We start from the raw sequence: 138,781 nt of genomic DNA on the forward strand, positions 1-138,781 counted from the left end.
GCTTTCCATTTCAGCATGTCTACACGCCCTCCTAATGCTCCAGACACGGTCATTAACCCACCGTGGTGGTTTTGTTAAAGCAGGACAGGCTTTAGACATTTTATGGCCAGTATGAACAGGAGGAATTCAAAACCTATTGGATTAACTGAAGTTGGATTGTCAAAAAGTTTATAAAACATGACTATTTTTCTTAGCTCGTGAAAAGTTTTGGATATACATGGTTTTCACTGGACAGCAACAATATTATGTCTCCATAATATAATAAAAATGATGAAATAAAAAGATTCTCTGGGTAAGCATATACATACACCTCATGCAAGTTCTGTATTCTGCTCACATTGCCACATGTTTTTGCTTGTGAAAAAAAAATGTCTAGAAATGTCATTGTTGTTATAAGTCACTGTTATTTATTGCTGTGATAGGTAGTTTGCTTTAAGACATACTGTAGGTAAACCTAAAAGTTGTAAATGATGGGAGGCACTGGATTGTTCTTCCCACAGTCTGTGAGCATATTTATAGGTGTTTGACATACATTTGACACTCACAGGAAAAGGAAAGATTGGAATTTTGATAGAAAAATATTCAACAAATCATTTTTGACAATATTTGCAAGACAGCAATAAAAGACTACACATGGTCAGCAGGTGTAAAAGGCATTTTTTGTTTTATGGGACTTTTAGACAAGGTGTAACATCAAGACTGTATATTAAAATACAACCAGTGGAGAAAGGAAACGAGGTATGCATGTTCCACAGATTCTCCAGTTCCACATTCCTGCAGTGCAAGGAGGTGTAGTTCACACATCCTATCTGCTCGCTCAATTTAAATATTTTGCTGTGTTTTAAGTGCTTCTTAATTTTTCATGGTCTCCAGCCTTTCCAGCTGATCCCTTCCAGATGTGGTTCAAATGGGAGGTGAGAGAGGAAGCAGGGACAAAGAAACCCCGCCCCATACACACATATACACATATGTACATGTTTGCTTTACCTAAACAACATCCTTCTTCTGTCTTTCTCTTACCTGTTGTCTCTAGATGCGCTCAAAGAAAAACATCTGTCTGCCTGCTCTTTTTATCTCTCACCACTTCAGGCCAGAAAGACAAATTTTTACACACACAGGGATACACACACCTCAGGTAACAGCCCCGAGGAGCTCAAATAAACATCAGACAATAATGTGTATGGCTTTGGTAAAAGATTCATGTCCATTGTTTTCCTCACATTCTGTGGGAATCACAGATAGACTTGTTTAAAAAATGAAAAATAAATGGAAGAGAGAAAATGATCCCTGCAGCAATTGACTGACCACAAACTATGCCGCTGGGCCAATCACTGTCACATCGAATGCAGACATGCCATATCTTGATCAATTACGGAAAATCTCCAGGCACATTCGCAGCGGGGCTCAAAAACATTTTGTTTCAAAAGGTCCTGGAACGAAGTGATGGGGATGATCGACTCCAAAATGTTGTAGAGGAGCCACATTGTCAGAAACACAGGCAAATGTCCTTGCTTGCAAAAATATGCTGTTTTTTTGTTTAGATTTACTCTCAATCACAATGAGATTAGGCAACAATTGTTGTGACTAACAATCATTTTCATTATTGATTAATCTGTCAATTATTTTTTTGACTAATCAATTAGTTGTTTGTTCCACAAAATGTCAGAAAATGATGAAAAATTTCAACCACTGTTTCCCAAAGCCCAAGAGGATGTCCTTGAATGTCTTCTTTTACCCCAACCAGTCCACAACCCAAAGATATTCAGTTTACTAGATAGAAGACTAAATAAACCAGAAAATATTCACATTTGAGAAGCTGGAATCAGAGAATTTGGACTTAAATTTGGTCTTAAAAAGTACCTCCAAAAGATGACTTGATTATCAAAATAGGTGGTGATTAATTCAATAGTTGTCAACTAATCGATTAATCGATTAATTGTTGCAGCTCTTATCTAGTTTATTCTAGTATCAATTAGACTGAATGTCATATTTTATGAGACCATATTTTTGCATTTACATTTTCAAACTAATTAATTTCCTACCTTCAAGACAGTCACTGGATTTGGTTTATTGCAGTTAAGTATGAAAATCTACAGAGATAGATAATTCATCCCAGTGAACATTTACACAGCTACAGTTTTTGTTAAATTGAACTTATTCTTCATTGCACGGTATGTTTTTTTAATCTTCCATTGTGACTCATTTTAAAACACCAAAAGATTTATGAATCAGTTGCTGAACATTTATAATGCAAGACTTTCAATGCAATTATGCTTTTCTTAACTTTCATGTTTGCTTACTTTTGTCATCAAAATAAGATTTCCCAGCATCATAGATCACAACAGATCCTGCTTCCACATGTATTATCATGCGAGGAAGACTTTCACAAAAACATTTAAGTGACAATATTTTCACTGTGGTTTATTCCCAATATCAAGCAACTCTCTTGGTTTTCATATTGTATTGACTGTACTGAATTAAAACCAGAGCCTGCCTGGAAGGTAGGTAATCAATCAAATAATGTACAAAAACAAAGTGAGAGATGGTCGGCATGAGTCTAAAGTGTTTGTGAGTTGTAGGAATGGGCTGAAGCAAACCAGCAAAATGGTCATTTAAATCCCGTTAAATGCTGTAATCATAATTTTAAAAACTCCAAACTTCCAGAACCAGTAATCAACTCCATAATTATAACATCACAGCAATTGTCCTCAAGTTATAGAATTTCCTTGTTAAAAGATTATAAAATGTTAAGCAGAATGAATTAATTTCATAAATTAGTTTCATATGCACATGAGGGTCTGATACTGGATAATACGGGGCTTCGGTGTTTATCTCTGCATATCAAAAAGAGGCCAGCACAAATTTGTTTGTTTATTGTTCGAAACAAAAGGCTAAATAACATAAGGATAAGTCTATCACAAGACAAGACAGACCTAAGCAAATGCATGAAGAATTGCATTTCATTTTCACCACTACATGACAATGTATAGGGTTGTAAAGCCTCTTTGGAGATTAAAGATATAATGGCACAGAATGTGATATTTATATAAACAGGCTTTTTTTTTTTTAACTGTATCCTCCCTCCCTGCCAAAAACGTTATCGTTGTCCTGGTATACCCCCACCATGTGTTGTAGATGCAGTAGATAGACCACTAAATTGAGCACATGTTGTCATAAACGTCCTCATTACAGTTATTGTTGATCGTATGTTTGCCTGTACTCTATAACCGCAAAGAAGAAATGCAGTCACAAACGTGTCAAAATTGCATCCAAGATTGTGGAGACTGGAAAGAGTGATCTAAGGAATCTCACATCCATCTACACCAAACTTAATGGTGCACAAATGATGGAATGTTTTTGAAAGTAGGTGAGGCATGAAAGAGCCCATAAATAGGCTACCAGGCCCAGGATTTGGGAGAGTTTCAATGCAACATTACCCCAGTGCAAAACAACACAGGAGCTAGCTGAGTGTCTTCATCTCTCCTCATCCTCCAGACAGACAGAGTGAGAGGAAAGGCAGATCGACCTCAGTAACACCAAAACTCAGCGCAAAATTTATGGGGCCCTGCACAGCGAGACAGTCAGGGTGGTGCCAAATCCGCCGTTTTTGCCGTTTTGGGGCAGCTTGTCTAATTTACAGGTCCTCAGGCCCACCATGGAGAGTGTTGTGGTTGGCTGGGTATGCCTCAGCGCCAAAACCGCAGCCAATGGCGAATTGTTCCCTTCTCTTCAGGTCAGGTCAAACTGAAGCCATTAGAGAGGAAGTGCAAGGCAGTAAAAGAACTGAGGTCAAAAGTGTTTCTTAAGTGTTCTCATGAACACTGCCATGAAAATATGGCACTACCCAGCATCTGCAGGCCAATGTCATGGAAAGAGATTTTTTTTTTTACATTTTACCGACACATCAAACCACCAGTACAGATGCTGAGTCATGCAGTTAATGGACATGAATCTTTAAGGAGCAAAACCTAATTTTCTCAGCTCAGTGGACCCAGGGAGTAGAGTCAGGCACAAAGACGAGTGTGGAGAAGTAAAAGGGGGGTTTGGGGGGGCGTAAGGACTACATGGGAACTAATAATCCCTTCACAATAGCCTGTTCGTCTGGGTTCTGATCTGCACCACAGAAACTCTCTATGGTCTGGAACATTCCTTCAGACTCAGGTTTAGTTCCTCCTGGAGACAGACGCAGGTTGGCTCTTTATCCCAACTCCTCTTTTGAAGCCAATATTTCAGATCTCATATAGCTCATGGTAGGGGGGCGACAGACTAACTGCTTATCATTTTCAGAACATTTTTAGACAGCTCTTATAAGGATTTAAAGTGACTAAAGAAGTCACTTAAAATTCAAGCAAAGTTTTCTCTATAAGTAAGGCATAAATCAATCTACCCCTGAGGACTTTCTCTTAAAAGACGGTCTTGCTAATCTGTCTGGGTGCCAAAAAGTTCTTTCTGGACTCAGGTCCGGGGACCTTGGCTGTATAAATCATTGTTTTGCATATTTGTGGACAATACTCTGAGCTCCAGCCAAGCATGCCAAGAAATTGTTTATGATGTTTTAGATTGCATGTCAGTCATGACTTAGTTGTGGCCTCTGAAGACTGGACCAAATACAAGAAAAAAAAATACAAGCCCTGCAGCTCTTGTGCCACTTAGCATTCATACATACAAATTCCACTGTGGCAAAGAGTAAATTTCATTTACAACAATGATTCTTTTAACTGCATTCATTCCTGTTGGATTCACAAAGCACTACACTCACTAAACTCCTTGTCAGCATTTCCTCTTTCAGCATGCAATGCCATGCATTCTTGTTACTACTAAAAAATAAACTAATGTATCTTTTTTTACAGTACCATCCTGACTGTATGCACAGATTACACTGCTTATTGACAGGCCTCAGTGTCAGTATCTTTTAGACTTTTTTATTCTGTCCAAATTTGGTTTTATACTGGTATGGTCTAGTCTCCCATACAGTGGTACACACTCAACATTGCAGATGTGGAAGAGTCAATGAAAGAAGGGTCACTTTAGTGGAATCACTGAAAAGCACTTTTCATAAAGTCTATGCAGCTTGGGGATCTTGTTTTTCATTATCACCTTTGCTAGGTTCATTAATTGAAGAACTGCACCCTGGTTTGCTGGACCATGATAGTACCATAGTGACACTGCTATTTGCCAAGGACACATTGTTGTGAAACAGCTTCATCTTAGCAACAACATAGGACACAGATCATTTAAGACCTGAGGTGGTGGAAACAAACATCCCCATGTCTTTTTCCACTGGTTATTCATGAGGATATTGGGTTCAGTAACACAAACACTAGTAACACTAGTTTGCTATCTACCACAGTGCCATGGATGGGTGCAATGGAAACAGAAACAAACAAAGCCATTAGTTCTGAGTAATCTCATGTTTTATCAAGAGTTGATATAGACTGACTTTTCTGGATTCAAGTGACTTAACATTTATAGAATAATGAACTTGCTACTACACTTTGATTGCCTTTGCTAAGAAGAAGTTCAGCACAATTGTCCTGCATTCATAACAACAGACCAAAAAAAGCAACAAACCACAATAAGATGCAATCAATGTGTTGTTAAACCGTTTTGTATGGCCTTAATAAAGCACACAAAATGGATTTTTCATGGTCATGTAAAGACTCTGTACACCACTGCCATGTGTTCAAAATATTGCCTGTATGCATGCAATATTAGTTTGCATGTAGACATATTTTCAGACCACTGGGAACACATTACTTTTTTCCCCAACATGCATCTTGTATGTAAAGAGTTGAACCCTTTTGCCATTTATACAGACCCACCCTGCAACTCAGCACATTTGGGTATGTTTGTCATAGGGCAGAAAGAGGGTTAATGTCTCCGCCAAACCACACTACTGGCCCATAGATAGGAATTTAGGAGCTAAATGGTCCAACATTTTACTTGCTCTTGTTACGTCCCTCTGTGATTTGCAGAATTTTTCCATATTTCTTCCCTTTCACAGGATTTAATACACTTAGGTGAAATTGCTTCATGTTGCAGAGAAATTGAAAATGCAATTATTCTTGAAAATGTGATTAGAAATTGAATGTACATTTTTGAATGTAAATGTTGTTGTCATCTGTGTAATGACCATGTATTAATATTGGCATTGCCTAATGTGGAAAATACTAAAAAATGAATGAAATATGAGTATGAAGCGTGAAATATAATTTAATATTTTACAATATATTTGGATTATTACATTAGCTATTTGTAAGCTTTGAGACTTAAGTTGGATATGTGGGTGCAATTTGTCACACTTTCTGATGCCCCTTTCTGTGCCAGGTCCTAACTAATTTATCTAGCTTTCATGGGGGTCCATGAAGACCCACCAGGATGCTAAGGCCAAAGAGACCAATTGCTTAAGTATGGCAGCCCATCCCATTTAGCCTGAGTCTGCTGAGATTGTGCCAGAGTAAGACTATGGATCAGTGAAGCCAAGCTTTCCATGCTGAGTTCTCTGAACTGTAGCCTCTTCCCAATCACTCATCTTCATATGTATTCGAATGTGACACTGAATGCTTAGAAAAATCACATTGGATGCAAAGGAGCTTCTTCAATCAAAGAGCCTGTGTTCTCACGAAGATCAGGATGAGAATGAGAGGCACAGTGCTTCTGCGCCTTTTCCCAGAGCCTCTCATCCCTCTACAGGCCATGTTTACTGCCAAGAGAAGTTCCAGGTGGTCTCCAGGCTGCCTTTGATCCTCACCAACCAGGGTCCCTTGGAAAGATCAGTCAGTGTAATCACTTCTGTTTCAGAGTGCTCAGGGGAAACAGTAGTGCTCCATTTCCCTTTCAAGGCATGACCTCAGCAATGGCAACCATAGCCTTGAGGTGACACAGACCTCTGTCCAAATAGGCTTCTCTGTTGTCCCTATCTAATTGAAAGGGCAGCAGATAAACACTAGAGACAAGCTGCCTTGGTGAGCCACAGAAAAACAAGCAGATAGAGGAGAGAGGGGTGGTGGTGCCCACCTCCGGTGAACACTATTTCAATTCAAATGGAGAAAATTGTTGGCAAGAAACACCATGGCACACAGCCCACCTGAAACTTGCCATGCAACGCTTATTTTTAGCTGACCCTTCAAGTTTATATCATGACTGAACCACAGTCCAATTACTGACACTCAAAGTATAGTAGAGGTCCAGACCGTGTTTGCACGAACACGCTGCGTTGGCAAGGTCAAGCTGGTGCTGCGGACCAGATGCACAGACATGGTGCAAAGAAGGGTCTGAACTCCATGACAGCTCATCTTTGGACTTTGGAGTGAGAGGAGTGTGTTTGTCTTGGATGAACTAGAGACAGACGTGCTGCCAGCTTCTTTGAGCAAGTGCTCAGGCAGCAACCAAACGGGTTTGGTACATCAAGATTGCGGGTGGGGGAGCATTCTTGCATTTCACTTAAGATTAGTATTAGGTTTCTGAGAAACTCTTGACACACATATTTTTCTTATCAGTAGGTAATTATTTTATTGTTCCATTAAACACCATGGGATAACTTGCATTCTTGCCTTTCGTGGTGCATTTTATTTGACATTTCAGGCCACAAGAAACAGACAAGATTGTTTTAGGCACAGGAAAATAGACAGGCTTCAACTTTTCCTTTTTCTCTCGTGAGTGTGTGAGAACTCTTCGTTGATGCCTGGTTGCCATGGAAACTGTAAGACACAAGCCTGTCTCTGTTAGGTCAGTCATGCGCTGTGGTTTACCGTTATAGAAGCCTGTAACGTACTTCCATTAAAATCCCTTCAAATCGTGGTTATTTAGACCTTTTAGGCCTATTTTCCTGTAATGGTTCCCACATGTTTCTGAAGAGATATCAATCTTATCAGGCAAAATAGTAACCAAAAGTGAAAAAACTGTTTCAGGTAACCAAACAACTTCTTGTAAAACCCCATATTTCTATAAACCACAATCATTTATTACCTTCACCTGGAGGATTGGCTGAGGGATTGCCAAGGCAAAATGTTTTCTTTTTACTAACATCAGAAGTGGTTTAGAGTTGCGTGTCAATATTTTGAAGGAAGAAACCGAGTGCTTAAAGGGATGTACTGTAAGTGATTATCCACAAAGTTCGATGAAGTTAGAAACGTATAATGTGAATGTTTTCTAACTCATTTTTATGTTAAGGTTCTCGTGACGTCAGAAAATAGTAGATATTATGGCTTCACACTTATACTACAACTCAAACTGAGGGTCGCTGATTACACAACTGCAAAGTGACCTTTAAGCCAAGTTCAGTGAGTGTACAGCCTGCACTGAACACACAGAAATACATTTTCACCTTATTGTGGCTTATCTCAACCAAAAACGGTGGTTTACATGCCACAGATTAGCACTCATAAACACCATTCATTAGAGGGCTCTGAGAACGCCTCCCAAAGGTCCTTGCCAACAGATTATGCTATGATTTATGTGGTGTGAAAATTGTGGCCGCGACAAGCTGTGAACAAAATAAGTGGAAGATTTAGGTTTGCTGAAAATAAACATAGAACATATTACGCATTCGTGAAACACATTCACTTGAAAAGCAACATATTCCATCACTTCATCTCCAGCTGGGTTTTTCCAACTTTGGTTTTTCATTTGTTTCATGATTCATGGTTCGCGTTTCTCATTATCCCCTCTTTTGCCTCTATGAAATTTCAAATCTGTCTAATCCCCTCTTGAAATTGGCAATAGTATGTCTATATATAAATGAGGTGCGGGTGCTATCTGAAGACAGGAGCTCCTGGCTACACTGGACTTTGTTCTCTTCAGAGCTTTGAAACGGGAGAAAATGCTGTCATGGACACAAGAGTCCAACAACGATCTTAAGAACTCCAAATGTCAGAAGCTAAAATTAGAGTTATGCATTAAATGTCAAGGAAATAACACTTGGATGCTGGAACATGGAGGGCTTTTAAGTCAACAAAAAGATTTATAAAGTATTCCATAGATACCGTTTGCCAGGATTTTGTTTTGTCCATATGTTTCTGCGGTAACACACCCTTATTGCAGTATGACCCTTGTATAAATACAACAAAACTTGGCTCATAACACGGCATGTGACCCCCACCACTTCAGTAGCACTCCAGTTAAGCCATGAAGTATTCTCAACAGAAATGTCGGCTTTTTTATTGCCAACACCCTCAACACTGAGGCTATAAGGAGGATCGACCTTCAGGCTTCCATCAATTTGTCTCTTTTTGTTTAGTCAGGCCTGCCAGAGGCTGTCCCCGTCATCTAGCTGGTGTTCCAATTTTGACTCAAAGCAGAGACTCGGCAAGTGAGCCAGGCTGAAATATTATCCACAAATGCACACATTCACATGCACAGTTATGGGGGGCTTCAATGCACTGCCACTGAGTTGTGAAGCAGCATCTGTCACACTAACCCCATTTTACTTACCCCCTGTCTCACTGTGTATTGTAGGCTAATTTTTTTTAAAAACTCGAGTACCTTTACCCACTGAAATCCTCTGCATCTGGTATTTCTCACCAAGTGGATGGGGGACGTTCAAAGCAAATGTTTATAATTCCTGCCACAGCGTATTATAGCCGCGCCGAGCAACAGCGAGGAAGTAATAGTTTAATTGTATTGTTTATGAAATTGTGTACTTTTGGGCTGCTGTGGTTTTACAACCCGCTGTAAATTTGTTACTGCTGTAGGCTTGTTAGATTTTCACTGTTTTCCATTAAGAGATTCCCTTTTAAACACAGTTTATTGTTTTTTGCATTTTATTCTCTTCTCATAATTCGTATGGAACATTTGCAAGAATTTCTTTATTTCAACTAAACAGAACAGGATCAAGGCAACAGGTATGATTAACACTTGTGTTTGTAGCGAGATCATTCAATAAATCTGAAATGTTCAAGGAGGTGTTGCGTGGGTCTATTGCCTGTGACAAAGTTAAAACATCTCCTTTCCTTTTGATGCTTTTTAAGGATCACTTCAAAAGAATGCGTCAGTTTTTCGACCAGCGGACATATCATCAGTTATTTCATTTTGGAATGAACCTATTTAGTTGAATACCTAAAATCTGTAAGACACATGCTAGGACTAAGGTATGAATCTGTGCAGGTTTCTGTCATAACTTTATTAAACACAGGTGCTCTAGTGCTAACTGCTGACGTCCTATTCCCTTCAACTCCAGAGTTGTCAGTCACATGTGGAGACTGAATATCTGCCTTAGAGATGGATGCTGTGACTTGAGTGGTTGGCTCCCCATGCACAGTAGTTAGACAGAAATAAACAAGCTCTACCTGCCATGCCCCACAGTTAGGAGACCAAAGAGTGGAGGCAATGGGGGAAATTTTCACATCATCTGTCAAATGTTCTCACTTCTGCACCTTGATGGGAGGCCAAAGACCAAGCTCCTCTGTTTCCAAGCTTTTTCCTGTTATATGGGTCTATAAAATATAGCATATAACAAAATTGTGAGTTGTAATATAAAATTGTTCCCTAAATCTGCTATTTATTGTAGCGGTTTAATTTAGACTTTTTTTTATGCATTTTTGTGTCAGTATAAGAAAAGAGAGTAGCTGACTGATGCACTATGAATAAACCTACTTGAGTGTTACAGAGGCAATATTGTTCAAGTGGGGGATATAAAGCAGCTAAAATTACTTTTCCACTTTCTGACTAGCAAATTTTTAAGTTTTTTTGTGTAGACTGCACATGTAGTCTCTCATGAGTTTTCCTTGTTTAAAAAAAGCTTACAAGCCTTGCAAGTCTGGTGTTTTTCCCATTTCTGAGACATAAATCATTAGTTAGTGCTTGTCCTGATGAACTCCTGCATGGAAATTATGTTTAATTCTTGTCCAATTAGTTTTCTCAGTTGTACCAGCACCTTGCCTAACTACACGCAAGTAAAGGTCACATGAAGTTCAGCCACACTGTTGGTTCAGCAGCTGTAAAATGCACAACCACTGAATTCTGAGGTGAAGACAGACAAAATATACCCTGCATTCAATCTGATGACAGAATGACTGAGCCTACATATTGTAAACTGTGTTTAGAGCCTGCGCTAATTGAAGAGGTTAACTTGTGGTGGCTTTTTAAGAGGGACACTAAATTTCCTCAGGGCAACAAAAAATCCTCTTCATTTCAGTCTTTTGCTACAGATTGATTCAAACGGTGCAGAGAATAATGGTTTAAAACAGGCTCTCAATCATTATGAGTGAGTTTTGAAATAATAACATGCAAGGTAACAATGTATTAATTGCTAAAGAGATTGAACATGGTACATCAGGATCAAAAATTTGATACTGAAAGGCAACTACTCTGTGCAATTTACATTTTGAGCCGATGTTCTTCAAGGCACAGCAAGTGACCCTACCACTTTAGTGCTGAGATTGAAGGCTGCATATAAGCATGACACTCAAGATGGTTGGGGCAAGGCACGAGGTTGGTGTTAGAAACCGGAAGGGACCTCCATCTCTGCCCATAACTACAATGGGATCCATAACTGTGATGTAGACCCTTGGTTTACCCATTTCGGATGTTATCAGCCCATTAAATGGCTGTTATCAGTTGTCATTAGGCCCTATTCTACCTCCTAGTCGGCTCAGCAGGCCGTTATCATGTATCGTAAGCTTGAGGTCACCTCTGAGTTACAGATCCCATCTAGTGGCCGTAGTAATTATGACCTGAGCTCAGGCGGGTTGAGTGGATAGCTAGATAGTTAGTTAGATGGCAAAAAGTTGCAAAAGCAGCAGGAGACAACTGTTCGAGACCATGTTATGAATTTGTTGTTCACTGCATGAGAAAATGGACGTATGGCGTGAGAGCGTGTGAAAAGTGTCAATTGTGTATGTCTCATGGCCAATGCATGAGAGTTTGCAGCACTGTTAATAGCCATGCTACACTTAAGAGCTGACTGATTCGACTCCTTCACAAACACTCCATCTCTACAGCCTAATCATGTCCGATCAGTGAGCTAATGTTAGGTGGACACTGGCAAAGTTAGCTAACGTTGACTCACCAGTCGGTTTGGCATTTCAGTGACAGTACAATCCTATTTTAAGCTAATTTAAAGTTTGGCTGGAGTCAGTGGGCCAAGCAGGTTCATTCATCATAAGCTAGCCTATCTTTTTCTATGTTCTATTTTCAGTCAATGATTGCGGTTAAGCTAAATTGCATGTTTCTCACCTTTGTAAACAGTTAGAGTCCTGTGTTTATTGACAGACTGTGATTGACAGCAAAAGCATGCTGTGGCAAACGAGTTTGACCGGACAAACTCAAGGGGTGGTCCAAAAATGTGTTTTTTTCTAGTACTTGTTTTTGTCAATAGCTGAAAATAGTAAAACGATCATTGATATAGACTGCTTAATGATAGTCATGTGATTGTGGGGACTGTATGATGATAAGTTTATTTTTAAAAAGACAAAAAGTGGGGTAGCAAAACCATAACTTTCCTTCCCCAACTGAATAATGGGGACACATTTGCTCTACTTGCTCCATTGCTAAGGCGCCTATGACTGCATTCATAACCGATGGTTGCCACGTTTAACCATGTTTAAACCGTGACGTGGTGTTTACTGTAGCCGAAGGTTGCCATGTTTAACCATGGTTAAACCGTGACGTGGTGTATACTATTGTCGACAGTTGCCACATTTAACCACATTTCAAGTTATCATTTTAACCCAAACCATTATCTTTTCCTAACCCTAACCAGACCTTAACCACAGCATTGTTACACAATAAAACATTACACTCTACTTTACAACTTTTAACTGTTTCCAAGAGGGCTTAAAATTTAAAAAAAGGATTAGACAATGTTTGTTTCTCTCCTGTGTGCATAAATATGCTTTCTAAGAAGGATGTTTATAACATAAATGTATATTTAAAAATGGAGGAAAAGTTTAGATTGAAATTAAATGGCTTCTTCTTGTTTCTTCTGCTTTGATTTTAGCTTAAAGAAGGGGAAAAAATGCCACTTTTTGATCTTAAAAAATCATTTAATGCAGTGGATTGCCGATGCAGTCAGTTCCAATTTCATCTGTATGAAAATGAACAGAGAACATTCCTCAGTCTCCCTGCTGTATAAACTGAATACTGGATGGCGCCTCTCCAGACCGGAGTCTCTACGAACTAGCCTACCTTGGCACTGAGCCACACTTGTGTAACATACCATACACACTGGGAAGGCAGCATCATCACAATCAGACAAAGTTTTATTGCAAATATGCCTGCTAAAGGCCTGCATCAGTACAGCATTTATATGAATCACGGACCTGGGTAAGAAAATACAGTATTGTCCTGGGAGTATTAGGCCTATTCTCTTTTTCTTTTGCAAATCACTTTCCAGCCGAGGTAAAATATCTCCAAGTTCCTTTCAAATGGATACGGAGCAACTACATGAAACTACCTGTACCTTGACTTGTGTAACATACCATACACACTGGGAAGGCAGTATCCTCAGTGTCCTAAATAGACTAGCTACTATTTAGGACACTGAGGTCGTGTCCTCGGCATTTGCTTCGGAATTTTGGGGCTTTAACAACCTGTTTGTGTGGTGGGAGAGTTTAGTACATTCTGCAAAATAAATAAAAGCCTGGTGGATATTTTATAGGCTGATTCCAGTATTTTTTGACTCAGTAGTTAAAAAAAAACTGACTTCTTTTATGACAACAAAAAGGAAGATACTGCATTTCCCTACCAAAGTTTTATTCATGGAAATGTGGAGAAGGCTTTTATATATAAATGAACAACTGCTCAAATAAAATGTGAAAAAGCCAAATAATTAAAAACTTAAAAAAATTTTCATTCATTTTTGGTGAATTGGTAAAATCAGTGCCTGAGTATTTCTAAATTCTTGGTCATGGCTCTGTTTATAAGTTGTTTTTCTAGCATTAAACTGCATTACATCCACAACCAAAGAATATTTAGACTATATCTCTTTTATCACGCAAAACACGTGTTCCTTTCAATTCCTATTCCCCATATGCATTTACTCTGCACTTCAAGTTATAGACAGCAGCCGCTCGGGTAATGAAGAGCTGAAGTCAGCATCACAGACCATGGATATTCAGCAGGGCATGTTGGCATGTCATATATGTTAATAGAAACGGTGTTGCGCCCTCTTCTGGGATAAAAAAAAAAAAGAGAAAAGCAATAAGTGAAGCATTTACTTTAAAAGCAATAATGGAGCTTTAGATTCAGTTGCATTATTATTTTTTTGCTCCAACACAGACACTTTGTCTGTGTTTCAGTTTGACAGCTGCTTAACTTGATACTTGATACATTTTTATGAAACTACTTTTACACAACTACAGTGAACGTACACGGCTGTAGATTGAGTCATTTTAGAGTATATCCTAAAATTACTCACTTAAAGCCATTTTTGCATTAAATCATCACTCTTAACATGTTTATCCAAGACCCCGTATATATTTTATAGAACTACAATTTTTACGACATACCAGCAGCCTCTGTGATTGGTTCTTGTCGTTGTCGTTCTTTCGATGACGTCCTTCCTGTTTCACCGTACTAACACGTGTGTTGTACAGTGTCGAGCTGAAGGGAGTAACAGCAACTAAACTTCAGCTTTCGGGCACCTTCGTGTGATCTCTATTTTTTTCCTTATCCGTTGAAGGCTTTACCAGCTAAGCAGTCAACATGGTGAAGCCACGGTTTAAGGGGAAAAGCTCGATAAACCCCTCGTCGTCCAGCTCCAACCCTGGTGAGCTAACCCCACGTTAGCCGTGCAGTTTGTTTACAGCTAATGCTAATTGTTGCTAGCCGGGTGAAGGGGAAGATATTTCTGGGCTAGTGCCCTTTCATATTTAATGAACCATTGTCAATACATTCATAATGTGTCATAACGAAACATATAACTCGTAGTGACCATACAGAAATTTAACTATGGCGACTGTTATAAAAACAGAAGCGTCAGGCCTTTTAAATCTGACGTTTTCAACTCTGAGGAAGTGTTTAGATTTCTTGTCCTAAAGTCTGGCAACAGCTGCTTTTATTTATTTGGCTCTGTTAATTAATAATACGATGTTTGTTTAAGCAGCTTTGCTTCTCTGTGAATGTATTTTGTTAACAGGTGTGTGTGCTTTTGAACAGATGAATCGTAAAAGTAACTGTACATGTATTTGACAGATCGAGCCAAAGGTGCCGGTGGGAACAACATGAGGGACCGATCCACCATCAAGCGTCTGAATATGTACAGACAAAAGCAGAGATGGTAATTGATGATATAGATTTGCATTATTCTTGAGTATGAGGATTATATAACAATGAAATATAACAATTAAGTGTTGTGTCCATACCTTTGTTCCCAGCAATGACAGAGGAAAAGTCATCAAACCCTTACAGTTCCAGTCCACAGTGGCTCCAGGGACAGTAGCCAGAGTTGAACCCAACATCAAATGGTTTGGTGAGCACATCTACATAATACTACTGCATATAGCAGTCTGCAGTGGCAGTTGTCAGTATATACTGTTTGCTTAGGGCCTGTAAATCCCTGAATGTCTCACATTTTAATCATGCTTTTACCTACTTCTAAGAACATGAAAACAACAGTGAATGGGTGGTGCTGTTGGTGATAATGAACAGGTTTTACTAATATCATTAATGATGTTTATTTCGCCAGCATGCACAACACTAGGACCTGGGTACTGAACCAGCAAAACATGATGCCGTCACTTTTAATTTTGTTGACACCTGTGCTTTCTGTGATTGTGACATGTCAAAATCTCTTCCATGAAAAAGGCATATTGTGCAATAATATGCCTCTCATGGAACATACTTGTCTGTGTTTGGTGATTAAAAAAATACGAGCCTGAACCCACGCAATTTTCCTGCATAGAGAACTTAAAGGTTTCTGTCTTGCTTTAACTATGAGCTGCCTTCACCAAAAATTGACCGTCCTGGAAATATTCACACCAGTATTGAGAGCATTGCCTTAAATGCATCACTGTCAGTTGCACACCAGATAATAAATAATGAATTATGAATGATAATGAATTTTCACATTCTCTCAGTTGTATCATTATTATGATTATGCATAGCTGTGGCATATTGTAAGATATTTAAATCAGTATTAAATATCCCCATGATTATAACTCACAAGCTCTGGGATATGAATCTGCAGTATTTAGCTTTTCAATGGGTGAGAGAGGAAGCTGCTACCCTGCCGTACTTTGTTACTACTAAATTCAAACTTTGAACTAAATCCTCTGTATTCCAGCAAATACACGGGTGATCAAGCAGTCCTCTCTCCAGAAGTTTCAAGAGGAGATGGGTGCAGTACAGAAGGATCCATATCGTGTAGTGATGAGACAAAGTAAACTCCCCATGTCCCTGTTGCATGACAGAGTCAAAGCCCATGTGAGTATAACACTAGATACTAACCTCCTTTTTTATTTTCCTTTTAGAAGACTGATTTCTTTTTCCAGTCCCGTGCTGCCTGTGTGATAGTCCTGATGTACATTGTGTGTGTGTGTGTGTGTGTGTGTGTGAATTAACACCTTTTGTACATTTTATTATGGGTATACTGGCACATAAAGGTATTGACGTTTTTACCGGGCTAATATCAAGCAATGTAGATTAAATTCATGCCTATTTTTTCCTCAGTAGCTTGTTTTTTTGGGATTTTATAAGGTGGGATGAACATGAGGCCTCACTTTAATCCTCATTCAATTCTCACTCTGGTCCACAGTGACCCTGAGTGCACTGGCACTGTGCTTGGCATGTAAGAGCTGCTCTCTGCCAGGCTTAACTTTTCCACCCCATAACCAACACGATTCCAAATAACATCCAGTTCTTCCTGTTCTCTTCCAACATATTGTTGCCAACAATTGGGTGTGTTTCAGTCAGTTTTTCCATTTTTTTTCTATATACTGTTGTCTTTCATCCAATTCAGCTTGAAGCAGCTCAAGATATTTTTTTTTTACTTTTTAATTTAATTATTAATTAATAAGTTGCTCAAAAAGCGCGTGTTGTTTAATATTGTATACATGATATTTTCCTTCATTTGCGTTTTCCATTTGTGTTCTTTACAGTAATGTTAAGAATATTTGCAGCAGTTGTGTCGGATTAGCACTCATGCACATTTCCCCTCTTAGTGAAGACATCCTGATTTTTTATTTTTATTGCTAATAGACATGTTACTAAGATGATGAAGATGACGGTGATGTTGGTATTTTCTTTGTGGTTCTTTTTGTGTTTTTGTTTTGTTTGAAATTATTATTATTATTAATGATTAAAATGAATCTGATAATAATAATTTTACCACCAGACAACACACAAAACAACAACACAGACATCTTCATTCTCAGGTTGTTGTTTTTTTAATTTGGTATTTGGTAACAGGATGAATTTCAGTCTCTTAAGTCCAGATCAGTAACTGAACTTACTTAACTATTTTCATTTCTACCTTTTTACAAGCAGGACAATACACAGGCATCTTCACGTTCAAGCCATACACAGACAATACAATTAATAATTATACTGAACCTCCTCACTCAACAAACCACCCTATTCACCCACTTCTCTTTCCTTTCTATTCTCACTCTTTTTTATCATTATTAATTTATTTTATTAATTCTTTTGCATATTCATTTATCTTTTGTTATATTTAATTCTGTTATGTACTATTCATCCCTTCATCCCAATCATATCTGAATGATGGGACCACCTCGGACTGGGTTCTGGTGACTGGGGAGGGGGGGGGACTTGTTGGACTGGACTGGTTTTGGACAGCTTGGAGTCAGAGGACCTGATCTCCACTAAGCCCTTCTCCAAATAGAAAGCTGCTCCTCAGACCCAGTTGAACAGATCCTTCCTGCACGGGTGGAGGCTGCTCTAAAGGGCATCTGACCTCCAACAACCTAAAGCAGGCAAGAGCAAAGAAAGCAAGGAAGAGGAGAAGGGTAAAAGGGCTTAAAAATAAAAGGATAAAACAAGCAAACAAACAAAAATTACAAGGAAGGGAAAACAACAATAAATACATAAAATTCAGCCCTGACCCAGTTGTCCTTACCTGACCTGCTCCGGATCCACCCAGGTGCCTCTTTGTCCTTGGAGCCCAACCAGAGATGCCCTCCAAGAGCATTGTAGCTATGTTATTTTTATTTATTTATTTATTTTCTTTCTTTCTCGTTCTTCCTTTGGTTAATACTGTCTTCCCCTTACACTTTATGCTCTCTCTCTCTATCTCTATATCTTTCAAATAAAAAACCCACCCATGCAAACACACACTTACCTAAACACATGCGTGCTACAATGAGAAAATCTAAGCCAAACAATATGCCTTTTTTTTTTGTTTATTTGTTTTCTCTTTCATCATTCTTGTTGTTATTGTTGCTGCTATTTTTGCCTTTTTCCTCTCTTTTTGTTTAGCTTTGTTTGGGTCTAGTTTCCCCTGTTTGTCATATGTTGCTCTTTTTTCATATTGGTCACTTGTATTGCACTATAAACAAATTTTTAAAAAAAAGAAAATAAGAAGACATCCTGATCTACTAACTGGGTCAAAGCCAACTGGATCGTTACATGTGATGTTTATTCATACATATTTTCTTTGCTATAATCTGTGACATAGTGTTTATTTATTGCATAAATGTGTAATGAGCCGGAGGTAGCTGTGAAAAAGTGTGTGATTGAGGTCTGAGTATACGATTGTTTGACCCTGAGGAAGACTAATGTGCAGTCGATAGGCGTTGGTCTTGTTTTTACCATGTAGCCACTATAATAAAGGATTGTTTTGTTTACTTTTGTGCCTTGATGAAGGAATGCGCCTTGACTTTTGCGGAATTCATTCCCCTTTTTTATGGACATTGATTGCCTACCCGTGCATAAGGAGCACCTGTTTTCTGTTACATCGCTGTCAGATCCGTGAATCGCTTCCTTGTTTGTTTTCTTCTGAATGACCTTCGATGGTTTTGATAAAACACTTATCGAGTAAGTGAAAAACAATGCTCATCAATCAGATTGTCTGACTGTTGATTGACTAGTGGAATGATCTAGCACCAAAAAGGGCAGAAGAATTAAACCAGAGTTTGTGATTAGGTCGGGGGAAATGTGTTTTCAAAGAACCAGGGATCTCTGTAGAAGATCTTGGCAGTTAATCAAGGCAACCTGAAACAGCACTGTTTCTGACAAAAGCCAAAAACTGTATGTCATCCCACCCCTTATGGCAGTGTTGCATTAGAGGTATGGCTTGTGTTTTAAGATAATTGGAACACTTAATCAGTACTGGCACAGGCTTGGCTGTTTCATTGGCTGAGTTTTTGCATTTTTGAGGGTTCTGTTTACTGTATGCGTTTGTTCTCTGATTCTATCTGAAACCCTTAAAAGGACTGTATCACTTTGACTGTATCAAAAACTGGTTGTAACACCAACGAAAACCTTTCCTCCTGTTGCCCACCTGTTTCAATGCAATGTTACTGTACTGTGTATAACTACAATAACTCTAATGAGACATCACTAGAAATGACTGCCTTAAACAATCTGAACTGCTCTCCTGGTTTACTGTTGACTCTCACTCTTTTTCTACACCTGCAGAACTCCAAGGTGCACATTCTAGACACAGAGGGTTTTGAGACCACATTTGGGCCCAAGTCTCAGAGAAAGAAGCCCAACCTCATGGTAGGGGATGTGAAGGACCTCTTAGAGCAAGCTGAGGCTTCAGCCCTGAGTTACAACGCAGAGAAGGACACAGACCTGGTGACTGAGGACACAGGGGTCCGGTAAGACCGTCAAAAGATGCTATAATCAGTATCCAACACATCTTACTGGTCAAAAGCATAGTTGCTGAATTTTCACGGTTAATGAAAGACGTAAATTGATGTCTTAATTCACATTTTGCAACAGGGACGAGGCACGTGAGGAAATCTTCAAAAAGGGTCAATCCAAGAGGATCTGGGGAGAGCTTTACAAGGTATGGTTTCCATCCTCTGTCAGTACTGTGCATTATGTAAATCCTTACTGTAGACCTTGTACACTGATAATAGTGTGTGTTCAGGATTAATTCTACAGCTGACTGTTTAATTGCTACAGGTGATTGACTCTTCTGATGTCATCATCCAAGTGCTGGATGCCCGTGATCCCATGGGAACACGCTCCAAGAGCATCGAGGCCTATCTAAAGAAGGAGAAACCCTGGAAACATTTGATCTTTGTTTTAAACAAGTGTGATCTGATCCCCACCTGGGTCACGGTAAGATATTCAGAACAACGCATTCACCTTTGTCTCCCCCATTAGACTCGAAGGAACTTTGTTGTGTCTATTCTCCTCTTAGTAACCGTCTCTAACGATTTGTTTTTTAACCAGAAACGGTGGGTAGCGGTTTTGTCCCAGGAGTACCCAACTCTGGCTTTCCATGCAAGCCTCACCAACTCATTTGGTAAGGGCTCCCTCATCCAGCTGCTCAGACAGTTTGGCAAGGTAAGCACATGGCTGAAATATCCTCAAATATTCCTCAAAATATGTTAAATTCATTATGAGCTTAAACCATTTACTGCTGCAATAACAAACAAGCACGAGTACTGCATGTTTAGCTGTTATGGTTTGGTCTGCGGCGTCATTAAATCTGCAACAGAGCTCATTGTTTTGCTTTTTAGTTGAAGGCCTTGGATATTCAAATTACACCACATTTGATTTCCTGTTGTTTCTGATGTTTTTAATTGCCCTAATACTCTTATAAAAGATTTACGTATTTACTTATGAAAAACAAAAGTGCCTGAGTTTCAGCCTTCTTCTGTCCTCATTTTTTTTTTTGCCCATCACTGAAGTAAGTCTGTTCCAAAACAGCCTTCAGAGTTTACCTTCTGGGACAAACATAGGATATAAAATATAGTTATATCTCTTGTTTTGAAAGGTTTCAGAGTTTCGTGATTGTTTTGTTTACATAAAAATCCTTTTTAAAAGATCCTTTGGTATGAGTTTTGAACAAACTACATTGCAGTTCTGGAGTGATGACAAGTTCACTTCTTTTATTGCTAATGGCAACAGAGCCCAATCTAAAATTACCTCCATGAACTGAAGACAGACTGAGACTGTTGTTTAGGAAACACGACACTCTGACTTTATTTTTTGCCTCCCTACAGCTCCACACAGACAAGAAACAGATAAGTGTGGGTTTCATTGGCTACCCGAATGTGGGAAAGAGCTCAGTCATCAACACACTGCGGTCTAAGAAGGTCTGCAATGTGGCACCCCTTGCCGGAGAAACAAAGGTAGGATCTGGGTGTCATCTCAACCATGCAAACTAAATTTACACTTGCGATGACAGTCCTGTGAAAAGGACTACAAGAAAAACTACGTATTCTTGACTTCCTGAAAGAGAATATATGTGAACGTATTTTGTGGTCTATACTTAGATTGTAATTTCTATTTACACCAAAGAAATTTGGCAGTAGATTCAGGTTCCTAAGACATTACCATTTATCACAACATAATGGAAATCTGTCTCTGACAAGAGAAGATCAAAGCAATAGTACATAAGCAGTGCTAATAAAATCAATGAAATTAGAAATAAAGAAGGAAATGGGAAGGGTGATGTTTTAGAAAAATGTAAAGAGCGTAGAGGTGAAAGGAGCTTCATGTTCCTTTTCTTAGCTCGGTAATTGTTGATAGCTGCAACAACAGAAGTACTCCGCTTCGTGTCTTTAACTATATAACTGAAAATCTAACTGGATGTCGGGCCAAGAGAAAGAACAACAACAGTTTTTATCCTTAATTTCCTCTCTCTGGGGCTGCTTATCCTGTTTGGAAACGAACAACGTCTTGAAATCCCCAGTGTCCAAAGCAGGGTCAAGGCGAAAGAAGGGGAAAATATCTTAGCTTGTCTATGCTTACCAAAGCTGTGAACTTGAACCGCAACAGAAGGGAGATTTTTCTATACACCTATCCAATGAATCTGATGGGCCTGTAGCCAGCACTTCTTTATTTCCCACTTTCTTTGGTTCTCACCTCAGAACTAACCCTGGTGATGACAGCCAAACAAGTTAATGATCTGCAGCACTGATTTGACAGCCATTCCTCCTTTTTTTTTTTTTGTCTTTAAGTGAACGGTTACATTAAAATCCCTCCAGCTGATGAAGCAATCATAGAAGGGAGAAGTTATTTGCTGCTTGAGGAGAGAGAATAAGCAAACCTGTTATTACTGTTTTGATCAGGGTTAAAACAGTCTTTGCATCGCCGTTCCAAAGATAATCAGTTTCATATATTGCCGCCCCACCCATCACATCGGTCTTATCTTTTCATATCAGTAAACACCAACATGGAAAATATCACACAGGAGTTCACATCTTGTTTGACACTGAAATGATTTGACAGTACTAAAAAAAAAATGAATCTCCTTTCTTTTTAGGTGTGGCAGTACATCACTTTGATGAGGCGCATCTTTCTCATAGACTGCCCTGGTGTTGTCTACCCTTCAGAAGACAGCGAATCTGATATTGTTCTGAAAGGAGTGGTAAGTTTGTTTTATGATCTCCACCTTGTATACAGTATCCTGAAAAACGGTAGCATTAGTAAAACTTAACAGTAATGTCCCACTTAGGACAATCCTAATCCACCAACTGTTAATGTGACATTTACGACAGCTTGAGTGCATTGAACAGGATCAGAAATGGTTTCAGCTTTATATTGGTAATACCCAGTCGTTTGGAAAAAAAAAAGCCTCGATCAGCTCAGATTCTGATCCTCCAGATCCTTTTTCCGCATCAAAGGTTTAACGTGTATGCCATGCAGTCCCCGTAACTGAAAGGTTTCAGGTTCATATCATAAGTTGAATGCCTTTTTTCCTCTCTTTCTGTAAGGTTCAAGTGGAGAAGATCAGGAACCCAGAGGAGCACATTGGGGCAGTACTGGAGCGGGCCAAGCCAGAATATATTCAGAAGACCTACCGCATCCCCACTTGGAACTCGGCTGAAGACTTCCTTGAGAAGCTGGCATTTCGCACTGGGAAACTTTTGAAGGTCTGAATTTACCTCTTATATTTTAGTGCTAACAGGACTTTAACAGGTCATAATCGAAAACTGCTGTGCCTTCAGTTTTTGTTTTATTTTACTATTTTATTTCATAAAAATCTGCCATAACTTCTAACAAGCAGAGAATGCGGTTACCAAACAAAACTTCATTATCAGTATGAGTAGTTATTTCAGTTTAAGTCGGAACACTTGCACGAGAACATTCATTTGCACACCAGAGGATTTTAATTGTCCCTTTTATGAAGTGCAAGAGCAAATCCATATTTGGTTAATCTGTTCCATTTTCTGCTCACATTAGTTGCCAAACTGTAAAGGCTTCCAGTTAAATAGCAAAGCGTATGTGAACCACTTGTTTTAAATTTTAAGCTTGAACAGTTTATTCTTGGTGTTGTGCAGGGGGGTGAACCAGATCTCTCAACAGTCTCCAAAATGGTGTTGAATGATTGGCAAAGGGGACGTATCCCCTTCTTTGTGAAACCACCAGGACCTGAGGGGGATCAAGAGGTAAAGTTTACTGAATTTTCCACTTTTTAACTGAGGTGTGTTTGTTCAGTAAATTATTTTTTTTTCTACACCAACCTGTGCCCTGTGTGTCAACCTGTCTTTTGTTACTCTAATTTTTCTAGGACAAGGAGCATCTGGCAGTTGAAGGACCCTCAGAGGTAGTTGAGAATGTGCAGGAGGAACAGCCAGACAAGTCAGAACCCCTGTCAGCAGAACACGAAGAACAGCAGCACCAACAGCAGAGAAAGAAAGAGGAGGTCCAGAAGATTCTGTCTAATGTGCGACAGAACTTTGGCAAGATCAATGTGGCACCTGAGTTCAGCGAGGAAGACTTGGTTCCTGTGGAGATGCCAGACCTGGACATCTCTGACTTCTCTGGCTCTGATGGTGAGGAAGACAGCGAAGAAGAAGAGGAGGATGAAGGAGGAGACGGGACCGTTGTTGAGCCAGCTGATGGAGAGACTGAGCTCTCCGAGCCAACAACCGCTCGGACTGGCAAGGCAAACTACAACAAGAGTTCACGCGAGGTGATCCGAGAGCTGGATGAGAAAATCGCTAAGTACAAGCAGTTCCTGGACCGGGCCAAATCCAAGCGCTTCTCTGCAATCCGGTCTGTCTGCTCTCACCCAAACCTCACTTACATATTTTCTTTGTTTTGTATATTGTCCTCATTTCTTTTATCGTGTCAAATAACATGATGTCCGGCAGAGAGATGCCATGCATTTTAGGTGGTCTATGCTACCCAGTCTGTAAGCCTCTGGGGACTGGCAGTCATCAGTTTCACTGTTTGTCTCATCAGTGGCCTGTTCCATAACTTTAGCATTGTGCTCTTTAATCTGCATCTCATTTCAAATTATAATTGTATTGTTACTCTGAGCCTAATTTGATTACTGTTGATTTTAGCCAATTCCAACAAGACTAAACTGTTTGCTTTGTTGGGTAGAAAATAATGTTTGACTCTTTGTTTCTCCCTGGACAGTATACCTAAGGCGCTTTCTGACAAAGTGTTCACAGACATCAAGACTAAACAAGCGGCAGCAGCACAGAAGAAAGGTAGTTAATCAAAATGTTTGTCATGGCTTTTTATGGTGTTGCATGTAGAAATTGTTTTGGAAAACTTATCCCATAGGATTTGGTAAGCATTCAAAAAATCTTCCTCAGAACAAATAACAGAACAGAAAAGCACACATGCCACTGGTATGATTTATTTTCTTAAGTTTGACACAAAAATACATAAACGGATTGATACAGTATTTACCTGTAACCACACAAAATAAACGTGTATGGTTAGTTCAGGTTGACATTGAGATTTGAGATCTGACATGCAGCATGTCATTATTCACCTTTGTTAATATTGCTTGAATTCAGCTGCAGTCCAGAAGGGCAAGAAGAGGAAAGCTGAGGAGGGCAAGGAGTCCGCCCAGCTGCCCAGACTGTCATCTAAAGAGGTATGCAGTGTTCTCACTGACATCAAACAGGCCAATCTCTCTGACTAGTCACATTTGATGAATGTGTATTCCTCTTACTTGATGTAAGAGGAATGAAAATGAAAAGCTCTGTTCTTTTTTTTTTTCATCATTTTTTTTTTCTCCCCCTCTGTTCCTCTTTGTCCATCTCTACAGAGAAGAGCGATGGACCGTGCTAAGAAGTCGAAGAAAGTCGGTGTACGCTATTACGAAACACACAATGTGAAAAACAAAAACAAGAACAGAAAGGCCCCAGAATCAGCCACAGAAGGCCAAAAGGCCAAGAGATCAAAGCACTAGACTGGAGTTATAAAACACAACATATGTAATAATTCTTTATTTAAATTAGCCAAAAGGCTAAGTTTTTATCGAAAATGTGAGTTGATAAAAAGGTGGAATGCTAACTGAGTGTGAAATGGTTTTTTATCAAGTTGGCCACTAGATGCCTTATCTTGACCTTGTCTGACCCTCAGGGAAATGACTGTATCTTGCCTTTCAACTCTCTTTTCCCTTCAACCCACACTGTTTTTGAATGACAATTCATTCATCATTTCATCTTCATCTGTGTAATGCTCTCTTGATGTTCAAGAGAAATGTACAGTAATTGTTTCAACTGTACTTATCATGTCATGCTGTTTGAGAGAAATAAAAGATTTGCTTATTAGACAGTTAAGTTTACATTAATTGATATAATTAAAAGAACAAGCAAAAAGACAAATTTAGTGATGTTCTGCACTGGGAAATGGCAACTCAGTTCTTGCTTGTCCAAGTTACTTCTTTGGTGTAATGATCCCTTCCAGTTGGGTCTAAATAGGAAGACAGATTAAAATTTTAAAACAGGCAACGCAGCTACTATTGGTGCTTAATCTAAAGAAGACATTTTTCTTTTGTATGCAATTATGAAAATCACCTTGAGCTGCTGGTTGGTTCTCTTCAGGAACTGAATCTCCTCTGTGTGCTTCTTTTCCTCCACCTGACGCTTTTCGCTTTCCCTCTTTTCAACTGCATCACATTTAGCTTTTTGTTCGTTCAGTTGCTTCCTTAGGTCTTGTTTCTCATTCTCCAGCTCAGAAATCTAGGTATGTAGTAAGACGCACTCTTAGTTCCAGATGCAGGACTGATTATGCAAAGAGTACTGCCACCATCCTTGTGTTACAGTAACACTTAAAGAGAAATGGTGCTCTCTGCTGGATGTGTAACTGAAATACAGCCATTAAGTTATTTTCCTATATCTTTACATAGGTACCACATTAAATCTCATAACATGAATAACTCGACATCCTTACTCTTTTCTCCATGTCAGTCTTGCCCTGCTCAGCCTGCAGTGCCTTCCTCATGCCAAAAGCCACGCTGCTCTCATACAGTGTCTGGTAGGCAGCAATGGTCATTAGAATTTCATCTCTAACCCGCAGCAGCAGCAGACCCCTCTCAGCACAATTGATGGTTACCTGTCTGATCAGCTCATCTAAAAGAATTACAAAATTAGGTGTATAATTCGAATTTCAGTGAATGGTCACAACGAAAGCCTTAAAAATGTAAACATAGGGATCAAAAACTTGAAAGAATACCTGTCCTTGAGCTATATGTTTGTATGTCTGATGCAATTTATACTTTAACCAATATTAAAGTCCATCCATCATTATAAGCACAATGACCTGAGTGGTCACTGGCATCTCAGCCTCCTCCTTACCAAAGCACTGGGAATATAGCTCCCTGCGGACGGGGCAGATGCCTGTTTCTCTGGCTTGCCTTTGCTGCATCTTCATGTCCAGTAGTTCCTCGAGGCGCACCACATCTGTCCGTGTACAAGGGGCACTGGACACTTGCTGCACCCACAGCTGGTATCCCTCCGTCCATTCCCTGTAATATCAGAGGTTGAGATAAGTGACAGTGTGGGCTGTACCTGGTGAACAGTATATTGTAGATGGGGAAAAACTATACCTGGGTGGAAGGATGGCGTTGAGGATCTCCTCATTTTGCTGCTTGGTGGCCTCTGTTGTGGCAGATTTTGGTTTAGGAGGTGGTGGCACAGGGGAAGAGTCAGCAGGCTGCTGAGGGCTCACTCTCAAAGGGCGTCCCTGTGGTGAAATGTATTTTATGTTCATAATTTTCTATCCTAATTTTGAAAATTTTTAGTAACTTCAACTTAAATCAGAAATTCACAAGAGAGGCTGAAATTTCAACGCTCACACTGCCTGCAGCAACAGAGCCTCACAGCTGTAGGTTTTCTTATTTTAAAGCTGCCATTTTTCTTTGTGTATGTATTTTTGTGGTTTTACATTTAATACTTGTGTAACCACTGTATTTGCTAAAATAAATAAAAAAAAATAAAAACAATGTCATTATGTCACATTGTCCTCCATAATCAAATAGAAAAAACACTGAGCTGTTGCATGACTGGATTAACCTGCTAGGGGAGAACCAGGGCAAAAAATGAGGTACGGGGCCCCTACTAATCCCAGTTCCTTCCTGTTTTCTGTGCCATGTGTACAGTTTTTTTATAGTACAATACTACTTGACCCCAGGTTTTCTGTGTGGTAATTTGATTTTATTTATTAATTAACTAAGGAATGTGCAACATTTCACAAAACTTGAATAATAATGGTCACAACAGGATATTTTGATACAAAGCCTCTCAACAAGATTGTGTAATAAAGCAAGACCCTCACTGTGCCAGGTGATATTGTACTTCAGTGGTGCATATCCACAAACACGTTTTCAATTAAAATTACCTGTTGGTAATCCAGCCATAAAACACCAAAAATTGATTTATTCTTTTATATCTATGACACAGCTAATGTTTAGTTTTTATGCACTTATTATTCAGGCAAATGAGCCTAATAATCACTTGTCCAGAAGTTTAGAGGGATATGTGACACGTGAAGTAGTTCTTGACACTGATATTCATCAAAAAATATTTTCCAGATTAAAAAAAAAGGCTTTGGAGATTTAATGTTTAAATATTTAAATCTTGAACACTGTCACGCAAAAGCAAGACAAAATAATGCAGTGATATGTTTAACATTCTTTGCCTGCAGGTAGCAAATATCAGCACGTCTATGTCCATGGTCTAACTATACAACTGGATCTCTAAAAGCTCATTTATAAATAATTTGTAAATAATATATTCTCCAGCCTTAGTTTTGTAGGCTATTTATCTCATCCCTTCCTGGCACCTCCTCAATCTTCCGTCCAACGTTACTTGTGCCAGGTAACGTTAGTTAATTAAATTCGGTAAACTCACCTTTGGTGATTTTTTATCTGTGCTTTTGCTGACCAAAACTGGGTTATCGTATTTCAGGAGAGACTCGGCCGGTGGAATCATTGTGTCTTACTACGAAAATGATAAAGCTACAAACTAAAACCACCAACTTCTTCGTTTCGGCTTCTCCTTCAGAAATATCGGTGCTGTTGATGACAGAAAGTTTATGCTCACTGTTTGCGTTGTTATGGCAACAGCGTCCCGGCGTTTCATTTTAGTTTGTCCGAGTTGAATCAGCAGTTTGGTTCACGAATGTAGGCCAAAGATGCTATATAGGCTATGGCTACAGTCCCTTGTCATAAATATATTTTAACCAGCACAACAGAAGACAGCTGAAGCGCAAATAGGTTTTCTCTGGGTTTTCCCTGGTGTTATTTTTTATTTTACATTTTACAATTACCTTTGCAATCTGTGTTCCTTAGATGTTTCGTGAATAAATCTGTTCTGTACAGCTAAAGATGAGAAAACTCGACGTACACAAAGAGCACTCGTCATTTTTAAATCATCATTATTGCTGGAGCAGTGAAACAAAAAGTGAGCCGTAGCCAGCGACATGCCGAGCCATATTTTCCGCGTACCACCGGAAACGGAAATTCGTTGCTTGAGCGTAACAGTTGAAGTTTGTAATCGCCACCCTTTTGAGTTTTTCTTTGTTATTACGGGCTTTTGTGCGGACAGTGGTGTATGTTTGTGTCACAAAACGGTCGGATTAGTGTAATTCTTGTAAAATGACCAAAGAAAAGCGACACAAGAGGAGGGAATCTCCTGAGCGGGAGTCCAAAGTTAAGATTAAGCAGGAGAGAGTGAGCCCTGTTAGGCCACAGAGATCACGCCGCTCGAGGTCGAGATCCAGCGGCAACTCCAGTCCACCGAGGCGGAGAACAAGCAGGTACAGTCGGTAATCATATTTCACCTCGCTGTTGCCACATATTTTGTGTTTATTAGCTCAACACGCGGCACAATAAGGCTGACCAGTGGGTCTTTATTAGCGAGAAGTAGTTGTTTTATCCGCCAAGTTAGCTTTTAACATACACAGCTACAACCCACGTTAGGTGTGTTTTACCGAAAGTCCTGTGTTAGTGTGTCACACAGGGCTCATGTAAGGCAACTTTATAGCCTATTTTGTTTTAGGGCTGGGTAATATATGGATATTATGCTGATATTGTGATATGAGACTAGATATAGTCTTAGATTTTGGATATCGTATTATCGTTATATGACATAAGTGTTGTTTTTCCTGGTTTAAAGGCTGCATAACAATAAAGTGATGTAATTTTCTTAACTTAGCAAACTGTTCTAGCTGTTAGATTGTTTGCCATTACCCACGTAATCATCATATCCACATTACTGATGATGATTATTTATCAAAAATCTTATTGTGTAAATATTTTATGAAAACACTAATCGCCATCCATCCCCACAACATTGTTGCAATATCGAGGTATTTGCTCAAAAATTGCTCATTGTGATATTTGATTTTGTCTATAACGCCGAGCAATATTTTGTGTTCTTTGTGTAGGTCACCTGCCAGGACGAGGGACCGTTCACCAGGTAGAAGAGAGACATCTCCCGCCAGACGGAGCAGCGGATCTCCCAGAAATAGGAGAAGCCGCAGTCCTCATCGCGGTGCTGATGTCAAAATAAAGCGGGTAATTAGGTTTCAGATTATTAGGAATTTAGATCAAAAAAGGTGCCATTGGTAACCCAATATTTCAGCGGCATAATGTTATGCCAGATTTTACATCCTACAGGCATATTGATTCTGTCACAGGCATATGGCATTACTGATTATTGGTATCCTATATTGCTTCTGCTGTTGCGAAATTGTAACAACATGTGACTTGTGTTCCACTGACAGATACATTTTCTTACTGGCATATACTACTGTGGTTGCTGGTGTTTCAATGGCTAATAGCATCTGATGCTCAAACCATTGACTGTATATAAATATGGACCCAAAAATGAGGCCAAATATCTTGACATGAGCCAACCTAAAAAAAAAATCAAAGTACTGATCAAATAAATTTTCCCCAAAAATGATTTATGTCATTTTAGGAAGTTCTTATCACATTGATGCTTTTACATGATTGACAGCTGTGACCGCTGCTCTCAAACCTCAGTCAGTGGTTGCTGAGGGGACGTGTCCCACGGGCCGTCATCCCGCCACTCGACTCTATTGAGCAGACTTTGGTGCCAAATGACGTCCCACAAACAAGATGGCAGCTCCTGGAAAGGAGATATTTTGGCTTCACTTTTGCATAGTGGCAGGAAGTGGAGACGTGTCATCGATATTTATATACAATCTATGGCTCAAACCTACAGCATGCTGTCAATTAAAATCTGTAGGTATCATAGTGTGACAATTACCAGCCTCGTAAAAATAAATAAATACACACAAACGGGACAATATGAAGAATGGGAAGCAAAAGAGGAAAAAGAGATGGAGAAGAAAAGAAAGAAGCATGCTGTTACGGTGACAACATGGGGAGCAGTGATATGTAACAAAGTGGACATGTCATGTAGTTAAGTGGGTGCAGATAGACACTTCCTGGCAAACCAAACACTGGCCCTAGAGTAGGTTCTCCTACACGCTTGTAAGGGGAGGGTGAGGGGAGAAGTATTCAGCATTCAGTATTCAGCATACCACTAAATCCTATGCACTGGTCCGTTAAAATGTTGTGTTATTGGTCTGGGTCCAACAGGCAATGCTTGCGATGCACAGGGGGCAATATTTGGCAGCAGTTGGCCCGGTTAGCAACAGGTCTACCACAAAAGTATTAGCACATGACAGTCTATGAGTGGTAATTATCTGAAAGTATAACAGACTCATGCCAGTGAAACAACAGTGGTATGGGCAGCATATGCCATTAAGAAAAAGTCTGAAATAACGTGGTGTAATGATCTTCAATCTTGTCACAGTCTGACTGAATTTAATAGGGTATAATCTCTGTTAAGATAATTGTATAGTACTGTAACTGTGCTAGTTTATCCTCAGCTAATAATAGCCTTTTTTTTTTAACTGTCTTTATACTAAATATCTCACAGGAACGGGAGGAGCATCGGGCTAGTGGTGATGAGCGGAGAAGAAGAAATGACCAGCCAGAGGAGAGGCGGAGCAGGTGGGAGTCAGACAGACCTCAAGAAAGAGAGCACGGTGGAGAGAGACACCGGGAACGAGGCGCGTTTGCCTCCCAGCAAGCTGAGAGACGGCAGCACGATGAGCGGCGCAGGGAAAACCATCAGAGGCGCAGAGAAAACCAAGAGCATGATTTTGGAGAGCCTGAAGGAGGGAGTGAGGACGCAAACGATCCTCCTGCCGATAAAGAGAAGCCCAACTTCGAACTGTCAGGCGCACTCACAGAAGATACAAACACATTCCGCGGAGTGGTGATCAAGTACAACGAGCCACCCGAGGCTCGCATTCCCAAGCGAAGATGGCGACTGTACCCTTTCAAGAACGATGAACCTCTTCCGGTCATGTACATTCACAGACAGAGTGCTTATTTGTTGGGGCGGCAGAGAAAAATCGCAGATATCCCCATTGACCACCCATCCTGCTCTAAGCAGCATGCAGTATTCCAGTACAGGTAAGAATAGTTTTCATTGGCTAAGGTGCTTGACTTTGGTACGTTTTAGAAATATTAATTACTTTAATCAACTCTAACTCTGCTTGATCTATAGTAATTCTGTTGACTAATATGTTGCATTACACTCACTCTGCTGTGTTAGTAAAACATGTCTACCTATCTGTTTATATTCCTTCCAGATTGATGGAGTTTACACGTTCAGATGGCACCCCTGGCCGCAGAGTAAGGCCTTACATCATTGACCTGGGTTCCGGCAACGGTACCTACCTGAACAACCAGCGTATCGACCCCCAACGTTATTATGAGCTCAAAGAAAAAGACGTTCTTAAGTTTGGCTTCAGCAGCCGCGAGTACGTCCTCTTGCACGAGTTCTCAGACACGAGCGAGGTGGACGCCAAACTGGAAGAGGAAGACGAGGGACTCGACGAATAAATTGTTCCCATAAACTGCATTGCTAAATTTGTTCAGGTTAGATTACATTATCATCATCAATGTTCAACGAATAGCTGTTTCTGCAGGGAATGGAACAATTTAATCAAACTGGTGAACAAATAGTGGAGCAAGGCTGGTTTGTATATTTTGTAATTACTTAACTATTGCTTAAACCTGCCTCAACTGTCTCAAAGAAGACTTCCTATTCTCAGGTTGTTTGTGTAATGTCTTTGTGATGCATGACTGATCTCACATCTGACAGTGCTCACCATAAAAAAATAAAAAAAAACGTTCTTGGTGCCAGATAAAGATATCTTGCTAATACAATAGCTAATTATATATTTTTGGATCATAGCACCGAGTGCAAAATATAGCTGAAGACTAATCTGTGTCTGTCCAAGCTGTATATGTAAGTGTTCATGATATACTGAATGTGAACTCTAGTTTCATGTGTAATAAGCGTTGCTTATTGTCAGAGTAAACATACAACTTGTAATGACATTGCCTTTTTTTGCTTTGTAGGTCAAGGGAAATAGTTGATGCTTTGTGTGTTTTTCTTGCACCATGCATTGTGTATTTAAAGAGATCCCCCCCTTTATTTTGTCTGTTTTGAGGCCCACAGCATTCATAGTAAATTTCCATTTTTGTACTGTAAATAAAGACAGTGAACATTTTGATGGTCCCAAGAGTTTTATTGAAACCACTTTTGAGCTCTGGAAAACATTCTGCTCAATTACAAGTTAGCAGACATTAAGAAGAATTTGTGTACTGAAAGAATTTATTACACACAACGTATGCACAATTACTTTATTTGTATTCATTTATTTATCAGGCTCATAATTCTACACGAGAGACCAGGAAGAGAATAAAAGAAGTTCCTTTTATGAGTGAGACGCTCAGACGTCATCCTCACTTGGTTCCCTGTTACCGCCACATCAGTTTTCTTCAGAAATTTAAGCTCGTCGAATAATAGTTTTTCACAGCAGAGGTCATGCGAGAGTCGAGACAGTCTTTCAAAATGTCAGCGAGTGGAGCAGAGGGCGGGTCCAGAGGAAAGGAGTACCGGGAATGTCAGCGGAACGGAGGCGGCGACGCTCCACGCAACCAGCTGTTGCATTTATATGGAAGTATTCCCGACGAAGGACATGCGTTGAGTTGCTATTGCGGAATAACAAGGCAGAAAATGTACACGACAGAGCGCAGGCGGATGAGCCTGCACGAGCCGAGGAGGAAAGACCCAGTTTGGGTCTCAGCTGGAAGTTTGTGGCAGGACCCTTTGACGATGGAATTGAGCGCCAGCGGCTCGGGTAAACAGATCGTCTCTCCACGGAGTCGGACCAGAGCAGTATCTGTGGCATACATTGTTAATGAGGACGCATCAGTGCCGCAGACGGAGGAGAACTTGTCACTGAAATGTCTGAAGGAAGCCTGCGCGGACGCACACGCCGTGTTCAAAACCATCCCGTTTGAGAGAATATCCCTGGGGACCACAGATATCCTGGATAGTTTCTACAATGCAGGCAAGTGCAGGCATGCTGAGCGGAGGCCAATGGATGACACATCCACACGCAGTACTCTGCCAATTACGCAAACTGACCAGCCTTTTTTAAATTTCCCCCACAGATGTAGCAGTGGTTGAGATGAGTGACACTTTCTGCCAGCCTTCCCTTTTCTATCACCTTGGAGTGAGAGAAAGTTTCAGTATGAACAATAACACAATTCTCTACTGTTACAAGCAAGATAGTGATCTACAGGCTGTCAAGGTAACTTACATAAAAGCCTTGGCAATCCCTTGTTTATTATTGAAAATCAATGATTGATAATGATAAATCAATGATTAAACAAGGGCTGCACTTAGCCCAGTTGGAGCTCTCCCAAAAAGCCAGGAGCACTGTGTAGTTTTTAATTATTGTAGTAATTGCTGATTTGTTTCTGAATATGTATCTCTCAACTGCAATGAAAGGGGCTTTAAGGAGAGTCCTACATTAATAGCTAATCTTGGGGCCTGCTCTGGTATTGGGGCCAAAATCTTGTCATATCAACATGTAAGACTTTTATTATTTAATCTGGCCAGAGTGTCTATCATAGGAGTACTGGTTGTTTTCTGGGGCTCTATGCAAAATATCAATATGTCATGTGTATTCTACTGTGTGCACTGTGCTGAATGGGAGTTGGAGGAAATGGGGATACAGGGGGTGCACTGTCCCAGGCCCACTTACTGTAGCAGGTTAATATGGCCATGCCTGCAACCAAAAAATATTTTAATTTTGATTTTTTTTCTACTGACTAATTTCTTGACTGACAGATTAATGGTTTGTTATGGAAAAATGTAAAAAAAAAAATATTGAAAAATGCCCATTGCAATTTCCTGGAACCCAAATCCAAAAATATTCAATTTACAATTATATTTTTAAAAAAATAAGAAAAGCAGCAAACCTTCACAGTTGAGAAGTTGAAGTATTTATTAATCTGAGAGTGTGCCTGAAATAGAAAACGAAGTATTTAAAACAAAAACACCTCAGCCGCATTGACACCACACAGATACCCTGCTGTGACTTTGTCTCTGTATGATACATGCATTGTCTTCTTCAGGAGCAGTGCGGAAGTTACACATTCATCCCTTACGTAGTGTCACCTCAGGGAAAAGTGTTCGCCTGCGATGCCACAATGATGACTGGTATCAAAGACTTGATCCAGCCCAGTTTCCAGCTGGAGCCCCTGCTTACCCCGCTGGTGGAGAGGCTGGTGCATCTGCTCAACAATGTAAATGTTCAGTCCAGGTCAGGCACGAACCGGAGGGCTCTGCTCATCATCACACGCTTTTCCAAAACATTGCCATCTCAGATTACACATGCATTTGCGCATGCTGTAACTTACTGCTTCCTCAGTGTTTAACCTCTCTCAGTTGATTCTCTGAATATCGTAAAAGTGTGGAACGTTACGACCCTTCTGCTCTTTACACTGACAGTGAGTACTTCCGGGAGTCGATCAGGCATGAGATTCGTATGGCACGGGAGCGGTTCAGTGGTCAAGCCCTGAGTAAGGAGTTGAGCCGCATCCAGAAACGCCTGGACAGCGTAGAGCTGCTCACCCCTGATATAGTCATGAACCTGCTGTTGTCCTACAGGGACATTCAGGTGTGTTTTATGTGTGTGTTTTTTGCATCTATTTTCTTGTGAGTGCATAATAGGTGTACGGCTGCAACTATTGACAATTAATTGGACTATTTTTCACTCAACCAATCAATTGTTTAAAATGTTTGGAAATGAGGACAAAAATGTCCATTACAAGCTCACTGTACCTGAGTCATTCTATAACTGTCTATAACCTGTTTAGTAATAAATAGGTCCAGTTTTTAGTGATATGAGATGGAAAAATGCAAATACACATATTGGGAAATCTTGAAACTAGAAACTTATAACATATAATTATTGACAATTAAAACATCTTTAGATCTTTCAGCACTTAATAGGTGCCTATTTTGTCTGAAACATGAAAAAGCCTGTGTTTTGTTATTAAAGCATTACTGAGCAAAAGCAGGCACGTGTGGGAGCCTGCAAGAGTCACGATGAACCAAAAGCCAGGATCAGATTGTATGTCAGGTGTCCCATATGGGTATTGCTAGTTTAAAAAAAGTCATCAGATTTTAGTATGGTAAATAATATATTGTAATTCTGCACCCTCTTTTCTCAGGACTACGATGGCATAATCAAACTGGTGGAGACTCTAAACAACCTGCCGATGTGTCTGGTGGCAGGACATCAGAATATCAAGTTTCACTACATATTTGCTCTAAACAGGTACTCAGATGGATCCTATTGCATTCATATTTTGTTTTATAAGTAAACATAATTAAACGATGGTAATCTCTTCTTTTCTGGTTTCAGCTTAATGTTTTTAATGCCATTCTCAGCCTGAAGCCTGAATTTGCTTTGTATGTATACAAGATATAAAGGGCTTTGTTAAAGAAGCATAATTGTTGATATTATCAAATCCTCCCATCCTAGGAGGAATCACCCAGGAGATCGTGCTAAGGCTTTGGATGTGATTCTGCCCATTGTGGAGTCAGGGGGCAAGGTGGCGTCAGATGTCTACTGCCTCTGTGGACGCATCTTCAAAGACATGTTCATAAGCTCTGGGTTCACTGACCACAGCAGCAGAGACCAAGCCTGCTATTGGTACATCCAGTTTGTGCACCTTTACGCATCAAATTTGGAATTTGTTTGTTTTTTGCACTTGGACTACAGTTTGTCACTACAGACCCTGTTTTATAGTTACCTTTTTTCTGATTGTTGTTTGAAGTTCATTTTATGCAATTTTTCTGAAGCACTTTATTCACTCTATCTGTATGTGTTCTAGTATTTTCCACCAAAAATGTCTTTATATGAATTTTCAGGTATGGAAAAGCTTTTGAGACAGAGCCAACTCTTCACTCGGGCATCAACAATGTTGTCCTTCTGATGGCAGCCGGCCATGAATTTGATACATCCATTGAGTTGCGAAAAATAGGTGCGTTATGCTTTCTCTGTCTAACAGGATGTTGATAAAAACCTGTTTTGATAACCTAGAGATAATACAATATAATACGTCGGCAGACTCATCATGTCAATACTCACACATCACAATCTTATCTTGTAGGGGTGTAAACCTCCTTCAGTAAGCTTTGTCATGATGCAACCTGCAAAAATTTGTTAGGCCACAATTTTACATTGTACATACAATACATTGTACATACAATTGTGGTGATATTGCAGATATTCTACAGATATGATGCAATATCTAGTAAATTTTACATTTTTATTATAATTAACCATAAACTCCATCATAAAAGGGGTAATGCTAAGCATTTTGTAGGTGGCTGAGATAAGATGAGATGCATTTCACAATACACATGATATATACTTTTAATTGTTTCAGTTACATTATAGTCTTTACAATTGACTTATCAAGAAGTGTTACTTCTCTATTGGCTAACTTAATGTCTGTATTGCACATATTTTGTTCATCGCGATCTAGGTGTGACCCTAAGCTCCCTGCTTGGTAGGAAGGGCAGCTTGGAGAAGATGAAGGACTACTGGGATGTAGGCTTCTACCTGGGAGCTAACATCCTCGCTAACGAACACAGGAAAGTCATAGAGGCCTCTGAGAAACTCTACAGGCTCAAGGCCCCGATCTGGTGAGGCTTAAGCATCACATCTTGATTAGTCATAAATACACAGATACACAAGGTGTTTAATCATTATCTGGATTCAGATGATTCAAAAAATCCAAAACACCATTTGGATTAGAAACCGGATTTCTTTATCTCACCAGAATCTTCCTATATTAATTTAATGTGGATTAATGAGTTCAGTGTGTTTTATTTCAGGTATGTGGCATCCATTATGGAGACATACATCCTGTACCGTCAATTTTCCAAACCACCTGAAGTGAGATCCCCTAAACAGGACACTATGGACTTGTGGATGGAGCTGCTTTTGCAGGCCTGTAAACCCACCGTCTCCACAGACCGCTGCCCAGTAAGAGACCACAATTACCTTAACAGTAACTAACTTAAATAACTTGAATCTTGTTTGTATGTATTTTTTCATTCCCCATTAGAAATGAACAAAAGTTTCTTGAATTTACTGTGTTCTTTCTGACTAGAGTTTGCATTATCACTAAAGCAGCTATATTGATAATAGAATTTGAAGTTTGAATTCCTGCTTTTCAGGTGCTCGTCCTGGAGCCCAGCAAAGTCCTTCAGCCAGCTATAGTGTGTGTGAGTGAGGAGGATGAAAGTCGCACTGTCCAGTTGAAACACGTCACACCCTTAAAGGTATGTAGACACAATCTGATTCCCCCACCCCCGCACCCACTCCCTAATCTGAATACAGCTGTCATAAACACAGAATGCTGAATAGATTGCATGATAAAAGAAAGAAACAATTTTTCTTGCACTTGTTTGATCGTCACTGTGTGTGAAAAAAATGACCTTATCCCTCGGGGCTGTTTTGCTTTCTGTCTCTTGAATGTGTATGCACCATAATTTTCTCTTTGAATCAACAGAAAGGCTTACACCAGTGGACTTTCCCAGCCTCTGCAATTCGAGGAGTGAGGTATAGTGAAGTACAGCGTGTGCTAACATCTTTCAAATATCTGCTGTCAGTTCTGGGTGTGTTCAAGCCTTCACAGCCAGAGGACCCAAAACATAAGGGTTGTCTGGGAAACCTTGGCTGTCAGTCAGATTTTTTGTTCTGTCAATATGGCTGTTAATTCTTTGTTGCTTGTAGGGTTTTTATTGGTTCCACTCTGGCTATTGATCATTGTTACTGTGTACTTTAGCCTGCTGATTTGCCACATGGGTAATTTTCTGTAGTGATTTTAAGGGAAGATGAGAAACACCTTTTTTCACTGGAGCAGGGCCTTGCTCTTCATTAGCATTTACTGAATGTAGCAGTTTACTTCCTGGTGTTTATCCAAAGCTGATACTGAAATGCAAACATTAGCTGTTGTTTCCCTAGAACAGAAAAGGGGTTGACAGATATAGACTGTGTTTTAGTCTGAGGAGAATTCTTTTGCATAGGTTTTTTTTGACACTTTGCAATGCACTTTCTAAACAAATAAATTAGGGATCATTTTAGGGACTATTTGAAAAATGTAAAATCTTTATTTTCTCTTTTACTTTACCTCTAAAGTGCTTCAAAGATTGATGAGCGGAGCTGCTTCCTGTATGTCCACTACAACTCAGATGACTTCCAGCTGTGCTTTCCCTCTGAGCTTCATTGTCATGGGTGAGTGACTACTAGGTTGGCACTGAGACAGTGTGGGGTTTTGTGAGAAAGGTAGCGCACATGATCTGCTCACAGACTATCTGCCGGATTGATTCATAAATAGATGGGCTGAGACTCCTGCATTACAGGATGCAGGCAGATAATCAGAAGCTAGACAAGCTATCTTTGCAGGCTAATCTCGAAGTGGAGTCAGTGCAGTGAAATTAGTGAGAAGTAATTACAACATATGAGTCATATTTCCTTTATTTCTAGAAAGCTCACTTTCACGTAAAAAGAGCCAGTTGACCCAAATCACCAAAAAAAAAAAATCCTTCCAACATCTACTGCTGCCACCCTAATATAATAGAAGTTAAAGGTAGAGTCAGTGAGTCTGGAGAAAGATTGTTGATATTTGAACTAAACACCCAAATAAATACACCTCTCCCTTCATGCTCATTCAGCATTAGTCGTTGCATTACCAAAGGCAACGGCTACAAGAGAAATATGATGAAATCAAGAGAGATGTGTCAGAGTCAGAGTCACTTCTGTTTCTCTCACACATTATCACGTGTCTAATGTGAACACAATATTCCATCCACGCTCTCCGCCTCTCTGCGGTCTCCCCATTTCTCACTCGACCTGCATTCAGCGTCTCTGTCCACAGAAGCATCTGCAGCTCCTGCAGAGCTGAGAGGACAGCGACCAGACAAACTGCCTTCAACAGGCTGACTGACAGCAGAACTTTACTGAACCAAAACAGTTTGCATGTCGGGAAGAAATCAACAGTGTTTGTATTTATTGATTCATTGATATGGTTAATATGTTCACATATGTGCACATATACAGCGGGATATTTGTGTGATTTAAACAGCTGCCTGCTCAGATTACGCTTCACTTAACTAGACAGAAACAGATCCGGAATGTAAAAAAACGCAGCGGGGTCTCCGTGAGACTGTCTGGGATTTAGTGTGGATTGATACATTTTAATAAAATCCAAGCGTATCTGTTCCGTGAGAAAATACTTATGTGAATTGGCCACAACCTCTCTCTCACCAGCCCTCCACCATGTCCTCACACAGACAGCTGCTCTGATGACTCTTGATGGCTAGAATAGTTTTGTGTGGCTTACTCAGTCGCTTTCTTCGTTTCCCATTTATGGAGCCAGTGCTGTGTATGAACCCCAGATTTTTTTTTCAGCGCGCATACAAAATGGACAACTAGCGTACCGTGAGGAGATATTTGCTGAATTTGACAAAAAGTGTATTGAACAATCTTTCTCCAGAATCACTCACTCACCTTTAAGTCAGTTTTCTTTGTGATGCTAATATGAACGACTGTAGACAAATTTTACTGGAACTATATCCTACCAAAGAATTAGAAATAAATCTGAAACTATATGCATGACTACATACCGCCAAGGGTTAGTAGGATAATATTGTAAATGTTGTCTCTTGAAATTTGGGTTAACTGGCTCAATTTAAGTCAACTCAGTTGTTTACATACTGGACGTTGGCCTTTTACGGGTAAATTATTTGGATCAAAGTCTACAAGCATGTTATCTGTGTTGTTGTTACTTTTACTGGTATTAATTCAGCCTTTATTTAACCAGCATATTCTCATCTACATTCATATCTTTGCACACTGCTCTCTCACCAGTTTCTGTGAGCTGGTGAACTCTCTGCTTCAGCAGGCTGAAGCTCCTGCTCAGGACCTAGACCATCTAACCGAGGGAATACTAGAGGTGAGTTACACCCCTTCACCCCTCTGACACAGAGTGTGCTCTATTTTAGTCTCACTTGCCTCAACAAGTAGAAAACAAACTCAAATGGTGGGGTCAAAATTCCCAAGAAGAACTATTCCCATAGCATGGTTATATATTTTCCACATAATGTTACAATCCAATCCATCAATCCATCCATACAATATATCATTTTGTCGTCAAATTCACATTCAGATAAGCTTTATTGGCATGACAGATCAGAAATCTATATTGCCAAAGCAGTACAGAAAATTATTAACATTGGCAGATGATTAGCAATAAATATACAATAATATTCAAATATCAACAATCATATCAAATACAGTATAATTGAAGACATTTTCTTACAGACGCAATCACTCAGAAACGTTTAAAACAGAGCTTGTCTGTCTTAGACTGTGACAACATTTAACATATTTTGCAGCTATTACTGCACACTCACTTTTCTCCCCACATAGATAGGGCAGTTTCTGAGGATCGGGGAGATGGATAAACTCAGGATATACAGTACTGTGCAAAAGTTTTTGGCACTTTAGATGTTAAGATTCCTATCTATAATGCAATACCATCAGGGAGGCATCTGATCGGTCCCAAACTTATTCTGCGGCATGACAATGTCCCCAAATATACAGCCAGAGTCATAAAGAACTATTTTTAGCGACAACAAGAAAAACGAGTCCTGCAACAGATAGCTTGGCACTGATCTGATCCGATCTCATCTCAATATAATGGAGTCAGTCTTGGATTACATCAAGAGACAGAAGCAGGTGAGATGCCTAAATCCTCAGAAGAACTGTGGCAACTTCTCCAAGATGCAGGAACAACTGACCTGCCGAGTACCTGAAAAACTGTGTGCAGTTGTACCGAGGAGAACTGCTGCTTATTTCATTTAGGTTTCTGCTGTTTACTCAACTTTGTAAGAAGTTAATTGATAAATTAAAACAATTTATAGCAATATTTTTGTAAGCATTCTCACTTTACTTCTAGAGCCTAAGACTTTTGCACAGTACTGTGTATTATTTATTTTTATAAAAACCTCTCTCAAATCCTTATATTTCTCGCAGTATCATAGGAAGTGAGATACGGTCTCAACTTCTCTTTTATGACAAAGTGAACACAGTCTGGCCTCCCTGAGTAGCCTGTTCTGCTTGTGACGGCCTCTTTTCTATGGCCAAGCTGTGTCCACTCAGTCTGTACATTGTCAGTGTTTTCCTATGTTTTCTATCAGTCACGGTGGTCAGGTACTCTGCCACCATGTACTCTCCTGTTTAGAGTCAAATAGAATTCTAATATACTTGGTGATTCGGTGGTTTTGTTCCAATAGTCGATATCATTTTCTTTTTGTTTTGATATGGTTTGGTTGGGCCAGACTGTTTGGTGTGTGTGGGCAGAGCTTCAGGGAACTCTTATCTTAATTCAGTTATTGGCATTGAAGGGCTTTGTACTGATAGGAGTGAGGGCTGCTACATTGGAGGTGTTTATAAAATTTGATGGTTTGCTTTTGAATTTTTTATTATTGAAGGGTACCGGCCAAGTTCTGCCCTGCATGTATTATTGGCTGTGTGTCTGTGAACTCTAAGTATGTTTACACACAGTTCTACATGCAGGGCTTCCAGCAGATGTTTTCCCTATTTTGGGAGGTCTTGGCTGGTTAATGGAGCCCACATTTCACTACCATATAATGTTATTGGGTCTATTACCGAATTTAGAATTTTAGCCAGGTCCTAATTAGAACGTCAATCAGAATTTTTCTTTTGATGGAGTCAAAAGCACTTCTTGCCTTTTCTTTCAGTTCACAGCCATGCCAAAATGTCCAGTGGAATTGATATTCAAGCCTAAATATGTATAATGTTTTGTATGCTCAGTCTCTATATTTCCTAATGTGAATTTATTTTTCAGAGAATTGGATCATTTTTTAAAAGGTCAATATTTTGGTCTTTTTCATATTTACAGTTAGTGCCCATGTTTGACTGAACTTGTGGAGGATGTCCAGGCTCTGCTGTAAGCCCTCTCTGGAGGGAGACAGGAGAATCAGGTCATCAGCAAGCATTTGACCTCTGTGTCCTGCAGAGTCACACCAGGGGATGTAGATTTTTGCAGTTCTTCTGCAAATGTATTTGTATATATATGTGTGTTGAAAAGGATTGGCCTCAAATTGTAGCCCTGTTTCACCTCATGGTACTGTTTGAAATAATTGGTTCTTTTGTTTCCAATTTTCATTGCACATTTATTATTCAAATACATTGATTTAATTAAATCATAAGTTTTACCCCCTGTGCCACTTTCTAATGATCGATAAAAGAGTCCTTCATGCCAAATACAGTCAAAGGGCTTTTTGTAATCTACAAAACAGTGAGGGTAAAGATATGGTCAGATGTGTGATGGTTAGGCATTGAGGAATTTAGCTATACAGGAGTTGATGATGCTGCAGACCACCTCGCTCATACAGCTGGTGACACATATCCCTCTGTAATTCTGAGGGTCAAATTTGTCACCACTTTTAAATGTAGGTGAAATAAGGCCATTACTCCAACTTTCAGGAAAATATCCCACACTCAATTTTTTCCGGGCTGTATTTCAGCATTTCATTTAGTATTACATCAGGCCCACATGCTTTTTTGCTTTTGAGGGTCTTCAATTTCGTTTTCAAATCATTCATAGTACTCAGGAAATCTAGGGAGTTTTGGTTGTCTTTCATTATCAATTCCATATTCTGTAGTTTTTCAAGTATTTGTTTGGTTTCTAAGTCAGTTCCTGGTGATGTTGGCCCAAATAAGGTCTGAAAATGTTCGGTCCATATGTGTCCATCCTGGAAGACCAGCTCCTCAGGCTCACACTGACAGACAGAGATCCACTGGTCCCAGAAAGAGTTAGATTCTATACTCTTTTGTGTGTGTGATATTGTTGTACTTGAGGAAGAGCGTGATTTGGTTGTGGTCTGATAAAGGGGTTTGATACTTCACTGTGAATACATCAAAAGAGAAGCGGTCTATGTGATCGTATAATCTACACTGCTGTTGCCACAAGTTGAACAATAAGTGAACCTTCCCAAAGAGTCCCCTCTGACTTCAGGTTGTGCACCAGTTCGGGCATTAAAATCACCACAGATTATTGTATTTTTGTGCCCCTGGTGATGGCATATCTCTGACTCAAGCCAGGGAAATATGTCATCACAGAAGATCTCTTTTTATTTTCATCCAAAATTTTTTTTTTCGAATTTGAGAATTTATACTGATTTGTGTAGATTTGACTTGTACCATATAATGAGTCCTCCTGAGTCTATCTCTGCCTTGACTAACGGTAGATAATTTCTGGGAATAACAACAACCTCTCTGTAGTTTGGAGGGCAGTTGGTGGGTACATCAGCTCTACACCATGTTTTTAATAGGATTATGATGTCATTACTATTTATACTACTTAAGAAATCAGAGGTTTTACTCTGAGGAGTAAAGACCTTGAACCTTGGACCTCAACAGTTTATTTTAAATGAACTCATTGAAATTCTCAACAGAAGATGAAATAAAATAAAACTAACACATGAACAATTTTTACACAGGTGACCTTGAGAACCTAATATTTTCTTATCAGATTGGGTTTTGCTTCATTTGAAAGATGCTGAGATGTGTTGGGTTGCAGGCTGAGGAGCTGGTCTGGCCAGAACAGTAGTGTAGGTCATCTGCTGTTGACAGGAGGGGCTCTGTGGATGTGGGGTCCAGGAGGCTGTGAGTGGGGACGGTGAGGTGGAGCTCTCTGTTTTCACTTCAGTAGTCTGTGAATGAAACATCTGTTCTCTCACTCTGATGTGTCTCTTCCGCTACTTGCTGTTGCTTGTGAAATTCCTCACAATTCCTCAGACACTTGTACTTTCAGTCTTCCCACACTCATTCATGCCATCTTCTTCTCATGCTGCAGTACATCTATGAGACCAATGAGAATGGCGACAAGGTGATTCTGGGTAAAGGGACGTACGGCGTGGTGTACGCTGGGAGGGACCTGAGCAACCAAGTACGCATCGCCATCAAGGAGATCCCTGAGAAAGACAGCACGTATGGGAAACAAACACTCACACTGGTTTTCATTCAGAGTCTTCTTTCACGGGAATACACTAAGCCACAGTGTTTCTCACATGGATGTTCTCACCATAATAACCATAATGGGAAACAATTTGGCAGAGATTACACTCACTGGCATGCGCTGGATTCCCAGTGCTCTTTAGAAATCTTGGGGGAGTTTGGGGGAGTGTTTAGACTTTTCATTCCTTGCTTATCACTCTATAAAGAGCTTAAACTTGTGCTGCAGTGTTATGTGAGAATAATGAATCTCATCGAAGAAAATGTGTAGTTTTTATTTGTGTGTGTGTGTCACTGTTTTAAAATAATCAACTTTCATATTAGATATTGTGTACATGACCTTGAAACATTCAGAAAACCTCATATTGTTGTTTCTTTGTGTCTTCCAGGTATTCCCAGCCCCTCCACGAGGAGATAGCTTTGCACAAGAGGCTGAAGCACAGGAATATCGTCCAGTACCTGGGCTCTCTAAGTCAGGAAGGTTTCATCAAGATCTTCATGGAAGAAGTACCAGGAGGTATTGATCCCTAAGATTTAAACAATCTCTTTCAGTTCTCCTTTATTTTTTATGCATCAACATCTGCTTATGCAATTATTGATGCCTTTTCTCTTGTATTTGGCACATAGATGTGGGCTAATACTGTACATTTTATGAAATCTACAAACTAATAATTATATACAGGCATATTAATATTAGGTCACCAGATAAAATAATGGTCTTTGAAACTTTCACTGGAATGATTAACAGACTGGGGTGTTGGGGTTCTGCAAAGACTTAGTGGTTCCTTGGAAGTGTCAACTTAAGGAAGCCCTGCCCCTGCTTTCAAGTCTGTATTTCCCCAGTTACAGTGTGGCTTTAATACAACATGATGCCTTTATTAGGCTGTCAAGGAAGTCCATGTCTGTCTTCACAACCATCTGTGTTCAGAATTGTATGTGCATGTGTGATTGTGTAATGTACTGGAAGTCAGTTTTAAGGAAGTGGGTGTTTCCAAAGACATCCTGCTGATTGGAGGAAAAATCTCTTCAGACAATGACATAATAAAGCATGTCGAGAAATAGCTGGGTTTATATTGCCAGATGTAGCTGAGAAATGCCTGGGAAATAACCTTGTTTTCCAACTAAACCAGAGAATTTTGTAATCCTTTAATGAAACACTAATAGTAGGAATGATGTTTCGTTCATTTCTGCCTGCAGGAAGTTTGTCATCTCTCCTGCGCTCCAAATGGGGTCCTCTGAAAGACAATGAGGCCACTATCATCTTTTACACAAAACAGATCCTTGAGGGGCTCAAATACCTTCATGACAACCAGATAGTTCACCGAGACATAAAGGTGAGCAGAGTAACCATGGCAAATGTTTTCTACTATAATTTCATCCTAGCTTTATGGGATGGGAGTGTTTGTGACACATCTTTATGTGGATAAATATATCTTTGCTGCAGGGTGACAATGTCCTGATCAACACTTATAGTGGAGTATTAAAGATCTCTGACTTTGGAACCTCCAAACGGTTAGCAGGGATCAACCCCTGCACTGAGACATTTGCTGGTAAGATGCTGCATATTTGAAAACACATATAACCTCGATTGTGATTCCTATTTATAGATTTAACTGCATCATAAGGATATACTATATTTTTATCTGTGAACTGATCACAGCAGTTGCATTTTAGTCACTATTATGATGGTTTTCCAATAGGAACTCTCCAGTACATGGCCCCAGAGATTATAGACCAGGGGCCTCGGGGTTATGGGAAGCCGGCTGATATCTGGTCCCTTGGGTGCACTATTATAGAAATGGCAACAGGCAAAACACCCTTCCATGAGCTGGGAAGTCCTCAGGCAGCTATGTTCAAGGTAAAGATGGGAAATTAGTAGCTGGAGTTGATGTAGATTTTAATACATGCATATATCGCTATTTTCACAATTCTCTTAAAGGGATAGTCCTGAATGAAATGTTCTCACAATTTGTTTCACACAATACTATGAGATAGTCAAACTTTATTGGTAACCTTTAAACGATCTCTCCAAGGTGGGCATGTTCAAGATCCACCCCAAGGTTCCCGAGTGCATGTCAGGCGAGGCGAAGGGCTTCATCATGAACTGTTTCGTGCCGAACCCAGACGACAGAGCCACAGCCACAGAGCTGCTGGTGGACACGTTCCTCAGGTCATCTCCCAGAAAGAGGGCCAAGGCTCTGCAGGAATCAGAAGCTATCGACCTTTCTGCTAGTGAGGCTTCAGTGCACTTCAAATTCCCATAACTACTCCTATTTCTAATATGATTTATCAGTTTTAATCAGTGCATGTATCTAAATTGCTTTCCATATCCGTTACAAAATGTAGTCATCTTCCTCTTTTGAATCATCACATTTCTTTTTATCACATTTCTATTTCTTCCTTATCTAATTTCTTGTAAACATACTCACTAACTATTGTTTTTGCACATATGTAGTATTAGTTTTATTATGAAATCTGGTTTCTCTTATAGATTTTTTTAATGCTAACATACAGTATCTAACTGTAATCTCGCCGGGTTTTGCAGCTAACTATCAACGCAGCTTGTCTGTACCAATCTCTGTCCTTGTGGAGGACACTGATTCATACTCGGATTCAATTGACCTGTCCTGTTCCCTGGACCTAAGGAGGCCCCAGTCCACCCTCATAGCAGATGACATCTCAGAAAGCCCACCTAGCACCAGCAGCTTCCTGCCGTGAGTTAGATTATTGCTCAACAAAAGATTATAGCCTTACAATCTTTGCATCGCCTGTGGTTCTACAGGATCTTACATCAGTGGCAAACCGCATTGAAGTTGCAGTCATATAGGCCGGGGAGTCTACATCCTGTGTAGGGCATGAAAAGGGTTTAGTGACACTGTATTAAATGCCATAGTCTACAGTTAAAAAGGTATTACTTATGAAATTACCTGTAAATCACATATACATTATTGAACTGTGGCTTTTCACAGCTCCATGTTGTCATTTCTTTTTCCTGTAATTTTCATCTCTGTAGATACATAACTTTTTTATCTTAATCTGCTGATCTAGTGTGATTGATCCCTTTATTGCCCCCTGCTCTCCAGACTACCTGAGGACTCTCTATCAGACATGAGCAGTCCAGCCTCCACAGAGGAGAATATTGGTCTTTTCATGCTGAGGAAGGACAGTGAGAGGAGAGCCACCCTGCATCGAGTGCTCACTGACTACATCAGTCATGTTGTCTCTAATATACAGGAATCTGTGCCTCAGGTGGGTAAAAAAAAAAAAAATCCAACAAGTCAGTCAGTCAGTATTGGGAAAGTCTTAGCTCATACAGTAGGTAAAGTCGTGATGTGTGAAGGACAGTTTATGAGCCCAATATTTCTGGATCCCCTTCTAGTTTGAAATTTCAAGACTTGTGCAAACGTGTTGTCGCACTGTTTGTGCTGTCAAAAGATAAGAGATCAAAGAGATTAAAGATCAAGATTACATGAACAGCAGCCATATGGCCTAACTAACTGTCAGTTTGCTGTGAGTGCAGACAAAAAGTTTTAAAAAACGTGTGTGAATGTGGTTCTTTTTCTGTCTGCAGTTCTTTTAAATTTTAGAGGCAACAACTCTATTTTCCTAAACCTAAAATACCATACTCATTGGAGGAAACATTAGAAAACATTGTTTTTGTGCATTTATTTCTGTGTGTTATGTGCAATATTTAATTCATAATCAAATTCATGAATATAAACTGATATCACTGCAATACTACATGACTTCAAAGGCCTAATATAAAGGAACTAAAGAATGTGAACATGCAGTATATTAATGATATTGGTGATTGGAAAAAGTCATTTCCAAATAATCATATTCCATCATACATAGAAATCCTTTATCAGTCAATAACTGCCAAATAAACTGGAAAAACAACCCTCTACTGTATTACTGTCCAAATGAACAGCACTATTGAGAGATTAAAAGAAAGTCTTTAAGTACCTCTAGAACTTACTGTATCCTCATTTTTTAAAATCTTTATTTTCTCTCAAAAGCATGGCGTGGGACCATCACTCACTGCAGACCACATTACCAAACTCATTAGCTGCCTGCGAGACAACATCCGCTCCCCTGACAGGAAGCAGCTGACCAGTAGCCTGCTGGACCTTCGAGCGGCGCTGCTTGCTACTGCAGTTCCTCTGAGTAGCCTGCAGGCGGTGCTGTTCAGCTTCCAAGATGCGGTAGGTTTACTTTGGACTCAATACATAGTTTTCCTGGTAATTATACTGCCATCAGCTTTAGGCTTGGCTAAGAGTTTTGAGAGATTTTTGGGTGGAATATCACCTCAAAAGTGTTCTCAGGAATCTCTCTCCTTTAGTTCATGTTAAACTGTCTGTCTTTATTTGTAGGTGAAAAAGGTGTTGAGGCAACAGCAGGTGAAACCTCATTGGATGTTTGCTCTAGACAATCTGCTGAGGCAGGCGGTACAAGATGCCATCACAGTGCTTCTCCCAGGTAGAGCTGGCATACATTTTTCTGTATAAGTTCAATAGTTTGGCTTAAATTGTTTTTAGAAAAAGATTGACATTAAAGTCTGTCTGTGTAAGAAACATTGTCATCCAGCTCTCGTTTTATATTTTCTCTACTTGTATTCACTGCCCATATTGTCATTCATATATGTGATTGCTTGATTGTTTACATTTTGATATACAATTTCCATTATTCATCTCGTTTCAAGTTTTTTTTCTAGTTGTTTATTTATTCCTTGTGTGCCTCCTCCCTTCTTCTCTCCCCAACCCCTTCTCTGTCTCTCAGAACTGAAACTCCAGCTGCAGTCCTCATTTGAGATTGAGGACAGCATTCCCGAGGAGTCTGCTGACCCAGACACTCCTGTAATTATTGTCCCCGACCAGCTGATGGAGCTAGCAGACACACAGCATCCAGGGTTCATGAATGAGCTCCTGGCTACAGCCAGCCCTAGCCCCCCCACAGATTTAGTCCACAACACCAACTGTCCACTCAGTGAGAAACTGAAAGACCTTCGACTAGAAACCAGAAGGTAGCATTTGGTTGTCTGTTATGTTTTGCTACACCTCTTCTTAATGACTGTCAAGAAAGAATCCCATTTTCTGGTATTTTCTTCCTTTGATGTATGTAGTTTTCAATTGAAATTTACAATTTTTACTGTGAAAATGTAATTAACCCTAACACTGGATTCTCAATTTGGCAGCACACAGTGATTGATAAGAATTTTGAGTTGCACTGCTTTCTGCTGAATGATGATGGCTGTTTATGTTCCAGACTGCTGAGTCAGCTGAGCGAGAAGGAGAGAGAGTACCAGGAGCTACTGAGGAAATCTGTCCAGAGGAAACAGGAACAAATTGATGCACTGAGAAACACAGCAGACACTGAAGGTAAAGTTAGATAGCACTATATCTATGGTGCTAGTACAAAGTGAGTTGGATAGTGGGTCTAAACATGCTTTTATTTGTTTTTGGAGCACAAGTTGTGCTGATTCATTCAGATCATGATCATTAGATTATCTTAGATAGATATTAGATATTCTTTTCAAATAGCTTTGCTTTAGTTTGTCAAAATCTACCTTTCCAGTACTCTAAGCATGTTAAAACAAACATTCAGGATTATTTACATATTTTATTTGATCTGGATCAGGTGTCATTATCAAGCCTCTAAATCCAGGTATAGTAAGTCTTTTTGTGATATGATTCTCTCCTGCTCGTAATATTTGGTAAAGCAAAAATGGCACATTAAAATGGAAGATATACATACAAGTTGATAAATCATATTTTATATTTATCTAAAGATGTTTTTCATTTGAGGAGCAAAACATTATCTAAGACTTTGTAAGATGTCAGCCCATAGTCCTTTGATTAACCACACAAGTTGCAGCATGACCAGTATAACATCAAGCGACCAAACCCTCTTTAGTTTATCAATACAATCAGTGACTCTCAGACAGTTTCTTAACACTTGTACCAGTCAAGCCCTACCACACCTCAGCTTTAGGCCCTGGATTTCTGCCTGACTGGTTTCTGTCAAAGGCGTAGACCATTGGATCATCGGCTAATGTGCTCAAACTTGACTTTTCAGTTTGGATAATGATTATTCTGTCAGGCTGCGGAAACTGGACGAGTTTGTTTTTGTTGTGTGTAACATCAACACCATGAGATACTGTATACCTGTAATGTGCACCATTTGGCTGTGTGATCTCTGTACAACATAGATGGTGGGCTGGATTCACAGAAAAGCTCTAATCCAGATGTGAAGGTTATGGTGCACTGGCTCGAGGCTATCCCTGTAGACCAAAATACAATCAATAAGGTAAAATTAACTATAGCTTGACCTTATTTTTCACTCCTGAGGATGGTTAATGTTACTCATTCACTTTCTATTAATCCACACCTGTGTGATCCTGTTTTCTAGTTGCTCTGTCATGACTTCACCTTGGACTGCCTCCTCTACATAGCCTGCAGGGATGACTTGATGTACTGTGGATTAAGGTGAACTGCCTCCACACATCACTCTCACACAATCTGTCCATGTAGAAACATAGGAAGGGATAACCCTCAGAGGTGGTTGTGGAAAAAAAGATACAGTGCATCCACTGTGCCTTGCTAGTTTAAAAGAAGATTTTGACATTTTTGGAAATATGCTTATTCATGTACCTGCTTAGAGTTAGATGAGCAAATTGATACCACTCTCATGTCTGTATAGTAAGTATGTGGCTCGAGCCAGCGGCCATTTAGCTTAGCATAAAGACTGGAAACAGGGGGAAACAGCAAGCCTGGCTCTTTCCAAAGGTAACAAAATCTGCCTATTTCCTAATAGCACCTCTATTTCTCCAAATGTCGAACTATTCCGTTACATTACACCGAAAAGCCCCTGTGGTGTTTGTGATAACTGTATTTAAATCTGTCCCTTATTGCTGTTTCAGAGGAGGTATGCTGTGTCGAATCTGGGCAGCTATCACAGCTCACAGGAAGACCCAGTTCAGCAAGCACACTGAGGACAGCGAGGACACTCTTCTTTAATGGCTGCTGATGTTGTACATCAAAGGACAGATTTATTGACAGGCTGGTCCTGTATCATCTGGAGGATGAGCGGTAGTGGTGAACATAACTGACTTTGCAGGGGACTGATGTAAAGCAGGATAGATAGCTACTTTCTTGAACTGTGAATGTATTTTTTTTTAAGATAAGATATCTTTTTATGATAAGAAAAGATACTGACCATTTCTTCCAGTTTTTGAGCGTGTAAAGTAGAATGCAATAATTTTCACTTTGAGGCTAGGTCTTGTCAGCATTATTTTTTTTTACATCTTCTCAGGGCTTTGGCAAGTGGGACTATAATTATTGCCTAGTTGAATATTGATTTGTCTGCAAACAAGAAAGTGTGTTCTGATGATGCTGTTTTGAGCAGGACCTAATTTATTAAGAGTATACCTTATTTAAGATGAATGTCTCTGCATTCTAGGGAGGAAAATTTGGATTATTTGTACTGTATATATTGTTCTTATTCAAATAATAAACAAACATTGAATCCCTCACACTGGTTTGTTATCTGCATACAGCTATTTGTAACAGGCAGAGAGGACTGTTTTGAGGGTGTGACGTAGGCTGGAAGAAGTGATGAAGTGGTGAACAGTCTTAAAATTCCACATGCGTTTCCTCATCTGTTTTCACAATATTGACATCTCCTTAGAAACAGCATCATGGGCTTTGTGTGTATGTGTCTACTGTATGTGTGTGTGTTTTAGTGTTACGCTACTCTTTTGAATAAGTCTACTGTTGCAAGGACTTGTTTCTGAGAAGTAATTTTACCTGGTTCTCACATCTTCAAGGTGGAAGTTGAGTGTTAATATTTGGGTTTGAGGTTTAAACCTAGAAGTTGGTTTTGAGTAAAGGTTCGTATTAGAAGAATATATAGAAACAAAAGCAGAAAGCAAACGTCTGGATCAGAAACTTAGGGAATGAATGTAACAGTTGTAAACTCAACACAAGTGTAAGAAGACATTTGTGTATATGTATCTGATGATATGTTTCCACTGTGTCATTTCTGCCTGGTAATCTCAGTGCTCATGTGTGAGATCAGAGGATGTTAGTTATTTTGATAAGCTGCACAGATCTGTGTTAAATGCAATACTACCGTCAGCTTCAGTGCTTGGCCACTGGGAACATGACTTCATTGAGAGCCTGGGCTTGGTCCTTAATATCTATAGCGTTCGCTAATATGAGTAATGTCTTGTTCAGAATTTTTGTTTTGAACAATTGTCTGCAGCTGTGTAATGTTAAAGAATGCATCATAATGCTTTTACAAGACCTTATGTGACCCAATGTCATTATTTGAGTGTGATTATATTCCAATCCAATGTAAGATATTGCAAAAACGACACCATAATTTAAAGTTTTCTTTATGTATGTTATATGTTTTATAACACCTCACGTTACACGCTGTCATCCATGTAATTAAAATCAGCTGCAGTGTGTAGCTTGTGCACAAAGCCTACAATAATTTAAAACTGGCATTTGCCTTTTCCTATGTCCATAGATTTATGACATCCTTTATTCATTCATCATTGTGCGGTCCAAAGAACTCTCCATCCCCTTTGGCCAAAATACTGATTAAGCCTCTCAAGGTGAAGATGACAATCTTTGATTTACTTCTGCAATAATCCAGAATGAAAAAAAAAATCAGAAGATAGAGGGCCAATAAATCAAGCCAAGCATCTTCCCCAGGAGTCCTTGGATGGTGGAACAACAAAAATGAATTCTTAGATTCAGATTCTATCAGCCAAATTCAATTTGGCATCATCCTGTCTTCTCACTCCACTCCCCTGCTTCCCTATAAATAGATTTATGATAACACACACAGAGAAACACTTCTATTCAGTGTATGTTTGAACTAGTGTTCAAAAGTTGAGGTTTGTCTCAATGTAAGGTTTCTATATGCTAATGGTGAGCATTGTGTATAATATATGCAGTCTAATGTACTACTATTATTACTGACTGAATCATTTGAAAACCTCATTTAAAACCTTTGAATGAAAAGAGAGTGAAAGAATCTAAAGTGCCATCAAACCAGGTGCCACTTAGAGCTACATGTTTTTAGCCTGTTAGTCATTTATTAGTTCTAATTTAAACAGTAAAATCAGTTGTAATACTATCTGGCTGCAATGAAAACCTGTATCCACACTGCTTTATATTGCACATGGTTGGAGCTTGCAGATGTACATTTTGGACATAATGTTTTCAAATTGCATCTCCATCAATAAATAAAGAGGCGTCCTCTTCTTGACAGTTTTATGTCTGTCAAGAAGAGATTACTTCAATATAAATTCACATAAAGTGGCTGTTGTAATGTTTGACACATCTATGCCAACGTGCTACGTTTACAGTGAATCAGAGTTATCGCAGCTACAACGCAGACAACAGCTGTCACCTCAAACTTACTTCTTGTTACTGATAATTGAATGTAATGTGAGTGCAACCCCCTGAGTCTCCCTTATTCTAATACGCTTTATAACACAATAGCATTAGGCTTGTCTGGCTAATAGGATGCAAACTGTTAGCTTTGATCAGACATAACGGTGCACACAGTCAGTGTCAATTGGCTCATGTCGGAGAATTGATCTATTCACAATGGTGAGAGCACACAGTCAAGGTTACAGTCATTGTGCGCACTGACAATGTAGCTTGTCTTAAAAGCTTACTTTTATCTTCTTTTTCCTCATCATGAAACATTTTTCATTTCTTATCACGTTCTCTAGTTTGAAGTATGTCAAGGGAACTAAGGGAAATCATGTTTGTATTGTCTTCTGCTTTCCTCTTTTCATCCCCATTTCCCTCTGTTCTTCCTTCTCTACTCTAAATCCCTTCATCTCTGCTTTGTCTAGAGGTGGAGCTAAGCCACTGATAGGCAAATAATGAGGACTGCTGTCAAGGGGATTTTGGCAGGGTCTTGGGGGGATTGAGGACACCACACTGGGAGGCCCAGAACCTCAGGGATTACTGAGCTCACCCTCTTCCCTGCCAGCCACCATAGGACAGGTCACCCCACTGTCCTGGTGTTAGCCTGTGCCAACATGCATGGGGAAAGCTGGATTTGACCATTTCTTGCAGCATTTGATTAAAAATGCTATATGAGTCACACCTTAGCTTCCACTCTGCGTGCACCACCACTTCAAGAGCTTGTTAATTACCAATTCATAGCTCATTTTATAACATATCATTAACTACAGAGCTCATTAACAAGCTGGCTGCTGTGCCTCTGTTAGTGAGCTCTGCATTAAGTGTGCTCTCACATGCTTGCATGCCTGCAGGTACTCACATGCTCATTTACTACATGCACACGCAGACCAGGTCAGGGCCATCCTACTCATTATTTCCTTCCTAAATTGGTACATGACTCTCCACCATGCAGTTTTTACAATGTGTGCAGTGGAGCTGTACAACATGATTACGTGATAGTAGATTATGAGCACATTCTTTGGATTGCTGTCACTCCCCTGAGTGATGATAACACTTCACTGTGTTGGAATATTGACCTGTATGTAAATTGTACAATTTAGTCTTTAATTATCTCACAGGAGCAACAAGAGTTGTCAGAATTTGTTTACATACATGCATTGTTATTTACAGATTTGATGTAGTTTTTTTTCCACCACACACACTACCTCAGGAGCATTTAGTGGAAGATTTGTTATCTTTATGACCATCAGGAGCAGGAAGGACTAATCTTACAGCAATAGAAGACAATAGTGTCATATGATCTCTTATGCTCGACTCTACAACATTTGAAAAAGAGTAGTTTGTAGTAGTAGCTAGTACAGTATTAGAGCAGGCCAGACAGCACTGACACACAATTGATGGACAGCTATGACAGTTAAACCTATACCCTCACCAGTTCTGAAGCATATAGAATTAATCCTGGCTGTAATCCAGAGAGTTGAATTAAAACCACTAATCTTTGTGTGTGTGTGTGTGTGTGTGTGTGTGTGTGTGTGTGTGTGTGTGACAAAGCTTCAGTGTGGTTTGACCTCAAGACCTTTCACCCTTTGTTTATCTCTGTTGTTTTTGTGTCACCTTGAAGGCCATCCATCCATATGACGTCGAATCAATGATTTCTATCACTTAAGGCTGACCTTGTGACCTTTTAGTAATAATGAGACTTTTACAAAGGTGGAAAAGAAAATGAATGAATTGGCATCTGTGTTTTGAATGTAATAAGTACTTTATACATCCATGCATGCATAGGAAATAAAATATGAAATTTGTAATATTTTGGACCATAAAATACATTCTATACCATGACTCAGCTCTTGCAAATTAAGCCAAGTCAGTGCTTATCTTTAAAAAGCAATTTAAACCTCCTTTGTTTTTGTTATTTTTTTATTTTATATTATTTTAGAACTTTTTATAACTAACTATATATTCTTTGTAAACCTGGTCTCCTTGCTTTTGGGATCCAACACTTTGGTCAAAATTACATTATCTCAATAATTGTTGAATTGATTCCCATGAAATTTTGTGTAGACATTCATGGTCGGGAACCTTGACCATCAAATGCCTTCATCGTGCCAAAAATTTAATTGGTTTATATCTTTTATCATAACCAAATGCTTGCAAAACTAATGACATTCCCATGAGCCCCAGCTGTGCTTGTGTATTTAGTGCTAATGAGCAAATGTTATCTTGCTAAAACACTAAACTAAGATGGTGACAATGATAAAACATTATACCTGTTAAATATCAGTATGTTAGAATTGTTATTGTGAGCATGTTAGCATGTTGACATTATCATTTAGCACAAAGCACAGCTGTGCCTGAGTACAGCTCCACAGAGTATGATTGTAGACTCCTAGCCTTGTTCTGTTTTGTCGTCTCTGCCTCTTTTATTCTCTCTTTCTCCTTTCTTTCTTCTGTAAAGCTCTTTGTTACTCATTTTGAAAAGTACTTTGAAAATTAAGTTTGCTTTCTTGTTACTCAGGTGTCAGTTCTTTTGTCTTTCACGCACACCTTGCATGATGCCTGAGCAGTGCTGATGCTGCTGCTGCTGTTGCTCTCTTGATTGGTCAGTTTAACCTCACTGAAACTCAGACTGTTGTAGTGAAGGTTTCCCTCCTAAATGGAAGCAGAGGTCAAGGCAAGGCACTCCCACCCTCTCATTCACGTTTTTTCCTGCCTCTGCTATTTTCCCCCCTCTCTCTCTCTCTCTCTCTCTCTCTCCCTCTCTCACTCCTCATTGTGGGTTGTCATGGAAATGAAAGCGCAGAGGGGGAGGACTTCTATTATTGAAGCAGTTGTGGGATTGGTAGTGGGCTGGGAGGTGGGTATAGTGAAATGGAGCAATTCATGCACTCATAAACAGAGAGTGCGGTGGAGCAGAAGGGAGGTGGAGGGGATGGGGGTGAAGCAGAGAGAGAGATGAGGAAAAGGAGAATAGAGGGGCCCCGGGGGCAAGCGGAGAGGAGCCAACTCCACGTGTTTTGGCCCTGCTTCTAACTGATAGCACGTTTTAGACCATTACGTCATGGTCTGCCAGGCTCAATGCTGTTTGAGACATACTGCTGTGGAATCACATTCCTGATGGAAGACGGCGAGATGAGCCCCTGGTAATGCCACCTGTTGTTTGAGAGGCCAGGAAAAACTGTTTAAGGAAGAGCAGTGCAAGAGACGTTAATGAGCAGTGCTTGGCTGTGTTTACTGCAGTCTGTATTGTACGCCATATGGAGAACAGTTTAAAGTAATTTACTTTAAAAATAGACTTGACAAATCTATGAACAAAGACTGATTATGTTATTTATGGTTTGACCTTTGACACAGCAAATGCTTGGTGTCATTTAGTTGGCATTTTTGGATTTGCCAGTTCCCTTGGATAGAAACGTGTACATACCTGATGCCAGAATTTCATTTGGGTAAAAAAAAAAAATCAACAAGATATAGCTTAGTATAGAGTGCTTCTCTTTAAATCTCACTTTTTGATAAAGGCTAATGCACTGGTGGAGACTACACATTCACAGTATAACATAAATCAAGCATTACATGTACACATGGGGCATGTATTTTCAGATGGCATGGGCATTTAAGGCAGGAGAGGTCTAATGAAAAGATGCTAGCGGTTGCATTATGGGGCATGTAGGATCTAGTGTTTCTGGAGTTTGACCCAAACTATGGATTAAAGTCAGGATAGCTCTGCCTCTGCTGCTTCAAATTATTTAATTATTTTGGCTCATGTATTTTGATAGATACAACCAAGAGAGACAGAAATTGGATAAAAAGAAGCCTAAAACAGATTAAAACCAAGGATGTTGCTTATATGTAGCCAGATGAGTCATCACATGCTTTTTACATTGAAACTTAGCCAAGCTCATCTAGCTGCAGGTCTCAACACTCAGCACTGTATTTAAAACATGTAAATTAACAGACTCTTGGATGTGCAATGTACAATACATGAAGACCCTCTCCAAGATAAAATCCCAGCCTACAATGAGAGGCAGACTAAATTCAGATGATTCAGAGCAAACAGCGCTCCTTTTCCCAGCACCCTAGAGAGAAACACAAAGACACACGGAGCTCTCCCACACTCCATCTCTCCCTAACTCTATGTCTTTGCTCACACACACACTTTTGCAGAATGACGTGTGATGTAGTGCCTGATTAAATCACACTACAGGAAACAAAAGACAACATGGTCTTAAATCATTTGATTTTACAGCCTCTCAAGAGGTGAAGGTGACCTTTGACCCTGCTGAGTTGAGACAGTGATGCGGTGACAAAAAAATAGTGTCGCTTTTTGAAACCTGAAAGCTAACTAAACCTTGAACTGTACAAGTAACCTCAACTCTAGGGATGACATCACTGCAAAATAATGTGTGAAACTGCTTTGGCTAAACAGCTTAGCTACAATAGCTTCTGCAAGCACAAACAAACATATTTAACCAGTAAATCTATCATAGTTAATTAGCCTCATATCCACCCTTCCCTTATGCTACCCCACCCCTGCTGTTCAAAATGCTACCATTTACTCAAGGCAGAGATAGTGTGTTCAGTAGTCTATAACATAGCCTGGGTCTATGTTCTCTGGGGACATTCTGAACATTCCTACTATTGTTACTTCATTACCAAGCTGAGGGTTACCCTTACCATTCACAGTAGCTGACCTCTAGACTCACTGGCGGTGGTGGCGGTGACCATGTTCCTTAGAATAAAAAGAGATGGGAGCTGTTTTCTTTGCTAAAGTGATGCTGCACAAAACACTCTGGTAGGAGGTAAAGTGTGCATGTCTTTAGGGGAAAGCTTGCAGGGGTAGAAAGGAACAAATTTGAATTACTGCAAGAACTCCTATCAAAGGGGATCTCCACTATTTTTACACATGATGTTCAGTTTACTCATCAGTAGTTGTATATTGTATCCTTCGCTGCTGGAAATGGAGGACACTTCAACAGTTTTTTAATTGCAGGAAAAGTAGGATCCAGCATTTTGGAGGCTTGAAACACACTATGGAGTAAAGATAAGGATATTTATAGCTGTGCTGCTTCAATTTTGACTGTTCTTCTATAAATCTGTCTCTTTTGAGTCCCCCTACGTAATGGAAGAGCTATACTGAATCACTGAAGTGTGCCTTTAATGTTATGTACTCTTTGACTGCATTCTAAAATGAGTAATTCTGCTTTCTTAATTAAAATTTCAGGATGTATAATAATAATATAATATGCTGTTATGGCACAAGAAGATAACATATAAGTTTGCTTTTAGCTTCTTTCACCCTATTAGATAAAATAAAGAAACCTTTCTCATTATGAAAAATAAAACCACTACTTTTCACAGCATCTCTGTGATCATGGGAATTGGCTGACTGGACATATTTACATTGAAAAGGTCACATTTTGAATGCCAAATTTGCCCTGTCATAGTGAATATTCTGCAAAAACAGCTTGCACTTTGCAGTTTTCAAAAGAAGTTGTGCAGGATGTTGCAGAATTCTGACCATCCCTGAACACTTTGGGTTGACATGGGTCCTTTTGTTTTTCATGTTGGACTGTACCCTGTTTCTTTCAGAAGCATGATTCCGTGAAGCGTGATTTCTATTCAAACAACACACTCAGAGACATTGAGTTTCAGAACACTATCTTTCTACAGATAAGCCCTCATCAGCAGTTCTCTTTTATTCTGTGGTATTACTTCTTCCACAGACTTTCTGTTCTGAATCTCACCTCCCTGTTCCTTTTCCTTTGAGCTTTTTCTCTGCTTTCCTATCTCCTATTGGTACTCTATTTTCGGTGTGTGTATTTACTGATGCAATCACATCCTCTGGCAATGATTTTTGTTCACTTTCTTATTCCCACGTGTTCCTAGTTAACTGCTTTTTTGAGGGCATGAACTCCTTATGGTGATCAGTGTCAGTTTAACGGGATTTATGTATATGCATGTGTATGTGTGTGTGCATGAGGGTCTCTGTGCAGCTGCAGCTCTAGAATCAAGTCCTTTCTTGAGCACCGAGGGACAGGAATAGGAGGAGGGGGGGGGGGGTCCTCCACTTCCTGTGTGCAGTGAGGTCACACAATTGGTTCACTAATGGAGATGACACAGGTTCACAGGTTGCTTACAGAACCTTCCTTGAATGCAAAACATAAATGGGGAGCGAGGCATAAGAGGAGAAAGGAAGATAAAGCTCTAGAATGTACTTGTCTATATCTCAGTTTCAGTCTGCAGACATTTCACAAGACACGCAACATTTAAACACATCTAAAATGCAGCTAATGGATGCCAACTGTGCTATTTTCTCCCATTTGCATCCACCCTACTTTGAATGGCTCATTAGCACAGCATGGCACAGTGATGTGTGATAAATGGATACATGCCTCTTGACTTTAGGCATGACTTTTATCACAAGGCCTTTAATTTTCCTATCAGACTGCTGACTCAAGTACCTGGTGTCTAGTATGCGCAGCAGGGTTGAATAGTAATTGTTTATTTGTAACACTGTCACATGTGTGTAAAAAAAAAAGGAAAAGTTACCCACTTTTTGACAAGGTATAATGTATTTGGAGACTCTATTTAAATGACATGATGTAGTTTTGTTAGACTAAAAAACTGTGCTCAGTTTGTTTGTCCTATCCTCTCTGATATGACAAATAGATAAACATGTAGAATAAACTTTAACATTTCAGCCTGTGAGTGTGTTGCAATTTATTTATCTTACAGAAAGTAAATGTATCCATTTGCGCCTAATCCAATTCCGGAGGTCATTATGTGTTACTAAGAGCTAGTCATACTTTTATTTCCCAATCAAGCTAGACACTTTGCAAAAGCAAATGAGAAGGTCACAAAGATCAGTATGACAAATGTTATCACTATTGTTTTAAAATACTTTTGAATGGTTCAGAAAATTATTTTTGCGCAAGTGTGTACACAGGTGTGGGTGTGCAATTATGAGCACATGTGCTGGTTCAAGAGCTGGGCCAGTCCTGAGATGAATGAAAGGATGAAAGGATTTAAGGGTTTCAATACATTGGAGAGCTGGAGAGGAAGCATAAAAGACACTTGAAAAGTAGGGTTGATGTTTATTACTTTTGAAGCATATTGTTTACTTCCCCATAACATTCAATGTTCAAAGTCCATATCAGGAAGTTACAAAAGCTATTCATCTCTAAAATGAATAATTTCCTCACCAGAGTGTGAAGACATGATAATGAAGTTCAATTCAGTATAATTACAGTTTCCTTTCCTATGAGTTTTGCAGTATACTCAAAGTTGAATTGAAAAGATTGTTTATGTCTGAATGGATCCACTTTGCAGAGACTAACAGGAATGCAACACTCCACATTTTAACCAGCTTATGTTCAGCATCCATTGTCCAAATGTCTTTGTGTGTTTATTTATTTTTTTACAATACAGTTGAATAATTCAAGGATGTTGGAGAGTTTACATTCAGTGCAGTACAATAAAATATGCAAGTATTACTCTTTCTTCTGTAATTGCCATTTTATGACACAGCTAGTGGAACTTCTGCATGATGAATTTGTAATATTGTTAAGTAGAAGTTGAGAGAAGTTAAGAAATAGGTCTGTGGATTTGGCCTGATTTTGGTAAGTTAATCAATGTAATGTTTTTTTAATTTTAGTTTTTGGTTGAGGTACAAACTTGAGCTTTCATTGGGACTCAAATGAATTTCCTGCTCCCCTTCAATCTTCCCTTGACTTGAAAGGTCTGGAAACTTAACTCTTAATTGTTCCTTTTTTTAGGAAATGAAACACCATACTTATCTGTGATTCAATTATAGATCTTGAATCGAGCGACTTTAATGACTTTAGGGGGACTGGGATCTTTGACAAAACCATTTATTTGAATCATGGTGTGAATTCATCAAGGGTAATTAAGGGAAATGTGATAACAAGTACAAGAAGACTTTGAAACATACACATTAAACACTCAATCTTTTGGCTTTAATTTGGCAAAACCAACCACACACACTACAGCACACCCAACCCCCACCTACTTCAACATCCCCCACTTTCCAGTTGCAGTGACAGGTGGCTCTTGGGGGTTTGGGAGAACACGACTCAACAGCTGCACAAAAGAGCCCCACTGGGCTCCTTTTGACAGGGTGTCCCCTCTCAAGCGTGCCGATCAGCCCCTGGCCCAGCCCCCACCTTGGCAGATGCTCTGAGAGATCCACAGGTGGTAAACGAGAAGACACTCTGGAGTCCTTAAAACTGTTACGTAACAATCTATTTATGATTTGAACTGAGAAGGTTGTGTTGTCTAAGATTAAAAAAAATATCATCTAAATATATGACTCTAAAGTAGCTCAGTTTTGGGTGGAGTAACTTGTTTAACACATCAAACACTCGTCAAAACAAAAACCAGGCTGACAGGAAAAACTAGTGTCTTCCATTCACTAAAATTTCATGCATGAACAACCGATTATTTCAAACTAATTATTAAAAGCACATGTTATGGCTGAGTCCAAGTTGTAGCCAGTGAAAAGCCTGGCCTTACCTAATCTGAAAGCATGGTGACATGTTTCTTCACTTTCTTCTTTCTTTTAAAATGACTCAGGATGCTCATTAAATTCCTAAGATTTTATGTATGGTGATGTTTTGTGGTTTTATGTTCATGTGAAACAAAAGGGAAAACGAAATCGAAACACTGCATTTAAACATTTTAGGGAGCTTGCATTATTTAGTATGTAGGCCACCTCTCCTTTCCCTTTTTATGCTTCTTTTGTCCTGCACCTAGCCTAATCCTGCTTTCTATATTTATGTGGCCAGAACAGAGATTTCTAGTGAATACATTTAGCTGGATGCTGATTTGAGACACTAAAAAAAAAAAAAATGCAAAAATGCATATGAGAACAAAATGAAATGTTTACTTTTCATTATTTCCCTCGCCCAAAATATGTGGAATGCTGTTATGCTAATATATTTTGTTGACTGCAGTGAATAATTACAGCAGAATACTGTTTGAATATAATACTTTGCCATGCTATTGATAGACAAATCCTACTACTACAACTAATAATAACAATCTTTATGTTAAAAAGTGCTTCAAGGAACCACGCAATGTCAAAACATTGCAGAAAAAAACTTGCAAGCATGCTGGTCAAAGACATGTTATCAAATTCAAAGGTTTATATTGAATGTGAACTGTGAACTGCCTGCGAGTGCATTGTAGTTTTGTGGCTGGAGGAACCAACAGAAAGGAGGAGACAGAGTATTTTTGTCACATAATAAATGTGTTTTTGTCCGTTAAGTTTGCCTTCAGAATAGAATATAGATGCATCAGAATATAACAGTTACTGTATCTGTCTTGTATAAAGTTAAATCTTGCTATCATTTAAGGAAATGCTAAAATACTAGCCGCAATCCCCCCTCTCTGGGTAATGGTACAGTCCGATCCGGAGGCCAGTGAGGGACCATCCGCACTAGCAGAGCATCAGCTGTGGTGTGTCGGAGAGTGCGAAACTTCCCGCACTCCTCCTCCCCCGCGTTTCTCCCAAATTCACTCTGACACCTTTTTTATTTAACTTCTCTCAGGAGCAGCCACCGGTGCGTCTGTCTGAGAGCAGTCTGGGTTTTTTGTGTGTTTTTTTTTGTTCTATTTCTGTCTGAGATCACTGGACGCTCTCAGGAGGGTTTCCTGCCCCGGTTCGTTCAGGACATCGGGTGCAACTGGAGTGACTCGACCAAGTTTCCCCCCCTCATTACTGCCTGAGGAATGAGAGGACTGCTGGAGAGGAAGAGCCGAAACTCCCATGTTTGAATGAACAAAAGAATAGAAAGCGAGGGTATTGCCGCCGAAATGGAGGAAAATACTCTGCCAGCAGCAAAATGTAAGTCTTCAACCACAGTCCTGTCTACCTTTGAGCTGAGTCTGTCTTGCTTTTAGAAAAAATGCAGGGGTGCTTTGTCATTCATGTCCTTTGTCACACTGTTTTAAAATGTTGTCTCGCTAGTGTTAACTTTACAGTAGTTGTCTGCCTCATTAAGGGGTTGATAGACAGTGTTGCAATGTCAGAGAGCGTGGTCGGGAATAAAATCTGATGAATTATGAATAACCCATTAGTAGGTGCGGAGACAGACAGTCCACAGATCATGAAGCAAATGCTACCTTGTTGTTGTCCACAAGCTGGACACCTCAACCTCTCATTTTAATCTCTGTGACAATCAAATATGTATTTATTTATCTATCAAATTTGCAGACCTTTTTCATGATGAAAACAAAACACCGGTATGATCTTCAGCTGACAGCTGCTGGCTTTTCCTTTCGCACAGAGCTCAGCCACCAGGGTTATAATAACACAATTTGTGCTAGATGAGGTAATCTGACTAGTCTAATCCCATCCCCCTCCTTATGTTATGTTTAGCTCACTACTAACATGATGCAGTCTCATAGGCGGTCTGGCATCCTCTCCTATCTCCCCTTTGGTGCTGCTCTACCAGAGGATGTTTTCCAGATACGTGCAATAGTTCTGAATGCACAGGTGCAGTCTGGCTCATTTTCAGCTGGTGCAGAGATGCACCAAACAACTCCTGAAATCAAAACATTTTAATGAGACACTCAGCCCACGGCCAAAGTGCAGGACAAAGAGACAACCTCACACTCCAGACACATCCAGCTTAGTTATAGATTTATATGTGCAATTACAAACTAAGTGATCCCATGATCATGCAGTTCAAGGCCAATGTCATGTCGGCTCATTCAGCCATAACAAATGTCTCAGTTAAAGACAAAATGAAATACCCATGTTGGACATCTGCCAGCGTGCAGTTGTTCTTGCAAGACATCATGCTTTGGTCCAGTGTTTGAATATCCATGCCAAAGCATTGTGTCTTGACATGTCGCCTGCTTCTGGAAATAGAAGGGGACACACAATGTGACCTCCTCCTTCTGACAACAGAAAACTTCCTTCCTGCTGACAGGGGGCTTCATGGAGGGAGGTCAGCTTGTTTTGGCTCTCCATCAAGCAGGAGGAGGGTAGAGCTCCACCCTGGTCGTGGGAATCTTGATCTGTAGTCGTGTGTGTCTTTTAAACAGCCTGTTCTGAGTAACATAATGTACATGAAATTGTAAATGTGGGAGGAACTGTCATTGGAGTTTATGTGTTGTGACTCATGGCAGGAGCAATGACATCAGGCCTCTTGTTTCATGTGATGCATAGCAGTGTTTCTCAGTGTCTGCGACCCATAGCCAGGGGGAATAATTTGCTTTAAATTATAAAATTGGCAGTGCATATCTACACATGGGGACCATTTGTGCCAAGCTGTGCAATAAAACAAACATATTTGTGTGCATCACTCCCATGTTAGCTTTGGGCCAATAGAAAGTCTGATATGATTGTCACACATCACGTCAATCTGTCATGAATCACTCACTACACTCAGGGTACAATGAATGTTTCCTGCTGCTGATTAACTTGGCTTATTAGCCAGCTCATTAGCTGGTGAGTATGGGAAAATGATGGCAGTTATATTAAGTTTGGTTTTATTGAGAACAGTGGCAGACCAAAATGCGTCATGTGTCTTCAGGTGCTTGCGAACAAAGCCATGAAACCAACCAAGCTGAAGCGACATCTAATTACAAAGCACCCAGAGGGCAAAACAAAATAATTTTTGCGTTGAAAGAGCGAGGAATACACCTGCCAGAAAACATGGATGGTAAACCTGGCCACAACTTTAGAGAAAGCATAGAGGGCTTCTTATTTGGTGGCTCACTGGATTGCTAAAAGTGACACCATGAGGGGGAGAATTGCAGAACTCTCAGTTGACATTTACTCACAGCTACTGGATAGGTTTTGTTCCTGTAAGCAATTTTCTATTCAGTTGGACGAATCAACAGACATCGCCAGTGCGGCTCAGTTGATTGTTTTGGTTCGCTAACCATGGAAAAGGTTAGCAAACCAAAACAAAAAAAAGGAAACATTTTGGAGGACTTTCTCTTCTGCAGGGAGGGAGGACAAAAGGTGAGGAAACATTCAGACTCCTGGATGCTTTCATGACTGAAGTGAGACTGAGTTTTGTATGGATGCTGCTGCAGTGATGATGGGCTGAAAGAGTGGGGTTATTACACATATAAAGGCTGTCAATGTGGAGGTTATGGAAACGCACTGTATGCTGCATCGGCAGGTGCTTGCATCTGAAGGCATGGAACCAGACATTCACTCTGTTTTGAACACTGCAGTTAATTTTGTGGAGGCAAGGGCACTGCAGTCATGTTTGTTTGGACAACTTTGTAGGGAGATTGATGCTGGGAATGACGCATTGCTACATCACTCTGAAGTGTGATGGCTCTCTCGTGGTAGAGTTTTGCAGCGGGTGTTGGAGCTACACACTGAGATGAGTTTATGAGAGAGAAACAAACCCAACATCGCAGAGCTTTTTTCCGACCTGCAGTGTGTAGCCAAATTGGCCTATCTTGCCAACATATTCAACTTGCTCAATAGCCTCAACCTCTCTGTCCAAGGAGGCTATGCATGTGAACACTGATGGCTGAGACTGGGTGCAGGATTCCTTTGCCCCAGCTGCAACAACAAGTGGCCTCACCGGTAAGGCAGAAGAGGAGCTGTTGGACTTATCCTGTGATAGAACATTGAAGGCCTTATTCCAGCAGGTGCCTCATGCAGATTTATGGCCCTCCCTCTCACTGTCCTGAACTCACTGCCGAGGCCAATGCGAATATTGCTCCTCTTTCCTGCCACTTACCTCTGTGAGTCATCATTCTCCACTTTGACTGCAATGACGACTAAGCGAAGGGCTCGTTTGCATGTGGAGAATGATTTTATAGTCTGCCTGTCATCCATCACTCCAAGAATGGAGCAACTGTGTAGTGAGAGACAGGCTCACCCATCTCATTAATTTAGGTGAGCATTAAGTGAGTCATTGTGATTGTGTGAGCTAAGAATGTGAAGTAGCCTAATGCAATTATTCTAATCAAAATTTTCTGAAGTAATAGGTCTAATTACTATGATGTGTTCTGTAACTATTATAACATCTGTTTCGATTTGTTCAGAGCTTTCTGCCAACGATTTGAGTAAGTTAATTATTTTGAAGTTGAAGCACTTACTTAAAGTCAGCTTTAGACTGGTCATTTTAAATGTCTGGGTTTATTAGGACTATGCCAGCGTTGCAAGTGTTCATTTTTCTGAAAGTTTACTTCAAGTAACTGATGTTAGTAAAAATGCTGTCAAGTCCAAATGCAACTTAAATAAAAAGACCCTCTTTTTTAAAGTATTTCAGTGGTATTAACATGATTCAAATTGAAATGCTTCTGCTTATCACTATGAAACAGCTCTAAAGTATTTAGGTTGAAAAGTTTTAGAATACATCTAAGAGTACAAATGGTAGTAAGCATATGCTTAATCAGTGTTGCGATTATTAGGGGTCCTTGGAAAATTTTCCCTGGCCCCAAAAAGTTTTGAGAACCCTAGATGTCCCATGCTTATTGAACATGATCAAAAGTTGTTTTTTCAGCCTGTTGCGATCAGTTATGGTGATCAGAACTCCAACCTTCTCTCTCTCTCTTCATAACTCAAGCACAAAAAGCATGATGTTGCTCTGTCATGTGTTTTTTCACATTTGCACAGCTGTATCAGATAAGGATTAAGTTTTGAATATCACTCAAAGCCACAGTGTTGTTCTTGAGGGAGATTTTACCTTTATGGTACATTACTGGGACAAGACAATCTCTTATAAAGAAGAAGAGGGAGTATGACCATTACTTAAAATCTCTGATAAAAGACACGGTTTCCTGACTTATTAGCTCAGAAGATTGTGGGTTGCCCACATAAAATGTCCTTAAGGGAGATTTAAACAGCACCTGGAAGCAGCAGGACAATTGTCCTGGTTGTGAACTAGAGGCCCCTGGACTGGAGCTGATGAAATCCCAGCCTGGTATTGAGAAAATCTGCTGTCAGGACTTTTTGAGAAGATCTTCTAATCCCTCTTTTCTTTATGCAGGCTTTCTTCTCTCTGAGCTCTCCCGTTCTGCCACTCTTTGTCAGTCGGCTCTGTTTGGTCGTCCTCTTTAATCTCCGTACCTGAACAGCTGAGCCGTGACCAGCCAAGATGCATAGACACTTTTATCTTCCTTCAAGATTCACCATTTCTAACATTCACAGACATCCCAGACCCTGAATGTAACGGCTCACTGCACTGATCTCTACAATAAAAACAGAAATAGATGATACTGAGGCAGTGCTTTAAATTGCTAGTGAGTCATTATACAAACTTTATTTGGAGAAAAGCCATAACCATGTAGAGGATAAAGAGTCTCATCAGACTGACAGGGAGACAGATAATAGTATAGCCTAGTCCTTGTCTTTTGTGTAATATGGGAGAATCCACCAACTTTGGCTGTCAAGAATGCAGTAAACAGGATCAGTCAGCTACACATCTTCAGCCGCGAGAATTGTTATGTAATCAGGGGAATACGTGCAATCGCATCCCATTTTTAGAGAGAGGGCTGCTTTAGCGTCTTTGTAAATTAGCAGTGGGCAGATTCCTGTGGGCATTCAGTGCCTAATAATGGCACCTGCTAACAAAGAGAACAGACATTGTTTTGTGCAGGATTTGTTGTGAGCAATATGAAGGTGATGTGTCTGTCATAATGACATGTTTTCACATTCTGTAGGAGATGCGTATGATCCTGAGGATCACCACTTATGATGATGTTTTGAAATGTATCATCAAGCAAATTGTCCACATTCTCCACCATGTATGTATGTATGTATACATATATATAGCAGAGTGATGCACACTATTATATCTCTTGGTATGTGCTGTCACTATGTGCTGGAAATGTTAAGGGTTAAAATCGTTTATGCAGAAGCAGAAATTAAAATGTGATTTATTTCTGTGTCTGTGGCAGAGAATAATTGCACAACATAACATTTACCCTGCTGTTTTTTAATCTCATTTTTATAATATTAGGTGGTTTATACAAAAGAGGACCAACCTATGTGTGCGCTCCATCCTGCGTAATCCATTTAATTCATCATATGTGGCTGCAATCACAGATTACTTTGTCAATCAAATGGCTCTCTTCAAGTATTTTAATCCTTGTTACCTTTTTGGAAGAAATGACAAAATGCATGGATGGCTAAAAGGATTAGACACATCTTAAAGGTTTCAAACTGAGAATTATTATATCATGCTCTTTCACAAGATAAAAGTGTCTTTCTGTGTGAGGATTAATTGATTATTCCTCTAAAGCTACTTCAGTCAGGGTTGCTGGTGTTAGAGATTGGGGGCTTCCCAGTTCCCACATGTTCAGATATGTCCAAAGCCCACATTCAGCACATATTATAGAAGTACTCAGTCGTGTATGAAGTTTGGAGAGAGGAGGGTAAAGAACAGAAGCATTTGAGTCACAAAGAATCGACTGAAGTCATGCCAGCACTGTGGCATTGAGGTCTGGTCTTGAAACTACAGTGCAGTTTTTAAACAGTGACACATCTTCAGTGGTTTTGGTTTCTTTGCACTCTAGAAGATTGGGTTTAAAACTAAGGTTAAAAAGCTGAGTTAAGGGTGTTTGAGAGTTTCCACATCCATATTGGTTGAACAGTGTTGGAATCAGTGCTAATAGTCTCCCATTTATGTAACAACATGGCAGGAAAAAAAGATAAGGCTGCAATTCCTACACTGCTCAGCCCATGTGGAAGGTAAAAACAGCCTCACATTTAAACTGAAAGTTGGCATATAAACCTCTAGACATTTCAATTCAACATATCGGAGTGTGGAACCAATTTCTCTCTATATTGTCAGCTTTTGTACATCCATGTATGTATGTGTCTTTGTTCAAGAATCAGACTGTGAAAAATTGAAATATTTCCCCCAGAGTTAAACACTCCACATACAGGAGGCATCATGTCAAGTCTGGTCCACTCTGTAGCACCCAGATGGTGTAAATCACACTGCCCAGACACTGACCTCTCTAGGGGAATAGAGGTGGATCTCTAACCCAGCACTCTGGAAGGCAAATAAGAGAGAAAGCCTTCCCATTAACCAACACTCTAACTGTGCAAACTCTGTCTCAGCAGTATTCTACCAGGAAATGGCTACCAAAAGCGGCGGTCAATACGTGCATGCGGACACAGTTCATGCTTGTTTTTGTGAACCTTTGTGAGTCCTTGATGGCAGACAGACACCACTAAATTTGAGCTTCTGAACTTTGTACATTAAGAAGTTATTTTTGACCTTGCATTTTAGATGTATATTTGTCAAAAAACTTGTAAAAACAGTGTTTACTCCAAAAACATGGATTAAGGGAGGATTATAGTTGAACTTGCCTACCCTTGAACCACCCCTGACCCACTAAACCCACCAAGTAACTCATATAGCACAGAGACTGTTAGTTTGTGTGGTCTCACTTTGTAAGTAATCAGTTTAACTACTATACGTGCTGCCTAGCTTTTTTTTCAAAGAAAGTTATTATTACAAGCTCTTCTTTGTCATGTCCATTGTAATGACAACTATATTAATTTCCTTACTTTCCATAGCCCTATCACATATATTATTAGTCACACTTCTAAAATGTCTGGGAGCTATAGTTTTGGTAGAGTAGCCTCCACAATGTTCATAAGATACTTGTAACTTCACATTTTGCCCCAAGAATGTGTCTAATCTTGAAAAATGACTTTCAGACATAGAACCAGCTCCCTTGGTCTTTTTCTTAAAACAAGACCCTTTGATATATAATACAGTTGATCATTCAGAGAGCTATGACTTGTCAAGGACCACCTGTAACTTCTTTAAGCTGAAGGATTGTGTAAAGAAATGTGTTTTAAGGCATACAAGAAAATGATTTAATTACTATAAAAATAAGTGCATTACTCACCATTTAATTAAAACTGTGTGAGGGTAATTAAAGGAATTGTTTGACATTTTTTGAAAATACAATTATTCGCTTTCTTGCTGAAAGTTTGATATGAAGATTGGTACCACTGTCATAACTGTACAATAAATAGGAAGTTTGAGCCAGTAGCTGGTTGGCTTAGCATAGCATAAAGACCAGAAACTGGGGGAAACATGGCTAGTAACAAAATTTGCTTAGCAGCATCCACCAGTAAGTTACTGCACCTGGCCAAGAAATAGCACATAACCCCCAGTAAAACCACCACTGTCATTTTCAGACTTTGTGGTACAAACTGTCAAGTAGCTGACCAGGTACAAGTACAATGAGAAAGAGTGCTTTTTTTTAATATATAAAGTAAGAAACAACAGGAAGTAGATAAGTGCATAAGAAATACCAAAAGCAACAAGAAAGAAGTGCAACAATCAACAAAGTACTAAAAAGGTTAAGGGGCTCAAGTGTTGAGGTGTTCACAGAAGAGCTGAGTTTTCAGGGAGTTCTTGAATGTACCAAGGGAGTCAGCAGACCGTATGGAGCTAGGTAGCTCATTCCACCATTGTGGAACCACAAATGAGAAGAGTCTGGATAGTGATTGCTTACCAGGCAGTGATGGTATTACCAGATGCTGTTCATTTGCAGACCAGAGTTGACAGGAGGGGACATACAGCCTGATAAGTGACTCAGTGTAGGAAGGTGCCATTCCATTTGCTGCCTTGAAGGCAAGAATCAAAGCTTTGAACTTGATGCAAGCTGCCACCAGGAGCCATTGGAGGGAGACGAACAGAGGTGTGACATGAGCTTGTTGAGGTTGGTTGAACACCAGACGTGCCGCTGCATTCTGAATCCTCTGCAGAGGCTTAACTGTGCACGCTGGTAGTCCAGCCAGGAGCAAGTTGCAGCAGTTCAGTCGTGAGATGACCAGTGCTTGGACTTGGAATTGTGCTGCATGCTCAGACAGGTATGGCCAAATTGTCCTGATGTTATACAAAGTGAATCTGCATGACTGGGAGACATGTTGTGTTTGGTGAAGGTCAGCTGGTCACCTAGTGTAACCCCAAGGTTTTTTGCAGACTTTTAAGGTAATAACAGTGTGAACCAAGCTGTACAGTCAGGTTGCAATGAACAGCTTGACTCACAGGGCAAAATGCAGACATTTATAACCAATAAATTTACTGCATCAGCACATAATGAAACTGGAAAGACAGTGGCAAAAGGTTGTCCAAATTATTGGACCAAGGAAAGGCAAGACAAGTTTATTTACATAGACATACACAAAGGCAAATTCAAAGTGCTTTGCATTGTGCATTAAAAAAATCAAATAAGAAATACGGTATAAAACATTAAAAACGCAAATTAAAAGGATAGTCTAGGACTGAGTTTGATCCTAGATGCTGCACAGTTGCTGCAGCTTGGCTAAGTGACTGAATGCCAAACATGCTGTTCTTACGTCAAACCTCCTCAATGAACAAGCATGAAACATACACATGTGCTGTTTAACAAGCATCTGCATTTCTTAACCCCCTTGTGTCTTTCAGTCTCTACTGTGACACAGGAAGAAGGCTGATGCTGCAGTGGTGTAGCTTAAATTTATCATCAGTCAGCCGTACCGCCTATCTCCCTGGGACAGTGGAGGAAGGACAAAGGGAGGGAAGTCTTGATTTGGACTGTGTAGCTTGTTCCTACCACCTCTACCAAGTCTGAAAATATCCCAGACGTGGCTGCTGTGTGCTCTCTGTCGTCTGTTGGTTCGTTCCAGTCACCAGACCTATCTGCTAATATTAGACTAGTCCCTGTCCAGCTAAAGGGCACGCTTCATATACTGTAAACACATCTTGATCTCCCTGCACATCCCTCAGCAGGTGTACTATATGTCATCCAAAACCACCCTTTGACACATTTTGGCAATTCGTTTAGTTATTGTACCTGCTTTCTAAGAAATTACATTATTAAAAAAAACATTTTAAGATCAGTGCCATTTCATGTTTCTGTTGATGGAAATGTTTGAACCTTGTCACAGAGTGTGTGGGATTTGCCTCCTCATAGTTACCTATGATTATAAAAGCCATGATTGGTCCATGTTGCCAGCAGAAAGGTTCTGGGTTCTTGCGTGGAGAGACAAAAATCCAGTTAATGATAACTGTTGGATGTAATTGTATGTTGAAGGGTCATGAGATTACTGCTAGGGCCTGATTTTTGCTTTAGGTAATGTTTAGGAAAATAACCATATTGGAACAAACTGACAAACAAGCTACCTCAGACAAGGACACACACAGTCTCAGGTCCTTCAAAATGTCAACAATGCTGTCCTGATGAAGAATGTCACCAGTTATTACCTGTTTCTATTGATTGGTCCCAGAGAAGCTTCAGGAGCAGAGAGGGAATACTCCTGACATGTCTTTACAGAGGACACATTTGCACAAGGTCCTTTTTAAGTCATTTTTACAGATAACTGAGATGTTAGAAGTAGCTTTAAGACTGGTCAGCTTTGTAGCTGCTATTTGGCCAGCCCCAGGACATTGAAGCCCCTTGTATGTATTTCAAACTTAATGTGAAGATTGACAATGTGAACGTCCTCTTAAACTGGATTTATGCTTTTCCGAAGATACAAGTAAACATCTCTATAAACCTACGCAGGAGCCAATGCAAGCACCCTCCAAATCTCACCAGCATGTTGTGTGGACCTGCGTGCACCAAGCAAGTTGTTTTGTTGATTCATTTCCTGTGGGTAGGTGGGTTTGAAATGGAAACAGAAACACATTTATAGACAAGTATAAAAGAAACAGCCACACAAACAATCCCAAGCGACTCCTATGCACGTTCATACAAATAGTTCCCATCGTACTCTGATTAAAAACTGGCCCTGGATTGTGACAGGGGACCGAAAAACCCAACATTGAGACTAGTGAGGATTAGATCATGCTCTGACTTCCCAACCCCCCAAAAAGGGACGTTCAGCAGGTTGCCAGGAGCGACTGTCTGGCATGCTGATATACTGCTTCCAGTTATGAATGGCAGCCTGTACGGCACAGAAATCCCTCCTTGTCCTCTGATGTCATTGAGAAAGGCTTGAGTTTGGCAGTTCTCTAAACTACCCGACCACTGGTCAGGCTGTTTAGGTTACTTATCCGTTGACGTTGGAGCATGTTGGTGGCAGCAGCAGATGCAGGGTCCCCAGGGAGCTGCTGCTAGTTCAGATCAGCGGAGCCTTTCATCAGTGCCGGTGCAGGAAAGAGCAGCAGCTAAATGCCAGGCATTGTCCTCAGCCTGGGCCAGGTGATGGGATGAAAGCTGTTGCGGTCACTGACATTAGTATTCACTGGCCGATTGACATGCCATGAAGGAATGCTGTCTCTTGAAGTGTCTTCAGCCTTGTAGTTGGTATGCAGAACACCTTTTGTATTGACATCAGCTGTAGTCTTATGACTAGGTTCCTTCAGTCTGTATCAGATATCTTAGACCAGTTTTAATTTGGCATTCAGTCCTTGTTTACTGAGTTGTATCAAGATAACAAACTATTACTTAAATTTGCAGTAGATATACAGAAAATGTGGCTACAATTTAGATTATATCAAGCAAAATACCAACAATTCTTTGGTTCCAGCATCTCAAATGTGAAGACTTTTTACTTTTTACTTACATTTTACCGTTTCACATTATTGTAAATTAAATATCTTTGAGTTTTAGACTGTTGAACAAAGCAAGAAATGTGCGGATATCAACTTGGGCTGTGGGAACTTGCCATTTTCTTCTATTTTTTTGACATTTTGTAAATAAAACAAATAATTGGATGAATAATCAATAGATTAATCCCTTAAGAAAATAGTTATTAGGTGCAACTTCAGTTAGAGTACCCAAGGATCTTTTCCATGTGTGGTTCGTTTGCATGTTTTAACGCTGTTTTTTGTATCTAGTATCTGCATCTATTGAAAACTTTGCTACCCTGGACCTTTTAAACAAACACACACACGGCCCGGTCTGGCGTAGCGTCAGTGCTTGTTGTTTACACTGCGCTTCCTGTGTGTCTGGGCCCCCTTGCCCTCTTACATCACCCTATTCGGTGCAGGAGGGACACAACAGGGTGAAGGGGCAACGGGTTAGGAGGGGTAAGCGATGAGGTAGTTCATTAGTCCCCTGGCCCATCCCAAATGAGATGCAGATCCATTCTCCCTGTGTTTCCCAAGTTCCTCTTTTCTTTTTTTTTTTGTTGCCGCCCTTTTCCCTTTCCAGTCTTTTGATTTCACACTCAATACTGTTTCCTCGCCTCTTGTTTGCCTCATTTCCATTATTCAAGAGAATGTGCTGCATTTCCGCCCTGTTTACAAAGTGCTTAGAGTCTTACTTCATAAGAAATTTAGGTTTAGCAGCTTCTCTGTATCCTTGGTATATAAACCTTTAGTTAATTTAGTTGGTGGACTATCTATGCAGTCACTCCTTTTCTTATCTGTTTGGCAGGATACAGAAAGAGTTGTGCGTAAGATGAAGCTCTTGGCTTCATAAATATTCCATATCTTGTCCTATATTCTTACTCTGCCTTGTATCTTAAAAATACATTGGCAGTGCTCTAGATGTTGCATCACAAATGGAAATGAGCAGCAGTTGTAAATTGTATTCGTCATGACTGGCCACTATGATGTAACTAAGATCGTTTTAAAGCTTACCATTAACATACTGTATGTATTTACTCGACACTTGGAATGGATGCTTGTTTTCTGTCGCTTTTTATAGCTCTTCTCAACTGAAAGCATCCCTCTCTAAGCTGTAAATGAGCAAACACTGTCATGACAATGTGCTGTCATACTTTGTTGATTCTGTCATACAGTGAGTCATGTGTTGTGCTCTGCTGCTCTGAAGAAACAAGATTTTCTTACTCAGATATACAGGTTCTCTATGAGGTTGATGAACAGGTAGAAAAATAGGTGTGAAATATTATCTGAAGCCTATACAGCTGGTGTTGAGATAAAAATGCTTCCATTATGAAGTGAGCACATAATGTTCCAGACATAACCTCTCTGTCTTCTCTGCTTCACTGTGTTTTTTTTTTTTTAATATTTATGATGGAGTACTTAGTGTTTAGTCGTAAATATTCTACTCTACTAGTTTTCTTAAAATGATGAAACTGGATGGGCTCTTGTGCCCTGCTTTGGAGGTGACTATGATTTAGGTTTTAGTGGGACAGCACTACTGTACATGAAGAAGCAGGCTTTGCGGTGTGTGTATTTATAACCTGCTCTAACAAAATAATATGCTGTGAAATTGGATTTCTGCTAAATCACATTTTCTGTGGCAGTATTACCAGTTGCCCCGTTTTGCCTTGGCTCTTAACTCACAATATCACCAGTCAAACTGTTAAGGACTAAATTCCTTTGTAATTGCACTTTGGAGTGAACAGAGTGAATGTAGTATGAGCTTTGCTTAGCCTTTGCTACATTTGCCCAAACCCAAATTTGAGGTTGCACATTTATTTTGTCCAACTTAACATGCTTCTAACTGGGAAATAGCACTGGGTGTTTGCTAATTACCTGCTGATTCTCAACCTGCCATTCTGCTCCCACACTGTGCTCATGCATGCATGCATATACCCACTTCTGCAAGGTTTCCTTTACAGTATCTGCTGACTTTTACAGATATGGCATCGTAGCATTTTTGCATATAAATGGATTCAGCTGAGTGCCTCAGGCTTTGTTTGACACCTGCAGCAAGAGAGGCCCCATGGTGAGACATGAGGGGGCCAACTGAGCTGTGGAGCAGGGTGACGGTGTAAAGTTCAACCAATGATCATGCACAGCATGCCACAGATTCCTGAACCTCGTCTGACCCACTTCGGGTCTCATGGCTGTCAAATAGGAGAATAAAACAAAGCAACCTTGCCAGGACAGCACTGCTTTCAGAGGCTTCTAGGTTGTAGTTTACATGCTACCATCAGATGGGTCAAAGCTGATGCATAGTGGCAGTTATACTTAGAAGGTGTGGAGTATCATGTCTCTTCTCTAAAACTTCAGGAACCTCAAAGCTTGGTTTCAAATTTAATTTATGTGCATGATATGCCCTTTTTAAACATTTAAAATTTGTGATTAAATAATCAGCAATCAAATTTAAAGTTAGAAAAAATCTCATTATTTATAAAGTAATGAGTTTATTACTCCAAAACTCAACTGATCTGCTTTATCAGGGCTATGTGGGTATAGTTTATTCAGTATCACAGTGTACCCAACAACTGTCATCACATTCTGATTACTGTTTTGTAAGTATGTGGAAACAGATTCCTGCCAACTTCAAACCAGGGAGAGGAGCACTGACGAAGCACAAATGCAGAAATCTTGCATATAAAATAATCATGTACAACCATTTTGCTTATAGAAAGAAGCTGATTAAGAAATAGGTTTTCAGTACCTCTTAAGAGGGACTGGTGGTGCACACCAAAACCATCTACCTGTCTTGAGATGTAACCTAGCTTGTGAAATGCTCACCAAATGTCCTGTGTATCTTTGTCCCTGGCCTTCCAATAATAAGATACACCAAAGTGTTTTTCCATGTCCAGGCTTGATGGAGGTTCTAGCATCTCACAGGAAGTTGGTCTGCATTGATTTATGAGTATGAATAATGTAAGTGATGTCACAAGAGGGTGGTCTAATGGCTTTCGGCTGTAGTTGTCCCCTGGTTGCAGTACCTTTGGGAAGCTGGAGTGTAAATATGGTGAAAGAGGAATTGCTCAGATGATACAAGCAACTTCTGGTGTAAGATTTGTACAAATATCATAGACTTAGGCTTAAGTTTTCCTGTTTCTGTAATTATTTCACACACAAACACAGAACACTCTGTAAAAACCGGATAATTTGATTAACTTTGCTCAATTCATATTTTTTGAACAGCCAGAACACAGATCCTGGATTTCTGAACAGATTTCCCCATTGCATTTAGTACATCTGAGCAAATATTACTTAAGCATTCTGCTCAAAGCACCGCATGAGGTTGTCTCAATCTTGTTTGCTGTAAGAGGTCACTGTACTCATCACAATGTGAGGACAGGCACAAGTCCCGGAATTTGAGTGAGTCAGCTTAGCAGACTTCTTTGTTATTTTAAATGTTGTAACTGGTGCTGAAACTATGAGTCGATTAATTGATGAGCTGATCAAAAGAAAACCAAGCACCAACAATCATTTTATTTAAAAAAAACGTTTATAGACTTACTGATTAATCAACCAATAAAAAATCTTCAGCATATTAATAAATAATGTAAACAATCATAAGGTGCAGCTATAGCTCTACCTTTTCTTACTCTCTGTGATTTTTTTTTTTTTTTTGTATTTACTCTTAGTCATGTCTCATACACTCCATTCCTCCAGTTGTCTGGTGGTGCAGATAGTTTGAGCTGCCTGCATCAATCAGCCCTTGTTTCAGTCCCTTGCTACGCAGCAGCAGTCCTCTCCCTCAGCTCCCATCCTATTTTCCTCCAGAGAGCCTCAGGTTTCATTGGTATTCATTGTCAGCGCCACCTACGTACCCGTGTGTGTTACATTCTCATTCTCCCCATCATTGACAATACAGATCACAGTGATTGTCTGACCAGTTGCCTACAGTCCTGTCAGCCAGCCAATTCTTTGTGGCTCCAGTTCCCAGGTGTATGGGAAAATTTCACAGGCTATGAGGTAATACAATGCCCATCTCTCAGAGCTGCACTTAATCCTATCACCTTGTTGTCATATCTGCAGGGATCTGTTAGAAAATGTTTAAGATGATAAATTCAGAGACTCACCTTAGTAGTCACAATGGTGCAACAACTGGGGTTGTGTGCAGCATCATTTGTTTGCAAAAGTGATGTAGAGAATCAGTTGATAATTGCAGATATTAAATCACATGCAGTCTTCTATGTAAAGTGACAGATTTGATCGCAATACAGTAACATAGAAGAACAGAAGAAGAAAAGCCAGGAGTGGTCGGTTTCAGTTTGCTCTCAATAAAGTTGTTTGCAAATGATGAGTTCGGTGTTGTAGCTTTTTCATTTTTTGCACAAATAACAGTAGGTAATTTTCAGTTTTAATCATCATTGTACATTACTGACTGAGTTGCATTTTGTTCCAAAATCACATCGAAATTTCCCACCAAGTATCAAGTATTTATCCTCTACTTTCAGTTTATCTCACTACCAACCCCCCCCAACCTCCCCTCTCACTGTCATTGCACTGTTTTGGCTGCTGTCCCGTTGCCATGCAGAGACCACAACAATGGCCCCTCTCTGTCAGAGCACATCACTGCCCAAGGAATGCTTATTTAATAGTGGCATGCTTTGACAGGGGAAACACAGTGTCTTGTCTCCCAGCTGAACTCTTTCATAGACCCACACAGACTCTGCCCATCAGGCTTCATCCAACTAAGGGTCATCAGTAATAGCCTCCATTTCCCAGACTGATGACATAGCTTTTCCATGTGCCCAGATGAGCTCAGACAATCTTTGCCAAGAGGCCTGATATCTCACTGAGTGCTACTAGGCATCTGTAGCTGCAGTGGTGAGAAGTTGACCTGTTTACTCGGCTGAAGGTTGTTCATGCAGACCTCTGTCCAATAATAATCAGAGTTTTACTCACAAGGGGGCAAGTTGTTTGAAAAAAAAAATATGGCCTGTCTTCGAGGAGATGTTTATGGCTTAAGAAGCACACTGTACAGTTGCATACTCTACACAAAGCTATAATCAATTCTCTTTGAAGTTGCACAGCATTGGTCTCTCTCCTCATTGGTTCTCTTCTATGCAAACTGTTGAATAGCACAGCATTTGTATAGTAAATCTTCAGTGTGCTCACTGTCTCTCTGTGACAGCCCCCTACTGTCTGTGTTGTTTTTAGCCAAAGTCTGAATAATTTACAGCATGTTGCCCCAGTGTTTACCTTCAGAGACTATGCAGAAGGAACTGTGCTCCGACATGGTTCCACAGGGAACGCAGGGGTACAGTGCTGAGTGGACAAAGCCAAGTGTCCCTCCCATGACGGTCTTTGTTTGGCCGTCAAAGCCTGGGCAAACTAATGTTTGAGTAGGAGATTCAAGTTCAGCTGCTTGCCAAATGTGAGTCATGGTGCTCTGAGTGAAGCTGCAGTCCCAACAAACCAGCCCAGCCATTCTTTTGATAAGAATCCTTTAAAATCTCTGGTAGCACAGATGACTGATGGGCCTAAACTGGCTGTTATTGAGTAGTTCTCATCAAAAAGTTTGACTCCCTGGGAGGGTGATCATTGATTCTGATTGATTCTGTTTTCCTAAGCAAATTCATTTCACCTCAATAGAATCATCTGGATGCCAAAAAGCAATTACTGCATTTTGTTCTGCCTGAGAGTCAGGCCATTTGCTCAGGCCAGACTGTCGATAAATCAGCTGTGCTGCAGAGAAGTGGTATTAGGCGTAGAGTTTGAGGAGCAGGCTTAAGACCTATTATCTTGTGCTTCTGAGCAAATGGTGTAATCTGCAGCAGATAATGTTGCTCAACAACTGAAAGAAACATTGTACAGGAAAAGAAGAGCTTAGATTATTTCTTTGGTGGTGCACTATTTCATTATTTTGTTACAGTATTAACATTTGAGTTATCAAATTGAACAATTTCTCAAAGAAAACAGTCTTCTCTTGTAGCCATGGACTCCACCCCTTATAGTTGATAAGTGCAGTTCTTGAGGAAGTTTACGTCACCCACCCTAAACTCCTTCATAGGCCCAGCAGTGAAAGGAATGAGGACTAACTGGTTGGGTTCCATCTGTGTGCTTGTTCTACCTTTTACCTTGTCATTTACTCACTTGTTTTGTATTCTTTGTCTTTGACCAGCTCCCCACTCACAACTGATCAAAAACCCCACAAGGCCTGATCCGGAGGGGGAGAGCAGCCCCCCGAAGACAGACAACACCCAGAGAATGGAGTCTCCAGCTAAGAAAGATACAAACCGGAGATTGACCACCCCCACAAAACCTGATGTCATTCCTCGATCACCTGGATCACCGGCATCCCCTGTCCCTAAGTCGAAAAGAGGTAAAGGCGAACAGAAATGTTGCTTTGAAGTATTCATGTTATGTGTATAGTGTTCAGTTCCTTCAAGGTGAAACTCATAATGGAAGCTGGATGTGGACGGACACAAAGCTATGCTCTAATAACGGTGCAATACATCCGCACTCTGCTGGAGTTAGGTCAGCTCTCATGAGACAGGCAATGCTTTAGTATCGAAGTAGAAATGACCACATGCTTTCAGACCTGAAGCTAAATCCAATAGAGCTGCTGCAGTTTATCTTTAATCGTTGGAACAAACATGGAACAGAAGCTGCTAAGCAGGGCTAGAAGATTTCAGGCAGAATTAAATTAGTAAAGAAAATATCCCAGTAAAATATGGACAAATGAGCTTTGTTGGTAAGTGGGCGGTCAATGCTAGTCACTGCCATGCACCAGTCTCTAATGAAAGGTGGGCTGAAGGTCCATTTCAGTGGTTGATGCCAAGGAGGCATTTACTTTGACCTGGTAGTTGCACCATAGCTGTTTCCACAATGCCACCACTTGAACTCCTTACAGCCATTGGCTAACAGCACATGCAAACTCTAAGGAACATGTTTGAGGGTTTTGGGAGTGTAAGCCTCTTTTCTCTCTCCCCCTTTATTCTTTATCCATTAATCCATTCACAGTGGTCATGGTCTTTATTCCCTTAGCGTGAGGTGACAGGGATAAACCCCCACCAAGTCCCAAACTGCTCCTGAAACTATAACAGTTCTGTCAGTTTGGATCCCTTCATATGACCTTAGCCAGTTTTCCTAAGTCTTTTTTTGTGTTCTTTGCCAAAGTCTAGTCTATTTTAGAGAAATATGTAGTTGAGTCCTAAGTCTCCTGATTCCAAAAATGACCCACACTTCCCTTTTGTCCTTCAAGTTCCTTTTCCACTGTTTCCGCAAAGCTCATTACTTAGGAGGTTTTGCACCATGCTGAGGAGTTTGGTGAAGATGAAAACACTCTGTGGCCCCTTAATTAGTCAAATTGAATGTTGAGGCTTGTAGTGAAGTTGGAAGCTGCTGTATTTTGTCATGTCTCAAACATTTTCCCTTGATAGCAGAGATTTGCTTCTGTTGATCAGAGCCTCTTCACGTCAATGATTGTTCCGTACTTTTACAATTTAGGGTGTTGTGTCAGATTAGAATAGTGAAAGAAACCAATTTAAACACATTAGAATGCTTTCTTTTTCCTGTTGTGTGTCCATCGGATTTGCCCAGTTTGAGTTGCACATCACACTATACAGCACTGCTGCTTTTGTACCCTGATTTAAAGGCAAACAAAATAACACAGAGCTGACATTTTGTGAAGATGTCAGTGTGTGTGTGTAGAGTCTGGAGCCCAAACACTGCACATAGCAGTATTTTCTGGACCGCTCTTTTTTTTTTTTCTGCTCTGAAGTTTTGTGCATGTGACGATATGATTAACATGGTAGTGAGTTGCAAACAGCAGCATAGCACACCGTCCAACATCATGCACATGAGCTTTCCATAGTCCTATAAATATCAAAGTGGGTCAGAGGTTGTTCATAGGGGAGGCTGCATGGCAGATTGTTTTCGTGTTTCTGATTCACGCCTCCCCTTATTAGACGTTGCTGAAGGATGAGTTCCTTTGTGTTTGATGTTGAACATCTGGTCTGTGAGGATTGAGGAGGATGATGTGGTGTGAAGACTCCAGGAAGATCAAGACTGCAGCCTGTGTCAGTGTTTCCCGGTGGTCGAGAAATGATCTGTGTGAACAATCTGCACCTCAAATTGCAATTCTATGCAGACTTCTGAAAGAGTGAAGTAACTATGAAATGATCTTTTTGAATGGATGCTAATTAATTTCAATGGGCCACCTAAAACAACTTAGGAGATATAGGATGATACACTTAAGGAAATCACAGTCAAAAACTCTGATTTATGTCGTGAATCTGTATCATGTATTAGTACTTACATGTACTTATTTTCTCAGAGCATGTCTTCATTTGTAATTACACACTTTGGTTGTAAAAGGTTTTCATTCTTTGGAAAGTCAGAGTGAATGAATGTTTCCCAAGAAGGAGCACAAGCCATCATGAAAGGATGCTGTTTGAATTCTTGAGATGGTTCAGTGTTTGCATGCACCTCTCTTCCCCTTGAGTTTGTCTTACTGAGTGGTCAGGTATTTGTGAGGAATGTTATGTGAAAGTAGACATTAGATGTCACACAGAGATGAGATATATGTAAGAGCTCCCCTCTGGTCATAACATATCACAGTCAAACATACACTGACATCCAGATGGCATAGGAGATTTAGTAGGTCTGCCACATGCTGCAGCTTTCATTTGGAGGAGACTAGCTTGCCTGCAGAGTTTTCCTCAAACATTTGCTCTTTGTGTTTTTTTTATCTCAATCCAGAGAATATAGCACTCACTGGCAGCTGCCCTTTGGAGAGCATCAATGTTGAAGTGTTGACATTGCCAGTTTCCTGTCATTGTCTTGTGACATACATTTCCTTGTGGTGATTAAAAGTTTAAAGCCCTTGCCACGCTGACTTAGCAGCATTGAGGAAAACATTTACTCATATTCATGCTCATCAGAGGGCAGGTGCATCGTCATTGCATCAGGACAGTTTTGGATTGAGGGAAGTGTGTTACAGAGTATTCTGATAAAATGACTGATGGCACAAAAAAACTAAAAGTTTTACAGGTAAATTTAGTGCTTTGTTGACAAAATACTCTTTTTGATATATTGAATAAGACACATGTTATGCTTTTTTCGAGGAATGAGGAAATTATCTCAGGTAATTATACTCCATATTCGCTGCATTACCCAAATTGCTCTCAAAGAATGAATCCAGCTGAGGTGAGCTTGACTAACCAGTTCAATTTAATCTAATTTTAATTGTGCAGTTGCATGGAAGTATGGCATGAATCTCAGATATTGAATTACTCTCATGATGTGTTGGTGTTGCAGAGGTTGTAAATTTGCAAAAAATGTGTCTTCACTGTTTGTCTTGATCTTGACCTGCAAGGAAACATACAACATTAATAAAAGCCATGTGTCTGAGAGCTTATCTGGCCAAATTGATTAGATTTGATACAAACTGACTATACTGACTGTACTCTCATGTACACACTTTTTCCCTTTTTCTCTTTTTTTTTATCCTAGACATCATGAGGTCAGAGGAGAGGCAGCAGCTTGCCAAGGAGCGGAGAGAGGAGAAGGCCAAATATCTGGGTAAGTGGGTGGGAAGACAAAGCTTTTACACAGGAAGAGAACTCCCCCTAGTGTTGGGGTGAAAGCAGTTTTTATTTTTGGTTTGCAGTTGTGTTGCTACTGGGTTGGCTCTAGGCTGCATATGGCATGCACATGTAGCACAGAAACCTGGAGAGGATAAAAGAATAGTTGAGGCTTTTGCACATACCTGACTGAAATTAGCAAAAAGCCAAACCACCATTTTACCATTTTCTTCATGCATGCTGAAATTTTCATGAGCAAAGTCAAAACATTTGCTTATTGTATGCTTGAGTAATCAGCGCCTTAGATCACCTCTGCACTAAAATGTATGTTAATGCAATTTTAATTTAACTGAGATTTTTCTCATACTGACAAAGAAGTGCCATTTTTATCTTGTTTTGGTAAGTTTGCATTTTTGTGGTGTGATGAATATCTATGACTTTGAAATTGAGTCATCAACAATTTTTCCCAATTTTTAGTTGGTGGTTTTTTGATCGACTGGAGAAAAATCTCCTCAGTAGCTTGTACTTGGGTCTCATAACAAGTGACATTGCTATACTTTGTCAGTTGGTATTGTATCTCATTGCCCAAGTCCTTTTTATTTATTTTCATTTAACACACGGCTGCCACGTTATCACCCGGCTACAAGCTGGTCGTGCACTGCTTTGCATGATTGACAGTTGCCTATGTCTTTTCTCTCACTCCTTCCCCTGCAGAAGAGCTCAGCAAGTTACAAGGTAAGCCACTCACCTATTTGTATGTGGTGGTGGTGGTGGTGGTGAAAGCCCATTTTTGATCATCATTCTGTTTGGTTTGGATGTATCAGTTAAATTAAGTTCAGTAGATTTACCTGGAGCTGGGCAATAAACCGATCAAGTCGATAAATTTGTTAAAAGCTCTTCTCATATGACTTTGAGAATCGTCCCCTTAAAAATAACATCCATTTGTACGCTTTGCCTCATCTTGCCTCCACCTCTTCTTTTAAAACAAAGCTGCAACTTGATTTATTGATCATCAAGGTAAAGACTGTACATAAAAGAATTATAACACTGAGTTTCGGTCATATTGCCCAGCACTAGAGCTGTTTCATTCATTTAATCCAAGTGATGTTACTTTTTTTTAAAAAAAAATCATGGTTGTCTTCTTTTGTCTTTACCATGAAAATTTAAACTAATTGTAACCTTTTCTCTCTCTGAACATCATCAATATGTCTTTTATAGAATTCATGTAGCCATAGACTGATCACATAACCAATCATTTATGTGTAAATTATGTTATGTTGTTATGGTTATTAGACAGAGAGTTTGGAGTTCACATAGAAGAGGACATAGCATGCTCTGAATTTGAACTTTGTTCATCCAACTGCAGACACCACAGAACTTGAATTTTGTATTTAAATATAGCATGTTTGTACCACATGCAGCTATGATTACAATCTTACTGGTGAAAATGGAAGGTTTTAGCTTCAGCTTGCAGCCAGATTTATCTTGGCTGCAAATTTGCATCTAAACAACTTTTTATAGCCAAACAGAAATCACACAGTTTAGATACAGAGCTGGGTGATAATGTATTTTTGCATCTTGCACAGATAAAGTATATAGTGTTTACTATGGTAGTCTTACAGGATATTATCTGCAGGGTGGACTTTGTGTTATATTCACATTTTTGGTTAACACTGATGTCTACAGTATATTATATTTATCACATTTGCACATTTCTCCAGGAAATCTTAAGTTAATCCATCCTTTAAACTGTCATACTCATACTTTCAGTAATGCCTTGTAGTCTAATCCAACTGTGTGTTCGACAGCAGTGAGATGAGTTTGACATACTTCATAGCGTGGATCGGTCTAATTGGGCGATCACTGGGGCATGCCAGATGGTGCTGGTCTGATCTAATACTCTCAGTCAGACTTGGATAAAAATGAGATCCTTCCAAAGCTTGTGTTTACAATATCAGCTTAAAAGGAGATCTTGTCCAGGAAGACTTAGCTTATCAATCATCATCAGTAGTATTGCAAGTTCAGTAATAACAGAGTCATGAGTAGAAAATCCCTACATGTTCCATCTTGGATATTATTGGGTCTTTGTTACGTTTAGGTCAAGCTTTGAGAGACTTGCATAAGAGAATTGGCTGCAACTGCACAGAAACTACTCTCCTACCTTGTCCATCTGTATTGGAATGGTATAAATACTTCATGTACCATGGTTAGAGCAGCCCTCTGGTTATGATTATTTAATGACTTCACTATACCAGGTCCCGATGTTACTTGTCAGTACTAATCACTGTCAGGAGACAGTTGAAGAATGTATTTTAAAGTAATATTAACGTGAGATATTCAGAATTGGACGTCAGTTTATCACTGAAAGCCCTGAAATAGATGCATAAATGACTTACGATGAGTGGCACTCTGAGAAAATTGAAAACTGTGTAAGCCATGAGCTGAAATCACTTGGACTGACTCTCTTCATAGTATAGTGTGACCACCAAGCCCCTAGCCAATTTCCAGCTCATTTTCCTTCCTGCAACCAGCACCTATATTCTGGAAAACCATTACCAAACACTCCTGTTGAATGAGTCACATCCAAATATTACATCAGCGAGTGTCACGAGCTGTCACATACTTGATTTGCATGGAAGTGTGTGCAGTCTTTACAATAATTTAAAGGTTTCCCTTGGAGTGGAAAACTGTAATCTATTTTAGCAAGCCTTAAACATCACGTTTGTGGGCGGCTGAGGCAGTCTCCTTCCCCCTCTGCACTCATCACAGCACAACGGGTGAATTATGAAGCACTTTCCACTGCACTTTCCCCTAAAGGTTTGTATCACTGGAAGGTAATGATGTGGCTTCTCTGAAATCGAGGCCATCAAGCTGTGATGAGCTGAGATACGCAGTGCAGCAGATATATTTTGTTTGCCGCAAGGTGCTGGCAAGCAGTGTCTCAGTATAACTCAGCTTTTTGTTTCCTTCCAATATAAAAGCCGAACTGTGTGTCTCCCAATAAATTTTAACCGCTCTAGCTTCCGGCATCTCTGCAATGATCTGTCACAATAATCTAAAATCCACAACCAGTTGCTTTTGTTGCATCAAGTGCTTTAGAGAGCTAAGCCTCGCCTTCTTGCAGAGGCTGATTCTTCATGGAGGTTTTATGGTGACTTGTGTACACAGCGAGGCAGCTGCAAAAAGCTTCCTTACACCCTCTTTGTACAGCTCAGGGATGAGGAGACGATTTCCATATCAAAGTGTGCAGTTTATTGAAGCTGACGTGGAGGCGTGATGAGATTAGTGTGTTATAAAAACTTCAGAAGTACTGTATCTGTCTCACTTGGCATTATGCAGTATTCTGTAGAAAAGTCATGTAATTGAATTTATTTTCACAAAACACAAACACAAAGAGGGATAAAGGTGAAGGGTGACATGCTTTTTTTTCAAAGACAGCTTTAGATGTGAAGTAAACATCAGAGAGGCTAGACTTTTCTTTATTATGGATTCAAGATTCAAACAGGATTTTTCTTGAAAACTGTCAACTTACCAAAAGATGTTTTTTGGTGTCAAGTAGGGGCTTTCAACAGATATCACTCTACTCTTTCAAGTCAAAACTGATACAGAAGAACTGCCGAAGAAAGGATCATTAAAAGAGGATACGCATTATACCTGTTTTAGAAACACAAAAGAGAGCACTTTGTCGAGTGCTCTTTTAGTAATTTCTTATTCTTCTGACCATGTCTTCTATCACATCTTAGCTGCTAAAAAGACCCAGTGGCTGGAGAAGGAGGAGAAGGCACGGCAGCTGAGGGAGCAGCAGCTGGAGGAGCGCCGCAGGAAGCTGGAGGAACAACGGATCAAGGCGGAAAAACGGCGAGCTGCCCTGGAGGAGAGACAGAAACAGAAACTGGAGAAGAACAAAGTACGTTTGGACTAGAACATGGGCTAGATTGAAAATAATGTTGTAGAGACATGATGCTTATCAAGTGGCAGGTTTCAAACAATCACTGCCACACATTTCTTTTTCTGTCCTACCATATTGAGCCCTGGGCTACAAATTCTAACGCCCTCCTTCACAGGAATGGTGGCTGAACAGAGTCAGTTGCAGATGGGGGGGGTAGGGGATTTAGGATTTTGCTCAAGGACACTTCCACCAAGCTGAGTGCTTGAATCCAGGCTTTTTAGCTGAAGGACGATCTCTCTAAACACTGTTCTACTCAGATCTGCATATTGTATTTGATTCATTAGACATTAAATGACTGATACCTGATTCTGTATCCTTTCCAGGAACGCTATGAAGCAGCCATCCATCGGTCAACCAAGAAGACCTGGGCAGAAATCCGGCAGCAAAGATGGTCCTGGGCCGGGGGCCTCAGCCAGAACTCTAGCCAGAAAGAGAGTGAGTATATTGGTCCAGCCTGGATACACATAAAATCATACCCCAATAAGAGAAATCACTAAGACATCACTGCCTCATACTGCAAATACCGTCAGTTGATGCAAATTAGCATTGGTGCAATGTATGAGCACTTTCACTGGCTATAGATTCTGTCTGTTGAAGTTTTATTTATTTTGGATTATCATGCATAGCACATTTAAGGTAGAAAAGTGCTATATAAGTGCAGTCCATTTACCGTCATTACTGGCTCTTGAGTTTCAGTACCATTAACCTCAATAGTCCATCAGAGGAAAATTCTTTTACCATCAGTCTGCTGTCATGCAGCTCACTACCTTCACCGAAGATCCAGCCTTTTTTCTATGAAACGAATCTGATAAAAAACAATGTTCTTTGCGGAGTTTTTTTTTCTTAGATTAGATAAGGCTTGTTTGCCAGCTCTGCTGTCACAGATTTGTCAAGGAGGATTTTCTAAAATTCATTTTTATCATTGATTTTTTTTAATCATTTATCCTGTAAAATGTCAGATAATAGGGAAATGTCTATCACAGTTTCCTAAGTTGATGTATTTTAATTGCTTTTGCCTGTCTAAAACCCAAAGACATTAAATTTGCAAGGATATAAAAACTAATGATAAAAATTCATCATGGAGAGGCTGGAAACTGCACATTTTTGGAAACTTTTGCTTCATAAACAACCATGTCTCTCTTTCAACCGAATCATTTTGTAGATGTGAAACATAGTTGCAAAGATGAGTGAACGAATGAGTGAGTTTATGTCAATGATCCCAAATTAATTGTCGCCTGCTCCTCATTCCTGACAACAAAGTGGCTTTCTTTGTCAGATGTACGGTATATTAGGCACACTGCCGGATGATGTTGGCAGGTGCACAGTCAGGCTACCCAAACAGATTTGGACAGCACTGGAGGTTTTGTTCTGTTTATATTTTAATGTGGTGTGCCTTCGCTGCATCATCGACAATCCTCCATCTTGACACACCATTTCCTCTGAGGTTAGCTAGCTACTGCAGCTATGCCCAAGCAGGCTGTTTGTTCCTTAAATATCACTTCAGGGTCATTAGCCCCTGATCATGACCAGACTGTATTGATCGCACAGTGAAAATGTATTCAGCTGTTTTATTGCAACAGTTGCAGTAAGCAGGTTTCTATCAACGAGCAGCAAATTGAACATGTTGTCTATTAATGCATAATGATGCATGTCCTGACAATCCAACAGCTGATGAAATTAGAGTCTGCAATAGCTGCAGAGCTTAGATAATACTGTAGAAATTGTGTGTAAACACTGCAGCTTGATAGATGCTTCTGTTCCATTGTGCCATCCCTCCGACTTAAAGCTCTAAATCTGAAGAGTCCCGTGTTCCATCTCATGTCATGTAATCACCTCTGCCATATGCCAGGGGAATTATTGACACTCAAATCAATCTCTCTCTTCCTTCCTCCCTCACCAGCTTGCCGTCTGTCCGATGATGAAAGTAAACGTTAACAGGCAGCAGTGGAATGGCTGAAAGTTCAGAATGTTACTTAGGAAAATGCTGGTACCCCTCTTGGCCTCAATCAAAAGAGGATGCTGCCTCCTCCACCAGCCTTGTCTCTTGAAACGGAGATATTCATGCACCTGCAATGTTTACTGAATAATTTCTGACGACATTTTGAGAAAGAGTAGGGTGCTCACTTGATTGGAGTGTATTAAAGGGATATAGCTTTGGGATAGATGCAAGTATTGCACATGGATGATCTCAAGGATTCAATGTTTTGCTCTTTTCTGAAGTGCCAGTCCATGTTGTCGCTTTCCATCACTTGTTTGGTTGTCTTTGTTCAATGGGATTGTGTTAGTGGCTTAAAAAGGTGATCTTTAAAGGTTTTTCTTTAGTGTATTTGACGTTTTTGAAATGGTATTGTTGTGAAGTAAACAGAGAAGCCGTGTGGACATGCACGAAGCTTCAGTGGGATAGGTGCTGGATTCAAAAAAACAATTAAAATAGATACAAGGATTACCCACACACTGAATCAGAGTTCCCTTATTGTTGTGAAGTAGCATAAACCTTTGCTCTTCTTTTCATGTAGAATTTGTAGAATAACTTTAAAGGGTTATTTCAGTCAAATGACAAAAATGTATTCTCTGACTTACCTCAATAAGAGATTTAGAAAAAAACATTTAGAAAACTCAGCTGCAACTTGTTTTTCGTGAAGCAATGTCCCAGTTACTCTGGATAATCCTCAACACTTGCTGCCACCAGTTTTCACCGGATCTACTTTCTACCAAATAAAAAGTGCCAATGGAAACTGTTTACAGTGTTTGGTGTGGATTATCCAAGGTAACAGGGACACTGTTTCTGGGAAAATGTTGCTGGCTAATATTTTAAAGGTCATTTTTCAATGCTGTGCACACCACAAACTGAATTCTATTCATTCTGTTTTATTGGGGTCGCAGCAGAAATCTCAGAAACAGTTATATCAAAAACCTCAGCCGATAAAACTGATTTATAGTTTTGTAATGCAAGATACCACTAGAGATTAAGTTAGAGAATGTTTTTGTAATTTGGGTGATGTGTGACCCTTTACTGTTTGTTTGTTCTTTTTGATGCACATGTTTTGTGCTTTATTGCTAAAGGCTCTTTAACAGATGGTGTACTGTGTGCGTGTGTGTGCTGTAAAGCAGTAACTGATGTTATTATATATAATGAAATCATACAGGAATCTGGTCTAATGGGGTCTTGCTCACATTACAAATGCGTTATTGTAGTTGTCTTTACAGCGCGTGGGTGTATGTTTGTAGAGGCATCGTTTGAGCGTAACGCATGACGCCACAGAAGTTCCCTCTCTGCCTCTCAACCATGTGACCTGTGTGAACATCTGTGTGGCGCTCTCTCGGCTTCTTTAGGCAGATGCTCTGTGTCAACGGTCAACCTGCCCAAACACGTGGACTCTGTTATAAACAAGCGACTCTCCAAGTCCTCCGCCACGCTCTGGAACTCCCCCAGCAGAAGTAAGACAACATCTGGAATACCCCTACCCGTTTAACTGTGTCCATCACTCTTCCACCGCCAAACACACCTCCGAACCCGTCCATCAGTGTCATCTATTTTTTTTTTTTCCAGTTACTTCTTCCCCTTTCTGATTTCAGTCCCTGTCCTGTGCTTGATGGTTGACAACATTTTCATTCTCCAAAACCACTTTTATTTCGACAGCCCAGAATTTGGTTTGAGGTCTCGTTTGACATCTTCTGCATGCTCATATTTTAATATGAGTTATGTACAGTGCTCATATTTTGTTCTGCTGTCTTGTTACTGTCTTGTGGTTGGTTCATTTTGTGGTGATAGTCATTTCATTCCTGATGTTTTTTTGTATTGGGTCCTTTTTTGCTCATTTTCATTACAACATATTGGACTGTCATAAATTTATTGATGATATGGAGGTGGGTGTGATTTATAAATGAAATATTTCTTTGACTCAACTTTGTGTCTTTGAATCAACCTTTCTATATGCTCAAGATGAGTACAGCTCTTTTTTTTCAGGTCCGAAGTTAACCAGGTCATGGTGTACTCCTGCAAAGGAGGAGAAACTTCTGAGTTTGAAAAAAAGTGGTTAGTGAGTCAGCATTTTTTAGGAGATAATGTATTCTGAAAACTCCCCGGAGCAGGTACTGTGCCTCTGTGCAGCTGGAAAAATTGGATGGGTAACAACTCTGTCTCTCTTGTCGCTTTCCTCTCTACAACCCAAAACATTCAGCATTAACATCTTTCTCATCATTACACCTTAAAGCCAGAGGAGGGAGTTTCTACTCCAGATAAATACTGATGAGTCTCCACTCTTTACTTCTCTGCTTTTACGCTGAAGTCTGTGGTTATAAATAACTGACTCACTGTCTAGACACACATTTCAAATAACTCCCTCTTGGGTGGTACCACACCAGCCCAAGGTTATAGTAGACACAGGGCTTATTTTCTTCAACCCCTTCTCTTGTAATCTCTTCGGGTGGCACATAGGTGTCTTATTGGGCTTTTGTTTATTTGACTGGGTTGTTTGTGGCTTGCAGACACATTGCTACATTTGAGCTATGACCTGAGACACAGTTTCTTTTCATTCCGCTTTGGTGACAAGTTTCAGACTTCAACTGCTGCGTGTGGGTAATGAAAAGGAGGACTCTGCAAATATTTTGGTACTATGGTTTGGGGCTTACAACAGAGCTCCAGTTCAACTGAGAATATCCATATTTTTGAAGCTACAGTAATATAAAAGCTTACTTATTAGTCTATTTTTCTCTACCTGCAGCCCGTAACCTTGCACTGAGTCCATGGGAGAGCAGTATAGTGGACCGGCTGATGACGCCGACCTTGTCTTTCCTTGCTCGGAGCCGCAGTGCTGCCAGTGTCCTCAGCAATGGCAAAGATGGTCGTAAGTTAGGGGGAAAATATGGATTATCATTCATGTAATAAATGTCAAACAGTAAATGTTTTATAATATGCTACTGTGTGGATGTTGGCAAGCTTTTAACAAAATTTCCCTTCTTCTCAGACTCTCCTCTCTGTCCACGTTCGGCCTCTGCCAGTCCCCTGACCCTGTGTGCCCACCAGCCCCACCACCGCTGCTCCGACCGCTGGAGGGTGACGTCCAGCACACCAGACATCACCCAACGCCAACACAGACGGAGCTCCACACCTGTATGTCTGCCAAATTAGCTTTTACTACATATTTTTCCACTCACAGCCAAATGCAGTCACATTCCTCACTAACGAGGGACTTATAAGTAAACCTTTTTTTCCAGAAGAAGAGCGTAGCTAAAAAGCCATGAAATTCAAAACAGGTGACTCTGTTTCTACAAGTGGGTTTACCATTCACCTTACCTTGAGTGAAAATTAAATGGTGAGAGTGTTGGATTGTTGTTGAGAAACTACTGCTGAGAGCCAAACCTAATCCCTGACCATACTTCTTTACATATACATATAACATATCTGTTTTTATATGACTGAACCATATTTTTAAATGAGTTTACATCTTTTCATTCTTTGTGTTATACAGATGGATAAAAACAAGAAAGAAAAGAAAGACAAGGAACGGGAGAATGAAAAAGAGAAAAGTGCAATCACTAAAGAGAAGGTGCTGAAGAAGAGACAGTCTCTTCCCAGTATGAGACACAGACCGGATCCAAGGTACAACATGTAGTTTATTTCTTTTCATTTTTACTTCCAATACCTCAAATTCAGTTCACATTAAAATATTTGTCTTATAGTTATTACCTTTATTTTATTATAAAACTCTGCTGATTCCTGCCCCATTTATAAAATATTTACCACCAATTACTGATTGCAATTGCATCTACCAGAACTCTGATTCTGATAGTAAATAGTTTATAATCACAATAGAGCTGAAACAATTGATCAATCAACAAATAATTGATTACCCAGTTAGTTGATCAGCAGAAAACGTATTAACTACCATTTTGATAGTCGATTAATCGTTTTAGTAATTTTTCAGGTAAAACATCCAAATATTCTCTGGTTCCCAGAGTCTCAATAACAAGCATTTTCTGCTCTTCTCTCTTTTATATTATTGTAAATTAAAAATCTTTGGATTTTGGTTTGGTGGTCAGACTCTGTGAAATTATAATTGGCATTTGCCACTACTTTCTGACATTTCATTGACAAAATGGTTATTGTGTTATTTAATAAAATAATCTGCAGTTTAATCAATAATGAAAATAATCTTTTGTTACAACCTAACCTAACTCCTCCCTAAATCACAGAGGTCTAGGTCAAACATTAACTCAGTGAGCACAATGAATATACTGTATGCTGAGCAAGTGTGGAACTTGGCGAAAGCTCCAACCTCCCGTATAAGCACCATATAAAAAAGGTATATATTTCAAAGCTACAATAATCTCTAACCTCATAATGAAAATACTGGGTGTAGTAACAAGGTTATCCTCAGATCCCCTTGACCTACAGCTTGTTTCGGGTCAACAACTGGGTTAGCTAGGGCGACCATGTTTATGTCTGCGTGCGTATTTCATGCACTGTTTGAGCCTAAGCAAAGAGAGAAAGATCTCAGGACGAGTGGTCATTTCCTCTCTTATCCCCAGGCAACAGAATAAATGACGTCCATGACAGAAGGGAAGAGAAAAAAACAGTTCTTTTGACTCAACAAAAAGGCAACAAAGGGCTTGACTGAGCTGTCAGTGCCAGAGGCCTAGAGGAAAAAAAAAACCCTCCTCTTCAGTATAATGGATGTATCCCCTCCAAGTGTTGCATTGTCTGTGTACTGCTGGGATGCTGACTGATAATGCACTTAAAGAGATGATGCAACGTCTGTGCGTTTTGTCTGATGTGAACCTGTTTGCTGAAGTCAGGTTTCTTCAGGTCATTTCAAACAAACATGTCAGTCCAGGTCTAAAAGAATAATATGTCCAACTTAGTTTAAATAAGAGAATAATTGTTTCCCCTCGCCCTTAAATTTTCTCCACATATTTTTTCTTTCTTCCAGTCCTAGTCCTTTATCAAGACAACGGCCGTCGTCTCCAGCCACACCTAAGGGCAGAACTGCCTCCCCCAGCTCTGCTGCTTCCCCAAAGCGCACACCCACTCGTGGCAGCCCGTCGACCCCTAAAGGCCGGCCCAAAAGAGCCAGGACCCCTGCCAGGATAGAACATCGCACCTCCTCCCCTGTCCCCCTCGAGAGGGTGAAGGAGCCTCGCAGGCCCTCCACCCCCGAGAACAGAAAGAGTGAGTACACTAAAAAGTGATGATATTGGTAATTTAGGACTAGACTGAAACGCTCAAGCACCAGTCAAGACTTGCTGTTTTTAGTTATAGTGAAGCGAAACAGTAGAAATTAAGTTTGATCTGTTCCTTGTCATCGTCAGCCTTTTCTCCAGAAAAGCAAACATGTTATTCACATTTAGTTTTTCTTAATAGAGCATTGTTTGGCCAGCCATTTGATCCAGTGTCTCTGTATTCTGGGTTGTTTCCTTCCATGGCTTAGTCATACTTTATTTTTATCATTTTTTTTTAATATACTCAAAGAGTTCTTAACTGTCTGGCTCGTTCTCTTCCTGTGACTGGGAAGAAGAATAGATCTAATGGAAAAAGTGAATGAGCCTCTGGAAAATCTGTATTTCTTTCGAGGAGCAGTAGACAAAGATTACCATCAGACTTAATTAGGCATGAAAACAAAGACAGTGCATGGAGTGAGCCACACACAGCCTCATGGTCTGTGTCTGTTCTCGCACATGACACTAAAAGGCTGAGCTAATCAGCCTTAATTATGTGATTACCAGGCTGGAAGTTCGTAGACTGAAGCTATAGATGTTTAAAATTTTCAGGTGCTGGGGACAGAACGTTTTAGGGTACATGTGAAGAGAAAAGACTTGATGATGATTGATAAGCACTCCATTGAGAAAGCACCACTTTAAAAGTCATTACGTGAAGGGAAACATATAGTCACATTGAGGGTTTTTGTTAAGTTGCATAGCACAATATTTCCAAGTTATTTTCTCATTTTGTCTCTCCTTTTTCCTGTTTTAGGCTCTCCTGTGGTTTCAATAGTATCCTCAACTGCTTCCACACCCCATGCGTCAAGCACGCCAGCCACAACCACTGCCACTTCCTCCTCACCTGAGCCGGTTCACTCAGCTCCTTCGGTCCAAGCAGCGACACCTGCACCCTCTCCGTCAGCCAAGCCCATGGCAGGCACCAACGATCCAGAGGAGGCGGCTCGCATCCTGGCTGAAAAACGGCGGCAGGCCCGTGAACAGAGGGAGAGGGAGGAGCAGGAGCGCCGTGAACAGGAGGAGAAGGAGAGGTCAGAGGGGTTTAACATATCTCAGAACACATAGTCAAAGATCTGTCAAGTTCTACAACTGTGCAAAAGATGAAAGGAATATGTGAAAGTAATTCCTAGGCTGTTCTCCTATAACTCTTGGAGGTATTTTAATGGTGCAAAGCTCACTGAGGACATTCCTGTTTCTTATAAATACAAAACAGACATCAGTAAAACTAAACAGGAAGGCTCTATGCATTATGACAGCACATGCATATCTGAATGAGACCTCAGTCAACACTAGCTGACTGTATAGCATTAGGAATGTGATACCCTGTTAGCTGATTCTGACCACTGTGAGACACTATTTACAGCCTGGGAATTGATGTGATCTCCTGTTGGCTCTCATACTTCCAATTGTTTCCATTTCCATAAGTAGTTTGGTTTCCAGTTGCCTGTGCTTCATGATTAAAGTCAGCAAAGATATTGTTAACTGAGGAGGAAATGTCCTGTCAATAGAATAATTAACATTTTGAACTGTGCAACTGCATTCAAAGTTTTTGGCAGATGGTTTTGTGGAAAAAGCGTATCCTCAGCCTTCTTTCCAACTTCCTCAGGATCCTGAGAGAGGAGCGAATAGCGAGGGAGGCAGAGGAGAGACGCCTCAGGGAGGAGGAGGCCCGTGCCATGGCCGAAGAGCAGCGGAAGAGGGACGAAGCCCAGCGCCTGCAGGAGGAGAAGGAGGCTGAGGAGAAAGCCAAAGCTGAGCAGGAGGAGAACCTTCGCCTGCAAAAACAGGTATACTGATTGTCAATGACCAGCATGCAGAGAAAACACCTCAAATAGTGGTCGCTGTAATCATAAGGTTCCCAGCCAGGTATTCAGAGAATATGGAAGGTGTCTGTGAGGTTGAGTGTAAATATAGTACAGTGGACAGGCTTGGATTGTCAGATAAGGGTGAAAGGAAATTGCAAGTAGTTTGCGCCCACAGCAGTGATAAGGACCATCAAGCACCACTGTGACAGTTATTACTGCCTGTCAAGTAAAGGTCAAACACACACGTGCATGCACAGGCAGATTACCCATCACACCACTGACTTACCACTCTCCCATCTTCAGCAAACAAGCTGTTAGCGGCTTTCTCAGCGTCACATATTTACCGTGTCACCATAGCAGCCCACCTCACACTTTGATAACAAGCTTGTCCCAAAACACAGTCTGGTATTTTCTACGTCAGCGGAATGTTGTCCTTGATGGCAAATATTTATCTTAACTGGTGTGCTGGTAGCTATGATGACTGTGCGCTTTAAACTTTTCAGTTGTCAAATAACCTGTCAGAGCAATATTGACTCTTCCTGTGTTTGTGGATGTTGCCAGGGATGGAAAAAGAGAGGAAGCAAAGGAGAATTAGCAGAACCCAATCAAATAGGAAATGTGGCTGTTCATTACATTATTTGTTTATCATGTAGACCTATGACATGATCAGCTGCGGCCCTTATCTTTGCTCATAGTCTGGTATCCGGAGCTTTGCCACCCCCTTGTGGTCTTTCACAGAAATGACATTTGTGGTTAAACACGATCCAATGTAATTATGCAAGTGCTCAAGAATTGTATTTCGCTTTGAATGGTCTTCACAAGGCTGTAAATGTTAAAAATAGATTCTTTTGGTGTAGGAAAATATCTCTTGTGGTTGTAAACAATAATTGCAGGGAGCGACCACACCCTTGTTACGTAAAAGGTATGTCATTTTGGCTGAAGTTTTGTTCCCCCTTCTGCCGGCATTAAAACTGTTGCTGGACTCTTGCCTGTGTGTTTCAGAAAGAAGAGGCTGAGGCTAAAGCTCGAGAGGAGGCGGAGAAGCAGCGCCTGGAGAGGGAGAAACACTTCCAGAAGGAGGAGCAGGAGAGGCTGGAGAGGAAAAGGGTAGAGCAATACATCTGTCCTCCCATCATTGTTTTTTCAGCCATGGTTTAAGTTATCCATTTCAAAACGGAAATGCACATTTTCCAATCATAAAAGCAGAAGCTTAATTCTCATCTCTTTCTTTCGGGACTTTCTGGGAAGAAAATAGCCTTACCTCTAAATTGATTGAATTAAAAGAAGTAGTACTTAAATAAAGCCAGATCTGCTCTCAAATTCCTTTACTGCAGACAAATACATTTTAGATTAACAAAGAATCATTTCTGTAGTCAATTTACAACAATCTCTTCTCCCTCAGTGGAGGTATTATATTCTCGGGTATGCTCTCTCTGTGGTCTGCCTTTTGACACAACAATGCAGGCTTGAAAGTTGAGTCCCCAAAACCAAGATGAATGATGTTTTTGGCTTATCCTGGATTGGCTGTCTGCATGCCATGATTTAATAGGGCTTTGAGTGTGTGTGTGAGAGTGAAGCTATATATAAACACTAATAATGGAGACCCCACTGTGTCAGTCATCTGTGTGTCTGACCATGGCCATCTACTCTGAGTGCACCACCCACATCCACAGTAAGCTAATGTTTCTTTATGCTAGCAAAGCCTTTCTTTCCCTTCTCATCTTCTCTCCATGTGTGAAAGGCTCTTATCTAGGCGTGCCAGGCCTGGCTCAGCCAGCCCAAGCCTGGCTCTGTGCTGAAATTAGCCTGCAAGAACAGCATGTCCTCTGCCTCAAAGACTCACAACATAGTCACACGGTACAATTTAGTGTTCGACTCTTGTCGCTCTTGTGTTATTACCTCAACAAAGAGAAGGTTGTGGTCAGAATGCACAGGTGGTATTAAGTGTTCTTCAGTCCTTAAGCAGGCGTTTTTCCAGCCAAACTAGATGCCAAAGCCATGAGTGTATTAGTTGCCTATGAATAATTTTAATTCACTTTTATGAGTGGCAGCTGCAGTTATGATCTAGCTATCTCAGGCTAACTGTGTCCTCAGATGAAGGTCGCATCATGTATCAAACTTGTGACTTCTGCGCATACAAATGAAGCACACAGAGAGGCTTGTCTTCTAGTGCAGCACTTTCTATTCTACTTGTCACTATTCAACCATCCTACACTGTTCCAGCTGAATACACAAGTGCTGCTTCATCACTATTGACACAGCCCTCCACCTGGAGACATTACAGCCTCAGCTTGACTCTGTGGATTTACTTCAAGTACGATGGCCTTTTCAACCTAAGAGTTTCAAGAGACAGGACAAGAAAACCTTTTACAAACAGCAATAAACAGCCAAATATGAAAGTGTGTGAGCTCAGTCTAGCCCACTAATCATCTGAACACATATATTTTGCTATGGATGTTGAATTAATAACTTCCATGTATGATTCCATATCTGAAACCTTTACCTCTTAACTTTATAAACGCAGCTGCCTCAGTGCCCTACAGTGTTGGTGTCCCATGTTAAAGGACAAAATGCATATAAAATGTACAAACGAGCACTAAATGGGGTAAGCTTTGGTTAAGTTATTGGCAATTTCCCTGATCTTATGCCTTCCTTTTTCATTTTCCCAGCGTCTGGAGGAGATCATGAAGAGGACACGCAAGACAGATGGAGGCGACAAGGTACATTTGCTTTTGCATTTTAACCAGAACAACAAGCCAAGACTTAAATTTCCACTAAAACTGACTGATATTATCTCCCATTTTCACAGAAAGAGACTAAGTCCTTCCCACTTGCACAAGTCCACAACAAAGAGGCAGAGAGCAGCAAAGGTAAGTAGAACATCACTCTGGGCTAGTCTGCCTTTTACAAAACATCTTCAAGTGTTGGGGGACAATCATCACCTACTACAAGCCTTTAATCTGCAGGAAGGGTAATTGTCTTAATTGATCTCCCATTAATGTGTTATCTGGGAAGTGAACAAAGTGAATGCTTTGTGTCCAGCTGGTTACCAGAATCCACTTAGAGGTGGATTTCTAACTCTCACGGCATCCATTATCAAATCCACAGGAACTAAATGATACCTTTTAAGCTGAGTCTGATTCATGTTATTACAGATTAACTTGTTTTACTCAATTATATTTGATGACACATATCCTCTGCTTCCTTTACCTCCTCCATGTGTTAGGATAAACAAAGTCACAGGTATCTGTTGTTGTAGTTTTGTGAGTCAGGTTCACATCGCAGCATTTTGTATAAAACAGTTATTAGATAATATCTCTGCCTCATATCCTGTACAGCTGGAGTTTGAGTTCTTCTCCTCTTTACAATAGGACCCATGTGTGCTTGCTTGTTGTCCAAGCTCTGGGACTGAGGGGCTGGAGAGGAAGGGTGGGCTCATGGCAACAGCCTGCAGCAGTTATCAAACATTTACTTTGGACACGAGTAATAAAATAAGGATGTATGTCACCCATATTCTCTCTTCCTACAACTTCTAATTATAGAATAATTCAGGTCTTGACACAAATGGACAAACAAGCATATATATAACTTGCACACCCTCATTGTCTGTTCTTCCACATCACGTACTGTGGATGAATAAGAAGAAGGGGATCAATGTGGTCTGGGAGATATGCTGTTTATGGCAAAGTTCCCCAATGCAGGAAGACATTAGCCAGCCACTGATGTGGTCAGAGGACTGGCGGGCATGCTTCAATTCTAGTCAGGGGTGTGGAGAGCTGTCTCAACCACAGCCATGTCCTGAGCAGAGCTGAGTTATGGGATCTGGACTCTGCAGAAAGGATGCCCTGGGAAAATGTGGCATCCCTTTCCTGCTTGTTAAAGGATAGGTTCACAGTCTGTACCAAAACAATAGTCAGGTGTCCAAATGAGCAATGACACATGTTGCTTGCCTTAATCATTCCAACCTGTTCATACTGGCCATCAAGAGATCCCTTCATAATGCACTTACTATGTGACTGGGAGACACAATCCACTGTCCTCCTTTCATGCTAAAATGTATTTAAAAGTTTATTTGAAGCTAATATGAGGCTTCAGCCATCCAGATTATTCAAATTAAGTCAATGTCTTTCAAATCTTCTGTCTTTTTAGTGCCAAATTCCCTCTTTTTCGTGCAATCCTTCCACTGCAGCTGAACAGGAAAACTGTTGACTGTCTGTCAAGACACAAAGGGGGAATTCTCCACTAAAAAGACTGTAACTGTGGAAGATATCCACTTAATTTGAGAAACTCAGACTGTGAGCAAAACTTGTTTCAATGTTCACATGGGCACCTGACTATTGTTTTACGACTTGAAAAATTGTGAGCCTAAACTTGCCCAACACAGCGCATGGATGGTCATTAATGGCATTTGTCACACTATGGTTGATCATGCAGGGTAGGGTGGGATTTTCTGTGTGCTTGCTAGTTTTAAACACTGGATTCATGCCTGATCAACTTTGTTTCGTCTAGGATCTGCTGACTACCAGCCAAGGCCTGAGGTCAACCTGCCCAATAACAAGACAGAAAATGGACAAACCAATGTCAGAGAGAGGTAAAACAAAAAGCTCCTTTTTATCAATTTGAAAGGTCCTTGCACTCATACTGATGCAAGACCACCATGAACAGTATAAAACTTGTGTGCCAGAAAACCAAGCCGAGAGTTGACTACTCATCAAGTCGGCTTGCATTGTTGTAAACCTCAGCGGAAAACACAAGAAGCCACACAGTCCAGGCCTACAGTAAACAGTTGTAATAGTGGGAGAATGATTTTGTTTCTTCAAATGTTTACTCTCTCTATTTGAACATGCCTCTGAAGAGTTTGAAAGACTACTGTAATTGGACATTGAAGGAATGACTCATTTGCTGTATGAGTCATTCTGACCCATTATAACTATAACCATATCCTGCTTTGTATTTCCCCTCTTACAGCTCCTCAGTTGTGATTAATGGGGTCCAGCCCACCAGACAAGAAAATGGTCTGTCCACTAAAGGAGACACTGCCCACTTTGAAGACCTCATACACCTCGCCAACCATGGCAACACCACCAATGGTGCACGGGACAAGTCTGAGACCAGCATGTCCACCGAGCCGATCCTCACTTTCGAAAGCGAGGAGTCATTCATAAAAAAAGCAGGCCCCATGAAGCCTCAGCATGTTGCAGGTACTAAATAACTAACTTAACTGATACTTTCCTAAACAGAGATACAAAGCATTTTACAACACATGAGAGGCCAAATGACAGCATATTAGACTGACCACAGGAACATTAGCTTCTGACTGAGCTGTGAGCTTACAATAGTCTTAGGGAAAGAAGTAAAGACATGACCTTTCAAAGGTTGGTATCACTTAAAAAAAGGACTTACAACCCCAAGTCTGAGGAAACGTGTTCAAGGATTAGAATCTAAGATAACACTAAAATTACAGATGTTATCCTTAAAGAAAAAATTCAAAATGTTAGGAAATATGAGTTATATGAGGAGATTGATTCCACTTTGATGTCTATTTATTAAATGTGGAGTCAGGAGGTGATTAGCGTAGCTTAGCATAGCGACTGGCTACTGGAGCAATTAGCTAGCCCAGCTCACAACAAAGTTTAAAAAAATCCACCTACCAACACCTCTAAAGCTCACTAACTAACATTTTGTGTTTTGTTTAATTCAAACACAAACTGAAATGTAAAATTGGCAATTTGTAGTTGCAGTAGCTTCTTGGAGTCTTTTTGTAACTGTGAGGTTAGGCAGACAGCAGAGATGCCCCAGATGAACTGTTGTTTGTCAAGAAATAATTACATCTCGGAACTCCCTCTAAAACCACAAATATGTTATTTTCTGAATTTCTGTGTATGGATAATACAAACATAAAACATGTTAATAAGTGAGCTTTAGAAGTCCTGATATGCAGATTTTTTAAAACTTGAACAGAGCCAGTGTGGCTCTTTCATCTCTGCTTTCACCCTTTATGCTAAGTTAAGATAATGGACTTTGTGAGCTAAGATAATCGACTTTGTGAAATAATTTAAGCTGTGGCAAGAAAGTGAAACATTTCCAAAAATATAAACTTTTCCTTTAATATTAGCAGCCAAACAGCCACGTTTTGATTTAAAGTAACCTAGAGCCAATGTACTCACTGGATTGTTTTCTCGTCTGTTCCTAATAAAAAGGATCACTTGTAACAAGCTCGTGTGCTTATTTGCACTGAGCTGGTCTTACACTTGGCTTCACATTACCCAATAAAGCCTGCAATAGGTACCATAGTTAGTGCTGTTGTCTTTGGCATGGAGCTCCCACGAACCCAAACTTGTACACCATCTAACGTGCAGGTCGTCACCCTGATGAGACTGAGTACCCCCTGGGGAGAGGATGGTTTGGCATGGAGACTCCACTTACACTCACAAAGGGGTGGAGATGGGTTATGGATGAAATAGTGTAGGGAAGGGTGAGGAGAAGCTGGGTATCTTTATACTGATGACAGCTTTTATTCAGCAGCCCCACCAACTTGGGCTTGCACCCAGTGTGGAATTCCCATAATGTCGGAGGCCAATGAGGAGACCCTATCCACAAGTGCATCACTGCCAGGGGTTAGAAACAGGACTCCGAAGTAATTAAGCATCATATCACCCCCCCCCCTCCTAGTGGCAATGTCAGCAGCACCTCACTCTCCCCTTCCTGCTAGAGCTTATCTTTCACCTGTCAGCCTGAAGACAAGCTAGCAACCGTAAATACTGTGTAAAACAAACAGAAGGCAGTTTTCTTTGCTAGCCTTCTAATGTCTTTCCTGAAATCATATTTATATAATATTTTACTTCCGTCTCACACCAACTCTAGCTGTTAATCCAGATATATAAAAAGTGAACATTCTCATTTTCACTTATGTAAATCTGGATACTTGAGACGACTTTGACCTGGCAAGACCTTTATGACGAGAGCTATGATTGGGAATATTAATATGCGAGACTGATCGTGTGTTACAATGTTATTCCATAGGAGGGCAGTTTATTTTAAGGCATAAATCCGGGGCTTATATGAATGTTCATACTTGTTGCTGTGAGCGTGGCCCTCGCCCTCCATGGTCTCACATGTGGTGTTGTCAGTCAAATATAAATCCGTTTCACATGTGAAAGGATTGGTTTACAATTTTTCAAGTCTGTCTGAAAACAATGGTCAAAATGCCCATATGAACATTGAAATAAGTTTTACTTGATGTAATCATTCCTCTTGTTCATACTGGCTGTTTGAAAACACATAAGGAAGAGTTCTTTAAAGCGATGGGGCAAAATCTACAGTCCTATTTATGAGTAAAATGTATTCAAAAGTTTATCTGAAGCTAATATGAGGTTTCAGCAGTCTAAATTAGTTAAATCAAGTGGACATCTTCTAAATTAGTAGTAGTTTTTAGTGCAAATTCCCTCTTTCTGTTACTGTTTATTCACTGCAGCTCAACAGGGAAACACTGTCTGGGGAAAACAAAAAAGGGTTGCACTAAAAGTTTGTACTAAAAAGTTAGTTTAAATTTAGAAGTTATTCACTTGATTTGACTAACTCTGACAGCTGAAACCTTTTAGTAGCTTCAAATAAACTTTGGAATACATTTTTGCACAAAAAAGGGCTGTGGATTTTGTTCCCCACCACTTACATTGACTATTGTTTTAAAACACACTTGAAAAAATGTGAACCTGTTCAACATGTTCACCATGGTTTTGCATTAAGAGTTGTCACCAGGTCAAAGGTTAACAGAGCATGACATTACTCAGATCAAACAGGGTGACTTTGGCCATGAAATTGTTTTGTCTGTTAGCATGTGTTGATTAATCCTCAATGCCTGCTGCTCCCTTTGACCTTTAACCCTTTGCTCTCTGCCTCCTTCACAGAGGTCCTGTGACATGTTCCAGTGTTGAAGTGTTCGTCGCCTTAGGCCACTGACCTTTTTCCCAGCCCTGCCAGCGCTCACATGGGGAGCCCTGTGACCTGTGCCAATCAACAACCTTTTTCTAAGCCTCTAAAAGGAAACATACATACTTCTCTCTGAAGATAAGGGGGCTACTGAAGATGATGACAAAGCATCAGGACGCAAGCAACAGACAAGACAGGATGAAAGGTGTTGCTGCATGCAACACAGGTGCATCAGTGTTAACATTTGTAAAGATCTTTGTGGCACCGATACCATGCACCTTATTACTCAACAGTGTCAACCTTCGTACATTACAGTACAGCTGAGTAATTATTACGATAAGCTGAAAAAGAAGTGTTTGTTTTCTTTGTTCTTTACGTTTAGTATTTAACTGAAAGAGAAATATAAATGACTGGGTACATTTTTGTGAATAATGTAAATGAACTTTGTGTGTTGGACAAAGGAGGGAAGGATCTGCAGGTTAAAGTTGTATGAAAGGGAGTCAGTTTATGCTACTCTGCTGTGAGTAGACCCTCTAAATAAAAACCAGGTATTATATACATCCTGGTCTGTAAAAAGCTACCTGTAACAGTTTTTGTAAAGTTAAACTGAAAAATCTGGAAAAGAGATTTGAAGTTCAAATGCAACAGCTTCTCACTGTGTGTAAACATACTGCCTGTTCATACCCAAACCTGCTCAGCTATGATTGATTGTATGCAAAACTGGATGTAATAATGAGTGTGCAACCTTGACAAATAGGATACCAGAAGTCATGTAAGGTCACTAAGCCCTACCATTTTACAGTTAAATCTGCTTTTTTTACATGTGCAGCATGACTCCGTTTTTTTCTCATTTGCATTGAGATTTCATGAACTCATATGTATTTGAAATGCAGGTGCGTGTATATGCTATAAATATATTTTGATGTGCGTTACAAGGTTAGTGGGAGTATCTTAAGTCTTATTAAAGACAAGCTGTCCAGTCTGTGGTCTTGTCATCTATTTGTCCCGAATAAAAATAGTTTTCAGAGATTATGTATGGGAAGAGAGAAAATGATACAGATGTCCTGAATTCAGGGTTGAATCTCAATGTTCTCAACACTCAATTTCAATAACATTCTCATGTTGATTAATCTACAACAGGCAAAGGAATTGATCATTTGTTATTAATTTGACAGTTTGGGAATGCTTTGTACTTTAGTTTCACTTGTCAACTTCAAAGTCTCAGTATTTTGACTGTCAAAAGGAAATATCTGTTCCCACTGAAAGTCCCAAAAGACAGAGTGCATGCCACACCATGGAAAAACAGATTTGGCGATGGTACCAGCTGATGTATGAGGCATGCAAGTTGGCTCAGTTGCCCATTTGAGTTTGGGTCTCCTTTTACAAAATCCCTACAGGGGGGTACATGCCAATCTACAGTATCTGCTGCCCCCCTCTTACTATATGCTGGTGGCCAGTGGGAGGCCTGGCACTTGCTGACTGTGTTTCTAGCCCTCAAGGCAGCTGAAGTGCATTACAAAACACGATATATGTCGCCTTCTACCAAACACTAAGATATGCTGCACTGATCATCATGTAGAACTTATGTTTTTTTATTTAAATTACTTATAGCTGCTTGTGAAATGTGACTGTATGGAGCCCAGAGAGCGAGGGCCTAGTTTGTTAACTTGCCTCCTACCTCTCAGTGGGCTACTGTACATCAGATTTGATAAGCATGCAGCCGTAGCTGTTTCAACTTTTTAGAGGAAAATCTTTTCACCAAAATGAAACAGAGACCCTAGATGAAAAAGAAGGAAAAGGCTGAAATTTATCATTAAGGAGACCCAACGTACATATGACTGAGATATAAAGTAACTGAAAACTGTATTCTTAATAGCTACTGACATGATATATTATGGCAGTTTTCACTGGAAACAAGTGTTACTCCTACAATGCTACTAGTCCTGAAACACCAAATGTCCTCCAGTTCCAGTTTCATGAACTTGTGAACTAATGGGGTACTAATATGACGAAGAGATTTACAAACACATCACAACATATCGCTCACAGGTTCAATTTGCAACAGCCAAATTTCCTTGAGCGAGATGCAAACCCCTGCCGGCTCATAAGTGTACGTTGCTTTTTGACAGCATGATCTCACTGGTTCAATATGTTGCTACTGCAGTTGTCCTCAGGAGTCTGCTGTTAAAAGCTGTATTCATCAACCCCACCAGAGGGTGCAGCACTGCAGCATGGAGGTGACAGACAACATATTACATTTCTCTGGATTCATGCCTACACCCAAGTTTGATGGAATACCTTGTCAACATAAAAGTGACTTGCACACAAATCTAAATGTCCACATAAAAAATGAAAAGGGCATAGATTCATTTTGAAATTTATAATCTCTGATTTTTGGAAGCAGTTGATTTGCTAGTAAATCCCTGGTAATGTGTAGTACTTCTCAGAGGGGACCTGAGGATTAGTGGGCACTATTTTTAGGGAGGTGTCAGCAAGGCAGTGCACAGTTACAGGCTGAGTTGTGCCAAGGTTCTGAATAAATTCACAGAGAATGAGGGCCGGAAAAATAAAGAATATAAGAGCAGAATTTGTGGCTGAGGAGGGTGATCCAAAAGCCACTAACATTAAATTAATAAATGTGCTTTCTCCCAGTTAAGGTTAGTGGCAGCCTGATAGTCCTGGAATAGTCTGGCTAGCTTCAAAGTGCCTCCTGTGTTCACGTCACTTTGATTGATGGGTGTATTATCTCCTCAGCCTCATGGTTGAATTGGAGGTGTCACCATCCTGACTCTATTCTTACTCTCTCCCTCTCTGGGTGAGGATGAATAACTTCTTGTTAAAGTTCACATAAAAAAAACCCAAAAAACTTAACACATCCTGCTGTGTCTTGAGTACTTTATAGGAATGCTGTCAGCCCTTTGTGTTAAACTGGCTCTGTGCAGAGAATGCAGCCAGCATACTTCTGGACACACGCTCACTGTTGTTTCAGTCGTAAATCTCTACACTTGAGGACGGTAAGGAATCTTGCAAATATTTCAGAATGCAAGTGTGCCCACTGAGCTGCCACTTTTAACAAGATATGGGGGTCAGCACTGGGTCACAACACAGAGTCCTCACTCCAGATAAGACCACCACTGCTGCAGTTTAATGCGTACATCACAACCATCAAAGCCCATGAGCCCAACCTCTGTTCAGTGTTTATACTCACACCCCTCCCCCACCTCACAGTGAACTGTCTTTATCTGCTCAGCAACAGGTTCCCTTCACACAGCTGTTCTCAGATGGCAGTACATTAATGAAAGGCCACAGAACGGCTGGCACTCACAGCAAGCCTGTTTCTTGATCCCGGTCGGAGCTGTCAGAGTAGGCAACCTCTCAGCTATTCCGACGGGAGATGGCAAGATTTACCAGCAACCCAGCTCAGACCCCTGCAGGGCCCTGATACCATGGAGCTGCCCTCTGAGGTTGCAGAGAGAGAGCCCTAGGCCTCACCTCCCATCAGGGGTGGTCGCTGGGGAAAGGAAAGCAGCTGAGACTAAATAGGCAGCTGCTAGATCATTGTCACAACCTTCTGCAAATGGCTGCTCTTTGATGAAGTCCCTTCTGAGAGTATGATGTTCCACCAAACCTCAAGTATTTCAGGAGTCTGACCTCAGTGGTGCACTCTGCATTCACACAATTGTGAGCTGAGACTATGCAATGTTTCATTTGGGTACATGTGAATAAAAGCATGCTCACAGAAAGTGGGAGCAGATTTATTGCACATGTAGGCATTTGTTTTATGGATGCATCTGCTTGGCAGTTGACTGGTATTGAGATTCCTTTGTTAACTGCTATTAACAAAATGGAGGCCTGAATAACTGCACTGCTAACAAACGTTGCTTTTATTGCACTGGATCTGTACCAAGACAAATACTTTGTGATCCCATTATAAGATTGATGTACTACTCTGCTAACTGCCTGCCTCCCAAGATCAAACTATTTTAAAAATTACCTCAGGTTAGTAATAAAGAAAGAATGGAAAAGAAAACAAGACACAAACATGCCTGTAGACATACTAAGGAGGTGAGAATGTCCAGAATTTAAGAAGTTTCCTTACAGATCTAACTGTAACTGTACTAAATACACACACAGAAACAAGACCATGCTGCTCGACAAGGCTGTTCTTTGTAGTGCACTGAGTTAAATGCTGATGCCAATATGGTCAGAATAACAACTAACGTGCAGAATAACAGCTAATCTGCTGATGTTTAGCAGGTATGTTTGCAATGTTCGTGATGGCACTATATAAAAAAAAGGTAAGGGATCAATAATTCATCCTGAGGAGAACATGAATATCAATCCATCCGATATTTGCTGAGACATACTCAAAACCAAAAATGTCAAGCTTATGGGAGCACCACAGGAGAAGTCAATAAATCACCAACATTTTTAGGGTTCATCATCTGGGAACCATGGATATTTTTTGCCAAGTTTTACAGCAGTAAACCCAATAGTTATAGTATATAGACTGAGAGACCAACCGACCAACATTTCCATCGCTTGTGTCTAGAAAGCAGTATCGCAGACTACACCTCAGAGGTTTCACATTTAGACAGCATCACAGGCTTAACTTCAAAGATTTGTTGTCTCTTCATCTTGGAGCTGACAGTTTTACAGCATCACCACCAATCGACACACAGACGACAAGCAGCTTCAATTTTGCCAGCTTGCAGGCTTGGTTATTTTCAGTTCATGGGATAACTGAGAATTAATCCCAGTTGCATGCTCACTGCCAGCTACAGTAAGGGCCTTTGGATTGCTCAGTTTTCTTTTAGTTCCATTTGGAAGGAAAACCCTAAAACAGGGGCTCATGAGGGTTAACAGAAGGAGCCAAATATGTGTAAAGCTGAAAGTGGATCGTCCCCGGTGTCGGCCCGTGTTAGTGTTGGCTCAGTGAGGTGAAATCCCTATAGATAGCTCCTTTCACTGTTGGGCCGACACCACCTGTAGTATTTAGTGTCTTTGTGAAGTATATACTCACTCCGCTAATATTTTGTGTCTTGGTTGCTGTGACACTGTGGAACCACAGAAGTAATCAGATGAAGCCGCACTGACTCATTTGATTTTTCTTTTTTTTTTTCCATTGTGAATTTCTGTCTTATTTAATGTTGGGAAATTTTCTCAATTTGAAATAGGTTTGGAATTAAACAGTGTTTCCTCTAATTTTCTACTCTACAAAAGTTATAACACCCATAACAAGAACATAAAGTATTGTCTGAAAATAATGACCCGATCCTTTTTGGAGGTTTTGGTCCATTTAGTTAATGTTGCTAAGGCTCTAAATCCTGCTGTGCTTTATTCATCTTGTTCCAAAGAACTACGTGGAGAGGACTGCCATTTTAAGATAGCATTAATTTGTTGTCAAGGGATTAATAGGGTGTTGTGTTTGTGTGTCTCTGTGAGGTTGTGTGTTTGTGTGTGTGTGTGTGATAAAGACAGAGAAACACAGAGAGTGAGAGAGAGAGGGGGAGAGAATGTGTGTGAATTTGTGTTTGCATTACCAACAACTCTGTATTTGTATGTACATGTACGAGCACATACTTTTTTTTTTTTTTTATGTGTGGGAATGTTTGGGTGAGAAAGAGGTAGCAAGCGAGTGTGTTTGCATGACACATGAGGACAGTTGCCCTGTGACCCTGGAGAGTAGAGAGTGATTAGAAAGAAGAGGGGGGAGTGGGGCTGAAACCAGCGTCCAACTGGCGACAGTGGCCCTGAGTTGTCAACGCTGTCACGGTGAAAGCATTCGGGTGGATGGAAAGTAAAAAAAAAAAAAAAGCATGTTTCTGTTTCACACCAAAGTGAAATCAAAGATCGACTCTGCTTAGATGAAGAGTGATGGGAGTGTTGGTGAAAAAGAGAATGAAAAAAAAAAGAAATTTGAATAAACTGTCATAAAACACCAGGTGAGCGTTCACTGAAGTTTAGGAGTGGGGGTGGTGAAGGGTTGAATGATGATAAACAAAATGTTGTTTAATGAGGCAATATAACTAAATTATTTGTGAGTTTTTTTCTTCCTCTGTGATGTTAATATGGTGTGACTGGCTGGCTTGTCATCAGTTTGTCTCCTTCTCAGAAAGATATAAAAACAGTGATAGGCTTTTGTAGCAATGAATGTGATTAAAAGTGTGAGTGTGCAAAACAGTTGTGTTTTTTTCAGTGTGGGCTGAACTGTTACAATAAAAAATACTCATAATGTAACCAGTAAAAGAAAGTACTTGACCAAATAAGTAAAATGTCATTTTCATCACAAGGTTCCAAACATTTCTCCACCATAACTGATCAATTACATGTCTTGGGATGCTTTCCATAAGTACTTTTGCTCCATTATTAGTCCATTCTTTAGCTCTAACTTCACTTACATTCACCATTATCAAGTACATGTCATAAAGTAAATGTGAACATGAAACTAACAGAAATCAAAGTGCATAAATAGCTGTCCAAAAAGTTAAATTATAAGTAATCTTCATCGTTCTCTTGCTCTAAAAGTTAATTTGCACTCATTTTGCTTCTACTGGGGGAAAAGATGAAGGACCTTAAAGTACGATGGAGATTATTGATATTTTCCTTCATTCTCCAAATTAAGCTCTCTGCAAAACACAAGAAACCATTACCAGCTGTGCTGCCTTGAGACTAATATGAAAGGGCGTGTGTATACGTGCATGTATGACTCAACCACAGCCACTGAATGGTAGCACAGCAAGTCTGATCCTGTTAATACGTACATTTCTCACAAACACTTAAGCATCCTCTAATCATGAATATCAGGATGCTATCATGATACAGACAGTAACTTTGCATCAATGTCGTCCATGTGATCTATAAAAGAATGATTTAACTTTTGTTGCACCGATTTGTGAAGAAACCCACATTGTCCTGATTGGCTGTAAATTTTCTCTGTTTTCCCAACAGGGACTTCAGGCACAGCTGGTTCTCACTTTGAGAAGTGGAAAGTACCCTTTTTTGCATCATTGTGCTCATCCCCCTTTTTTCAGTTTCTTGCTCTGTCCTCCTCACATGTGAGAGGAAGCTAGCTCGCCAACAGTGTCAACTGTCTGGGTCTTTGGTGCAGCGCTGGGGCTTCTGGGTGTGACGTGGCCAAGCCTTGTTCACAAATTTGTCTTTCTGAAGATGACTGGAGATGATTGATGGTTTGTGCAGGTGTCTGTCACTGACATTATCAGTCATGAGCTTCTTTTAGGAGGACAGAAAATGAGGAAATGGTTTGTTAAATACCATCTTGTTTGTGCATCTCAGGTGTAAACATATATAATAATCTCAAGTAGGGCTGCAGCTGAAATCTAATTTAAAACAAATGTAATGTGCATTCCTTCTGCAGTGTGCATGCTCACCCTGTAAATTTACTTGCAGTGTTCCTTTGGGTTCAGGAATGAATAAAGGAGGAAATCCAGATACAATGTGCTGAACTTACAACTTTGAACTGAGGAACAACACTAACATTATGACTCTTATATAGTGAACATTAACAACAGATAGACACAGCATAGAAAGTTATTATAACTACATGGTGCTGATCAGAATGACGTGCAAAACATAGACTGTAATGTTTTCTCCTATATCTCTTCCATTATTCCGGCTGCAGGTACTCTTCAGTTAGATCACTGGTGTAGAGATTTTTTTAAAAAAAATCCTTTGATAGCCATTTATTGCCTGAGGAATTAGACAATTAGACAATCAGACAAAGCTCTTTCTCAGTGAAACTTGAGGACATTATTCTCTCCCATCCTTGCAGACCAGTACTAATTAAAAATAAACAGCAGCTGCCTGCTGGACACCCACCAGGCTGATGGTTCCTGGGGCCACAAGATCAGTTTCTACCATCACGAAGAGGAAAAAAAATCCTGCACCCTCATTTTGCATTTGAAAGTAAACTGGCAGAGGCCCGTTTCATGGAAACATCACAAGTAGCCCCACAGCAGGGTTCTGACCCAGAGTCATATATTTGCTCGCTGCCTCTGTCAGCACCCTTCGCTCTGTACTTTGCTCTCAGATTCTCATTTTGGAGGAGGTGTTTGTTCAGCAATAAAGCAGCTGACCCAAAGTTGGCAGAAGTCTACCTCTCCTGCTTCACCACATCTACATAAGCCATCAGACGTTGTTTTGTGTAGTAAAGAAGTGTCAGGTTGCATATTGCGTAGTAACATCAAGTGGCTCCAGACGTCTTGGGTTTAAATAGTCCTGCAGAAGTTTTGTTCTCCCACTGATATTGCCAAATAAGGAAACTGTTGGCATCAATAAAGCCGAGGGGTTGGCATGGAGGAAAGTAAGCTGGTCCTGGTTATTTAAAATTGCTTTGGACTTGATTTAATTCATGAACTTGCATAACTCAGATCCAAAAACAGTAGGTACAGCCAAGATAGGTTACAGTGAGCCAAAGAACTGGTATTTGTAGATGTTGCCACACACATATACACCCTACATATACACATATGTGTTCTCATGTAGTTTTTGGCACTGCATGGGTAGCGCTCAAGACAAAGGTTCATTCTGCAAAAGAAGCTTGACAGAATATCAGACTTTGTGTTAAAGATGGGTTTTTCTCAGAAGAATTGAATGGATTAATTCAGTGTGCAGACTGTTTGTCAACATTTTTTGTGTTGATGATGCACATTGCAGTGGATTATGAGGAGGAGCACAGAGTGTTTCCATGTGTATCTTATTCTCCTTAGAAAACACCAAATGACTTATGGTACAAGAGGAGGCTGATTATAGGTTATGCAAGCTTGCAGCATTTTCTTAGTCTAGGTTCAGTGAAAAGATAAAAATATAGAGATATGATTATTTATTTTGTGTAAAACCAACCAGCACCAAGTGACACACATGCATGGTATCATGCATCAGAGTCAGAGGAGCTTTGTCAAGTATGTGGGCCAGACATTTGGCACCCTTCAGCATTTCATAGGAAGCAGTCTTTATTGATGTTTATTTATTCCTTGTTAAAAATGGATGGTGAAGTTATTGCACTCTGTTGCACAAAGGAGAATTGTCCTCTATTTTTCCTTTTCCACTAAAAAAAAAGACATGGAAAGAGGAACACAGTACCAAAAGTCCTCTACATGTGTTCTTCATCTGGTGTGAAAAAGGCACTAAACCAACGTTCTGTAGAGGAGACAATCTCAGTAGGCCGTGAGGGCTGTGGGAGGATAAAAAGACACATTGAGAACATTTGGATGAGGATTGAGATCTAGGGGTCCAGTGCCAAGGTACTTCCTTATTATAGCATTCCCCTGCAAAGCCAAGCATCTTTGCACACCATGATCATAAAACCAAATTTCCCAAAGTCACGCATAATGCTTGTACAGACGTAGAGGAGATGTCCAACTTGTGCAAGAAGTTTCATGTCAATCTGACTACTTTCTTTATCAAAGCCATTTCTCTCAAAATATTCTCACAGTGATGATTTAAAAGTATGATCAACTTGTACAGGGCAGATGGCCATTACACGATTTGGCTGCTCTAAGCCAAATGTGATTTCACAAACACTTAGTTAGTTGCTTAGTTAGATAATATAATAAAAATCAAAGATTTCGTGACTTTTGATATAGAAGCACTGCACAAAAGCTTTGTTTATGGTGCCTACGAAAAGTTTAGCAACAGTTGGTCATGTTGCCTTGAGGTCCTAGAAAAAAAGCAATTCATAGATGCAGTGGTGAGAAAGTTTAAGAGGAGGTGAAGTTTGTGCCCTTCCAATGAACCTGATATGATTTCATCATGCAAAGCTTTAAGTTGTTTATGAGAGGAACAATTTCAGCATGCCTTGCGAGTTTACAAAGGTGTAGTATGTCGCCATTGCTATTCCTGAAAGCTGAAAGCTTTTGAGCCCTTCAGTCTTGGATGTAATGCTGACAGACTGCTTGCTCTCTCTAACTCTGCCCCTCAACAGTCTCTCCTCTCAGCTGAAGCAGGAAGCTGTGAATGCCCTCATGTTTAAAAAAAAAAGTGTGAGCTCGGAGATGTGTGTGAAGGAGCATGTGTGACAACGTGGCTGCTCTTTGCATTATGTGTAAAGAGTACATACACACTGTGTATGTGTCTGCAGCACAGATCAGACACAGAAGGGGAAATACCGCTTAAGTGAACTTTGGAGCTGAATCATAAGCCACAAAAGTAGCTCTGGATCCAGCATCTCTGAGCCTTGTAAAGACGTCAAGCAGTACAGAACAGAGCAGAACAGTGGTTCTATTCAAACCAAACCATTTTCCCTGGCTCCAGTCTGAATGGGTATAAAATGAGATCACTCTTTTTTTGCAATCATAGAAATGTCAGAAAAAAAATGAAAATGAAGACAGAAAGGAAAGCATTTTTCTGCCATCCAAAACAGCAGCTGAGCCTGATGTGTAGTTTATAGTTGAATGCAATAAAATTTCATTGTATAGCTGCGGAGGTGCAAGACAAGAAACTAAATTTTACTTATGTTGAAGCTGATGGGGCCTCATTTTTTCTTGGTGGAGTTGTTTCTTTTTGGAAGTGGAGGGGACTGGAAATGTTTCCCTAAGTGGAGCAAGAGTGGAGGAATAAATTCGTAGTATCCACTTTGACCCTCTTTTCCCCATCTTTCCTCTGTTTTTTTTTTAAATTCCTCCCCAACTAGACAGTTCCTGAACTTGTACAAACAGAACATTTCAGTGTGGGACACAGAGAAACAGAAGCACATTTTCCCTCATTGAACTGACCCCATGAGAGAAAACAGGTGGGCTGACTCATCACAACCTGCACATACTCAGTGATCTTAGCCACAAGCTGGATTGTCTTCTAAGTATTTCAAGCTAATTACAATGTGTTTGAAAAGTAAATTATTTTATATTCCTCTTGCAGAAAACAAATGTGGCAAACAAATGCTTCCAATAAACTGCTTATATAGATAAGTGGTTGGATGGAGAAGCCACATACAACATACTGTGTATAATTAAGTCTATAAACACTTCTACAAGTCAAGTCAACTTAATTTTATTTATATAGTGCCAAAAAACAACAGAACATCTCAGGGCACTTTTCACATAAAGCAGGTCTAGACCATACTCTTTAATTTAGAGCGACCCGAGATTCCCCCATGAGCAAGCACTTGGCGACAGTGGCAAGGAAAAACTCCCCTTTAACAGGAAGAAACCTCAAGCAGAACTGGGCTGGTGGTCGGCCATCTGCCTTGACCGGTTGGGTTGTGAGAGAAAGAAGGAGGGGGAGTGGGGAGAGATAGACACAGAGCACAACAATAATAATAATGAAAATATGATTAATAATAATAGTGGTAGCAGTGGGCAAAAAGAGTACAGTGCATACTGTACATTCAGTCACACTGTGCAGTAGATTCTTGGGACATTATGGTTTAGGTGAAAGGCTACAACCTACATATAATTCTTGGCAAAACCCATGGCAAGGGACCAAGAATTCATTGTCTCTAACTTAGCACCATTTCAGAAGTTTAGTCAGCATAAAAAGCATTTCCCATGCGTGTGATACCAATGCTGGCATACTACCACCCATTAACAATATGCTTTTAGCTGCTGGCACTGCAAGAGCTTTTATTTATTCTGGAGAGATGGATGGTAAGATGGTAAAATAAGATCGATGGATGGTTAGCATTTTTCGAACCACAGCTAGTGCCAGCCAGTGATCCCCAAAACTTAAAAAAAAAGTTCAGAGATGTGAATGGGCTTGCCACAATTAAATATATAAAACAAATTGTCATCAGCATATTGAGAAATGCATTATGTAGTTCCCTTCATATGGTATAATATGTGTTCACAAATCCACAATGAAAAAAGGAACACACACAGAGGCAAATGTGAAGAAACATGTAATTGACAGATTATCTGATGTTAAACAGCCCATAATGAAAACAGCATGATAAGCTAAACCTGCCTTAACAGGCCACAGCTTTGGCACAATGGTAGCTGCCAAAGCTGACTGAAAGAGCAGTGGCTTTTCAGGAAAACTACAAAGCAATTTGCATTTGTTGTGTGTGTGTGTCATTATCCAATACATTGTAGTAATAACTACATGTGGGAGCATTTTAGTGCAGCTGCTGATATTTGGTTGATAGTAAAAATATGCAAAAAAGGCTCAGAAAACAAACACTGGTCTAATTTCTAAACTCAAAGTGCTTCATAGTAAACATATGAAGCATGAAATCAAACCAGTCTTCATTTAATAATGTCATTATCTGAGCATTGGTTTGCTGTGAATTAAGCCTATCGTGTTTTCTTCCAAGCCAGATACTGATTGCAATGAGCAACATAAATAAAATGGTTCATTTGAGGCCAGCTATAATGTGATTGATGATAAATGTACAGTATAAGGCTACTATCATTACCATTTCTTCTGGGAATTATGTTAATATGTTATGACACATCACTTTCATCAAATTATGTTTACTTTAATATTTAGATGTTTTGCAGCTTACTGTAGCACCAATCATGTCTCACTGTGTGATTGCAATCCACTGATGTATGTTTTTAGTATTTACTTGGAACTTGGAATATCTGATGAATAAAAAATTATATATTTTTAAAAAGTGTCTCCATCCACAGTGGCATGATTTTGTTGCCTAGCTGCAGGTTTAACTGGATTCTTTCAGCAGTGTGTCTCTCTCCTCCTCACTCCTCATGAAATCTAATTTACATCTTTCCTTCAGACATTTTCCATTACTTTCCAACATAATGGTTGAATGAAGTCTGTTTGACCGCTCCAGGAATTCAGGAAAGACTTCAAATTAGCATCTTTTCAGAGCTAGCCAACTCGTGTGGAACAAACTGACCTTTTGCATCCACACAAATGTTTTCAAGTCGTTTTCCACAAGAACTCTGTCCTCCCTTAAATGTCCAAACCAATAAGAAAACAGCTAAATCCTCTTCGTCTTCCCTGAACATACAACTGTGCAACCATTAAAGGCATTTCTGTCAAAATTTCTATTGCATGTTTTATCTAGTGTAGCTGTTTTTTGTGCCCTGAAACAGATTTCTAAACCCAATGAAACAATGAAGTTACATTTAAAAATGCAAAACTGCTTAAAAAGTAGGTCAAGATTAAGATGTAAATATACTAAACAACCTGACTGCAAACTGATCATCTATTATTCCATCAGTAGCTGCCAAATTAAGTGTTAATTTGTCTCATATATATTTTATAAGAAGGTTTTATAATTACACTACATTGATGCAAATGAATACCTTTCTTGTCATTTGTATGTACTTTGAATGAAGCCTGTTGGTCTCTGGGAAACAATTATTTTCAGTTAAGTAACACAGTTTGAGTGGGAATCAAACCCAGATGGGATTCTGGCTCATCAGAGCAGATGGGAGCACCTCCAGGAAAAGAGCCAATCACCAAACTGAATACTTTGTTTCATCTGTTCATTTCTCAGATGTCCTGCCTGCTCTCAATTAAAAAAAAACTAGCTTCCACCAGTACAGCCGAATAGTCTGAAGGACTTGTTTGATTGTCATGACCACTTTGGGTGTGAACATGTAAAGGCTGGAAACAAATTGAGCTTCTGTTACTCTACAAACATGTTCATCTACTCTGCTTTTTTATGTTTTTCCCCCCTACAAATTTCTAGCAGTCATCCATATTTGGAGAACAGTTCTTGATGTTTTGGATAACGTTTCCATTTCACAATGCCAAAAGTATTTGGAGAGAAAGACAATTTAAAGCACATGGTCATCTTCTAATTTAATCCCCCAGACATTCACTCATACTCAAGAATACACTCTAAGGACTTTCATCTTCCGTATTGTCAGACTTCACTGAATCAATATACACTGAAATAAAAAGGACTATCTCTTAGGAACAACCTTCTCCCATCATTACAGTCAACATCTACATTATCATTATTCAAAAAACATCTTATAACACTTCATGGATTTCATTGCAATGCATCGAAACTTGCAAACAAACTTCTATGTAAATTGTACATTTCTATCAATTTTGTATTATCGCTTAGTCTTGAAACTTCGATGATTATGCAATCATTGTTTTTATCTTTTTTCTTTTTTATCTTTTTTCTTTCTTATGTGGGGGAGGTATCTTCACAAAAATATTAAAATATTAAAAAAATATTTAAAATATACCTCTGAAAATGTCATGTCGTTTGATCCATTGCACATAATTTAGTCAGATTATCAGTCTGGATATTCATTTTATTTCAGTATCCAAACTACCTTTTTGATTTAATGTGTTTCCCAATGAGAAATAAACTAATACATAGTATCAAAAACAGTACACAAATAAACAGATATAAAAATAAAATGTTCTGAGATGTCAGCCTGACACCGATATGAATTCCTCTCCTACTTATACAGTATTGCTTGAAAGTATGTGAACCCTTTACTCTCTTTCTGCATAAATATAACCTAAAATGTGATCAGAATTCCATGCAAGTCCTAAAACTAGATAAAGAGAAACCAGTTAACCAAATGAGACAAAAACCTTACACTTGTTTGATTATTTATTGAGGAAAATGATCCAGTGTTACATATTTGTGTGTGGCAAAAGTATGTGAACCTCTAGGATTATCAGTTCATATGAAGGGGAAATTAGAGTTGGGTGTTTCAATGGGATGACAATCACGTGTGAGTCTGGGAGGCCCTGCCTTATTTAAAGAAGAGAAATCTGGGTCTTCACTATCAAATTCTGAGCTTCACAACACAGGTTTGTGGAAGTGTATCATCGCTAAAACAAAGGAGATTTCTAAGAACCCTAGAAGAAGAGTTGCTGATACTCACCAGGCTGGAAAGGGTTACAAGACCATTTCTACAGAGTTTGGACTCCACCAGTTGACTGTCAGGCAGATTGTGTACAAATGGAAGATATCCAATACCATTGTTACCCTCCCCAGGAGTGGTCGTACAACAAAGATCAAACCTAGAGCAAGGCCTGTAATAGTCCACAAGGGAGAGGAGGCCACAACGGACCCCAGGGTAACATCTAGGAAACTAAAGGCCTCTTTTGCAGTGGCTACAGTCAATTTTCATGAGTCCACCATCAGGAGAACATTGAACATCAATGGTGTGCATGGCAGAGTTGCATGGAAAAAAGCCACTTCTCTCCAAAAAGAACATTGCTGCCGTCTACGGTTTGCTAAAGACCACGTGGATAAGCCAGAGGGCGATTGGAAAAATGTTCTGTGGATGGATGAGACCTAAATCGAACTTTTTGGTTTGAATGAGAAGCGTTATGTTTGGCAATGAGCAAACACTGCATTCTAGCATAAGAACTTTATCCCATCTGTGAAACATGGTGGTGACAGTATCATGGTTTGGGCCTGCTTTGCTGCCTCTGGACCACGATGTCTTGTAATCATTGATGAGGCTATGAGTTCTGAGTTGTACCAGCAAAGTCTACAGGAAAATGTCAAGGTATCTGTCTGTGAACTGAAGCTCAACAGAAAGTGGGTCATGCAGTAAGACAACGAGCCTAAACACACAAGTTGCTCTACCAAAAAATGGTTAAAGCAGAAGAAAGTTAATGTTTTGTAAGGTTCTGTAAGGAGGAATGGGCTGAAATTCCTCCAAGCCGACGTGAAGGGCTGATAAACAGTTACCAGAAACATTTGGTCAAAGTTATTGCTGCAAAAGGGGGTCACAACAGTTACTGAAAGCAAGGGTTCACATACTTTTGCCTCATACAAATATGTAAGATTGGATAATTTTCCTCAATAAATAAATGAATGAGTTAAATGTTTTTGTCTCATTTGTTTAATTGGGTTCCCTTTATCTGGTTTTTGGACTTGTGTAAATATATGATTATGTTTTAGGTCATATTTATGCAAAAATAGAGACAATTCTAAAGGTTTCACAAACTTTGAAGCAGCACTGTATATTAGAAAGCCAGTAGCATTAACATACTGTATGTCTTGTTGAAGGTCATATAAGGACTGCCAGCTTTACAGTGGGAATGACAAGAAGACTAGGCAGAAGACTTCACATTACAGTACCTTTGTTCTCAAATTACTTTACCTCAAAGTAATGATGAAAAGCACATTTCTTCCCCAACAACTGAAAACAAACCAAAAATCGAGGAACAATAAACAACTTTTGAACCTTTACATCTCATCATCTATAATGAAAAAGCATTCTAAAAAGGACATATCTCAGTCCTGCTGCATTTGGCTGTAGTTGGTGTATGTGTGTGTGTTACAGTGTGACTCTTTTACAGATACAATGATTTCCCCACAGACCTAACTCATTAAATGTTAGAGCTCAGCTCTGTGGCTGTGACTCATCCCCTGGGGTTAAACCTACTGAAAAACAAAATAAGTCTGGCCTTTGTATTTTGGTAAGCTGATGTTCTTCAACAGCAGTGATTAACATTGCATATATAAACCAAGGTCATGGTTTCATCTCTTTCTTGTTACTGTCAATGCTGTTAGCCCTGTTAGCTTAAGTGATGCACAACATAACCAGCTTTACCACAGTGTTCAGTTGTAAGGCTTTAAAGCTTTCCAGCTTACAAATATTGTTCCTTGGAGCAGTGGTTCTCAAAGTGGGGTCCTTGAAGGGGTACCAGGGGGTCCCCAGCAAAATAGGGAATAATTTATTTTCACTACAATTCCATCCATGAGTAACACAATGACAGAATGTTTGACTATTTTGGTCTTGGGTTTCATACACTTTCTGTAATAAAATATCTAAAAGCAAAAGTATTATCAGATGAGGGTCCATGGTTGAATTTGTGTCAGTTTAGATGTCCTTAATGTGAAAAAGTTTGAAAACCACTGACTTAGAGAGCATGTGGGTCCAGGCTCATCCGTATCTTCAATCATCCAGAAGATAATGTGCTACATAACAGTTCTTCTGCCAGTTCACACTGTCAGTTCTTCTCCCATCACACTTAGCCATGTGAAATTAATTGAAGTCAGTGTTTTCCTCCCATCCTAACAAACCACAGCTAGTGTCTTGTCAGTAATTTCTGTTTTCAACAGCCGATGAAAGGTCATATGAGGCTGAGAGTAAATTAGAGTGCAACAGTTACTCTAGAAAACAATTACAAAACAACCAAGTATCGAGTTGATTATTGGCCAGCTGGCAAAGTATTATCCACAGGAGTTCACACAGTCCTATTCAGCTATTTTCTTTACAAAATATTGGAGTACCTCTTCCAAGGAGATTATTCATACCAGATTGTATTGACATTGCTGACTAAATTGATTTTTTGTAGTTCATTGTTTTTTTTGTTTACTTGAGTCAGTCTTCATCTACACTTAGTTGCTAAGTTGGCAGTCATACACTGAAATACTCAGTATTACAACTCATCCAAACTGCAGGGGCATACAGTTATCATATCAGATGACTGAAATTAGAAACAGACAAGAGGGACAGAGATGGAAAGCTGTCAGTTCCCACGTGGTGCCTATGGAGCATTGTGTAAATGTAGCCTGAGGGTAACACAGTCAACAAATCCAGTCAGCTGAGACTGAAGTCTCAGTGATTGCAGTTGCAGGTTTTGCTCTGGCATATCCTTTTAAATTACTCAGCATCCCATTTGGGCCTCATGGTTTGAGAAGTGGGCTTGTGACCAGCTGGTCACTGGTTGTAATCATTATACTGGCTGCAGACGTATGAGAAGTAAAATTTTCCATTCCTCCGCCAGCTATTGTTGACACGCCTGTTAGGAGGGAGGTTTACTACTGCACTGGTAGAGCTCTTGTATGTATGTATGAGCATGACATTACTTGAAAAAAAAAATATAGGCTGAGCTGCAGACTCTGAAGCTCTCATCCTCTCCATAAATACAAAATTTATTCAAGTTTCAGCCCAAGTTGGCACACACGTACCTTTACATGTCTTCTTTATTTTGGTTGTAAAATAGCTGCTTCAGGTCACAGTCTGTCCTTACTGACAGGCCACATGCAACATTCAAGTAGCCAAAGTAAATGGAACAGCAACACCAGTCTATTAATGAGGACGGAAAAGGGCAGAGCAAAAATGTTCTAATGCAGACACTAAGCAGAAAGAGCACCTTTATGAAGAGCCTATGATTTGTGATTTTCTGAAAGTGTGATGTGAAAGTTGAATGTCTAAAGAAAACCAGAAGATTAAGGTTGGCACTGGTTCACCCAAATTACAAAAAAGCTATCTACTGCTATGCCAATGCAGTGGAGGTGAATGAATGTTTGTTAACAAAAGTTAAGAGTCTACAGCCATGCTAGCAGCTCTGTGAGGCTCTACTTAGGCTAAGCCTTGCTTGGAACTAACTGCAAATGTAACTATGCTAACATGCTCACAATGACAATGCTTACATGCAGATGTTTAGGAGGTATAATATGACTTTGTTCACCATCTTAGTTTTGTGTATAGCATGTTAAAATTTGCTAACAGCTCTAAACACAAAGTAAAGCTGAGGCTGATGGGAATATCATTTGCTCATAAAGTGATTTCAATTGCTCCTGAGGGGAACATGATTGTGTATACCACATTTCATGGAAATCTCTTCAATAGTTGGTGAGAGATTTCACTCAAAACCACAAATGTCAACCTCATAGTGGTGCTAGAGGAAAAGTCACCAAACTTAACAGGTTTCATTGCATGGGAACTAGGAATGTTTGTGCCAGTCCATCCAGTGGATATTGAAATATTTCACAAGATAAGTAAAAACTTTGACCTACTGGTGGCCCATTAGGATTCATCCTCTGGGGATTATGAATGTCTATCCAAAATTGCATGGCAGTGCAGAAGTTGTTGAGATATTTCAGTCTGGAAAAAAGCGGTGGACTGGCTGACCAAAATTGCCATGTCTGTCTGGAGCCATGCAGCATCATTTCATGTCAGACATAATGTCCTGATTACTCTGGGTAATCCAAAGAACACATTGAACAGTTTTCACAGGAACGACTTTATACACAAAATGTCCCCGAAGTGCCAATATCTGAGTGCTGTTTTTATGGACTTTGCTAAGGTGATCCCCCATTGGTGCTATAATTCCATGTAATTGTTTCCATGTGTGGCACTGCTTTTTGTGACTGGCTGAATCAATCTTATTACAGGCAAAAACGTGGAAACAATGGAAGGGAATAAAATAAATGCTGTATTTCAGTGGAGTGATTTTCCCTGTGTGTGTAGTGTTTCATTCAGTGAAAGTTTTTAAATGAAACATTGCACTCTCTATAACAGGGTCTTAACAAAGACACGTTTTTCGGTGTTGTGAGCACCATAAAAACAATCCATTGTACTTTGGTAGTGACAGAAATCTCTGAGATGGATATCTCAAGAAAATGAGCACATTAAACCAAAACTATCTGCATGACTAGATACTACTTGAGGTAAACAAGAAAATATTCATTGTTATTTTGGTGAACCACCCCTTTAATATATAAGCACACATCCTCCTCTGCAACTGTTGAAGAATTACATGTCGAGTCTTGACAATAAGAAAGTAACTGCTAGCTGAGTAGTTTAAAGGCTTTTTGAAGCAAGACCTGGCTTAACTGAAACGGACACAATCACAAAAAAGCGTATGCGGAGGCTTTTTTCTCTGATCTTTCATCCACCCATTCCATGTTGAGTGGCAAAAATTTAGCTCCTGTCAGCAGGCTGTAAAGGCCTACACTTCATCACTCATATAGCCGCAGGGCCAATGAGAAGCATCTTGTGTCCAGACGGTGGAGAAACACAGAGTGCCTTGTCAAGCAGAGCTTTCAAAAAGTCATCATGTACTGGCCACAAGTATTGTGACCGTTTCTGCCACAAGCTAAATGGATCCACACAGTTGGACAACAGCAGCACAGGACACCAGCCAGTGTGTGTCAAATCCAATACCTTTAGGTGCACATATTAAAATGTTGTCAGTATGTTAAAAAAAAGGTTTTAAAAGCATGTGTCAGAAGAGGAGATGTATGCCATCTTGACATTCCTCTACACAAGTGGTGTTGATGGGGTGTTTCTCTTTTTTTTTAACCAGATGTGACTCACTGTGGTCTTCAAAAAGCATTCCTCTATTTAATGAATACCCTTTTTGGTGATAGTTAAAAGCAGCTGAATCCTATATTTTTTGTATTTACTTGGTCATGTGGAATTTATTGTTTTTGTTTGTTTGTTAGCGTTTTTATTTTCATCGCACAGTTTGTTCCTGCTTTCCCCTCCACTGGTAGTAAAGTTGATATGAAACCCTGCAGAAGGCATCTGCCTTCGCTTAACGAATCAAAGATTCAATTTAATGCCCTCCAAGATGGCTGTCTCAAAAGTGTATTGTGTAATATTCAAAACAGAGGGGGTAAGGTACTCCAACTTTGAATTATATGATCAGCAAAAGTCTTTTCGAAGAGAACTAACAAGCTTATGAGATGCACTACTACTTATGTATATTGTACTGGGGACTGTAATAGCTTGTAAAATCTAAACTTTAATGTTACAATGTCGGATGTTCATATTAAACGTGGCCAAAGTATCAAATAATGAGGTAAATTTATATAGAAGTAATCTCCGTGAGCAAAAAACATCGGCTTCAGACTGCTCTGAACGTTCGGTTTCCAAGGGTTTTTTTCGATGTCAGCTCGTGATGGATTTGTTTATATGGTCATCTGCTCCACGCACAGCATGAGTTCACTGCTCCGTTCCTCTAACATTATGGCATTTTTCCATTGTTTTGGGGGTAGTCATGCTGAGCCATGGCTGGAGTCGGGCTGGCACGCTTTCATTTTTTTCCCCATTACACCTTACGGCAAAGTAAATAACTTGTTAAAGATGTGCTGGTCGTCTGCAGCTCTTCATCAAACATCATCATCACTGAGACTGTTTTTGCTTGTACTATTCCTCCCTGTATTATTTCTGACTGATCCGCTGAATAGCTCCAAATAGCTCCATATGTTGTAGTGTCGACTGGTTTTTAGCACTGCTAACAAAGCTCTGCTAATTTGGTGAGGATTACGTTTCATTTCCTGTAAATTCTTCACAATAAAAGTCCCCTGTTATTTAGTCATTTAAAAGCTTTTAATATGAAGCAGTAAAGCAGGAAATATTAGGTTTTTATCAGCAGTAACTTAACACGACTCTGATACAGCTGTCCCTCAGTAGGCTTCCAGAAAACAGGCCAATCAGAACAGAGTGGGCTCATTGGGAGGGGGGCCTTAAAGAGACAGAAACTAAAAGTGCCTGAGACAGAGGCTGAACTGAGGGGCTGCATAAAGGGCCAGTATATGATAAATAATGAGTTTTTGAACTGTGAATCATGCAAAGCGACTCTAGTGGAATGCCAGAATAAAAACATAGAGCTAGAAATGAGCATGATAAGTCCCCTTTTGTTTGGCTGCGAGGCCAAAGCCTCTCCCTCCAGTCCAGAACATAAAATATGCCATCCATTTATTGCCATGATTAGGTTACAGCTAAAGAGGTGATCTTTGAAAAAAATACAGCCCCATAAATGCCAGCAGGAAAAGATCAACAAATAAATATAATTTATATCACGTCAAATACCCCATATGAATTTCAGAATTGTAAAAACAGTATTCCTAAAGCTTGAAATGCCCTAAAGTGAAAATAAACTACAATGCTCAATTGATATAATAAGCATTAGGTTATGCTTATTTGAACTTTATTTGACCCCTATGGTTGCATAAGCTACTGCTTGAATTTTTTTACTGCCATGCTATGTTTTTATATGTTTTTGTAGTAAAGGTAAATTAATCATGCTGTATAACTCTCAGGCCATCAGAGGACGAGAATAAGGTTAAAAAGGAAAAACTTGAATGGGCTCTCAGGTGTCAGGACGCCATATGCACATTTTATGATGGAATCTGTAGCCTTTCTCTATGCTGCCTGTATCCTGGTTATGTTCTCAGGTTACCAGTGATCCATTGAAATGCTAACTGTAAGTGAAACCGTTGACAGCACGTAACATTGACTGACAGCTAAGGGAGATTGGGCACCAAAGGTTGGGAGGATTTGCACAGACACTAATTTTACCCATGGAAGACCACAGATAGGGGTTAATGAATACCGGAGTGCACCTGTGTTAGCATCTTTGTACATCTTTGTGCATGAGAGTGAAAGCAGGTCAGGTGTCCCTGCCAGCTCTGTGTCCTTTCACTGCATGCACAAACAGCCCTGTTGACTGCAGCTGGGAAGAGGTGAGCTTGTAAATGTTTTTTATTGATGTAACATATCACAAACTGTCCTCAACGGGACTGAGCCAAGCCTCAGTGGAGAGTGGCAGCCTCAGCTGCTCTCCATCATAAAGACCATCTTCTGGGCATCCAGCTGCCCTGAGGGACGCTTCCTTTGGGTTTGAGACAGTGCAGCTGTGATGGAAGCTAAAGTGTTTTTCCTCATGCACCGTAAACTCCCATGTGCTTTTCACATACACAAACAAATACATGTGATAAAGAGGCTTGCATGCACATATAAACATATACATTGTATACTGGGCAACCTTTACAGCTGAAGATGTTTGAATTCTCAGATCTTTGCATTGTATCTTGCTAGAAGTAAAGGAAGTAACTGAATGATAAGACTAATGCAGAAACTGTTTGCCACTTAGAAGAGGACTCTTCCTGTTTTTATCTGATACCCTTGTATCTGTGTTTAGTTAAGAGAGTCTTGAACTAACTGTCTGCAAATTGTGATGCACTGCTGAATTTCTTTTCTCAGCACAGCGTGGATAGAAATTTCATGTGTCAGCTGCTACAAAGGCTGAATCCCACCACAACATCTGCTTTATAGTATCTCTGTGGCAAAATGTTCTCAGACGTGCCAAAGTGTTGCCATAGTCACCTTCTACACCTAGAGCATAATAAGCACCTTGATCCCAGACAGCCAAGCTCACTGCGCTATCCCTCTGTAGGCTGATAGAATATCAAACTTGAGAAGCTGTAAAGCAACAGAGGGTAATCAACGAACAGGATCCAGTTCCTTAGTCTGCAAAGTATTGGGGGAGATGCCACAAGAGGTGTCATGTGGCCTAAGACCCCTACTTAGTTAACTTTCTGGTCATTTATTAGCCATCACTGGCGGTGGTGTACGGTCTTACCACCTGCTGTCCCTTCCTGGTGAGTTCAGTTACAAATGATCATAATAGCCATCATAAATTGCATTAGAGAAAACTGCCCCACCATAGCCTGTCAACCTGCTCTAACACTGCTTGACAGTTCACACAGGTCACATATTTGGCTTACGCTTTGAGCACAAGATTTTCCAAGTCCCCCAGTTACTGATTCATCAAAACCTCATACATGGAAACCTTGAACCCCCCACTAACAGTCCCCCACTTGACGCAAACCGCTCTTAACTGTAACTCCAACTGACCCAGCTGCTGGGGTGCGTGTGTGAGTAACATGCACAGGGAGAGTTCCTCTTTTATGAGATTGCTGTGCTGCATCATATGCGTAGTCTATTTAGGTCTGGGTTGCTGGCATGGACTCTAAGTAGGGGCTTAAGAACCAAACTTAGTTGAAAGAAGAAGCCCTGCGGAGAAAACTGATCACTAGAGAAAGAAGTGTGGGCAGTCCAATCGCCTTTTGGTGTGGGTTTTCTTTTCTGTATTGAAAGAGTGGGAAGCTGGGGAGGAGACACTGTAGAAACAGGAGAGAATGTTCTGGTAGGATTTGATTTGAAGCCAGAAGACATTGGGTTCCAGAAACCAAAGAAACTATCTCTTGAGACAAAGTGAAATTTATTACTGGTCTTTCTTCTGTATCTTATAAATTACTGGAGCTGAAATTTGGACAGGCACAACTAGCTCAGAGGTTGTCTTACAATGTGGTTTTCAATATTATGTGATGGGTAGCTGGGAAAAACTCGTATGTGACTCACAATAGGAAAGTTGAACAAATCCCAACTTTTTTTCAGTTTGTCTATGGTTGATATAATTGCATACATCCAATAATTCATAAGGATGCCAGTCATAATGCTTAAGTTACATATAGTATGTACTTCAGACAAAATGAATCTCTGTGAGTGTAGCTTGAGTTTTGGAAAAGTTATTTTTCCCTTTGGATTCTCTGACTGACACATGCTTCCAATACAAAAGGTATCTTTGAAACACACTGGCCTCTTTGTTCCAAAACATATTTTATGTACTGCTGTTTATTTTAGATCTAGTAGCTTGGTGGTGATCTCATAATATAAAACAGAAGCCTATTTACTAACTTCACTTGATTTTCCATCAAGACTAATAACATTAACTGTTACTGTATGTCAGCAGTACCAAAGCCCATGAAATATTTCAGTTTTATAAAAATTGTCATTTCTTTGTTCTACAATTTAATGAATGAAATTCATAATTTATTGATAAATGACATTTTTTTTCTAATTACAGTAATTAGTTAGCATTGCTGAGTACAGCACTATGTCAAATATACATCCCATTCCTACTCTTATAGATAAATGGAATAAAGTAAACTCTAAACTATAAAAGGGCTCCATAAACAATGTTAAACAAGAATTGAGAAGCTTTCCCAGAGAACATATCTCATGAACCACTTTCTGAACTTTTGAGAGAGAAACAAGGTGATATGAACTGGCTGAGGTTGATGTAAATGCAATTGAGATGACTAAAACATAAGACTGGTGTTATATTTCTGTTGTCTATATTTTTCTTTTTGTCATTAAAACCCATGAAAGACCAAAACTAGCAATACTTTCCAATCTGTCCATCTATGGCACTCAGCTCCAGGTAGGGATAAGATTTGATAGCCAGTTCCATTTTGTATCCAGTTCCCAGCTGGCAAAATACCCAGCTGACGCTAGCGAGTCTCTTAACCTTTTATCTTTCCTCACTCTTTTTCTTTAGCAAATGTCAACAGAAAACATAAAGTTTGCAGGCTCATCATTTTTAGCTGACTGTCGCTGTCTCTGGTTAAAATGACATTAGATTAGATCAGCTGTAGCAAATTAATGTTAATTCTGTAATGGTGAAGATAAAAAAAAGTTTGGCTTTTCTCTGTCTAATGTGCTCTCTGCAGCTGGTGTCTGTATTCAGCCAAAGGTTGTTTGTGAGTGAAAAGACACACCACTCTGCAACACCACTTTACGAGCTTGAGTGAACTGTGTTCCTTTGTAGTTTCTCGGAGTGATAACTAAAGGTATGATCTAGCTGATCATCACAGTTTTATTCACATTATATGAGCATTTTAATTTGATCATCTTTATGGTTCTGAATGAGAACTCTCAGTATTTGAAGTAAGTACTGTACTACTACTACTGTAAGCACAGTAGGGTATACCTGTTATTTAAATGTGTCATACAATTAACACTTCATATATTATGCTGCTCATCTCATTTTCAGGTTGTGAACATTAATTGGGCTGCCACTTAAAGCTGTAGTGTTTCTGTCTTTTCAGCCAACAAAATATGATTAGATGTCTTTGAGTTGTAGTTATGTTAGCCTTTAGTTACTTGGAAATGTTGAAAGATAAACCTATAAGCTTCAATAAGATTCAATAACTGGATTCAAATTCAATAAAATGCTTTCAAACCTCATCCCTAGCCCTATAACCACTGGTTCCTACTCAAGACATGAAACTTTAAAAAAAAAAAAAAAAAAAAAAAAAAAAAAGGCCACAAATATATAGTTACCTTTTGTAAAGGCTAACTAATTTTCTAAAAACAACTGGGCACTGTACTTAAACATTAGTCAAACAGTAGTGCTTTTGCTGGGGATTACTTTTCAGCTATGGATTATAAACACATTTGGTGCTCTACTTACGGCAGCAGGATGATATATGTGGGATTGACTCAAAATAAACTACAGTGCTCATGATCACAGTAATCAAGGAACATGTCACCCAGTGCGCCAGCGTGGCTCATTCATGTGTTTTAAATAGTTTTTGAACAACAATGGAGCTCCACAGCACATAAGCTACAATATATCAGGCTTGTTAGTAGGATTGTTGGTTTTGTTTTTGGTTGGTTTGGATTTGTTTGACAATAAAAAAAATAAAAATACAGAAAATGATCAACCGTATAAATAAAAAAAATCCTGCAATCCTGCAATAAAAAGTACCTTTGTAAAGGTTATGTTGTATTTTGATATCAGTATTATATTCCATTGTATCTACAGGAGGTGAAAAATGTGGTAATTTTAGCCATGCCAGCAGGATGGCTCTACAGATGACCATGTCAGTCTGTCGGTCTGTCCGTTCACTGGAATATCTTAACATGGATGGATTACCATGAAATTTGGTACAGACATCCAAGTTACCCAGAGGATGAATCTAAATGACTTTCATAATCCCCTGACCTTTCCTCTAATGCCACCAGCAGTTCAATTTTTTCACTTGTCTTGTTATATATCTCAACATTTATTCAGTGAATTGCCATGAACTTTGGTACATAGATCCTTGCTTCCTTCAGGATAATTTGTAATTACAGTGGTGATCTAGCACCACTATCAAGTCAAAATGTGGTTTTATTTGGTTTGGTTTGGTTTAGTTTGGTTCAGCTGTAGTTTGTGTTTTGTGCTAATTAGCAAATGTTAGCATTATAATGGCAGCATGTTAGCATTGTATTTGTAAGCATGTTAGCATGCCGACGTTAGCATTTAGCCCACAGCACCACAAAAGTACAGCCTCACAGAGCTGCTAACATGGCTGTAGACTCCTTGTCCTGTTATTTAGTTTTATTGAGTCCACACCCTTTTATAAAGCTGTTGTTGAAGCCAATAGGTTTACCAAATCAGTCTTCTTGGTAGCTTGAGTAGGGACAGCAAACTTCATGTAAATCTGGCAATCTTTTGATTTTTTAAGATATGTTGGTCACTGCTAATTGCACCTATTCTTGGTAGAGGAAGGAAAAAAAATTCTGTCATTTATCTTAGACATGTTAAAGATGTAGTCTATCAAGAACTAATAAAACAATTGCTATTTTGTTTCAACAGCTCACTTGTTAAGCTGTGCAGCATTTTTATGACTTTTTGGCTCTCTCTATTTGCCTTTTAATCACATCAGGCTCTTGCTCATAATCACAGCTCCAATGAAACCCCTGATCCAGCAGCTCCATTTTGGGTTCCCACCTTTCACTCCAATTGCTGACATGGGGTGTGATGGGCAAGGGTGGGATTAATTCCCCACAGAAACATCTAGAAGGTGCTAATATGCTCTGGACAGGGGTCATGGAACCCTGTGCAGGCACGGGCAGCTGTCTCGCTTACGTGTTCATCTTCTCGGACCGAGTTTTGCCGGCTGTGTTGACAACAAAGATGACAAGAGAGACATCAATCTTACGTTGGAGAGGTGTTAGACATCCTGACGTTTGTGGTGATGGTAAAGGACAGTGTAGATGGTAGTAGCATAGCGAGTGTCTTTTCACTTTCAAGCCAAATCTGATCATTTATAGGGTGGGAAAGCTGGATCTGAATAGGTGTACCAAAGTGAACTGGACATTAAAACCCCAAAATATAATGATCGTAAACACTTGCTGTGTTTGACAGTGATACCAGTGTTGAAGGATTTACAATTGCTGTCTTGATTTTCTGGTGTGTCACACTATAATAGTCCACAGGTTGCAAACAGGACAAAACAAAAACACTGAATAAAAATCCATCTCCTGCAATTGGCTCTTGACTTTGAAAACTATTATCTTATTTCCTCAAATCATCAAATTCAAAGCAGCCATTTCTCTTTTTCTTTTGAAGTTGACCTTAAGCTCTCACTGGACCATGGACAAAGCCATAAAAATGGTAAGTGATTCAATATCACTGCTTTGTGGCCAGTGGAACAAGAAAGAATTGCCAAGGTTACAGACGGTATAAAGTGAGTAGACACTGAACTTGGAACTAATGTGCGATTTGACACAGACTCGTTCTGTTGAGTCATACTGAATCCAGCCATGTGCTTTCACAAGCAGTAATGTTTTATCAGCACAGAGTGGAAAGGATTTGATTATTTGAATATGGCTTGTGTAATAGAGAGAAAGCGTTTTATGTCTTTAGAACAATTGCAACTTTATTTTTAGACAATTGATTTCCTTAATCGTTGCCACAGTGCCCTAAAGATGAATTACACAATGATTCAGTAACCACAACCAGATGGGCTGTATCAATGCAAAAGATCCTGCAAGGCACTGCCTAACTAGTTGTTTGTTTCTGGCAATATTTTGTGTTTCCCTTAAAATTACCTACTGTATAAGTAGAAGATTTATAAAAATATTATTCCCTGATTATACTGTAAGATAAGAATATTGAAAAGGTTACTTCAGTTAATTAAAAAGTTCAATTTCATCAAATCAAATAATTTCTTATTCATAAAATAATTCCTTTCCATTATTATACAATGGGATATGAATATTAGAGAAGTTCCTTCAGTCAAAATATATACTGTATAGAAAAGCTCCACTCCTTTCCTTTCTTATAAAGAAATCTCTATAAAGGTAGTAGTAACATGTGGTTCAAGATCCTCTACAGTGAACCACCCCTGAGGGATTTGAAGTTCAGTTATTAGAAGTAATGTTGAAGCTCTGTGTGCTCAGGCATGTCAGCAAGGAGATGGACAACTCCAACAGGTGGGAAGGATATAAAGTAGGGGGGAGTATGAACTCTTTTATCCAGGCGCAGAGGGAGAAAGTGGTGTCAGAGGGATTGCCCAAAATAACCTGCCTGGTGTCTGGACAGTGGCGATATGATGCAGAGCTAACAGGCGAGAGATGGATGGGAAAGGGCCACAGGGAAAACTGTAGGTTCTAAAGCAAGGCCATCACAGGAATGACTTTCAGCAAAGACAGAGTCAAGGCTACACACTTCTGAAAATGTCATACTGTAGCATTTCTGCTTAAGGATATTTAATTGTAAATGCGCCATAAACACAACAATAGAATAAAAAAAAAGAACATAAGTGAACTGGAATATGTTTGTGGGCTTTTATATTAGTGGAAAATAAATCTGGAAATGACTGACATTATAATGAGTAAAATTAGGCAATTGTAGCACACAATATGTTGCGGGAATAATTTTGGGAAGCAAATGGCAACTCATGACAGAGAAAAAACAAACAACTATTATACTGATGAATTATGAAAGACAGACTGCAGAGTAAAATAAAGAATCTTTGAGTGCATTACAGATTCAAAAGGACTAACCCTAACCCTACCCCCCCCCCCAAAAAAACCCCCAAAAAAACAACAACAAAAAAACAAAACAAAACCTGACACTTAGCAACGCAGACTCTGCTGGTTCAGGTCTAAATAAGGAGACATCAAACAGATGACTTAAATCTGTTTTCTTGGTACATTTCCAAAGTGATCAACAGCTCAATACGCACTTTGTATAATGTTGTACACCATTGTTTCGGAGTGCATTTGGTGATTTGGTTTTAGCCGTCTGGCCTTTTCAGAATAAGTACAGTTGATCTTCTGCTGGCACTTGTTTTCGATGCGTCTGTGAGGTAAAATGCCGAGTTCTGTGAGTCTTTTTACTCTGACATTGTGAACTAAAAATAATATAAACATGTCACTTCCTGCCTGATCTCCCCTGCATCTTCTAACCACACTGATACTTCTGATCTCCATATTGCCTACATGAGCAGACTTGTGTATTCTACTGTGTCAATTTCCTGGTCATCAAATCAAATAAGCACTTCATGGGCATTTCCAGGATGTTGTCAGTGGCATTTGCACACATAGCCATTTATGGGTGAATGTATTTCCAATGCAAATATACACTGCTGCAACACAATTTGCTTGGAGACACAGGGAGATAACCACTGTGCTCAGGAGATATTTCCTCGATATCCGCATGTAGCTCAACAGTAAAAGGGCTGAAACACAACAATATCAAGTTTGAGCTACTGGATCAAAAGGCCAAACTACAGTGTTTGTTTCACATGTGATCAAAATCAGAAATCATGTGTCTCATGTTATGCTTCTAAGTATGATTTCCATTTGAAAAATCAGTAATTGAATGGAGCTGGAAAACCTATACTCATCAAATTGTGGCAGTGAGGATCATACTCAGTTGCTGGACATAGCTTTGTAGGGCTAAAAAAAACATAAATACTGTATCTTCTTTTCCTTCTCCAGCCATAAAATGGATAGAGGCAGTATGAGGAAAAAAGGTTTTCTATGCGAAACTCTGGATGCTCTAGATCAGGGGTACTCAAATACAAGACTTAGCAAATTTGCACTGCATCAAAAGGTGTGATGGCCAGGCAGAGAGACTAGTGTGAGAGTTCATTAATGAGTCTACTATGAGTTCTGGAAACATTGTTGAAAATCTTTGATCTTACAATTATTCTGCTGGGGGCTTGATATGACGACTTCAACTGATTCAGTTTTGTGGTTCTTACCTTCATGTTTTGGGCAGAGTTTTGTTCAAACTTGGCATGTTTGGTGTCATATTGGTGTTTCCCATTACCTCTTTTCAAATGAACACATATTCCCAAGTCCACTCATATTTAAACACACAGATTTAAAGTATGGGTTAACAATTTTTTAAGTCTGTCTTAAAACAATAGTCAGGTGCCCAAATGAACATTGAAATAGGTTTTTCTTGCCATAATAATTCGTCCTATTCATACTGACCATTAGAAAATCCCTTCATAATGTATTTACAATTCCTTGTGTGCAAAAATGTATTTAAAAGTTTGTCTGAAGGTAATTTGAAGCTTCCAAGGCATCCAAATTAGTCAAATCAAGCAGATATATTTCAATGTTGCAGTCTTTTTGGTGTCAAAGTCCCCCTTTTGTTACTATACTTCCACTGCAGCACAACAGGGAAACACAAAGAGGGAATTTGATGCTAAGAAGACTGTAAATGTGGCAGATATCCACTTGACATGACTAACTAAGACTGCTCAAGCCTTATAAGCTTCAGATAAACTTTGAAAAGCATTTTTGCACAAAATGATTGTGTGGAGACACTGTGGATTTTGGCCCCCATCACTTACATCGAAAGTGCATTTTAAGGGGATTTTTTAATAGCCAGTATGAACAGGAGGAATGAATACAGCAAGGAAAACCTCTTTCAGTGTTCATAAGGGCACCTGACTGTTGTTTTAAGACACACTTGAAAAATTGCCAACCTATCCTTGAACTATCAACCTTTCTTTTTAGTAATTGCTAGATGTTTTTTTTTTTTTTTGATAAAGCCATTTTACTTTTTTGGCTTTGTCAAAAAAAAGGGTAGCTGAATGATGAAAGGTAAGGTGACGTGATAGCTATGTGTCATGTGTCTAGATTAAATTGTTACCTGGAGTCCGCCTATTATGTATATATGCTCTGAATAAACACACTCACTCCCATGTAGATAAGCCACTGTACACATAGTTGTAATGACACATAGACTCAAATTAAGCTTCTGTAAATCCAGCACAGCAGTCTCTCTTAGTGCAGCTTTTAAGAATATCGTCACCCTGTAAATGTTGTCTGTTAGGATTTATAGCAATTAAAAGATCAAATGTTCCAGAAATCCCCAAGTATTTTGTTTTTGTAGATTGTGAGTAGGCTTTATCTACTGTATGTAATGGATGTGGTGAAGGATTTTTTAAATATGTTTTCGATGTTAGGTTTGATGTATGCATATAAAAGTGTCATGATTATTTATGTTATGAGAATGATTAGCAACATGTTTGTTCCCAGTAGGACTTTGAGAGACAAATGTCTCTGAAGTAGATCCTTTTGTTAACAAAAACAGTTCTTTTTATGAAGCACATTCCAGGAGAAGGAAAATAAAGCGCACACAGCAGCCACATGAACTGTATCTACTTAGACTGCAATGAATGTAGAAAATATTGATACTGAAAACATGCCAAGGAAACTAGAAGATACAAGATCCTAGAATCATGCCTTGTGTGACTGTCAACTGACACCCTTCCTGTCTCTTACAAAGACGGACTCATTAAGTGTCTCATGAAAATATGCTAACATGTAAGTGAGACTTGTGAAATGTTATTAAAGAGACACCAGAATATCCCAGAAGTGGAATCAGTTCTCCACAAAAAACCTGCATCATTTTATACGGGTCATTCATTGTTAATATTTTTAATTTTATCCTCCAACTCATGACACCCGGTATTTCTTGCTGTATAAAACATGCCTGATTGAAAAAAAAAAGAAAAAGTAGCAATACCTCAGCTTTTAAACCAAAACACACCAGTATCCAGTATTCATAAATTTTAACACTTCCATGCCAAAATATTACAAAGATAAAGCGTTTCACCCAGAAACTTTTTAGAAAAAAAAAGTTTTTAAGCAGCTGAATGATTTCCTCGGTGACAACACTGCGGTTGAAAAATTCCAGTCTGGTTTCAGGTCCCAGTACAGCACGGAAACAGCTCTAGTCAAAGTTGTAAATGACCTCAGAATGAACACTAACGAGAAAAAGCCCTCTGTGTTTGTCCTTTTAGATCTCAGTGCTGCATGTCATACTGTAGATCACAACATTCTGCTGGACAGATTCGAAAACTGGATCGGTCTCTCTGGCACAGTTCTTAAATGCTTCAGCTCTTACTTAAGTTACTTACTTAAAATTCTTTGTGGCCATGGATGACCACTCCTGTGATGAAATAGACCTGACATGGTGGCCCGCAGGGCTCCATCTTAGGCCCAATTCTTCTTAGTCTATATATGTTGCCAATATTATTAGAAATCACAACATCAATTTCCATAATTACGCACATGATACTCAGCTATATATCTCTCTAAGTTCAAATGACTACAGTTCTATTAATGACCTGATTACATGCATCACTGACATTAGTCAGTGGATGACTCAGAACTTCTTACAGCTGAATCAAGACAAAACTGAGATCCTAGTTATTGGAGCCAAAGCTGAGAGAGAAAACTGTCTGACCACCTAAATTAATTCACACTAAACACCAAGGAACAGGTCAAAAACCTTGGTGTTATCATCGACTCTGACCTAAATTTCGGATGTCACATTAGAAATGTGACTAAAGTGTCCTTCTATTGCTCGAGGAATATTGCCAGAGTCAGACAGTTCCTCTCCCAGACAGACACAGAAAAGTTAATACATGCTTTTATCTCCAGCAGGTTGGACTATTGTAACGCTCTTCTGTCTGGTGTGTCTAAGAAAGCTATTGGTCAGTTACAGCTTGTACAGAACACAGCAGCACGTGTTCTGGCGAAAACCAGACAGAGAGCCCACATCACTCTAATTTTATAACCCTTACATTGGTTACCTGTTAGTTTCAGAATTAATTTTAAAATTCTTTCATTGGTTTTTAAATCACTGAATGGCTTTGCCCCGTCTTATCTATCTGACATGGTTAAGACATATGTGCCTGCTAGGTCTCTTAGATCCTTTGGCTCTAACCTCTTAACTGTTCCTGAGGTCAGAACTAAAAGGCCCCCAAAACCTGGAACAGTCTACCTGAGGGTCTGAGGGACTCTAAATCTGTTGACACTTTCAAACTAAATCTTAAGACACATCTTTTCACCATTGCTTTCTCCTGAAGCTTTAAGTTTTAATCTGACAGTTTTTTTTAAAGTCTTATCCTGTTGTTTTTAATTTAATTTGATCTTTTTCCCCTCTTGTTTTTATTGTTGCTATCTGCTTTTATGTTAAGCACTAAATGCTGCATTTTATGCACGAATTGTGCTATATA

General features: G+C 39.8%; 5 protein-coding genes and 1 long non-coding RNA gene across 11 annotated transcripts; 4 read left to right on the forward strand and 2 right to left on the reverse strand.

Moving 5' to 3' along the window:
• The first annotated feature begins 14,485 nt into the window (after positions 1-14,485).
• gnl2 (guanine nucleotide binding protein-like 2 (nucleolar)) lies at positions 14,486-25,605 on the forward strand. Its single transcript, XM_042423093.1, has 16 exons — positions 14,486-14,707; positions 15,133-15,217; positions 15,315-15,409; positions 16,223-16,362; positions 19,537-19,721; positions 19,846-19,912; positions 20,032-20,190; positions 20,305-20,418; positions 21,081-21,209; positions 22,346-22,450; positions 22,797-22,955; positions 23,364-23,471; positions 23,594-24,081; positions 24,451-24,524; positions 24,840-24,919; positions 25,094-25,605. The coding sequence occupies exons 1-16, from the start codon at positions 14,644-14,646 to the stop codon at positions 25,235-25,237; spliced, it is 2,196 nt and encodes a 731-aa protein (XP_042279027.1). The 5' UTR covers positions 14,486-14,643; the 3' UTR covers positions 25,238-25,605.
• A 9-nt stretch (positions 25,606-25,614) lies between these two features.
• Positions 25,615-28,415, reverse strand: dnali1 (dynein, axonemal, light intermediate chain 1). The gene is made up of 6 exons (XM_042423095.1): positions 28,182-28,415; positions 26,879-27,015; positions 26,628-26,797; positions 26,224-26,402; positions 25,848-26,012; positions 25,615-25,743 (listed from the first exon to the last, which is right to left on the reverse strand). The coding sequence occupies exons 1-6, from the start codon at positions 28,260-28,262 to the stop codon at positions 25,708-25,710; spliced, it is 768 nt and encodes a 255-aa protein (XP_042279029.1). The 5' UTR covers positions 28,263-28,415; the 3' UTR covers positions 25,615-25,707.
• A 352-nt stretch (positions 28,416-28,767) lies between these two features.
• Positions 28,768-32,892, forward strand: snip1 (Smad nuclear interacting protein). The gene is made up of 4 exons (XM_042423094.1): positions 28,768-29,088; positions 29,719-29,848; positions 31,245-31,786; positions 31,966-32,892. Exons 1-4 carry the CDS (start codon positions 28,928-28,930, stop codon positions 32,216-32,218), a joined length of 1,086 nt encoding a protein of 361 aa, XP_042279028.1. The 5' UTR covers positions 28,768-28,927; the 3' UTR covers positions 32,219-32,892.
• A 63-nt stretch (positions 32,893-32,955) lies between these two features.
• si:ch211-1i11.3 (mitogen-activated protein kinase kinase kinase 5) lies at positions 32,956-52,330 on the forward strand. The gene is made up of 28 exons (XM_042423091.1): positions 32,956-33,738; positions 33,842-33,981; positions 34,811-34,998; positions 35,187-35,355; positions 35,912-36,018; positions 36,226-36,396; positions 36,615-36,727; positions 37,235-37,394; positions 37,587-37,737; positions 37,932-38,036; positions 38,267-38,316; positions 38,896-38,991; positions 40,627-40,711; positions 44,642-44,775; positions 45,189-45,316; positions 45,997-46,133; positions 46,244-46,349; positions 46,500-46,657; positions 46,833-47,031; positions 47,345-47,513; positions 47,883-48,048; positions 48,819-49,004; positions 49,173-49,278; positions 49,579-49,822; positions 50,065-50,177; positions 51,008-51,105; positions 51,208-51,284; positions 51,719-52,330. The coding sequence occupies exons 1-28, from the start codon at positions 33,210-33,212 to the stop codon at positions 51,813-51,815; spliced, it is 4,182 nt and encodes a 1,393-aa protein (XP_042279025.1). The 5' UTR covers positions 32,956-33,209; the 3' UTR covers positions 51,816-52,330.
• An 11,382-nt stretch (positions 52,331-63,712) lies between these two features.
• Positions 63,713-106,222, forward strand: map7d1a (MAP7 domain containing 1a). 6 transcript variants are annotated; one of them, XM_042423858.1, is made up of 20 exons: positions 63,713-64,116; positions 80,934-81,134; positions 84,269-84,337; positions 85,054-85,074; positions 88,083-88,246; positions 88,612-88,723; positions 91,622-91,726; positions 92,256-92,324; positions 93,013-93,135; positions 93,256-93,401; positions 93,760-93,890; positions 95,221-95,459; positions 96,261-96,537; positions 97,113-97,293; positions 98,314-98,418; positions 99,981-100,031; positions 100,121-100,181; positions 101,821-101,902; positions 102,280-102,512; positions 105,219-106,222. In XM_042423858.1, the coding sequence occupies exons 1-20, from the start codon at positions 64,047-64,049 to the stop codon at positions 105,227-105,229; spliced, it is 2,451 nt and encodes an 816-aa protein (XP_042279792.1). In that variant the 5' UTR covers positions 63,713-64,046; the 3' UTR covers positions 105,230-106,222. The 6 variants fall into 6 exon arrangements, with proteins under 6 accessions (XP_042279792.1, XP_042279794.1, XP_042279793.1 ...); XM_042423860.1 differs by lacking the exon at positions 92,256-92,324; XM_042423859.1 differs by lacking the exon at positions 85,054-85,074.
• LOC121905550 lies at positions 85,463-96,437 on the reverse strand. The gene is made up of 3 exons (XR_006098437.1): positions 96,351-96,437; positions 88,591-88,708; positions 85,463-88,207 (listed from the first exon to the last, which is right to left on the reverse strand). It is a non-coding gene; the product is annotated as an uncharacterized LOC121905550 (long non-coding RNA).
• Positions 106,223-138,781: the final 32,559 nt, after the last annotated feature.

This window comes from Thunnus maccoyii, chromosome 10 (genome assembly GCF_910596095.1).
Source record: "Thunnus maccoyii chromosome 10, fThuMac1.1, whole genome shotgun sequence".
Lineage (NCBI taxonomy): Eukaryota > Metazoa > Chordata > Actinopteri > Scombriformes > Scombridae > Thunnus > Thunnus maccoyii.

Coding starts and splice junctions, on each gene's coding strand:
- gnl2 (XM_042423093.1), top strand. CDS start 14,644: ATGGTGAAGCCACGGTTTAAGGGGAAAAGCTCGATAAACCCCTCGTCG. Junction 19,722..19,845: donor ACTGAGGACACAGGGGTCCG/GTAAGACCGTCA, acceptor ATTTTGCAACAG/GGACGAGGCACGTGAGGAAA. Junction 20,419..21,080: donor TGCTCAGACAGTTTGGCAAG/GTAAGCACATGG, acceptor GCCTCCCTACAG/CTCCACACAGACAAGAAACA.
- dnali1 (XM_042423095.1), bottom strand. CDS start 28,262: ATGATTCCACCGGCCGAGTCTCTCCTGAAATACGATAACCCAGTTTTG. Junction 27,016..28,181: donor CAGATAAAAAATCACCAAAG/GTGAGTTTACCG, acceptor ATTTCACCACAG/GGACGCCCTTTGAGAGTGAG. Junction 26,013..26,223: donor AGACTGACATGGAGAAAAGA/GTAAGGATGTCG, acceptor CTACATACCTAG/ATTTCTGAGCTGGAGAATGA.
- snip1 (XM_042423094.1), top strand. CDS start 28,928: ATGACCAAAGAAAAGCGACACAAGAGGAGGGAATCTCCTGAGCGGGAG. Junction 29,849..31,244: donor CTGATGTCAAAATAAAGCGG/GTAATTAGGTTT, acceptor AATATCTCACAG/GAACGGGAGGAGCATCGGGC. Junction 31,787..31,965: donor CATGCAGTATTCCAGTACAG/GTAAGAATAGTT, acceptor TATTCCTTCCAG/ATTGATGGAGTTTACACGTT.
- si:ch211-1i11.3 (XM_042423091.1), top strand. CDS start 33,210: ATGCGAGAGTCGAGACAGTCTTTCAAAATGTCAGCGAGTGGAGCAGAG. Junction 35,356..35,911: donor TGTCCTACAGGGACATTCAG/GTGTGTTTTATG, acceptor CTCTTTTCTCAG/GACTACGATGGCATAATCAA. Junction 36,019..36,225: donor TACATATTTGCTCTAAACAG/GTACTCAGATGG, acceptor CTCCCATCCTAG/GAGGAATCACCCAGGAGATC.
- map7d1a (XM_042423858.1), top strand. CDS start 64,047: ATGAACAAAAGAATAGAAAGCGAGGGTATTGCCGCCGAAATGGAGGAA. Junction 84,338..85,053: donor GGAGAAGGCCAAATATCTGG/GTAAGTGGGTGG, acceptor CTTCCCCTGCAG/AAGAGCTCAGCAAGTTACAA. Junction 92,325..93,012: donor TCTGAGTTTGAAAAAAAGTG/GTTAGTGAGTCA, acceptor CTCTACCTGCAG/CCCGTAACCTTGCACTGAGT.